The sequence below is a fragment of the Cupressus sempervirens genome, chromosome 1, assembly GCF_028749045.1.
Source record: "Cupressus sempervirens isolate cs-2001-9-10 chromosome 1, ASM2874904v1, whole genome shotgun sequence".
Taxonomy (NCBI): Eukaryota; Viridiplantae; Streptophyta; class Pinopsida; order Cupressales; family Cupressaceae; genus Cupressus; species Cupressus sempervirens.
The window spans coordinates 505,339,023-505,483,201 of NC_143118.1; positions in this window are offsets into that span (position 1 = coordinate 505,339,023).

The following is a 144,179-nucleotide window of genomic DNA, read 5'->3' on the forward strand; positions in this document are numbered from 1 at the left end:
TAATAATGTAGAGATGACATCCTAGATCTTTTACCCTAAGTTATCATAACATGTGTAAGCATCAAGTCAACTACACAAGTGTTTTGTGAAAGAAAAGGATACAAGTAAAGAGTCACTACATTCAAAGTAGAGAGAGATGTGATGCAATGAGAATATAACATATATTATGTATATGCAAATTGAGTATGTGATGTGTAAACTTGTATGAGAGATCTATAATGCAAATTGTGATGTAAGATCTGATATATGTGAAGTACAACAACTAGCAAATAAGAGGTTATTATATCTATCCTATTTTGTTTAAGGTATTGAATTGTATAGTTGCATGTTTGTGCAAAAAACTCTTCTTACATACATATGTAACTATAACACCAACTAATAATAGAGTTAAAGCAACTCCTAATAGGATTGAGGCTTTTAACAAAGCCTAAACCTCTAATAAGGACCGAAACACTATATGTAATTAATAGACTCCGAACAAGGTCAATATCCTTAACATGATTTATTTGTTTAGTGGATCATTTTGTGGGTTCCATCCCCACCGAGGTTCTCCCTTGGCTAGTGTTTCCCTAGTTAATAGAATATGGTGTTATGATTTCTCTTTGTGTATGGTTATATTTACTATTCAAAATTATTGGTTTACTTTCATATGCATGTTGCAAAGTAATTAATTATATCCAGTTGTGGGTGAAAGTTTGTATAACACTAACTCAAACCCCCCCCCCCACCCCCACCGTCACAATATTATCTATTTCTAACAATTTCTATCAGAGCATAGTTACTTAGAAGAGGCTTAATAGCTTGAGTAAGATCCTTGTGGATATGGAATAGTTAAAGAAGAATCTTAAAGAATCTTTAGAGAAAATTGATCTTCTTACAAAAGAAAGAGACAACCAAAAATAAAGGTACGAAGATTCAAAAGATTACATTGGAAAACTAAAAGATAACATTGATTATCTAAAATCTAGAAAAGAATCAAAAGAGAAAACTAGCAATAGTGATGAAATAGAAACCCTTAAGAAAGAAAATGAGATCTTGAAACATGAGTTGAAAATTGTTGAACTAAAGTTGAGTTTGAAGAAAGATTATACTAAGATTGAACTAGATCTAAAGTCCTAGAATGCAGATCTAAGATTCCATCTAACACAAGTAACATCTAAATTAGATTCTATCATATTAGAGCATGTAGAATTAGAAAAGTATAATACCATTGTGAAAGAAGAGTTAACTCAAGTTAAGCAATTGTTAGAGAATCTTTATTCCAGTAGTGAGAAAATTGATGAACAACTATCCTTTCATAGATATTCTTATGATATGATAGGTCTTGAATATCTTATTGGAGATAAATAAACCAAAAATATTATGATAGGAAGAAACCATATCCATTTGTTGAAACTCCTAAACCTAAGGAAATTGACTAGAATAGGATTGAACCAAGTAAATCTACTAAAGTGTCTAAAGAAGTTGAGCAAGTAAATCAACTTAAGAAATATGATGAACCAAAACAAACTGAGCAAGTTGAACCACCTAAGGAGGCTAGATATGAATTCAAAGGTAGATATTTCATATGCAATGAAGTTGGTCATATGAACAGAGATTGTGTGGGTAAGTCTTTAAAATCTATTACTAATTTCCATTGTTATAATTGTCATAGTTTTGGACATAAAGCAACACAATGTAAGAAACCCAAGTTTTATAGTAACAATGGAAATATTAGAATGTTTAGGGATACTAACCCTATAGGCAATGAAAGAAGGAGATCACAAAGATCCAATGATGGAGAAAGACCTAATGGAGCAAGAGACCAAATTGTATGTTATAAATGTAACAACTTTGGACACATTGTAAAGAATTGCAGAGCACCAGATAATCAAAATGGAACCAATCAGAGAAGGAATACACCTATATGTCAATTATGCAATAACGTTAGACACATAGAAAGATTTTTCAGAATGGCTAGAAATAATTTCAACACAAATCCAAACTATAGAAAGAACAATGATAGAAATGATAGAAGAAATGATAATAGTAGCAATAATAGCTAGAATGAAGCACTTAAAGAGCATGTTGAAGAATTTAAGGAAGAATTTGGTGAAGCAAACAATCTAGAAAGTTTAAATATAGTTTTGGAAGTACATTTTTTTGGTGCACCTAAAAAAGAATGAAATCAACCATAGTTTTTGAATCATCTTATTTGAATTAAGCACTTTTTATCAAAGATAGAGAATAAAAAAGATGGAACAGAAGTTAAAAGTCAATTTGAGAGTTGTGAAGTTAACATCAAGTAGTAAAGATTATAAGGAAGCTATGGATAAGAGTGCAAATCATTTGGTAATCACATGAAGGAGAATGAAGATAAACAAGTTTGCTAGTTAAAAGACTAACCGTTCTATGAATTTTGATAGATGTGCAATTAATGTGAAGTTTAATTCAAAATATTTAAGTGATGAAAACAATATTTTGAGTACCATTTGATCATGTAAAGAGTTAAGGAGAAATTTAGAGCAATTTGATAGCAAGTAAAGGAAAATTTGAAGCATTCACATTGTGAAGTGAGAAAAAACCTAGTTATGCAAAATTCAAGTATTTTATAAAGATTTTGAAGTGTATGAATCTGTTGAAATAGAGAATCCTAGTTAGTGAGAGGCTGAGGTATGTGTTTAAAAAGCAATCTTTCATATCTCAAGTAGATGATACCTTAGGAGAATTTTTGCAAGTTCTGAGAAATGTTCTACATGTAGAAGATACCAGGTCATACATTCATTTCATAGTTGGGAGTATTGGAGATAGTGAATTTATAAGGATTTAGACCTAGTGTGCCAAGGAGACTTGTTATTGAAACAATATTTCACACACCTAAAAGAACTAAACATAGTAAATGATATGTTCTATACAAATTTTGACAACCATGAATGGAATAGAATCATTCTGAGTTGTATTCATGAAGGAATGTTTTGGGTTGGAGATGTGCTTGTCATGATTGACAATGACATGATTCATAGGTTAGCCGGTTTAAGCAATGAAGGGAGAAACCCAATCAATCATAAGAATGTGAAGAATATGGTGGAAACCACACTAAAGACCAAATTAAATATGGTAGGAATATGAGGATTGGCCTCATAAAGAAAACATATGTGAGAGTGATCAACAATATCATTGGTTATAAAATGAATTAGAGTTCAAGATTGAGCTTAGTAAATGTTGGATTCTTACATCCATCATAATTAATGATAGCTAAGAAAGAGAAGGTTAATATGGGTGAAATTTTGAGGCATCAACCATTGGACAACATACAAAAACTAAAGAAGACAAGAAGTGCAGTGTTTACATTTGAATCAAAACTAATACTCTTATTCTTCCAAGTTTTTAGGAAATTCCCTAGTATTCCTAATAGGGAATAGGATAAAAACAACTAGTGCACCATGATCTTGGTGACATACCACTATAGGAAATAGTATGAAGAGAGGATTGTTGAAGACATAAACAAAATGATGAAAAGCTTTCAACATTTAATAAAGAAGAGATTCATAATGCAACCCTCACTGGTGTAAGAGTGAAAAGAAGACATACGTTTCATGGTTGAAACATATGTAGCCTATATGGAGGTAGTTGTGCAGAGGGCTAAGTTCATAGACCCTATGGGCTATGAGTTGAGTTGAAGATTTAATAGAAGGGTATGTGAAGATCATATTTGATTCTAAGAAGGAAAAAGATACTTCTAGATGGGGAACCTATGCAGAGAAGATTAGAGAAGTAGAGAGAAAGTTCTATAACAAGGAGATTAAGAAGAGTGTTGAGAATAAAATTGAATTAATTCTCAAGGAATCTGAAATCACTAGATAGGAGTATGAAGAAATAAAAGGTATAGCCTTGGAAATGAAGGCTATTGGATAGACTAAGGTTTTTGTGGCCACAACTCTAGTAGTAGTAGCACCTTCTGAAGGAGTCAATATAGTAGATTTATTTTCACAGACACCTTTTTTGTCCTATGCCACAGCTGGACAAGTGCAACCCACTCTAGTCAAATTTTAGAAGATTGAAGAAGAAGTATAAATTGATGAGGATAAATTTACTAGACATCTGAGCACTAGAAATTCATAAAGGCTCACCAAGATAAAGATTGAACTTATAGAATGTAAGGAAACTCAGGTGTGGAAATAGCTTCCTACACTAATCCCTTAAGGAAAGTATTGTGCAAATTCTATTTAAATCCTTACAATTTCAGATTCGATATTATGTGAACAACAATATTGTAGTCAACCATGAATATAGGAAATAGATAGAGAAAGGAAACACAAAACAAAGATATGTTGAGGGGGGAACCTTTTGATAAAAGCAAACTATTCTAAAACTAGAAAGCGTTATAAGATGTAAAATTTAATCTAGAATTTAACATTGCTGAAAATAAATAAGAAACCACACAAATATAAATTCACACTTAAATTTTAAATAGTACATCAATCAATAATTATTTACAATAACATGAATTAAACCACATAAGCTAATATAATAATTTTATATAAGAAATCAAATCAAAACATACAGAAAATAAAATACACTCTAGTCTAAAAAAATCATTAATATGATTGCATAAATTAAGGTGTATAAACTATACACTAATTAAATGTATGAAATCAAATGAATATAATAACAAACAAAAAATGAAAACTCAAAAAAATTCTAAACTAGATCACTAGTTATTTTGAGAAGTGGATCCTACCTCCTCAATATGTCTCGTGATGAAAATTAAATACTCTTTTACATTTCTTCGATCAAAATGATATTTCTTTATTCATCAAACAATATAGGGTCTAGACAAGCTACTGCTACAAGAACAATCTTCTTATAGAAATCTGCATTTTAGTCTCACAACAAATCTGATATATAAATCTTCTCTCCTTTTTGTTTACAACATATGCATATATATAAGTATTATCTACATAATAGTAAATGGAAAATTAAATAATTTGTTGCAAGAGATGAGTGAGCAGGAGGCTCATGTATGTCCCTTGAAAATAGCCACAAATCAATAAAAAAATTGTTGAAACAAGAAGCCAAAATAAATTATGAAATTAGTGTCTCTATCACTAGCTATGCAGCTACATAAACCAAAGATTCTCCTCCATATTTAAGTTGGTTACTCATCACAAATTTGTAGAAACAAACAATGATGAAGTGGATGCAAAATAGAATAATCAAATACAAGTAAAGACCTTCTCCATATTATAAATTAGTATTTTTTCTCCATAAAAGAACTAAAAAATCAACCATATATGTTGTAGCAAATTGGATCCTCTAAAAATCATTTTCCCCATGATTAGAGCTATCACTTATTGCAAAAAAATGTGATGATTTCGGTGGTCATAATAATGGATCTAAAATTATTACATAAATAAAATCATTGACATCTCTTAGAAAATCCACTTTATGGAGATTTCACCACAATGAAACATAATTGGGCCTATTCTAGACCATACCCATGTCTTAGATTTTTTAGATTGGCCCTCATTTTCTTAGAAATGACAACACAAAATTGATTATTCATATTTTTGTCTAGTTTTTGGCTGGAAACATTTGATCATAAACCAAAATAAGAATCCAAGGCATAAAAAAATAATTATTATTATTCAAAACAATCAAATAAAAAATTACATAAATTTATCCAAAAACTATATTAAATATTACTTATTCATATTTAGACATATGCAACATAAGGTGGATAAATAGGATCAAATGGAAAAGAAACATGATATGGAAGTGAATATAATGGTATATAAAATGATGAAAAGATGGTTTCCAATGGGGTCATAAATGGTTCTCATCACCAAGCTTGATGCACAGATATTTGACATTGTCTATCAGAACATCAGGAATGATTTATTGGTCTTGATTTGTATCAAGACATTAAAGAAATGTGAGCTTGAAGGAAAAACCATTTATGGAAAGTGTGCAATGTCTTTCTTTTTCACAAAATACATTTATGATGAACTCAAGAAGAAGAATGAGAAAAGTAAAATCATTGTCAGATTAGGTATGTCAATATGGTGTAATGACTAAATCAATTGAAGAACATGTTAGCAAGGCATATGATGAAATAATTTTGTTGGAAGACAAGGATGACAAAGAGGTTCTCGCTTCTAAGAGATCACCTATCTATGAAATTAAGCACAATTGAACATTAGTTGGAGGAATATTTGTTAGTTAAGACATCCTTTGAGAATTTTGTTTACATAGATTTCAATGTAGTGGAGATTGCATCCTATGGGTTATGCACACTCCTCAACATCTCAGAAGGGGTAAAGGGTTCATGGGAGAAGAATATGAAGAATATGATAGTCAACTTCAGAGACTATATTTCTTTCTTATCATCCTAGTAAAGAGGTAATGAACTAAATTTTGACATGTAAATAAGTTTTGAGAACATTTTCATTGATATCAACTAGGGAGAAGTATATAGGAAATTATATTAAGTATTAGGAGGTATAAGGTAAAGATGGTAATATGTTATGATCCAAAATTTTGTAATTTTTAAGATTTTGTAAAGACCAAGTTTTGAGAAAAAAATTGTAAGTAACATTTTGAGAACTTAGCCAATTTTTCCATATGTTGCCATCAATCCCAAAGGGGGAGATTGTTGGAAATATGGGTAATATAGTAAGGTTAAGGGTTTTTATTTATGGAAAGATATCATTCCAAAATGAAGGAAGGACTTACAGCTGAAGAGTCCATGATTAGATATAGAAAAATTGTTTAAGTGTTAGATAATTTTGATATCAGTTTAGATGAAACTTTAATATTACAAAGTCTATAGTGGTAATCAATCAGCATGTATTCAGTTAAGGAAAAGTAGAATAGAGTGTGATGATGACATACCTAAGCACAAAAATCAATATAGTTAGTATAGACGAAGTTATAGATAAAACACCAATAAAGGTAGTAAACTCAGCAAAATAGAGCACAACAAAAATGGGGGAATAAAGCATTAAGGAATTATTTCAATCTTGAAATGATTACTTAATAATGTAGGGACAACATCATAGATGTTTACCCTAAGTTAGCCTAACATGTGTAAGCATCAAGTTGACTTCACAAGTGTTTTGTGAAAGGAAAGGGTATGAGTAAAGAGTCACTGCATGCAAAGTGGAGAGAGATGTGATGTAATGTGAATGCAAAGTATATTATGTGTATGTGAACTAAGTATGTGATATGAAAACTTGTATGAGAGATATATGATGTGAATTCTAATGTAAGATTAGAGATATGTGAAGTAAAGTAGGAAAAAAAAAGAGGTTATTGTATCTTTGATATTTTGTTTAAGGCACTGAATTGTATAATTGCATGTTTGGGCAATGGGCTCTTCTTGCATACATATGTAACTATAATACCAAATCCTAATAGAGCTGATGCTTTTAACAAGGCCTAGTCCTATAACAAGGATCAAGACACTATATGAAATTAATAGACTCCTAACATGGTCAATATTTGATTAAGGGTGTTCCCCTTAATACCATAAACACATAATAGAAACAAAGAAATAACAGCAATTGTGAGAACAAAATATGGACTTCTTATTATCGCCACAAATGTAAAATTATAGATTTCAAATTTAAAATATGCTAAATCACATGGGTGCCTTCATTACAGTAATATAAAAGACAAAGTTGTGAATTATCACCCAGAGTTATCATAAACAATGTTCAGGTCTTCCTTAAATAGGCAATTTTATGCTGCCCGAGAAGGTTCTAGACATTAAAACTCAATATCTAGGACCAACAAACCCTAAGAATACATATTGAGTTTTCCAAATACATCTTTGAAATTTATGTTGGAAATTTTAGGTAGCCCAATTTGGGAAGTTGTTTCTCTAATTAGCTATTATAACCACTTTTTTGAAAATACTAGCTCATGATCTATAGACTCAAAATGGTGCAAGAACCTTTCCGTTGAATTTTTGGACCTCATTCAAGGTTTTTAAGGCATTAAAAACTAAGTTAAAAGTTTTTTCTCCAAAATTTTCTACCAAAAATCTGCTATAACTTCTCTAATACTTAAGCTAGAGCAATGAGATTTTTATGGTAGGCTAATAATTCTAAAATGAACCTTCATGTAGAAAATGAGAACATTATGAGCTCGTATGAAAAACTTACTAAAAATAATAAGCTCCAAGAAATAGTAACCCCTTATCTACTAGTCCTAATGAAAATAAAAAAGACTAAACATAAAATTATTTTTGGGTGATGCAAGATTGCCCTCACACCCAAGATGCTCTTGCATCAAACACCTATGGTAATTTGAGAAGTGACTCTAACATGTCTCAAGTTTTCAAAGGAAACCCAAGATAGTTAACCTCATCCCTTACTAGCCATGATGAATCCTCTATTGGTATCCCTTTCCATTTGACTAGGTATTCCTCATAGCTTTTGTTCTGTGCACTTTTGCCAATATGATTGTCTAGTATCTCCTCAATCTCCTTTGTAGCCAAATTAGCTGTTAGAATACTCCATTGCACTTCTCTAACTTCATCTCCATCACCTTCTTCGTAATACTCTATCAAATCCAAAATATTAAATACCAGTGAAATATTCAATTCAATAGGAAACCCCACTTCATAGGCATTTCAAGGATCATGCCTTTTCACTATCTTGCACGGTCCAAACTTCTTCATCTTCAACTTATTATATTTACCCACTGGAAAATGCTTCTTTCTCAAATGAACCATGACTTCATCCCCAATCTAAAATTACTTATACCTCCTTTTCACATCTTCCTTAGCCTTGTACTATGTAGTCATCTTTATAATGTTCTTCCTCACCTCCTCATGGATGTTCTTCAAATGTTCACCAAATTCTTCCGCTTTAGCACTACTTATATCTACTTTATCCAACTGCCTCAATTCAAAAGCATTTCTAGGAGTGCTCCCATATACAGTCTGGAATGGTGATTTATGATACCTTCTATTGATAAAATTATTATATCCAAATTATGCCTATGGTAAAATGAGATCCCATCGTTTTGGCTTGTCTCCAACCAAACATCTTGACAAATTTACCAATCGTTGGTTCACAACTTCTATCTATACATTAGTCTATGGATGATGTGATAAACAAACCTTCAAGTATATCTTCAACATTTTCCATAATGTATGCCAAAAATATCCAAAAAAATTGTATCTATATCTAACTATACTCTTTGGTAGACCATGTAGTCTCACTATTCTAAAAAACAACTATGCCACATGAACAACATCACTAGTCTTCTTGCAAGGAATGAAATCTTCCATCTTTGAAAACCTATCAACCACCACAAAAATAGATTCATTCCCTTATTAATTCTTTGGTAATCCAAGAACAAAATCCATGTTGACACGTACAAGTAACGGTTCTCTAGTACAAGTAACGGTTGATACAACCTTGTATTCTACTTCACTCCTTTCGTGATCTAACATAATTTACAATTCTATTCAAACTTTTTCACATCTTGCTGCAACTATGGCCATTAATAATTCTTAGCAACCAAAGCTATGGTTTTATCTTTGCCAAAATGTCCATCCAATCCTCCACTATGTTTCTCCTTGATGAGATTCTCTCTCATTGAACTTCTGGGAATGCACAACTAGCTTCCTTTGAACAACATACTATCCTGGATCATGAAATCCAACCATTTTGTCCTGTCAAGAGTAATAGATTTTGTACAAGCCTTCTGATGAGGCCAATTATTACCTCTATTTTATATTAATCTTAATACTTTATTTTTAATACTGCAAGGACATTTGTGAACTCATAAATAGCTAAACTTATGATAAAGTCCAAATAGAACTATTAAACCATGGGTAGATAGTTATGTCATATTTTTCAAATATTATATGTATAATGTAGTATTTCATATAACCATCAAAATGTGTGTTGTAATATCTAGATTTAGTTTGATTATGCTTATTTTCATACATATTTCTACATTGCAACTAACTTTCTAGGAAATGAAGACATTGGAGAGTGGTCGACAACATTCAAGAAGGAGTGTCAAGGCCCAACTATAGAAGAGGAATCATTATGGCACCAGAAGACACGACTACTACAAGAGAGGAGCCATTATTCAAAGAATGTAGGGATGAAGTGTTTCTATATTCCCTTTGTGTTTACTATTGTGGTAAATTGATTTCCCAAACTTTATTGCTTATTCTGCAAGCTGTTCTTTTTCTATCTTCTTCTCTAGCAGATTTGTTGACATATTAGTCAAGTTTGTTATTAGTGATGCACACTTATTTAGATTGTATATAGCTACCAAGCTTATTGTACAACTATCAATGTTTGCCAAGTATTTTAGTTTTCATCAAGTTCTATAGTTTCTACCAAGTCCTTTGGACAAATATCAATGGTTACTGAGTAGTCATAGTTACAATGAAGATCAACAGTGTAAACCATGCATCTCAGTACATGTTAAGTTTACTAATGCAAGATGAGTTGTGCAGTGTTCACTGATTTTTTATTAAGAAAACATGTTAAGGAGAGTATGAAAAAATGATGGTTATTTACTTTTATTGGTATTGAGAGGGAGATGAGTGGAAGAATACATTCAAAACCAAGGAGGCTCTATATGAGTGGTTAGCCATGCCCTTTGGACTAACCAATGTGCCAAGCACCTTCATGTGGCTTATGAATAAGGTGCTAAAGCCATTTTTGGGAAAAAATTTATTGTTTATCTAGATGATATTTTGATTTTTAGTAAGTCATTGGATGAACATTTATTGCACATTCATAGTGTCCTCAAAAGGTTGAGGGAAGAGAAATCATTGATTAATTTGAAGAAGTGTAGCTTTGTCAAAAGGCAATTAGTCTATTTGAGGTTTTTTGTATCAACTAATGGTCTCAAAATGGACCCAAAGAAGGTGAAGCTCATCTTGGAATGGCCTACTCCAAGGTCTGCCACTGAGGTGAGGTCATTCCATGGTCTAGCTAGTTTTTATAGGAAGTTCATTAGGAATTTTAGTAGTATTTGTGCACCGCTAACTAAAACAATGAGGGGGGATAGAAAATAGTTCAAGTGGACTATAGGAGCTACAAGGAGTTTTGAATTGCTGAAGAAGAAAGTGACAGAACAACTTGTGTTGGCACTTTTGAATTTTAACAAATTATTCCAGGTGGATTGTGATGCTAGTGGCAATGTTGTTTGGGCTATATTGACCAAGAAGGTAAACCTATTGCCTATTTTAGTGAAAAAATGAATGATGCAAAGAAGAAGTATTTTGTTTATGATTAGGAGTTCTATGTAATAGTTTAGGCCTTAAAGAAATGGAGGCATTATTTGTTTCCAAAAAAAAATTTTTTGTATACTAATCACTAGTCATTACAGTACCTAAATAGCCAACATAAATTGAATCAAAGACATTTAAAATGGGTAGAGTTCATGAAAAGCTACACATTTGTATTGAAATATAGAAGTGGAAGGTCTAATATGGTTGCAAATGCATTAAGTAGGAGACAGTTGTTGCTAACAGTAAAGCAAGTTGAAGTGGTTGGGCTTGATGAACTCAAGAATTTGTACCCTAAGGATCCTGACTTTGTAGAGGCATAGAAGGCTTGTAAAGAAACTATTACTCTAGATAGGATGAGGTGGCTAGATTACTTGACTCAAGATGGTATGTTGTTCAACGAAAGTCAATTGTGTATTCCAAGAAGTTCTATAAGAGAAAACTTGGTCAAGGAGAAGTACAGTAGAGGGATGGTAGGACACTTTGGTCAAGATAAGACTATTGCTATTATTAGAGAGCATTAGTTTTAGCCTCAATTATCACAGGATGTCAAGAATTTTGTATAGAGTTGTCAAATATGTCAAACAACCAAAGGTTTAGTCAAAATACTAGACTCTATCAGCCATTACCTATTCCATCAAAGCATTGGGAGGACATAAGTATGGATTTATTTCTTAGATTACCAAGGACACAAAGGGGTAATGACTCAATATTTGTGGTAGTTGATAGGTTCCCCAAGATGAAACACTTCATTCCATGCCATAAGACTCATGATGCAATATATATTGCAAAATTTTTTATTAGATAGGTGGTGAGGCTAAATGATCTCCCAAAAAGTATTATTTTTTATAGAAATACTAAATTTGTTGGGTATTTTTGGAGGACTTTGTGGAAGAAATTGAAGAGAGATTTGAAGTTTATTTCTACACATCATCTGTAGACTGATGGATAAATAGTAGTAAATAGAAATGTGGACAATTTGATAAGGTATTTAGTAGGAGATAAGCCCAAGTGATGGTATTTGGTTATACCACAAATAGAATTTACTTACAATAATTTAGTAAATAGAAGTACTAGTAGATCACCATTCCAAATTGTGTATGGGAGTAGTCCAAGTACTACACTAGAGCTGAGGAAGATGGAGCAAGGAGAGAGGACAAGTGCTGAGGTAGAAATTTTTTTGAACATGTCAAGAACCTACATGAGGAGGTGCGAGAACATATTACCAAGATGAACCTACAGTATAAGGCTAGAGTGGATTAAAAGAGGAGACATAAGGAGTTCCAAGTTGGAGATTAGGTTATGGTATATTTGAGAAAGGAACTATTTCCAATGCGTACCTACATAAAGCTAAAGATGAAGAAATTTGGCCCCTACAAAATTTTGAAGAAACATGATTCAGGGAATGCATATGAGTTGGAGTAGTTAGATGGGATTCACATTTCTCCTATTTTCAATATTGTATACTTAACAAAATATCATGATGATGGTGCAAATGAGGAGTTGATTTTGGAGCCATGTCCAATTCCTACTTCTACGGAGGAAGAGATTGAAGATATTCTAGATGTCATGTGGGTAGGAGTACTAGAAACAAGCAGAATGAAGAATACCTAGTGAAGTGGAAAGGACAACCAATAGAAGACTCAACTTGGATATCCACAATAGAGGTTGCCCATTTGGGTTTTTCTCTACCAGCTATAAAGAGATAGGGTCACTTTTCAATCTACCTTGGGTGTCTGATGCAAAAGCATCCAATGGTGTAAGGGTAGTCCTATATCACCCAAAAAATGCTTAGTCTTAGTTTCGGTTTTAAAAAATTTCATTTCTAGATACCCATTTGGGTCAAATAAATATTCCAACTCTCATAGTTCCACTATTGGTCTTCTGGGTTAGAGTTTTTGAGCACCTATTTTTGGACTTAGGAAATTTTTCCCCAAAATGTTGCCATTAATGCCAAAGGGGTAGATTGTTGGCAATACGACCAATCATTCAAATAAGGTGAGATATGTGGTTGTCATTTATGGCAACATTTGTTTTACAATTTAGTCATAATTATTTGTGAAGGAAAATTGTTTAAGTATTACACAATGTTACCACAGCATGACAAGATTTATTGATAGCAAAATATTCCCTTGGAATATTCTCTTGTTTAGTTAACCCTAGATGCAAGACATGATCATGATGATGCATACCACTGCACATGTTTGTACGATCAACCAAGTTCAAGTTATGAAGGAAATAGTGATGTAGTGATTTCAGAGTGTAGAACAAAGCATGTCAATAGAATGAGTTAAATGACTTGAATAGTTGTTTTAATTATTAATTCTTAATGAGCTAACTCTAAGGATGATATGTGAGGCAACTAAAGAAGAATTTATTAATATGTTTAGTATATCTAAAGAACTTCATTTGCAAAGTTAGAGTGTATGATGTGAACAAAAATACTATGCAAAGTAATGTTATCTGATGCAAGATATGATATATGTGTAATTACACTTTTGTATGAAGAATTGATAATTAAAATAATTCTAAAGTATAGCAAGTAATTCAGTTATGCCTCATTACTAAAAATAAAAAGATTTGCAAAGTACAACAACAGATATAGCTCTCTATCTATATCTATTCTCTTGAAGAACTCAATTGTATAGTTTCATGTTAGGGCAGTGGGTTCTTCTTGCACACATTATTGTATGAACTACCAACTCCTAACAAGGTTGAAGAAACTCTTAATAGGGTTGAGGCTTCTAACAAGGCCTACTTGAGACACTATACATTCTTTATAGACTCCTAACAGGGTTACTATCCTTAACTAGATTCTTTATATAGTGAATCATCTCGTGGGTTCCATCCCCACTGAGGTTTTCCCTTGGCCAGGGTTTCCCTAGCTAACAAAATATGGTGTTATGAGTTCTTTTCATGTATGGTTTTTAATATTGTCTAGCACTATTAGTTCTCTTTCTTATGCTTTTGGAAAATTAATTAATAATATTTAGTTGTGGGTCTTTGAGAATGAAATTACCGATTCACCCCCCCCCCCCTGCCCCCCCAGTATCATCTATCTCTAACAAGTCTTGCATTGGATGAAGTTCCCTTTGCCTTCTGACATATACCACATTGTTCCACATACCTCCTTACATTCCTTTGCATCTTGGGCTAGCAGTAGAACCTTTCCAGAAGGTCTAGGTTCTTGTTAAGGCCAAAATACCCACTCATGCTTCCATTGTGCTTCTCTTGTATGATATTTTGCCTCATACATCCCCTTGGGATGCACAACTACTGACCCTTGAACAACAAATTTTTTTGCAAGTTATAGTAAAAAAAGTCACTATTGAAATGATTTTAAAAGTTAGTACATGCCTTGTAGGCCTCTAAAAAATTAGTTTCCTCATCATATAAGTCCTTAAATTCATCTAGTCCTATGCTCTACAACCTGACCTCTTGTACCATCAACAACCTCCTAGTCAAAGAATTTTCCACCTAGTTATCGGTTCCCTTCTTGTGTTTTATAGTGAAAGTCTAGGACTACAAGAACTCCATCCATTTAATGTTCCTTAAACTAAGATTCTCATATGAGTTGATAAAATTTAATGCTTGGTTGTTAGTAAAGACAACAAACTCCTTAGGAAATAAGTAATGCCCCCACTTCTTAAGATGTTGAACAAGTGTAAAGAGCTCTAAGTCATATGTTGAATACCTTGCTTTGGCTTCACTAAACCTCTCATTGAAAAATGCCATAGGCCTTCCCCCTTGGTTTAAAATTTCTCCAACTACTATGTTACTAGCATCACACTCTACCACAAATGTCTTCTCAAAACTATGAAAAACCAATACTGGTTGAGTTGCCAGTTCCATCTTTAATCTCTCAAAACTTTCATCTGTAGCCTTGGTCCATGTGAACTTTTTCTTCATGCCTCCTTTGATGGTGCCATTCATTGGTGCACAAATCTCACTGAACTTCCTCACAAACTTCCTATAGAATTGTGCTAGGCCATGGAAACTTCTAACCTTAGTAGCAAGATCTAGAAGTAGGCCAACTTAAGATTGCCTCTACCTTGTTTTTGTCCATTTTTAAATTTCCTTGGGATACTACAAAACCCAAATACAGTAGATCCTCCATCATGAACTCACTCTTCTAAAGATTCATAGTCAACTTTTCCTCTTGAAGATTCCTCAAAACCATTTCTAGGTGCCTCATATACTCCTCTTTTGTCTTACTAAAGATGAGGATGTCATCCAAAAACATAACAACAAACACTCCTATATAATCTTTCAGGACCTCATTCATAACTCTCATGAAGGTACTTGGTGCATTGGTAAGGCCAAATAACATTACCAACCACTCATAGAGAATGCAAACTTCCATCCATTGCCCTCCTTCATCCTAATCTAATAATAGTCACTTTTGAGATCAATTTTAGAAAATTATCTAGTTCCACCAAGGAGATTCATTAGATCATCTATCCTAGGAATAGAAAATCTATATCTAATTGTGATTCTATTGATTTCCCTAGAATTAGTATTCATTATCCACTTACCTCCCTTTATAGGTCCTAAGACAACTAGTAATGCATATGGACTAATGTTCTTCCCAATCAACCCCTGACCAAGAAAATCGTGGACTTGTCTTGCAATCTCTTTGTTTTTCTTTAGATTCATCTTGTATGTGGCTTTGTTTGGAAATGATGCTCTTGGTATGAAGTCAATTTGATGACTTATGGCTCTCTTTGGGGGTAATGTTGGTGGTACTCCATCACAAATATGTCCTTGAACTAATCTTGTAGTTCTTGCACTTCTATAGATGTAGATTCTTGTGAATATGAATTCTCCTCCTTGGAATTCACCATGATGACATACCCTACTCCATCATCTTCCTTCAAGTCCTTGAGGAACTCTTTCCCACTCATCAGTAATGTCTTAGCAATAGCTTTCTCTACTTTATCTTCTTCCACTTATGACTCTATCCTATAGGTGACTCCATCCTTCTTGATAATGTACTTTTTCTCCTTCCCATGATGCATTTCCTCCCTCTCATATTGCCAAGGTCTTTCTAATAGTAGATGACAACCATCCATGGAAAGAACATCACATAGGATCTTACCTTGATACTTTCCATTAGTGATGTCTACCCATACTTGTTCATTTACTAATATATTATGCCCTTTGTTTGACCAAATCACCCTATAAGGAAACATATGGGGGGTCTTTGTTAAACTAAATTTTTATACTGCCTCCTCTAAAAATACATTTTCAGTAGACCCTAAGTCTATGATCACTTTGCATACCTTACCTAGTATATTGCATGTAGTTCTAAATAGTGTTCTTTTCTACTTTGGTTCCTCCTTTACTGGCTCCTTAACAAAGACTCTTCTCAACATAAGGTTCTCACCCTTCTCTATGTCAAGGTCCACTTATCCTATTTTTTGATTGTCTTCCTTTTGGACATAAGTGATCTTCTTCTCACCATAAAATATTGATACCTTATCTGGACATCTATAGATAGGATGTCCCAACTTACCATAGTTGTAACACTTAATATTGCTAAAGTGTGATCCTCTATAGCTACTCCTATATCTACCTCTGCCAACATTACTGGATCCTCTATCTCTACTAGAGCCTCCCTTTAACTGGTCTCACTAGCTTGCTCATTCTGTTTGGAATCTCCATAGATCCTCTATTCGTTGGTCCTCCCACTAGAATCACCTCTTAAGCCACCTCTAAAATTTTTACCTCTGCCCTTACCTTTGGAACTTGAGTCTCCTTTCTTCCTTAATTTTTCTTCCACCTTCCTAGCAATCTAAAAATAACTCTACAATGTGGTGAGACTAATCAAGCTCAGTTCATCCTGAATAGACCACTTAAGGAAATTTAAGTACCTTGCTACCTTGATACTCTCTACCTCCTATACCCTTGACCTTAGAGACAATTTTTGAAACTCCTTAGTGTAGGTATCCACATCAAGATCCTTCTACTTGAGATTCTACCACTTATTGTGAGTCTAAATATCATAATGTTATGGCAAATAGGTATCCTTTATCTTTGTTACCATAGCCTTCCAATTGGCTATTGGTCTCTTCCCTTCACTCCCTCTTTCCTCTTGCACAAACCTCCACCAAGTCAATTCTTGTCACTTCAATCCCAACCTTGTGAATCTCACCTTGTAAGCCTTTGTTGTCCCTTTACATTCAAAGTAATTTTCAATACTCTCAATCCATTTTAGGACTACATCTGCATCCATTTTACTATGGAATAATGACACATTTTCAAGACTCTTTCCTCCAAATTCTTTAAGGGCTTTGAGGAATGGTTCTATCTCACCAAGTGGATGAAGGGAAATGAGAGCACCCTAGAAATTCATCTGAGATTAGTATGCACATCTTGTATCTAATAGTTCATTGAATGACTTCTTACAAGAAAGTACAAATGAATACTACTATGCCATAGAAGTGGAAACAGACATAGTTGATTTCCCACAATTAAAACCTTAAAGGAAAGTGATTGCAATTTACTGATCTAAATAAATTTTAGTAGCATTATGACATATAGATTATTATTCTACAATCATGAAACTAGAAGAATGAGATAGAATAGAGAACACAAATATACGAGGGGAAAACCTTTCTAGGTAAAAACCCCACCCTCCAAACCATCAAGCTAATGTATTATTTAGCAACAACTTACAATTAATTTTCAGCCTTCACATGGAGATTTACATCTTGCTCCATTCTAGAAAAAATCTAGTAGCATAACTTTGTGAAAATAATTTATCATCTCTCTCTTCATTCTCTACAACAATGCTTTGTACTTATAGAATTTTCATACAAAAGGAAATAGTTTCTAAAGTGTCTACATCCAATGCATCCACAAATTATTTTAGAAACTTCCTTATGCACAACTCTTGCATAAAAAAAAAGAATAAGAGAATAAATCACCAAAAAATAGATGCTTTCCATTTTTGTACTCCAAGTCTTTTCTCATGGAAGAATTCAGCTTCATTTAGCAACTTTCCAAGAAAGAACAAATAAAGCAATAAAATGTGGTAAGGCTAAGTCACCTTATCCTACCAATCTCCCACTTGACAAAGACCTTACAAGATTCAAATTGATGAAACTATATCATCACAGCCATCCATGAAATAACATAAATCATAACATATGCTCTTGTGCTCCAACAAGACACATGTCCAAGCATAAGATCCATGTGATAACAAAGGATACACACACTGCCACCACTCCATTGTGCTCATGAGCTACAAAAAAGCATCAAAAAGTGAACTTCTTAGCCCAACAAAATTGTGAAGTCATCCTCCAAAAAATAAGATAAAACATCAGCTAGAACAACAACCAAACTAATTGGTCCAATCCAACTGATAAACCCATGAGATCGAAAATAGAATCCACAATAAATGTTAACTCATCCAATCACCCAGACCTCAAAGGTATAAAACACCAAAAAAATCATGCCAACAACATAACCAACCCATAAACTACAACCTCAAGCTTTATGTGCAAACCAGTCGATGAAGACCAAACACATACAAGAACTCCCACTGCATGGGTAATGTCAAATCTAAAAAATCAATGGCATACTAAGTCTATTGATAACAACACAAAGAAATTGAAACCATGTAGTACCAAGGACCATCAACAAAGATATGCAAATCCTAGAGCAAAAACATTGCAAGAAACATCTCTCTTATCCAGTCTCCACAACTCTCCCATGTTCTCCACATCCAACAAAGAAAAGAGGTAAAGAAACCACCTTGTCATCACCAAAAGCCAATGAAGTACATGTGATAACAAATGACCACAAAAGAGTGACCACCATAGCTCCAATAGATCTCAAAAAATAGTGTTATGTGAACCAAAACATCCAAGAAGATAACCAAGACCAAAGAAAGAAACTGCAAATCATAAGTATGTAGCATGTCCTTTTACAAACACTTCTAAATATCAACTATGCCAAGTATGATTTCCTTCACAAACCCAAGAGAAAAGCCACAACAACATCCAAAGTTGTTCAACCTCAAGAGATCAAACATGATAAGATATCATAAATCTACATGGATGTAAGCCTCTCAAAGAAGATCAAATAACTCCATTTCCCATTTCAAGAAATCAGCCATCTACCATCTCCTATTTTCATCATAAATGAAAGTACACTTCAAGGAGATAATCATGTTATCCATCTCTCACAATGAATCCTCCAAAACCATCTAACTATAGCTCAAGATCCACAAATATGAAGGAAAAGATAAAGCACCTAAAAGTAACATTGGGCAATACCTTTCAAGTGATAAACTACCGAGTAGACCAAGAGTGGGGAATGAGAATGCTCCTCCAAGATATGCAAGTCACCCTATGACTTATCAAAGAACAATATCCTCATAGGTCTATATTGAACTCATGTCCAACAAAGGTGTAGGCTCCTTGGACTTTTTGTTTAAATCTCATCAAAAGTATACATCTCAACAACATATCTCTCATCTCAAGAGGACTCTAGCCTCACCTAAGTCTCCAAGTACCCACAAGCACTTATAATCAATCACTCCATGCAAAACTCCACTACAACATAGCACTATCATGAAGTATCAAGAAAATGATCAAAGTAATCAATAACAAGAAACTAAAACAAGATCAATTGTAAAGCTCCAACCATGGAATCAAGAACATAAATATGACATCATGATCTAAACTATCTCCTCCAAAGATATAACATGTTTCATGTGATCATATCAAATAATTGTATCATGTCACAACTCTAAATTGGTAATAAAGAGACAAACATGACATAAAAGTCACCATGATAACATATCAAATAAAAGCATAAACAACATCTCTACCAAGGACCCCTTGAATCCTAAAGATGTCAACATCTCTAAACATAGGAAGATACCAACTCCAACTAGTGAATGAACAAATGTGAAAGACCCTTCTGCAGTAATAGGATCTAAGGCATCCTCCAACATCTGCAACACTAAAGAAGATCATCCATCACCATATGATGGAAAAATACAGCCACTTCTAAAGCTCCCACTAAAGTGTGATACCGAGCTCTGCAAGCATATGACACACCATCCTCCAAATCTAAAAATCATCCAGGCCCACACATCACACTGGGTGAAACAAAGATCTCCACACTAAGGAAATTCACCATGCTTTAGTTCTCCATAACTGACAATCAAAGTACTCAAATATCATCCATCCTGTCAACTCAAAGAAACAACACAAATGCACAAGTGACCACAAACAAGGCCAGCTAACAAGTTTGCACCAACACTAAATCAAATTTGGTGGATATAGACAGTCCACATCCAAGTTATCCCATTGTAATTAAATGGGTGGCCTACCCACCTGACTACATAACTTGTAGATCCAATCATTGCAACATGAAAACTCACTATCACATTACTGACATACAAATGAGATCAAAGAGAATAATCATGTAGACAACATGACACAAACACTAGATCAAGCACAAATTTGATTTTCAAATTATGTCCACATCAAGCACCATAGTCCAGGAATCCAACAAAGCATCATAGAAGAAATGCTGAGTGACTGATCACGTACCAACATATCCATGCAGATAAAGAAAAACACCTCCTCTCATCATGCACAAAGAATGCATGCATGTAGAACTACAACAATCTCATCTGGTACCACTCTACAAGAACAAAAGTCCAGAAAATAGCTCTTCAGTAGATCCACAAAAACTATAAGTTTTTATTTCAGCATGCAAAACCTGCAAAAACATTGTGTTTATAAACACCCATGCACATCCACACCCACTTCTCATCTGGAAGACTCAAAGTTTGAAAAAAATACCAAACTAAACCCAGAATAATGGATTATCATAGATGAACATCACCATAGATTTTTTTGGAAAATTTATAAACCCCTTAGATCCAATGAACAAGAATCCAAACCGTGCATGTATAAAAATCCAAGAGGAAAACTTAGTATTTGAACTCCAAGCCCACTTGTAGACCAATTCCACAACCACTACTCGTACATGCATCTAAGAGAGATAGGCTATCCAAAAGCTTCTAGATCATCCAATGATCAACTCCATAGCCTCTATGCATTCTAGATAACAAAAGAGACACCTTCAAATATCCATGCATCAAGAGTTATTATTCTGTTCAGATCAATGTCATTCAACATGACCAACTCTATTTTCTCTATCTTCACCATACTTCAAGAAATGTATGTTGTCTCCTAAAAGAATAAATCAACTACAAGACTTCCACTTATCAAAGGATTAATTATCAGTCAATTTCTTCAAAACAAGCTTCTTCAAGCTTTACAAGCTAAGAAATCTTAATAGAATAAATACACAAAACCAAAAACTTTGTGAATCCTCACATGCCAACAACATGCAATTCACAAAAATGGGCTCTAACACCAATTGAAGGAAAATGAGAGCACCCCAAAAATTCATCTGAGACTAGTATGCAAATCTTGTATCCAATAGTTCATTGAATAACTTCTAATAAGAAAATACAAGTGAATACTACTATGCCATAAAAGCAGAAATAGACATAGTTGATTTCCCACAATTAAAACCTTAAAGGAAAGTGATTGCAATTTACTGATCTGAATAAATTTCAGCAGAATTACAACATATAGATTATTATTCTACAATCATGAAACTAGAAGAATGAGACAAAATAAAGAACACTAATATATGTGGGGAAAACCTTTCAAGGTAAAAGCCCCACTCTCCAAACCATCAAGCTAATGTATTATTTAGCAACAAGTTACAATACATTTTTAGCCTTGACATGGAGATCTACATCTTGCTCCATTCTAGAGAAAATCCAGCAACATAACCCTGTGCAAATAACTTCTCATCTCTCTCTTCATTCTCTACAACAATGCTTTGTACTTATAGAGTTTTCATACAAGAGGAAATAGTTTCTAAAGAATCTACATTCAATGCATCTACAAATTATTTTATAAACTTCCTTATGCACAACTCTTGCATAAAAACAAAGCATAAGAGAATAAATCACCAAAAAATAGACACTTTCTATTTTTCTACTCCAAGTCTTTTCTTGTGGAAGAATTCAGCTTCATTTAGCAACTTTCCAAGAGAGCACAAATAAAGCAATAAAACCTGGTAAGGCTAAGTCACCTTATCCTAATAGTGGAGGGTCAGGTTCAAGTATTTCATCCTCTAAGCTAACCTTCTCTTTACCCTTGCTAGACTCTTCATCTTCTTTTGCCTATGTTGTATCTTCCATCTCTTTCAACTTATCTCTAATCTCTATTATGGCCTCACCAAGAAGCCTAGTTTTCTCCTCCATGAGCTTCTTTTTCTTATCTACCTCCTTAGCCAATTCTCCATTTGTAACTATATTTGAAGATCCACTTGATTTAGTGGAATACAACATACCACCACAAGTCACAATATTATGACTCTGATACTACTTTGATGGGGAGATTCTTCACTCTAGTAATTTTCTTCTCTACCAAAACTACTCCTATCCTATCTAGGATGCCGTATCCAAACCCCAAGCTAGAGGACTCACTTCCAATTTGATCTCTCCAAGGAACTCATCAATGAACTTATGTTTCACTCCTTCTCACCTCATAACCCCAACTATGCATCTTTTGACTTAGTGAGCCAAAACTCTACCAAATTCATTCAAATGGTCGAATCAAGACTACAACATCTTTCTATAATTTCTAATTCTCTACACTCCATTCTACATGCTTTGGGTAGGTCTACCATAATTACAACTCCAATTCGCCCCATTTGCTCTTGTAGCCCTAAGGGCCCCTGATAGCCATCCTAGAAACAAGGAACCTTAATTAACTCACAAAAACTATTAACAAGGGTGGCTGATGTCTTTTATAATTTGTTTCAAATTGACCTAGGCTTGAATATTTTCTAGGTCTTAGGCCTCCATGGTGTTTATAAAATACAATTCTAGTTTACCCCTATTTTGAATGTTTCATTGTAAATATAAGAAAAACTCTTATCAAATTCTCTAACCCTTGAATCAAACCTTCTACTATGGTCTAAGGACACCTAACACCCTACTCTACCATTTCCCACTCAAGATTGGCATGTTTCAATCATCTATACCATCTAAAACTCACTTGTAAGCATCACTGCACCTTGTCAAGCCTTCATTTGCTTGCCTAAGGTTTGCTTGCAAAAATGGCCAATAGAAGCCCACACTCTCCAAAAATTTTATCTAAAAATTATATATAGACCATTACTTGATTCCCAAAGGCCAAAGGTTTTCAACCATGGGAACTCAAGCTTTGGTCATTTTAATAGAACCCTATCAAAACTAGACAACAAGAATGGAGAATCTAATTGATATTGAAAACCTAGATAAATGAAAAATAATGATAAAAAAAGTATGAACATAATTAATACATCAATCCAAGAAACTATTCCATTCAAAATATTAAGCTATTCAATCAATTTTCTTTACTCAATCCTCAAAACTTCATTTTCTAGTCAAGAAAAACTCTCCTTCAGGCCTGTGTTGTCTGTAAAAGTTTATGTCCAACCCTTGGAAATGATTTGGAAGGTTTTTTTATAGGATCTCCTAACCATCTTGTCCTTTCATTCAATCCATAACTACCCATTTTGTCTCATTTCCAAAACTATGGAAAAAATGTCATTGCAATTTTGCAAAAATTGCAAAGTTGTCAATGAGAAATTTCTTGACAACTTCTGCAATTTTGCAAACTAAGACTCCAAACTTGACCAGTTTGGTTTCCACCTTCATAAATTGAAACTAGGACCTCTAATGACCTCCTTTGAACATTTATTAACCTATTTTAGGCATTTTCCAAGTTTTTCCTTATAGAGCCACTTTGAACAATTTTTAGGCTTATTGACACCTAATTGCTTACAACTGGACCAAACCTAGAATCTCACCTAACCACACATCTTAAACTTACCTTAAAAATGTAAATGTGTTAATTATTATATAAATGGTTGGTTAGATATTTTACAAACCAAAACTTGAGTTAGGGTTTTACCTTACCCCTAGGTGCTCTTGCACCAATTTCTTAGATTTGACCTTTTTAGCCTCACATTTTGCAATAGCATGCCCAAGGTTGAAGCATATCATACATCTGAATGGAAGACCTTCATAATCTAAAGACTAAATCCAAGAGCCAATAGGACTACATATTTTGATATTTTTTAGAAGGCCTTTGGATGTATCAATATAAAAAATAATCCGAGCATAGGTAGAATGCAATATGTTAGAGGATTTTGAATCAACCATTAAAAAATTTCCTAAAGCCTCACCAAATTCCTCAAGACCATAATCATACCAAATATGAAGAGGGAGCTTAGGAAGTCATACCAATTTAGGCATTTCATATAAATATTAAGTGGTGGGTTTGAAGTCCTAATGCGAAGGTTTGATCATCAAAGGGAAGTGATTCTCCCATGTCAAAAAATGTAACATAGGATGGTTCTCCTATCATCCTCTTTGTCAAATCTTGAAATAAGTAAAATTTTCACTATAGGAAATATGTGGTAAAAACTAGTTACATATGTCTCCTAGTTCTTAGCAATCCAAGTTTGAAGCTCCTTGATAGATGACCAAAATCCTTGAAAATGACAAATAACTGCATCTACCTCAACGGCCACAAACCTTTTCTCAATCTTTGAAACCATATCTTTATCCAATTCAATTGCAATGTATTTATAGGTAGGGAAGGGTATATAGACAAGCTTAGAACTAGCCCTCAAAGCCCCACCTTTAAAAAATTGAGCATAAGAGGGCCCTTTTGAAATAGAAAAATCTATCTAGGAATACACAGAGGAATTTTACTGAGTCCTTATTAGGGTGGGGCATGCAAAAGCAAATACGAAGAAGGTTGAATATTACCTAGCATTCAAGAGAAGTTAAATCTAGTTAGAATGATCAGTATTGAAGAGGCAGACAAATTTTTCTTGCAAGTTGAGGAGAAGCTAAACAAAATATTTTATGGAAGGAAAAGAGTGTGTAGTCAAGGAGGAAGGGGTAGTGGCAGGTTATGTGGAGGTTGAAATGAGAACCAAAAGAAAAATGAAGATGTGGGTACTAACTAGAATCAGAGGAACAAGGGTTTCAACCACTCCCATGATCAAAACTTTTGAGATCAAAGAGGAAGAGGTATAGGACATGGAAAACATTCAAGAAGATGAGGCTTTTGTGGTATCTATTTTCATTATAATGAATAAGGTCACCGAGGCTTTGAATTCCATCAATGCCAAGGAATGATAAATAGGAGAACTGATGGTCAAGGAAGGGTTGCTCATGTGGATGATGATGTACAATTAGCATATTTAGAGGATGTTTATAGAAAGAGGAGAGGTTCTAGTTAATGAAAGGGTCTTACTGAGTAGTGAGTCTAAACCTGGACAAAGGAGGAGTTTGTTTGATACCAGGTGTAAATGTGAGGGTAAATGTTGTGATGTGATTTTTGATGGTGGAAGCACTAATAACCTAGTGTTAGAGGAGATTGTCTCAAAGTTAAAGCTTAGGAGGAAAAAACACCCCCAACCCTATCAGATTTCTTGGGTGTAGGATGATCATGAGGTCCTGGTTAGTGAGAATTGTTTGGTAAAGTTTAAGATTTGGAGTTACCATGATGAGAATCTTTGTGACATCATTATAATGGATGTCTATCATTTATTGTTGGGAAGGTCATGGCAGTTTGATAGGCATGTGGTCATGCAAATACATACTCTTTGACAAAGGATGGATTTTACCACAAATTGAAGCCCTTGATAAAGGAGGGTGAAAAGGTATGTAGTAGTGCTAGGGTATGTCTTTTCGATGGAAGAAATTTTTTCTATGGCATGAAACATCAACATATGTGTTATGCTTTAATTCTTAGGAAAGATAAGGAAGGTAGTAGTGAAATTCCACTCGAAGTTTAAAGTCTATTGAGTGAGTATGATGATGTCATCCCTAATAATGTTCCAAAAGGTTTACCACCAATAAGGCAAATCAATCATAAAATAGATTTAGTCCCTAGAGCTAGTTTACCTAACAAGGCTTCTCATAGGATGACTCCTAATGAGACTAAGGAGCTAAATAGAAAATTTCAAGAGTTGTTGATGAAAGTTTTGATTTGAGAGAGCCTAATTCCATGTGCAGTACCTGTAGTGCTTGCACAAAAGAAGGATGCAGAGTGGAAAATGTGTACAAAATCTAGGGCCATAAAAAGAATAACCATCAAGTATCAATTTCCTTTGTCAATAATGGATGATCTTATGGACTATTTGAGTGGAGCTTAGTACTTCACAAAGATAGATATGTAGAGTGGCTATCACCAAATACATATATGAGAGGGAGATGAGTGGAAGACTACATTCAAGACCAAGGAGGCTTTATATGAGTGGTTAACCATGCCCTTTGGACTAACCAATGTGCCAAGCACCTTCATGTGGCTTATGAATAAGGTGTTAAAGCCATTTTTGGGAAAAAATTATTGTTTATATTTTGATTTTTAGTAAGTCATTGGATGAAAATTTATTGCACATTCATAGTGTCCTCGAAAGGTTGAGGGAAGAGAAATCATTGATTAAATTGAAGATGTGTAGCTTTGTCAAAAGACAATTAGTCTATTTGAGGTTTTTTGTATCAACTAATGGTCTCAAAATGGACCCAAAGAAGGTGAAGCTCATCTTGGAATGGCCTACTCCAAGGTCTGCCACTGAGGTGAGGTCATTCCATGGTCTAGCTAGTTTTTATAGGAAGTTCATTAGGAATTTCAGTAGTATTTGTGCACCCCTAACTAAAACAATGACGGGGGATAGAAAATAGTTCAAGTGGACTATAGGAGCTACAAGGAGTTTTGAATTGCTGAAGAAGAAAGTGACAGAACAACCTATGTTGGCACTTTTGAATTTTAACAAAGTATTCCAGGTGGATTATGATGCTAGTGGCAATGCTATTCAAGCTATATTGACCAAGAAGGTAAACCTATTGCCTATTTTAGTGAAAAAATGAATGATGCAAAGAAGAAGTATTTTGTTTATGATTAGGAGTTCTATGTAATAGTTTAGGCTTTAAAGAAATGGAGGCATTATTTGTTTCCAAAAATTTTTTTTTTGTATACTAATCACTAGTCATTACAGTACCTAAATAGCCAACGTAAATTGAATCAAAGACATTTAAAATGGGTAGAGTTCATGAAAAGCTATACATTTGTATTGAAATATAGAAGTGGAAGGTCTACTACAATTGCAGATGCATTAAGTAGGAGACAGTTTTTGCTAACAGTAATGCAAGTTAAAGTGGTTGGGCTTAATGAACTCAAGAATTTGTACCCTAAGGATCCTGACTTTGTATAGGCATAGAAGGCTTGTAAATAACCTATTTCTCTAGATAGAATGAGCTGGCTAGATTACTTGACTCAAGATGGTATGTTGTTCAACGGAAGTCAATTGCGTATTCCAAGAAGTTCTATAAGAGAAAACTTGGTCAAGGAGAAGTACAGTAGAGGGATGGTAGGAAACTTTGGTCAAGATAAGACTATTGCTATTATTAGAGAGCATTAATTTTAGCCTCAATTATCACAGGATGTCAAGAATTTTTTATAGAGTTGTCAAATATGTCAAATAGCCAAAGGATTTAGTCAAAATACTAGACTCTATCAGCCATTACCTATTCCATCAAAGCATTGGGAGGACATAAGTATGGATTTATTTCTTAGGTTACCAAGGACACAAAGGGGTAGTGACTCAATATTTGTGGTAGTTGATAGGTTCCCCAAGATGAAACACTTCATTCCATGCCATAAGACTCGTGATGCAATATATATTGTAAAAAATTTTATTAGATAGGTGGTGAGGCTAAATGATCTCCCAAAAAGTATTATTTTTATAGAAATACTAAATTTGTTGGGTATTTCTGGAGGACTTTGCGGAAGAAATTGAAGAGATATTTGAAGTTTAGTTCTACACATCATCTATAGTCTAGTGGATAAATAGTAGTAAATAGAAATCTGGACAATTTTCTGAGGTGTTTAGTAGGAGATAAGCCCAAGTGATGGGATTTGGTTCTACCACAAATAGAATTTACTTACAATAATTTAGAAAATAGAAGTACTGGTAGATCACCATTCCAAATTGTGTATGGGAGTAGTCCAAGTACTACACTAGAGCTAAGGAAGATGGAGCAACGGGAGAGGACAAGTGCTGAGGTAGAAAACTTTTTTGAACATGTCAAGAACCTACATGAGGAGGTGCGAGCACATATTACCAAGATGAACCTACACTATAAGGCTAGAGTGGATTAAAAGAGGAGACATAAGGAGTTCCAAGTTGGAGATTAGGTTATGGTATATTCGAGAAAGGAACTATTTTTAGTAGGTACCTACAACAAGCTGAAGATGAAGAAATTTGGCCCCTACAAAATTTTTAAGAAACATGATTCAGGGAATGCATATGAGTTGGAGTTGTTAGATGGGATTCACATTTCTCCTATTTTCAATATTGTAGACTTAACAAAATATCATGATGATGGTGCAGATGAGGAGTTGATGTTGGAGCCATGTCCAATTCCTACTTCTACGGAGGAAGAGATTGAAGATATTCTAGATGTCATGTGGGCCGGAATACCAAAAACAAGAAAAATAAAGAATACCTAGTGAAGTGGAAAGGACAACCAATAGAAGACTCAACTTGGATATCCACAATAGAGGTTGCCCATTTGGGTTTTTCTCTTTCAACTATAAAGTGATAGGGTCACTTTTCAATCTACCTTGGGTGTCTGATGCAGGAGCATCCAGTGGTGTAAGGGTAGTCCTATATCACCTAGAAATATGCTTAGTGTTAGTTTCAATTTTAAAAAATTTCATTTCTAGATACCCATTTGGGTCAAATAAATATTCTAACTCTCATAGTTCCACTATTGGTCTTCTGGGTTAGAGTTTTTGAGCACCTGTATGTGCTAATGCAAAAAAAATAAGTTAGTTTGTAATTGAGCCATAATTTTAAGTAGTTAGAGGGTGTAAGTTGGAGGAATGATTATAATTTTAATTTAAAGCACTCTAGAAAAATAATCAAGTAAAAAGGCTTTGTGGTTTGAAAGTTATTGTAGTTTTAAGTTCCCTGGAGACCTCTTAAAAGCACTTCAAAGTCAGAATTGAGGAACTAAATGGCCTTGTACAAGCTTTATAAAGGGTGATGAGAAAATTTGGTTCATAGCACTATAGAGATCTTGGATAGCTTTTTGAAAATGTAAACAGTTCGTCAATTGGAGTCCCAGATCAAAAGTTATGCCTCCCAAAATTTGGACTACCATTTCTGGATTCTTCTAATTTAACACTAACTTCTGATGTATTTTCCAGAACCTTTTGTTTTGACAGTAGAGCCAAATGAAATATTTTAAAATGTATTCCTAACCCTAAACCTAATTTAGTTTACTTAAGGATATTTATGGCATTGTAAAGGTAGTTTCTGGTGGAGTTTGGGAGAAGGCGCTATGAGAAGGGTTTTCTATAGAATCTAATAACATTGTAAGCCCATAGGGCATTTCATGGAGTCTATTTTTGTTGTACTAAATGTAATAGCATATAATTTCTAAAAATAATATTCCTCTTTTCTTGTTGTGTTCATTTTTTTTTGGCTTGTGTCCCCATTAAAAAAACACCATTACAATACAACCATAGAAGCCTTCAAAGCTATAGCCACAACCAAGCAATCCATGTGAACAAGCATGAATCCTAGATATCCCATTCCATGCTTGGAAGTTTCCAACCTTTACAAATGCTCCCTTGGCTAACTTTTCAAGCCTTTTCTTGCTCAACTTTTCTTTTTTCCTTATATCTTGTCTCTACAACTACCCTTATGAATACTTATATAGTAGCAAGTTCCACAAAGCCACCAAGTGGTATTACATAAATAATGTGCTACCTAACCAATTGACCCCACATCTAATTATTTTCCCTAATATTAAAAAAATTGCATCAGATATTATCACACTATTACAATACAACACATCTAGTATATCCTATGGGAACTTTACATATTGCACACCCATCTAGGTGTTCCTAGATGCCACATTACATAATAAATAAAATAGTACACTATTATGCAATGTGTGCAATAGGCATAATCTCAAAAACTACTTATGTGAAACCACTTATGAACTTATATGGATGAAGTTAATCTTCCCAAAGATTGATTTTAAATCTTTCTCATGGTTTAGAGGAAAAAAATTTAAGAATGACCTCTACTCTTTGTAGATTGACGGAGATGCCAATCTTAGATATTAGGTGCTTGAGTTAACCTTTAGTGACCCGTAAGAATTTTTTTTAAATCAATAATGTGATTGATTCAATTTTTTGAGAAAAAAATAAGAGATCATCTATGTAAATCACTATGCATTTGTTCACCAACCCTTTAAATGCTTCATCCATAGCTCTGTTAGCCCCTATTTTCGACGAGCCAAAATTTGAACTTTTCATTATCTAGCTATTACAAGTCTTGTTCTTTATAATTTTGTCACTATGTGATCTCACACAAATATCCTCATCAAAATTTTCTAGAAAGTAAGTTGAGATTTCCTTCTTCACAAGCCATCAAGTTCATAATGAATAATTGAGTTTAATTGGTCAATACAACATTTTGATGTAGAATTGAATCTCATTTTGGCATTATTTCTAGCAGAAAATGTTATCTCATAGAAGCTAAGAAAAAAGTGTTAAGTCAAAAAATTTTATAATGCCCATCTTAATGATGTTGAAAAATCAAACATGTGGTGACCCTATTGATGAACCCAACACAAGAATTTTGGCTCTTTCATATTGTTTAGAAATATTTCTTAGACTTTGATGCATCTCTTTTAACTTCAACCAAAGTCCAACAAGAAATCTTCTTTGATTTTACAAAACTTGCTTATCTGTAGTTTTTGCAAGGTTGTCAAGTCTATTAAAATGTCAAAAAGGATGTTAGTTGCCATATTGGTACTTCACCAAGTTTGAAAAGGAGTTCAAAGCTCTGATATGTTCTCATTATGAAAAAGGCTAGTAATTTTATCAGTATTTCAAAGAAGTTTTCCAAAGCTTGTGAAAAAGATCCAATAAATTGACATTAAAAGTAACCTCCATCAACATGTTTCAAAAGTTTGAACAAAATTAGCAAAGGAAGCAAAAAAAGAAATGATCCAAGTTAATCAAATCACTGACAAGGCCTCTCCACACCAATACTAGGACAAATGGGTCTAAAATTTACTAAAGTTTGATAAAGCTATATTCTACCTACTTTATTTCCATTCTCCCAGAGTTGATCAAATTGGACGATTTGGAAAGCAATTGTGAACCAAAAAACAACAAAGCATGATTGAATCAATTTGTTAAATAAATTTTGCTACTATTAAGAAGTGCAAACTGAATGAAAAATGCATGCAAAATATAGAATTTGAGATGAGATTTCTAATAGTTTTGACAAAAATGTTCAAAAAGGTAGTCTAATGACATGTTGATATTTCAAGGTTATGGAGATCAATTGGAGAATAAAGAAAAAGATTATGTGAGTGTCCCCAATTAGGTTTTAAAGCTGCTCTTCAAACTATCCTTTCTTGAATTAGCACTTGGTTGTAACTAGAATAACCATTAAAAAATGACATCATCTAAGACCCATTCACAATTTGGAGCACCTCATCAAGTGAGGAAAACATATCATTATACTTTTATGAAGATCAGTCCAATTTTATGATATCCAAAAAAAGTTCGATCTCTCCACTTTTCTTACATACTGGAACCAACTTCACAACCCATGTGGAATGCTAGATTGGGAAAATTATTTTTGCATCTTGTAATTATTTTACTTCCTTCATGATCTATGATTCAATAGCTAGATTAACTAGTTATTATCACTGACATCGTGGTTTTGCATCCTGTTACCACATTTTGTTTGCCCCGCCAAGTTTCAAAATTTGAATATTACCCCGCCCAACGGTCACCTCCCCAATTACTAATATTTTAATACCCACGAAGATATCAAAATTACCTAAGTTCCGAACCTTATGATATTTTTACACCTCACAAGTTCTCCATCGTCAGATCAGGGCCGATCAATGGTCGTCGCCATCTCGCTATGATGAAGTTTTGCAAGGGTTACTATAGTGACATAGCGACAAGGTGCCACGTGTCTTGGTGGGACCGTATTTCATCCCGCCAGAATAGTAGGGATCAAATGATCGACAGACCAATAGGGTAGTGCCACATGTACCACAGGCCTAGCAAATTACGAGGGAGGAAGGTTGCAAGAAGGTGGGTCTTCGTGGCCATTAGATTAGACAAGATTAATGATTGTCACCATATCGCCATGGCAAAGATGTGCGATCTTTACCATAGCGACATAGTGACAGGTCGCCACGTGTCAGTGGGGCCAGGTCTCGCCAGGGTGCGGTCACTGAAGTGTTGCCAGGAGTCGATTGGATATGACATCAGTTACAGAGGTGGTGCCAAATATGATGGGCCCGGGGTAGGGACAGCGTGGAGTATGACGAGTCTTCACGATCGTCAGATCTGGGCCGATCGATGGTCGTCGCCACCTTGCTATGGGTAAGTTGCTCGAGGTTTATGTTGGTGACACAGTGCCTTGTTGACACGTGTCTCGCTGGTCTAGTTAGAAAGGATGATTGGTGGTTGGCGGTTAATGTAATCATCATAGTTAATATTAATATCTGCAAGGGTGGCGTGGTTAGTCTGATGACGGAAGGTCAACCATAAAGGCTTCCCTAGGTGGCAGAGCGAAGAAAGGTGATTGGCCCGCATGACCCAGCTGGCTCGTGAAGCCTGTTTGACTTGCTTCAACCCTATTGATTCATGAACCAGGAAGCAAAAATGATCAAGGTTATCTTGCGATCTGATCTTCGTGATCAATTCTGACCTACCTGAAATGAATGCAAGGCATAGGGAAACACTCCACCGTCTCAGTCGATCCATCTATTGTGTCAGGATCATTCATTGGCATCGCTTCTGTCTACTCGAGGTGTTCCTTCAGTCAAATATCTAATTTTGTACTTTAGAACCATGCTCGAGTGTGATCTTTGATCAGATATTTTGGGGTTCAATGGCAGTAGTTGAGCAGTTAATGCAGAATCATTTCCCTCAGTTATGCCTGAACTATAAAGGCAATTTTGTAATCTTTTCCAAGGGTCGACTCTTTCTGATTTCTCTGATATTGCTCTACAACTCTCAGTGTAACATTCCCTATGCCTTTGAACCAAATGATTCTCTGTTTTATCCCTTTCAGCCATTGATGTGTTTGTGCATCCCTTTTGCCTCTCATTGGTGTATTGTCGAGATCTGTAACCTGCATACTGTATCTGTTTCTTGCCTTCTGGATAATATATAAGTGAGATTCCTCTTTCCTTGTGTTATTCAGTTGTGCTTCTTGATCTACATGAGGTTATTAGATCAAAACAAGCCTGTATGTATATATCCTTAGTTTCATTTTGGTTCAATAGTGCATATATGGGCAGAAATGGTCTGAACACTCTATTTTGGTGCATCACCTCCGTAGTTTAGGTAGGGTAGAGTTTTTTTCTACATCTCCTTCTTTCCCTTTTCCTTCCGAGAGTAGTTAGGTGCACCTTGATAGTAAGAGGAAGCCAGCCTTCTCTGGAGACTCAACCTCGTAGTTCAAGTCCCACAACTTGGAGGTTGTTTCCATGTTTCACTAGGTTGTCCTCGCACATAGGCCTTGGAGAAGGGTGCAAACCTAAGTGACAACACATCCCATTTAAGAGTTATACCACACATGATAATATCTAGATCATACATCTTGAGGTCATTTCTATACTTGTAAAATGTGGGCCTCTGAACCTCACAAATACTTCAACTTAATCATTACCTACGAAGTCATCCTGGGATAAACATGGTATTGTTTACCCAAGACACCTAATAGTGCGACACGTTGCCTCCTATCTAAAGGGATTTGCCTAATTAATTTTCTCAAATTTGAGGTATAGGCAACCAAACCCTCTAAGAATGAAGGATTTGAATGCAATAAAGCTATATGAGTGTGCAAATTTACTCTATATGTATAATGCAAACTAACTTAAGAACTTTTAAAATAAACTATATTAGATGCATACATTTTAAATGATAAATGAAATTAAGCTAAAATGATCAAAATATGTGAGAATTTATTGAGCTAAGTGAGTGCAAAATGTGACAGCAATTCGATAGCATGAAAATTCAACCCCTGTAATGAGGACGTGAGGGTCTCTTAAATAGACTTTCCTGGAATCCATCAATAGTTGAGATCAATTTCAATCAACGGTTAGGATTGAAGATGAGGTTCAGTTAAGGTGGAAGATTCCCAAATTAGAGGGAGTTAACTGGCTTAGATTTGAGTGTAAGAGTCAGTCAACTCAGATAGACTTCAGTGTAAGAGCAAGTGATCAGAGTCACTTCTAATTTGATCACCAGTGAACTAGGAATTTCCATTCTTGAACTGAAGAGAAAATTATGAGAGATATTTAATTTAATAAAATAAGATATGCTCTCATAATTACATTTTCCTATTTAATTAAATAATTCTATTTAATTAATTAGAGACACTTTTCTTATTTAATTAAATAACTCCATTTAATTAATTTAGGAATAACTTTGTTTAATTAATTTAGAAGTAGCTTCTCCATTTAATTAAATAATTTTGTTTAATTAATTAGAATAGGCATATTTATTAAATTAAATAAATTTAATTCCATAGTACATTAGCCTTAGGAGATAATTTAATTTAATAAAGTATGAATACTTTAGATTAAATTAAATTGAAATCAAATAGGTTTGATGTGGCTAATATGAATGCGTACTATAGGGATTAAATAATGAGTATGATGAATACAGATTAGGGTTTTTTGTATCTGACAATTAAGTCAAGTAGCGAGCAGCAGAATGAGAATTGCCTATTAGAATAGGTCTTAAGAATCAATCAAAAATAGACCAGAATTGGTTGAGATGGAAATGAGCCAATTTTGGGGTATTACATTTTACCCCTCTTTAAATGAATGTGCGAGTAGCATGTTCAATTCAAAGAAAATTAGAAAGCATGATGCAAGGATCAAGAAATGAGATTGGTTCCAAAACTGATGATATGAAGACCAATTGATAAGCTTTTAAGTACCATCTCTAGAATAGAGCTGAATCCTAAGGAATCCAAGTAGAATACCTAGATACCTAAAATTGATGAGCATTTAAAAGGTTTCTTCATAATGAAGTTTGACCTTTAAAGATCTAGATAGAACACCTAGATACCTAAGATTGAAAGCATTTAAAAGATCATCTACAGAATGGAGCTTAACCTTTAAGGATCCAGATAGAAAACCTAGATACTTGAGATTGATAGCATTTAAAAGATTATCTCCAAAACGAAGCTTAACCTTTAAGGATCCAGATAGAACACCTAGATACCTGAGATTGATAGCATTTAAAAGATCATCTCTAAAATGGAGCTTAACCTTTAAGGATCTAGATACCTGAGATTGATAGCATTTAAAAGATTATCTCCAAAATGGAGCTTAACCTTTAAGGATCCAAATAGAACACCTAGATACTTGAGATTGATAGCATTTAAAAGATTATCTCCAGAATAGAGCTTAAACTTTAAGAATCTAGATTGAACGCCTAGATACTTGAGATTGATAGCATTTAAAAGATTATCTCCAAAACAGAGCTTAAACTTTAAGGATCCAAACAGAACGTCTAGATACCTAAAATTGATAAAAGATAGAAAGATTGAATTATAAGTCATAGAATCATCCCAAGAATGAGGCTTGATCCTCAGGAGTTAGGGTTTAGACTGTCCCAATACCTATTCATCAAACTTTGAGAAGAGTTGTTATAAGATTGATCAGTCGATGAAAAGATAAGATAAATAGCAAAGATGCCAGAAAGAAGGGAGTAAGCTGCCCTAAGTGATGAGATGCCCCAAATGACGAGGACATAAGATAGGAACAAGATGCCCCAAGTGATGAAGATTTAAATTGATTCAAAATTCAAGTTCAATGATGTAATCATCCTGCCCCTCGAGAGTGAAATCGAAAGATGACACACCAGAAATATGATGTAAAGCAATATGTTGAGAGATATAAAAGAAATCAAAGATTCAGCAGAATATAGAAGAGATCAGAATGATCGAAAGAAAATTTAGAGTTGATTTGAAATGATTGCAAGGTCTAAAGACAAAGTTTGACCAAGGATTTGACCAGAATTGAGCATAGTGGACTTTAGTGGACTATTTCCAAAATGAGTTTTGAAAACATGAGGAATGTAGAGTTGAAAGAATTCCAAGAATCGCAAAGTATTAGAAAGATTTGAGCTACACAAGTGTTCAATCGCGTTAGTCCTCAAAATTTTAAAATGCATTTTTTAGGCACTTAGGTGTGTCAGATTTTGAATTCAATCCTGAGAATGGATTCATAATGGTCAAACTAGCCAGGGGGTGATTTTTGCACAAATTGAAGCACTTTGAGAAATTAGGTCAACAGCTATATAAGGGCCCAAGGAGTCATTTTCAATTCATTTGTGCTTTTTGTCTTGTAGTGAATTGAGCTTTGAGAGAGACATGGCAGTAAATGTGAGATATCATCATTTTGAGTACTCTAGACGACACAACATGTTAGCAGACTACAGACCACCAGCGAGTCATCAATTTCCCATCTTCATACTTTCATTTTCATGCTTTATGAGGTCATTTATTGCATTTTTTATCATGTTTTAGGGTTGTCCAAATGGTCTTCACTTGAGATTGTCCTTTCTCATGTGAAAATGATCTCTTCTTGCACAAAGAAACAAGGTGTGCTATTTCTTCATGCGCGTCGGTGAGGTTTCTTGCTCGAAAGACACCCACCTTTCGCACGAAGAAGTAGATTTTTCGCACGTGAGAACTTCCTTTCTCACATAGGGACTTCATTTCTCACTTGAGAATAGGATTCTTTGCACGAAAGAGAGAATCTTCACTCTAGAACCTGTGATAGCAATGTTTAACATTTTCAATTTTGCACGTAAAATTTGCATATTTATTAGCTATGTTTCGCCATTTCATTTTGATATTTGATCGTTTGCTTGTCATTGTTGTTTGTGTGTGTGTAGGAGGTCTTTGATGATGTTTCATTTAGATCACATTACCCACCATATGGAGAGTTATTACGAAGTCTTGATGATGCTGATTAGGCACACATTGCTCGATTGGGTTTGTCCTCTCTATGTCAGATCCTAGCCGTGATGGTGAATCAAGGCTTACTCACAGCTTTGGTGGAGCATTTCCATTTGGAGATGAACACCTTTCACCTACCTATGGGGGAGATGATGATCACCCTAGAGGACATCTAAAGGATACTATAGATCCCATTCCATGGAGCTCGAGTCACATACAATATAGTGCCCTGAGTAGGCATAGAGGCACTATCTATTGTGTTTGAGAGGGAGCTACAGAGAGGTCGAGCCATCAGATGGGATGAGCTGATGCATACATACAGGCCAACACACAGGCTAGCATCTGTGTTAGCCATATTCTTGAGTTTCTTCTTGTGTCCTGATAAAGGATAGCATGGTTTGGAGTGTGGGTGGGGAGTGGTGCTGCATCAGATGGTACATGTGCCTAAGATTTTTGGGTGGGGTCATTGCATGCTGGCCCACTTGTACCATGAGATGCATGAGATAGTCTTCCATGAGAAGAAGACTATAGCCACCATAGTATATGTGCTTTAGATATGGGCCCGAGAGCACCTTCCTATATGCAAGCTAATTTTTGAGGACACCAGAGAGATGATGGAGTTGTATATCTATAGATATCGGGGGCACATTACCTAGGTCTTCCTAGGTAAGACAGAGCACTAGAGGACACATCTTGATGACCTGGTCTCCATTGTATGGCAGCCTTGGCAAGTGACTAAGGACTAGGATGATCTCCTAAGGGAGTTGCCTTGGATGTTCAGCTCGTGACCACTATTAGGGAGGATGACATAGATCATAGAGCAGTTTGCGATTTCATGGGTGTGGCGGCAGTATGATCTACCAAAGATAATTTCCCAGGAGTACTATCAATACACTAGATTGGCAAGGGATACAGGGCGGGCGTGGCCTCCACATATGGATCCAAGCCAATCCATGATAGATGTGCACAACCTAACTACAATTCAGGGGGACTACCTTTCGGGGGTAGCAGATGCAGGGATGATGCCTGCATATCAGGCTTATTTGATCAACCATCCATTCCTGACATTTACTAATCCACTGGGGATGGTAGGTCAAGTAGAGAGGCAGGTGCCTTAGCAGTAGCAGGAATAGCCTAGCCATAGGTATAGCCACACATCTAGCATCAAGTATAGTAATTGCAAATTCCCCCATGGCAGATGGGATCAAACCCAGGTGCCAGGGGTAGTGGGATAGGACATGGTCGATGGCAGAGGTAGAGGACAGAGGAGCAAGGCCCATAGCAAGAGGCTCCACAGCAGTAGGCACCCCCATAGCAGCAAGCACCACCATAGCCGTAGGCACCTGAGATGCTTGATGAGGATATGCCAGATCAGCTTGCAATTAGGGGGTAGGACACAATACGACACTACTGAGAGAAAATTCATCAGGCCTCTAGGTAGTTGGAGGATTTGTAGATACAGGTAGCTATCTAGGACTCTCAGCTAGTGGAGTGGTAGTGAGAGATTGATTGTTGGAGAGAGCACACCGAGACTACTGACCAAAGATTGGAGATTGCATAGGAGGAGATCCGCTTTCAGTCAACTTGGGCAGCCTATTACTTTGCTGCATATTCGATAGTAGTGCCTGATGAGGCTCTATAGGTGCAGTAATTTTCATAGTATGCTCGAGAGTCGAGAGGTGCATGACCTCCTGCTAGACCTAACATGCCACCACCTTTGCCTCCACCTATGGCTCCTACTCCTACTCCTCTTGGAGATGAGAGCATAGGGCAGAGTTAGATGCTGTGCGTCTGGCTCATGATTTTTGATCTCTAGCTATGTATTGATTGGTGTGCCAGCACTATTTTGTATCATTTTGATCAATAGGAATCAAGTAGTTTCCATTTTGGTACTAACACATTCATTTGAGATATATGTATGAGATTTTGAGTCGATTATTCCTATGTTCATGTCATTATCTGTGTCTGTGTCACTTTGATATACCTGAGATGTCAATATGATGATTATGAGATGTATGTTGTACTTTGATATGAATGCATATGTATGCTAGTGTGATGTGATGTGATTATGAGCATGTAGAGTATATATTATGAGTATATGGATGTAATTCATATGGAAATGGACTAACATCTCATGTAGTGTCGCGTGTTTTTGCTTGACAATGAAAAGTATTCCATTAAGGAGCGCGAATTGACAAACCAAATGCTTGTGTAGCTGTGGAAAAACCTAATAAATTTGAAGATGCCCCAATCCTTCATGAAACAGGGGAGAAATAGAATCACAATTGAATTGCATGCATAAAGTATGTAATGCAAGACTATGTTAAATGCAACTCTAGGTCTGGTTACCAAGCCTCGATGATTTATCATCATTGGACATAGAACAAAGCTCGTATGTTATACAATTCCCACTGACATTGCAATCATGGGAATATGAATAGAACATATGTTATAGGTTTGTCAGGATTAAATGTAAGCATTCGAGGCACAAGAAGCCAGAATGACCAGAACATTTGTCCCTTTTAATATAGCAAGTTAACATAAGCATCAAAGCATAAACACTAGGATGACCAGAATGTTGCTTGCATCACAGGCACACCAAACACATGGGATATCCATCTTATGCTTAGTATTAAGTAAGTATTCTATCCACAATGACCCTTTCATTCGTAACCTAAGACAAAAGTGTTCTAGGTATGCTCGCAGTGACCCATACATTCACCTAGCAAGACGAGTATCAGTATTTACTGTAGCATGAAGAGTTCACTCCAACAAACAAGGAGAAGAACCAACATTATTGACGTATTCATATAAAAGGAGTTGAGGTACACATGGCCATCCAATATGAGATGGAGGCTCTTATAGTGGACACCTCTCTTACAGGAATAGGTCAACTAATTGGAACTAAACTGCAAACAGAAAGCAAAGAAAAAATCATGTCCCCAATCATTACTTCTCTAGTAGAAGATGACATCATCAAGTTGCTCAAGGAGATATGATAAAGAAAAAATAAAGCAAACAAAGAAAAAGTTGAGTATATCCAAAAAAGTATGTCATTTTTAAGTTCAATGTTTTTGGGATTGATGTCAAGTGTCAGTGTCTAGAACATGTTTGAAAGAAATCTCTTCAGTAAGGTGAAAACAGTAGGTAGACATAGTCAAAACGACTAGTGACTGAGGTCAAAGAGGAATCTACATGATGAAGAACCTAAGAAGGACTGAGCCATAGTAGACAGACACAACTAGGATGACTGGTGACTGACACAAGAGAGATCTTCCATAAAGGAACCTAGAGTTGTGACCCAAGCAATAGTAGGCAGACACAGTTGAAACAACTGGTTACTATTACGAAAGAGATTCTATGAGGAGAATATTTGAAAACAAGGGACACTGGTGATATTAGGCATACACAGTGAGGATCACTAGTGACTATCATGAGGGAGATTCTATGAGGAAAATCTCAAAAATAGTGACACTAGCGACAGTAGGCAGACGCAGTGAGGACCATTGGTGACTATCGTGAAGGAGATCTTATGAGGAGAATCTCGAAAGTAGTGACACTAGCGACAGTAGGCAGACACAGTGAGGACCACTGGTGACTGTCATGAAGGAGATCCTATGAGGAGAATCTTGAAAAGAGTGACACTAAGGGAGAATTCCCACAAGCTATAACAAGACTCAGTCCATGGATACATGAGCAGAAAGTAGGAAAAGCAGGAAAGTGAAAGCATGAAAGCGATTGTACATAATAGCTAGAAGATGCACTGTAGGATGGAGCATTGGGAACAAGAGGCACATGTTTACCAGGTTTTCACCAATGACACTTTTTTTGCTACCATGATGCCTATTTCTAGGTTTTCACCAATGATAGTTTTTTTTTTGTATTTTTCTCTCTTTTTAATTTTTTTTGTATTTTTCTTGTTTTGAATTTTTTTTTGTATTTTTCTTTTTTTGAATTTTTTTGTATTTTTGAGATTTTTCACTTTTTTTTGGTGTTACCAACGTGCCTATTTCTAGGTTTTCACCAGGGTAACAATCTTTTTTAGGACTTTTTCAAAATTTTAGATTTTTTTTAGGACATATAAATATGTACAAAGAGCTTGCCGATATTAGATCAACTGTAAAACTGCTTCAGGTGGAGAGTGTTGATAGGTTCTTTGAGCACTTCTCCCTCAGTTGTGGAAAGCTGATAGGCACTAGATCCATATACTGTAGTAATGATGTAGGGACCGAGCCAATTTGGGTGAAAGTTTCCTTTTTGTACTTGTTGTTGTTGATTCTTAGGGTTCTCTCTCAAGATGAGATCACCTAGCTAGAAGTCACGTGGCTTGACCCTTCGATTGTAGATTCTTGCCATTTATTATTGATATGCTCACAAATGATCACATGCCACTTGTTGATGTTCATCTAGTAACACAAGCTCTTGAAGCCGAGCTATCCTGTAGTCATCATCAGTGATAAGGCCCTTCATAGAGATTCTCATGGTAGGAATCTCGACCTCTATTAGAAGTATAGCATCCAACCCATACACAAACACAAAGGGAGTTGTGCCTATTGGAGTTCTAATGCTTGTCCTATTGCCCACAAAGCTAGACTGGTCTAAAGATGCCAGTCTCTCCTTGACTTGCTAACTATGCGATGAAGAATTTTGAGGATCACCTTATTTAATGCCTCAGCCTAGCCATTACCTTGGGGGTAATAAATGGAAGACTAATGTTGTGTGATTTTGAATTTCTTGCACAGTTCCTTGAGGTCTTTGTTTTTGAATTGTCCTCTATTGTTAGTAATGATTGAGGATGGTACGCCATATTTGCAAATGATGTAGTTTGTGATGAAAAGCAAATGTGAGAGGGACTGCCTCTACCCACTTCATGAAATAATCTGTAGCCATGATAATGAACTTATGTCCATTAGAGGAGGTTGGGTGGATCTACCCCACCAAGTAGAAGGTCCATTGTTGAAATGGCCATGTTGTAGTAGAAGGAATCACCTCTCTGGTTGGAGTGTGAATTGGATTCCTATGTAGTTGACACTACTTACAGGATCTAGCATACTTGATAGCTTCTTGCTCCATTTTGGGTCAATAGTAACTAGCACAAAGGAGTTTTCGAGCTAGTGTCAGTCCATTGGAATGAGATCTACACATGCCCTCATGAACGTCAACTAGTGCACATTTGAACTCTTCAGGTTCTAAAGACCTAAGGAGTGTTTTGTCGAGACCTCTCCTATACAGATCGTCAGCAATAATGACATAATGTAAAGCATTACGGATAAGGTAACATTTCTCATTTTGGATCAGACCTTTCGAAATGGTTTGATTGTGAAGGTAGGAATAAATGTGATGGTAGCGAGATGATTCTTGTCCTATAATGGAACAAATCATCTTAGAATCAGGCGTGTCATAAGCTGGGTAGTGTAACACTTCCACCAAGAACTCATGTTGGAGATCATTTTCAGGCATTTGTAGCAAAGAGGCCAGAGTGGCCATGGCATCAGCTACTTTATTATCTGCTCATGGAACTTGCTAGAAGGTGATGTCTACAAATTACTTCTTTAAGTCATTAACCATGTGCTTGTAAGGAATTAGTTTCTCATCCTTTGTTTGGTACACATCATTAACTTGATTGATGACAAGCTAAGAGTCACCGAAGATATCTAATTGATCCACTGTCCATTCAGCTACAATTTTCATGCCATTGATCAAAGCCTTATATTTAGTAATGTTGTTTGTACAAGGAAATAAAATCTTGTATGCTTTAGGTAGTGAGTATCTCTGTGGTGTAATGAAGAGTAATCCACCACCAGATCCTTGTTATGTGAAGGACCCATCGAAGAACATAACCCATGTGTGGTGTGTGAGTGTCAAAAATGACTCATCTGGGAAATCAATGTTCATTGGCAGAAGACTCTATATGGGTGCATCAGCCAGCTAGTCTACAATTGCTTGTCCTTTTATAGCCTTGTGTTCAATGTATTCAATGTCAAACTCACTAAGTATCATAACCCATTTAGCCAATCTTCCTATGAGAGCTGCCTTATTGAGCAAGTACTTTAATGGATCTATTTTAGCCACAAGCCATGTAGTGTGGGCAAGCATGTAGTGTCTCAACTTTTGGGAAGCAAAGACAACTACCAAGCAAGCTTTCTCAATAATGCTATAGTTTTTCTCATAAGAGACCAGTGTTTGGCTTAATTAGTAAATAGCCCTTTCTTTGTTGTCATTGTCTTCCTGAGCTAGAAGGATTCCTAGAGATGTTTCAGTTGCCAAGATGTATAAAAGAAAAGGCTTCCCATGGATAGGAGGCATTAGGATTGGCAGATTGACAAGATATTGTTTGATTTGTGTTAAGTTGTGCTCACAATCGTGGCTCCAATTAAATTTTACACCCTTATGTAAGGTCTTTGTGATGGATTGTGATCTATCTGCCAATTGTGAAATAAACCTATGAACAGATTGAAGCCTTCCCTATAGTCCTCTCATCTAACTAATGTTTCAAGGTGGTGGCATGTCCATTATTGCTTGTACTTTCTCTAGATCTACCTCAATTCCTTTTGCAAAAATAATGTATCCCAGCAACTTTCTTGATGTGACACCAAACACTCATTTCTTAGGATTGAGTCAAAGATTGAATTTTTCCATATGATCTAGGATGGGCCCCAAATCTTGCAGATGAGTATTGCGTTTAGCACTTTTGACCAAGGTATCATCAACGCAGTCCTCCATGGTTCTATGCATCATATGATGGAAAATTGTAGTGACAGCTCACTGATACATAGCACCAGCATTCTTCAAACCAAATGGCATCACATTCCAACAAAAGGTTCCCCATGCACATGTGAAAGTTGTTTTCTCCTAGTCTTCTGATGCAATTTTTCTTTGATTGTATCTAGAAAAACCATCCATAAGTGAGTACATCTCATATCCAGTCATCATGTCCATGATCATATCAATATTAGGGAGCAAAAAGTCATCTTTAGGACATGCCAAGTTAAGATCACGAAAGTTTGTACAAACCTTGATAGATTTATCGTGCTTGGAAACTGGAACAATATTGGATATCTATTTAGCATAATCAATTGCACGGATGAAACCAGCCTTTAGAAGTTTTTCCAATTCTTCTTTGACAAGCAATGCAACATGAGGGTGCATTTTTTGAAGGTTCTATTTAATTGGTTTGATACCTAGTGCTATGGACAAATGATGCATGATAAGATCAGGATCCAATCCTGGCATGTTAGAGTATGTCCAAGAAAAATTTATTTTCTTTTCTTTGAAAAAGGTGATGAATTGTTCCTTCTCTTCATGTGATAGTGATTATGCCAGATGTATCATATGAGGATATTCTTCTGTGCCCAGGTTAATTGGTTGTGTTGATTCTATCAACACTGATGATCTCTCCTAAGAGTGACTAGGAAGTACATCAAATATCTCATCCGCGGGCACCTCAAAGAGGTTTTCACCCTTGGATATCTCTTTTGTTTTTACTTTTTTGGGTTTCGATTTCACCACAATGTGGTTTTCACCATCGAACCTTTTGCATTTTTTCTTTTTAATTGTGTGACTAAGATATTTGATGTCAGCCTCAATCATGTTGATGCTCTTCTCATTGGTGGAAGATGTTATAGGTTTGATAGAATTTAGGTAATAGGCGAGAGCATAGTCATTCTGGAATGTGGGGACTTTGCTAGATGCATTGGGGTTCTGGTCTATAAGCTCGAGATGTGTGAGTGAGAGAGTAGTGGTTGGTTCAATTGTGTTCATAGTATAGTCATTAAGTGCTTGGAGCAACAATTTGAGACCTACGACAACCTCATCCACATGTGTGTTCAAATGCCTTGGAGTACGAATTTCAATATTTGATGACTCTAGGACACTAGCTGGATCTGACCCATGTGACCTAACCGTAGACGTTTCACCCACTTCGATTTGGTTTTCATAGACATGCACTTGGTCAATGTCTTTATCAGTAGTCACTTCTAAAAGAGATTCAAACTCATATTCCTTACAATCAGTGCTACATGGTGAGAGATTATAGAACTCCCCTATAGTAATAGGGACATAGTCACCTTCATCCTCTGGGTTCTTACACAAATACTCAACACAATATGACTGACTAGATTCTCCCTTTTATGAATGATATTTGAGTTGTTTAGTATTGTCCTCAAAAGAATCACTAGTATCATCCACAATGCTAACACATGGCATAAAGTCATCTGGCTTAGCAAAAAATTTAGTGAGAACAAAAGGAATAGGATGAGGGTAGGAATCCTCGTCATCAGATTCTTCCTCTTGAGTATCTGATTTAGCTTGTGACTCATTTTCAGATGAACTCTCAGGTGTTGGTATGAATTTATTTGGTCCCAAATGAAAAGGAACCTTCTTAAATCCTAGGCCAGTTGTATCATAGTTGCTTCGAGCTCTTGCTTTGATAGGATCAATTAGGCCATTGTTATTGTACCCAATAGGGCTAGTTCCCTTGTAACCAAAACACTTCATAAGCCTAAGACCAGGCCCATATTTCTTAGGAGTGATTTTACAAGCTTTCTCTATTAGGTCTATTAGAGCCTCTTCTCTGTAAAGCCATGCAGCAATGGCTTTGTTCTAACTTTCATCTTCTAAGGGAACTGTAGTCTTGACAAAAAGCATCATTATACTTGGTTTGGGGTGTTATCACGAATGACATCTTTGCCTCTGAGGGTCTCCCATAATGTCGAGGAGACTCTGGGAGAGATGTTAATGACAACACTGGTTCAATGTGGTATTCTCCCATGCCAGTTTCTTTCAATTTGAATGATTGCTCAATTTTTTTCAGCTTATTGTCATGATAATTAGTGGACTCATGGTTAGCAGGGATGAAATTTTTAGCAACTTTGAGCATATTATAGGTGTAGCTAGTAGTGGTAGGAATAGTAACTTCGAAGCCATGAAATGGGAACTTGACGCATTGGTGGTATGTGGATGGCATAGTGTGCATCTCATGTATCCATTACCATCCTAATAGAATGTTGTAGGCCAAGGGAATGTCAAACACCTGGCAGGTGACATCCCTTTCAATAGGACTGATGCAAATTGGTAAAACCACAAGACCTAGAGACTTTCATTCCACTTTGTCATACGCTTTGATAGTGATCTTTCATCGAGGATCGATAAAGTCCTCAGAATAATTCAATTGTCTAAGCAGAGCAGTCGAGACAATATTTAGGTCAGTGCCATTATAAATGAGTACCTGACAAACACGTGTCTGATGGATCATAAACTTGATGTATAAAGGTTGATTGTGTGGGTGACTCAGCGAGTTATCATCCTCCTCAGAAAAGGTCATAAGATAAGGCAAGGTTAGGTGACCTACCATGGGTTGGAATTGCTCAAGATCAAGATCTTGAGGAACATTGGCCTCAACGAGGGCTTTTTCCAAAATTCTCCTGTGAGCAGGCAAGATTTTAAGCAGCTCAAAGATGGAAATCTGAGCACTAGTTCATTTCAATTGATCAAGAACACTATAACTAGTTGCTATCAAGTTTGTTGTGGGTTTTGCACCTTTGCTAGATTGACCAACAAGGGCTTTGTATTTGTGTCGTTCAAGATCTAAAGTGGGAGGCGCAAGGCCTTTGAGCACCAATTTGGTGCGAGAATGAGTGACAACATTAGCACAGTGTTGCGAAGTCATATTATCCATTGCATTGGAAGTAGGGCCCCTTAAGACAAATGGTGTCTTTGGTTTATCGTTATCTTGCTTCCCCTTAATGGTAATAACGTCACAATATTTAGAATCCATAGGTTCAACCATGTGAATGACATTGTCATCATTGGAATATGTATAGTTGACCTTTTTGTAGGCTTGTGGTTTTGAAGTTTCTCCTTTTTCATAAGCTAGGAAAGGTTCTTTGAACGCCTTGTGATCTAAGTTTTTGTTATGTCCATCTACCACAAGATCACTAGCATTAATCATGTCTTAGACTTTATAGCACAAGTTTATAAAGTTGCTAGTTTTGTGTCCCTTGTTTTAGTGATACTCACAAAATGAGGTCTCATTCCACCATGGTGGACGTGGTTGTGGATCATAGGGATGAGGGTTATCCATTGGTGAAATAATCTTATGTTGTAGCAATGTTTTGTAAACCACACCCAAAGGTTCTCCCAAAGGTGTATACTCTCGCTTGGGGCGTGTTGTCCATGAGTTTCTTGGTTTGGTCCCATATTTTTTCTTGTCAGGGGGAGGTTTCTCAACATTTTTGGCCTCTTTGAGGTTGTCTATGAGATTAAAGACTACTTTAGCAGGTTTGGGTGTGACATTGTCAATGACTCCATCATGTACAATTTCTCAATTCTTGTTGACATGTTTAGTTTTATCCCTGTTGGAAGTGGAACCTTGTTTTATGTCTCTCTAAAGAGTGAGTTCACCTTTCTTAACCATAAATTCTTCGATATATATAGTCTGTGTGATCATGTCTTCAAAGTTACATGGACCTTGAAGTTGGACTCTGTATCTCAAATCAGGTAGGAGGTTATCAGTGAAAATTTCAAGCTTCTCTATTTCTAGAATTTTGCAGGAATACTTAGTGTAGAGTTGTCTCCACCATTGGAGGAATGTGAGAAAAGGTTCTCTAGCTTTCTGTTTAAGGTTGCATAGATCTTGAATATTGATAGGGTGTTGTATGTAATGAGAATATTGCTAAACAAATAGATTGGCAATTTCGTCAAACATCTTGATACCAGAAGCTAAATGTGAGAACCACTCCAAAGCCTGACCACCTAGGCTTCTAGGGAATAAATGCATGAGGTATGTTTGATCATGTATAAACTGGATAGACAAAGCACCAAATTCTCGCAAGTGATCTTGGGGATAAGTAGTTCCAAAGTACTTGTCATATTTGGTTAGCTCTACACCTTGCGGGAAAGGTGGCATGTTTATGCTTTTGTCGAATGGAAATGTACATAGAGCATCCAATGTGTATGTCTTTGTAGGTTTTTCTTTCTCATGCATCATCTGAGCCAATTGGTCTTGCATAATTCTCAATTGTTTTTGGAGTTTGGAATTCTCAGTTTCTTCTTCAAGCGTCATTATGGTTTCCACATTGAAATGAGAGGGCAGTTTAGCTCCCTCTTGAGCAAGTTTGAGAAAGTACTTTTCTTTCTCTTCATTGAGTAGGATTCCCATGACCTTTTAAAATTTTTTGTCTCTTCGACATTTTTCTATGTGTTCAGGGAGTATTTCTACTTCTTCCTATTCCTCATCAGTATCATGGTCTTTCTCTTTCTCTTTGTCATTCCTAGGTGGTTCTTGATGTTGACTATAACTACCATGTTCAGGTTCATGATTATTCATTATAGGAATGTCTTCAGTTTCAATGTGTTGTGTTTCAAAAGGTTCTCTGAAAAAGAAATCGCACATCATGTTTGGTAATGTAGGACCTCTAACTGTCTCAGTATCCTCTTGGTACAAAGAATTCCTAATTTGTTGCACATTTATGAAAAATGTTTGTTGAATTTGAGGTGACCTGGCAGGTGAGGGAGATCGTGAAGATGCCTCACTAGCAAAACTAGATACAGATTGTGTAATGAAAGGTAAGCGACCTCTGTCGCGATTACGACCCCTAGCATGACCTCGCCTAAGTGTAAGAGGATAAAATACATTGTCACTTCTGGTTGCGACAGTCATAGACAAGGACAAGAAGCAAGAACTTGGACAAGGACTGCACCAAGACTAAGTCTCAAAAATGACAAGATAATAGCAAGAATGATGTCCCCCAAGGCACAAATGGTTTGATTTAAAGGCTAGAACAGCTAGAGATTATGACCAACATGACGCAAGGTATGACAAGCATTAAAAGACAAAGACAAAAGGCAACTTAAGAGATGAGACCAGTCAAAGTATGAGACACAAGCCTTTAGCTAAGCAAAGTGCCATTGTTTTAGGACTGTTCACAGACAAAGAGTGATAAGTGGACCCAAAAAAAGGTAGTGTACAGGTTGTAGATAGCTAAAATAGACCAAAAGTGGTAATGCTAACACAAATTCCTATGCAAGAAACCTTTACAAGTTGTATGAGGAAGTATTCTACACTGCATGAGATTATACTCTGTGCCGTATGAAATTCAGTGACAGTGTTTTAATTTTGTGCGAGAAAGTTTCATGGACCTAGCGAGGACCTAGGAACCGCACGAGGACAAAATGATTTCGCACAAGAATAAAAATTATTTTGTGCAAGGACAAAATGATTTCATATGAGACTGAAAAGTTTTCACATGAGAAGGAAAACCATTTTTACAACAATGACTAATTTCGAAGAGATTTTGACAATTTCATATTGTTCAAACAGAATAGATAGATTATTAGATAGATTTGATTGGACAGATAGCAAGGTTGACCTAGTAAGATGTTTGGACAATGTTTCAGGATTCAATCAAGGAAATATTTTTGAACAAGATAGTGAGAAGCAAGTAGTAGTCAAAAATAGTCCTACTGAGGGCAAAGCAACTTGATAGGATAGGGGAGTCCTGACTTTTGTTTGTTGTAAAATGGTTTGGACTTTGTTGATGACTCGATAACAAACACACTTTATCCTTAGAAAAAAAATTTGGTAGAGAAGGCAAAACCTTTGTCCCACATTTTATGCACATGTGTGTACCTCACATAGCTGTGTCACCCCCTAGAGGGCACCCATGTTTTTGGTATATTCAAAGGACTCAATAGTATATGTTGAATGAGCACCCTAGTGGCCAGGGATGAGTGTGTATACCACCTTCAAATGTCCAGTAGTGTGCCTATGGTGAGTTCTACAGGAGAGATTCTTCCCCCTCCTTGTACAAATATTATGCCTCCTTTCGAAGGTGAACCGAGTGGCTTCTAACTAAGAAGTTTTTAATTGGCTTCTATTTGTATTAATTCTTAGTGGCTCTACTATTGGAGTTGAGACTGTAATCACCTAAAAATGGTCATCTAGACTATTAGCCCCCTTCTTAGCATTTTGGCTAAATTAATTTAATCATTTATCTAAGACCAAATTGCTAATAATCAATTTATTTGATTATAACCTATAGTTTGACTATGGTATCCTAAGTTCATTATTTGATTAAAAGAACATGTCCCCTTTTAATTAAATAAAAGACCCCATTCTTCAAACCCATTTAAAGTGCACACACAAAGTCCTTTTTTATTTTGCAATTAAAAGAAAAGGCTTGTGAGACTTTTGTCTTATGTGACAAGTCAACTTATATTCTACTGGTTGACTTGTGCGTGCACATGGATCACTCCTATTTTCGAATTCAACCATTGATCATCCACCATCTTCATCTTGATCTCCACTGTCCTTACATCTTTAAAAGGGAGAGAGCTTTCCCCCTCAAAGGATCAATCCATCTTTTGAATATTGTTATGCTACAACTTTTCTAACAAGTTTCTTTGGAGCTTTGTGGAGAACTTCTCATTTCTTTTCTCATTCTCTCATTCCATCATATTTGCATAAGATCACGTGATATTCTTAGCATAGTTGCATGTTAGTTTAGCTTTGATTCTTGCAATAATCTCACATAGTTTAAATAATGGTATTGTAACACTCTCATTCACATTCTAGCATAGTTGCATCTTGCATTTCCATTCAAGTTTAGCCTTCCATCTTGCATTGCATCTTTGAGGAACTCGCTGTAGAAACTTGCATTCTTGCTCTTGTCTCAAAGAACCTCCTGTTGGATGGTTTACTAGCAAGAAGCACATTTCTAAGGCTTGGCTGAGAGCCTTCATGTTTGAATACTAGCTTCTTGTACTCTGTGGATAGGGAGCTCTAAGCTAGCATCTAAGCATTCCAATTCACAGAATTGTTTGGATAGAATGGTTTAGAGTGTGACACAAATCAAGTGTACATTTTTGGCACCCACCGTAGGGCCAGACTGTACAGTTCACCCTACATTTTCTTATTTTCGCTCGCATTTCCCTTACTTCTCTGCATTTTTTCTTTTTTTACAGTCACAGGTTTGGGCGACATTTTTCCAGTATCGCGCGACAGTTCATAGTACTGTCGTGCGACACTTTTTTGGAAATAGTGTCACGCTTGCAGCCTGCATATTGTCACCCTGTGTGCAAAACTCTGTCACACGGCTGAAGAAAAACTATCACCTGAACAGAAACTGTCGCCTCCGTGTACTGTGAAGTATCACGTGACATGTGTTCAGCAAAAAGTATCGCCTAACATTTTTTTTGCTTGTTCCTTGAGGGATTTGATCAAATTTCTTCTTAGCTAGCTGACTGTCATTTTTAAGAATATTTCTAGGTTGTTTTACAGAGGTTGAATTCATGATTTTTGTGATTATTTTGTGCTAACTTATGGGCTAACGAGTTGTGATTGCAAGTTGCCCTATTTGTGAAGGAAAAAATTGAAACCTTGCATACAAAAGAACGCATGTCAAAGCTTCAAATGCACAAGGGCTACTAACATTGTTTGTAGGGCTGCCCAAAGCATAAAAACCCAAACTTGCTTGATTTTTGTTTCCATGTGTGGCATTGAATAGTTGTTCATTTTTATAGGCACATAAAACTTGTGATTGTAATCTTTTGGTAATAGGAGAGTATGCTCTTCACCCTTGTGGTGAATCAAAAATTTTGACTTGGCATTTGGTTTCAAGAGCAAGGGTTAATTGAATCTTCTTGGCGCGTTTGGGAGAAAATGATTGGAATAGGAGAGTATGCTCTTCACCCTTGTAGTGAACCAAAAATCTTGACTTCCGAAAGTTGATCCAGTTTGTGTAGTTAGAATCTTTTAGAGGGCCTGCTCTTGGACAACCTGAGAGGAATGACCCAAGTGGGGACAAGTCGATTACCTAGCTCTTCCAACCCACTATAAATTCAAGGCTACCAAGGACACAAAAATTTGGTAGACGTAATGTTTGTCTTTGCCTAGTGTGATCGCTTATGGGATTTCGACCATAGGGAGATCACTAGGCAAGAATGCTTAAGGTACTCTTGTGATTGTGAGATTGGTTACTCATCACAAGGTGAGGTGTTCCATAATTGGGAGCAAGAGGAACACTATGAACGGAAGCCTAATCTAAAAAACCCTAAGTTAGTAACTACCCTTTTTAGCCGCTCAACTTTTTGGTGCAAGGATCGATCCTAGTGGACTACCCGGATCACCCCAAGATTTACACTCACCATATGTGTTCCCTTGGTTGTGCTTATGGAACTTCCATGACAAAGCCAATATCTCTTGTGGGAAACCACTTGGTGTAAGGTGAAGGAGAATCAAGCGTGGGCCAAGTTGTTGAGTAACGAATCATGACTCTAAGGTAGATTGTTTGGCTATTTTTTTTTATGTTTTGACCAGTGTTAACATTCTTGCAACATAAAAATTCTGATAAAAAGTTGTTAGAAAGGCTGTTATGATATCCCAAATGCGTATTGACAAGGTTGTTTTTACCCTTGATCAATTGTTTTGAGACATGTTACAACACTTACTATTTGAAAACCTTGTTGTTTATTGATATGAACTAAAATGAAATGTTGTCTGATTAAAATGACTATCTAATTGACAAATTGAATGAACTTCAAACCAAAAATTGACTTTTTTTGCACAAAACTGACACTCTGTTGCACGCTTTTAGGAGTAATATTGCGCGACATTTTTTTCAAAAAATTCTGTCACATGTCTTGGTAAATTCTGTCGTACTGTGTGCAAGATTATATCATGCTTGACTCAAATATCTGTCGTCTGAGAAAAATGTGTCGCACTGTTCCTAAAATTCTGTCGCGTGACACTCTTTGTTGAACTTATGTCACCCTCCTTTTGAGAAAGTATCACCTAGAGTCATTTTGGGTCAAAAATAGAGTTTGCCGTTGGATTTTTTTGGTCTAAGGAGCATCATGCTAGTCACCCTTGATCCTGGCTACGTAATAGTGTGTGAAGAATTCATCCTAGGTTGAAAAGAAGGGTTTAGTCCGTCGAATGTAAGTCTTGAAATGTCTGGATGAATCACTTGTCAAAATTCAGCTATTATTTTATTCTAGCTATCCGCTATTAAGCTTCTCGTTTGTCCACTCAGCTCGAGTCACTTGTGTTGTAAGATCTTGAGCACTGTTTGACAAGCCATCTATCACATTTTGACAAGTGACTAGTCCTGATCGTAAAAGCTTCAAATTTGGCTCGCTTTTCTTGTCCTACTAAACAAAGACAACTCTTTACATGACAGGCACAACTAGATATCAAGTTGGTAACGGTAGCCACACGCCTTTCATTTTCAAGCAATTGGAAACACCACCCAAACGTCCTCGCAAACAACCTTGTGATAAGAATCTCGAATTTCCTCAAACACAAACAGCTAACGTTCGGCATACCCCACTTTATAGTTTTGAAAATCCATTTGGTACACCCTTTGAGACACCCGAGGATATGAGTGGTATAGTCACTATGGTGCACCCTAATGAAATTAAATGTCACTTAGAAGAACAAGCACGTGAAACCCAAAAGACTTTGGAGGCTATATACGCTATGGAGAGAGAAAATCAACAGGCTAAAACTGACAATCAAGCACGCTATGAAGGATATAAAGGAACTTGTCCTTGAAATCCCTTTGAGAACAATGATGGTATCACATGCCTCCAAGGACTCCTAGAGCTGTTGCTGGTGCATGTCCTTCACCTAAACCATCTCATCATGATAGTGATGAAGAAGTAACTAGCGAAGATGTGATCAAATTTCAACAAGATGGCTTCGCCCAAAAATGAATGCTCAGAGCTTTAGAGGAAAATAGAGACCAATACTTCTGATACATGATAGCTAGGGGATGGAAACTCCCTCAAGGTTTTAATGTTGAACATATTATTCCAAAATGAGAGTCCACTAAGGCTGAAATCTTAAGGGAAGAAATAAAAGAACTAAGGAAACAATTTGCACAACTACAAACTTCAAAAGAGCCACCTAAGACATCATTTGTTGAATCAATTTGCACTCTTCCATTCGATAGGAGTCTATATATGCTGCCATTTCCTAAGGATATATAGGTTCCTAAGTATTAAAAATATGATGGAAATGGTGACCCTCACGACCATGTGAGACATTTCTATGCTATTAGCATGGACTTTATGCATGAAGACACCTTTCTTATGCATTTGTTTCCTAGAAGTCTAAGAGGACAAGCTATGGAATGGTTCACAAAATTGAGTCCTCCTCTTAAAACATTTGACGAACTTGCGCAATGCTTCATTCACCAATATTCATACAACATTCAACATCCTGTTGTAATCACCTAAAAATGGTCATCTAGACTATTAGCCCCATTTTCAACATTTTGGCTAAATTAATTCAATCATTTACCTAGACCAAGTTGCTAATAATCAATTTATTTGATTATAACCTATATTTTGACTATGCTATCCTAAGTTCATTATTTGATTAAAAGAACATGTCCCCTTTTAATTAAATAAAAGACCCCATTCTTCTAACCCACTTAAAGTGCACACACAAAGTCCTTTTTCTATTTTGAAATTAAAAGAAAAGGCTTTGTGACTTTTGTCTTATATGACAAGTCAACTTATATTCTATTGGTTGACTTGTGTGTGCACATGGATCACTCCTCTTTTCAAATTTCACTGTTGATCATCCACCATCTTCATCTTGATCTCTACCATCCGTACAAATTTAAAAGGGAGAGAGTTTTCCCCCTCAATCCATCCTCATTTTGAATATTGTTATGCTGCAAGTTTTCTAACAGGTTTCTTTGGAGCTTTGTGGAGAACTTCTATTTCTTGTCTACATTCTCTCATCCATGGCATCATGGCATTCTAGCTTAGCTTAGCTTTCATTTTTACATGTAGCTTAATCTCACATAGCTTAATTTGGATTGTAACACTCTCATCCATGCTTAGAATAGTTTCACTTTGCATATTCATTCTAGTGTAATCTTTAGTTGCATTGCATTCTTGAGGAACTCCTTGGGACATTTGCATTCTTGCATCTTGTCTTTGGAACCTCCCATTGCATGGTTTACTAGAAAGAAGGGTATCTCTAAGGCTCATCTAAGAGCTTTCTTATTCTTGAAATATACTCTCTTGCACTCCCTGGATAGGGAGCTCTAAGCTGGCATCCAAGCATTCCAAACTCATGGAATCGTTTGGATAGAATGGTTTAGAGTGTGACACAATTCGAGTGTACATTTTTGGCGCCCACCATGGGGCTTGAATCAAATTCTAGCTCCATTTTCTTTCATTTCTTATCTTTGGTTTTTTTACAGTAGCATATTAGATCTAATCAAGTGCTTTTTTAAAATTATCACTTTGGTTTTAAGGCCAACCCATAAGTAGATTGGTTTGAAGGCCAAAAACTTAGTTGGTTTAAAGATTTGATCATATCTTTTAAACCACTTGGATTTTGGTTCTAAAATTTTTTTTGCATGTTTGGTATGCATTCCAAATGTCTCTGTCCAATTTTGAAAGCATTTTGACATTATTTGCGGGAGTTATGATTTTTTCTTTTTTTTCATAAAAATCCATTTTTGATCGCAATTCAGCGCATTTTTTAGAAAAAATTACATTTTCAAACAGCTTTTTGAATTCTAATAGGGGTACTATCTTTGTGTTTTGACTTTTGAGGTCATAATAGAGATCAAAAACTCAATTTGATAAATCTGGCATGTTTTGACAAAATCGATCTCTAGGGAGCAAATGAAGATATTTTTTTGACTTTCTTACGATTTTGGAAAGCTCTCTGATGTTTAGTATGGGTCTCTTCTTTTCATTTTTGTTTTTGGATCCAAAATCATAGCAAAAAAGTCCAATCTTGTTGACTAGGTCAAAATCAAAGAGTAAAAATGAGAGCATTTGTGATTAACTTACACTTTCTTTGCATGCACTTGGTTGGAAGATAAATTGGATTTTTGACGCAAATAACCACTTTTTATTGCAGATTTTTATGTTATTTCACACTAACTTATGGTGCTAACAAGTTGTGATTACAGGTTGCCATCCTTCTGAAAAAAATTAAAACATTGCATAAAAAGAACGCATGTCAAAGCTTCAAATGCACAAGGGCTACTAATGATTGTTTGCAGGGTTGTCCAACGCATAAAAACCCAATTTTGCTTTTTCTTTACTTTTACATGTGTGGTATATACTAGTTGTTTATTTTTAGGCACATTAAAACTTACAATTGGGATCTTTTGGTGATAGGAGAGTATGCTCTTCACCCTTGTGGTGAATCAAAAATCTTGACTTACCATTTGGTTTCAAGAGTAAGAGGCAACTGAATCTTCCTGGTGTGTTTGGTAGAAAACAATTGGAATAGGAGAGTATGCTCTTCACCCTTGTGATGAATCAGAAATCTTGACTTCTGAAAGTTGATCCACTCTTTGTGTAGTTAGAATCCTTTAGAGGGCCTGCTCTCAGACAACCTGAGAGGAACGACCCAAGTGGGGACAAGCAGATTACCCGGCTCTTCCAACCCACTATAAACTCAAGGCTATCAAGGACACAAAACCTTGGTAGACATAGTGTTTGTCTTCGCCTAGTGTGATCAATTATGGGATTTCAACCATAGGGAGATCACTAGGAAGGAATGCTTAAGGTACTCTTGTGGTCACAAGATCAGTTACTCATCACAAGGTGAGGTGTCTCGTAATTGGGAGTAAGAGGAAAACTATGAATGGAAGCCCTATCTAAACACCCTAAGTTAGTAACTACCTTTTTTAGCCACTCAAATTCTTGGTGCAAGGATCGATCCTAGTGGACTACCCGGATCACCCAAAGATTTATACTCACCATATGTGTTCCCTTGGTTATGCTTATGGCATTTTCATGATAAATCCAATATCTCTTGTGGGCAACCACTTGGTGTGAGGCGAAGGAGCATCAAGCGTGGGCCAAGTTGTTGAGTAATGAACCATGTCCTTTAGGTAGATATTGCTTGATGTGTTCTCAAATGTGCTAGACTTGTGGAAATCTTTGGAACATACACATGATGATAGTTATACGGCTTTCTTTTAAGACCTCACATATGCTTGTATCATGCAAGGTTGCTTTGTCCCTTGCTTGATTGTTTGAAGACTACTCCATGTGTCACTATCTTGCTTGGAAAGAAATTGCTTTTGAACATCAAATTTTCTATGATATCAATTATTGCCAAACTTTGTCAACCAAGTGAAAACATCAAATGCAAACATTTTCTTGTGTTGCTTGCTAAGGGGAGTCTCATCATTTGATTTTTATTTGCTATGTCTCTAGTTTTTGAACATGCTTAAAGTGGCTCTTTGGTCTTAGCACTCTTGGTCTTTCTATCTTCATGGTCTATGCATACTTGCTAGTTATCCTTTTGCTAAAATGGTTACCTTGATTTCTTGACTACACTCTTGGGTTGGGAAAGTTGTTCACTTGTCACCCTGCTTGCTCTATCTATTTGTCTATTTGGGCATCTTTCCTAGCTATTGACTTGAATCATTCATGTCATAAGTTTCTTGGACATATTGTTTGACAAGTCACTTTCATCTCTATCTTTACTATATTGGCAAGTGAATAATCTACCTCCTATAGTTTCAACATCAAGTTATCCTCTAGGCTCTTTTATGCTTGGCTTTGCATCTAAAACTATGGGATCTAAACCTTGTGCTACCAAACTTCAACAAAATCTAGCTGATCATGATATCCTCCATGTCACTAAAGATTTTTAAGATCTATATGCACAATAAAAAGAAGTAGAAGAGACAAATGATCTTTCTTACCTTCATCTCTCTAATCGCATGATAGAAATGAAGTCTAAACTTGAGAAAAGGTTAGAGGAGAAGATTGCATCATTACATGAATCTTAATTAAGGTCTTTACATGCATGTGAGTCACCTTCTTTGAGGTCATCCTCTTCTTCTAGGTCTACATGCTCTACTTTAAGACATCAAATGTCTTCTTCTTCTAGATCTAAAGACCTCTTTAGAGAACAAGCAAGTGATACCTCCTTTGAGCCTATGCTAAAATTTCATGATGGACCTATCTTTGACCAAGATAATGATGAAGACATGGATGCATACTATTCACATGAGAAACAACAAAATGACTCTAGACATAATTTTTTTAGAAATTTTGCTCCCTTGGAAGATTCTTATGATGACACTTTGCAAAAACTTCTTGGCAATAAGATCATCATGTTACCTAAGTCTAGCTCATATGGAAAACCATTCTTGGATATCTATTGTGCTTATCATCAACATAATGAGCATAGTACTTCAGATTGCATTGAGCTAAAACATAAAATCCAAGATCTTATTGATAATGGAATTATTGGAACCTCTAGTGACTCATGTGTTGAGGATAATTCTCTTGAGCAAGATTATGTTTATGAACCTATGTCTAGTAGTGGCTCCATTACATCTTCCACTTCTTCCAACACTCATGCATCTCCTAACACTTCAAAGCTTTCCAACATGCCTCCATCAAATAAAGAACCTAATACTTTCCACATTGACTACGTGTATCCTCAAGGGCTACCTCTAAAAGAAACTCAAGCTAACCTTCACTTGGATGCAAACCTTTTCCATGCTACTAATCCTAAACATCCTCAACCTTCATGCACTGCTATGCCTAATCCAAACACTACTCCATTCACTCTTCATTCTCCCTTGTCCTTAGAAGTGGCTCCATGTCAAGAGGACTCTCAAAAAGACAAAGCTACAAATGTCAAGAAAGATCAAGATTAAGCACCCTTTTATCTCTTTCAAGATTTTTTCCCTCCATATCCTATATCTTGTCCACCTCCTAAGTATGATGAAGATAGCACTTCCATTATCTCCCTTGAGCTTACTGAAAATTATGAGAAAATTTCTCTTCCTATGCTATCCAAAGCTACTTGTCAAGATCAAAGCATCCCCTCATGTTCTACTTCTCCATATCCACTTCAAAATTTTACTCAAGCTTCAAGTGCTACTATTAAAAATGTTGTTCCTATCAAAGGCACTCATGAGTCTATTGATGGCTTTGACCATGTTGCTCATTCTAAAGATTTTGATATCCCTTCCCATTATCCCTTTGCATCTTCTAAATCTATCCTTGGTCCTTATCCATCTAAGCTAAAGCATTCAAACCTTCCATCCATTTTGGGGCCTTATGTTCCTACATCTCCTACATTCACTCCTAGCTCATTCCCTAGCTCTCCCATCATACCTCAAGATCAACAAAGACACTCATCCTTGATGACTTTTCACCCATCTATACATCTAAACCAGTCATATCATCCTTATTCATCCACAAATCCCAAGTCCTTTGCAAGTGAGAATAAACATAAGAATCCATTGAAAAAGAAATATCACTATGTCCCATCTAATCAACATGTGAATGCTAAGAAGGAGAAAGCACAAAAGAGACTGCAAAGGTCTACTATTAAAAAAGCTAAATCAAAGAAAATATGGGTTCCTAAACCCATTATTGAAGAAATGTGTTTTGAAGTATCCAAAGGAAAATCTAAAGCTATATGGATTCCCAAGTCTCTAAAAGACTTGACTATTGAAAATACTTCAAAGTTGACATTCAAGCTTCTAAAGGCTTCCATTCCATCTTCTTCCAAAAATCTTCCTAAAAATCTTCCAAAGCCTTCCACTCAACTTTTTTCCAAATCTCTTCTACCAGCTCATACATCTAAATCTCAAGCTATTCCATCCATGATTCCTCCATTGTTCCAATACCCTTCAAGGTGTGTGTCAATGTTGATCTTGTCCAATATTTTAGCTACCCACATGAAATCCTCTAAAGCTTACACCTCCTTTCTATACATGAACTCTTATCCTCCATATATTCTTCCTACTACCATTTCCCTTTCATCACCCTATCAACATCTTTTAGCATACCTTTCTATGGTCTTGGCTAATCATGGCTTATCTTTCCTATAGGAGCACTATCTAAATTCAAAAAGCTTGAGCTCTTTCTAAAAATTTAAAAAAATTTAAAATTTAAAAAAAAATTTAAAAAATTGAAAATGTACCTTGGTGAAAACCACTTCTTGTGGCACCTTGGTAGAAAAAGTAAAGAGAAATAAATCCATCCTATGGTGAAAACTACTTCTTGTGGCACCTTGGATAAGTACCATGATGAAAACCTGGCAAATAGGCATCATGCGTAGTTCTTCCATCATCCATCTATCCTCTCTTCTCTCTTTGGTCTTGACAATGTTGAGCTATCTTTGCATATTGGCTATCTTATCCATGAGATTATCTATTTGTGCTTTATCATTCCCTCATAGCCTCCATCTTGAGCTTTATTTTTATTGCTCTATCCCATTACTATCCTATCTAGTTGACCCCTTGGTCTTGATCATAATAAATGAAAATGGATCTCATAGGTCTCTTGACATGGCTACTATTTTGAACTACACACTTCATGCTATCTCACTTGTTGGCTTCATTTCTTATCCTACATGCTATCGTTCTCATTACTTCCATTTCTTATCCAAAATATGCTTCATATGACTATTTCACCTCTTTCCCTAGCTTGGGTACTCTTGAGGAGTCAGTCCTTGAGGATCACTTTCACTTGCTTCATACTCTTTTTTCATCCATCTTTGCTTATCCACTGGCTCGTTGCTCCATCATATCCTATACCTTGCTAGACATTGGGAGAAAATGATGTGATCTTGCTTGAGAACTAGTGATATCTAAAACCTTCTAAAAAATTAAAAAAATCATATATGATGCTGAAAAAATCCTAAAAATTAAAAAAAGTCCTAAAAAAAGACCATCTTAGTGAAAACCTAGCAATAGGTGCTTTGATGTATCACCAAAAAAAATTGAAAATTTGAAAAATACAAAAAAATTGAAAAAAAAGCCCTAAAAAAAAAAAAAATCTGTCAAGTGGTCAAAACTTGGAAATAGGTGCTACTTGAGACCCTTGCACCTATGCCTATCAATCTCAATCACCTATTTTGCTACACATTTCCTAGCTTGGAATTGTTTCTTGTCTTTTTCTTAGGGGCATAGTTACTTAGCCTATTGAGGTATTCTTGTGCATTAGGGTTTCTTTGACAACTCAAAAAATAGTGTTTCTCAACACTTCCCCCACCTTGACATCAAGTGTTTTTCAACACTTTTCAGATAGTTTACCTATAGTCTCCAATGTCATAATATTTCTCAATATCAGAATCAAGTCTTGAAGAAATGGTCAAGTGACTTGCACACATGCACTTTAACACTTAAACGACTGAGCTATGCTAATCTTTATCTACTTTGTGTGCTGTCTATGATGATTTATTTGCCATGTGTTCCCTCCCTAATAGTCTTTCAAGGTCATTGACTAGAAGACTGGGGGCATGGGACATATTTTCTTGATTTCTGCTTGTGGGTATACTTTTGTTTTTCTATAGTGTTGTAAGCATTTATGCTGGTCCTATTCAACACATTGACTTACAAATGTATCATCCTTGACTATTTTGCAAGACTGCACTCAGGGTTTATCCTGGCGCTTATGCCTTGATATAGGTGTAATCTTGCTAAATTAAACTTAGGGAATCTAATCGCATAGTTATCTTGACTTACATGTCTTTGATGCTTAGATTGGATTTCCACATACCTATCTGATATTGATCATATTCATATCCTCATAGTTATACTAGTGATGATTGTATGATCTCATGATGTCCCTAACAAATGCTCAATGATGAAATTAAGAGTCTAAATGTTATGCGCTTTTTGATGGTAAACCACATTGCATATTAGCTTGCATTTTAGGTTCATTTTCTAGCTTAGTCTTACATTCTTGCATATGGGGAGAGCTCTCTCTTCATCTTTTCGCAATTATATCAGCTAACACCTTTCATATATTTCTTTACTTTCTTCTTGTTCATGTCTTTTCACCTTCTTAATCTTTCGCTTCATCTCTTTTCTATCTTATCATCACATTATATAAAGTTTTGACCTCTTAAATAATTTCGACATCCTGGATTCATTTTTGGGATCAAAATCCAAATTCGAGTTCATCTTGATGGTCAAAATTGTCTTTTGAATTTCTACTTTCTTCTAAGCAGTTATCTAACCTTTTGAGGTCTAATCTCAAAATCATCAATGGGGCATCTTCATTTCCATACTTCATATCTACTTCTAGTCACCTTTTCACATCTAAATCATCTTTCTACTAGATTTGACCTAATTTTACATTGTGTCCTTCATGGTCAACTCTAAGTCAAACTAGGGCATTTAATCACTTTCTTATAGTCATTCTTGGGCTCTAATCATCTATCTGTCATCTTGGACATTTCTCTATTCTAATTTTCTCATGTCTAGCCAGTTTTTGCATCCCCTTACCTCATTTTAATTTCGATCCCGAGGGGGGAGAAATACTCTATTGCTGATTGTTACAACTATCTATTTCTTAGGAGCATTTGTTTGACCTTATCGCTTGCTCTCGATCTATTCACTTTGCTAGGTGTTAAAATTCTTTTTGGATCCTAACATCATCTTCCTAATGTTCAGTACTACTGCTATCAGGCTGTGCATTTAGGACTTGCTATCTACTTTTGCATTTCATTCTTTGGAATCAGATGTCTATATCTATCATCGGCTACTTGGCTTTCTATTTTCTTTGACACAATGTGTTCCCAGATCGATCACACATTAGTCAAAGAGGGGCAAATGTAATCACCTAAAAATGGTCATCTAGACTATTAGCCCCCTTTTCAACATTTTGGCTAAATTAATTCAATCATTTACCTAGACCAAATTGCTAATAATCAATTTATTTGATTATAACCTATAGTTTGACTATGCTATCCTAAGTTCATTATTTGATTAAAAGAGCATGTCCCCTTTTAATTAAATAAAAGACCCCATTCTTCTAACCCACTTAAAGTGCACACACAAAGTCCTTTTTCTATTTTGCAATTAAAAGAAAAGGCTTTGTGACTTTTGTCTTATATGACAAGTGAACTTATATTATATTGGTTGACTTGTGTGTGCACATGGATCACTCCTCTTTTCAAATTCCACCGTTGATCATCCACCATCTTCATCTTGATCTCTACCATCCATACAACTTTAAAAGGGAGAGAGCTTTCCCCCTCAATCAATCCTCATTTTGAATATTGTTATGCTGCAGGTTTTCTAACAGGTTTCTTTGGAGCTTTGTGGAGAACTTCTATTTCTTGTCTACATTCTCTCATCCATGGCATCATGGCATTCTAGCTTAGCTTAGCTTTCATTTTTACATGTAGCTTAATCTCACATAGCTTAATTTGGATTGTAACACTCTCATCCATGCTTAGAATAGTTGCACTTTGCATATTCATTCTAGTGTAATCTTTAGTTGCATTGCATTCTTGAGGAACTCCTTGGGACATTTGCATTCTTGCATCTTGTCTTTGGAACCTCCCATTGCATGGTTTACTAGGAAGAAGAGTATCTCTAAGGCTCATCTGAGAGCTTTCTTATTCTTGAAATATACTCTCTTGCACTCTGTGGATAGGGAGCTCTAAGCTGGCATCCAAGCATTCCAAACTCATGGAATCATTTGGATAGAATGGTTTAGAGTGTGACACAATTTGAGTGTACACCTGTGACTATAATAGACTTATGCAACATCAAAAAAAAACTAGGAGAATATTTTGCAATATACCTCCAACAATGGAGATCTTTATACTCTCGGTATCCTCGACAAGTGCCTGAGGCTGAAAAAATTGACATTTTTGTCAATACGCTTGTACCCGAATTATACTTTGATCTAAGAAAATAGTTATTCACATCCTTCAATACCATGGTAGAAAGTGCATATTGCATTGAGGATGTTGCTATCAAAATAGGTGATATTTCCATAAACAAGGATAGAATTAACAATGGAAACAGTAAAGACAAAGGCAAACCTTGGAACAAAAACAAGTATGTTTTCAATGATGGAGTAGTGGACACTCCTAAGACTAAGGAACCTGCATTTAACCTTTCCAATGTCATCTATGTAGCAAAGCAACAAGAAGGTTTAAAACCACAAACCTTTGACAAAGGCTCTAAATTTGTAAAGAAGCAATGTGTTTACACACCTATGGTCGAACCTTATGAAGTGGTTTTAAAAACCTTAATTGCAAACAAATTGGTTACCTTGCCAGACAACTCACATCCTTATGATCCACCTGTTAGACCTCCATGGTGGAGAGAAGATCATACTTGCTGCTATCACCAAAGTAAGGGACATAACATGGAGAATTGCTTCAAACTCAAAGATGTAATTCAAGACCTCATCAAAGCTGGAAAAGTTGTTACAAATGGCCTTGTTAAGAATACTGATCATAAGGCTTTCCAAAAACCATTACCTGAATACGAAAAGGGTGAGACCTCAAGGGTAGCTGCCAAAAAGAATCATGATGCCAAAATCAGTTATGCTTACGCTAACATTAATAATGTTATAAGAATTCTTGAGCCTATTGAATACATATGTATGGCAAGCTCCAACAATGACAACTGGCCAAATTATGATGCTGAAGATGAATGACCAAGAGTGGTCTTAAGGACACGATCCACTCCTCAAGATCATACTGATACTAGACCCAAGGTGGTACTCCGAGTGGCTGAGTCTTCATCTTCTCAAGGTGAACCACTCAATGCTGTCACTAGGGGGCAATCTAAGGTTGTCCTAAAAGTTGCTAATGATCCTAAAAATGCTTCATCATCTAAGCAACCAATTACTTCCAAGATCTCCAACTATGATCTTGTTAGCCAAGTGCAATGCACACAAGAACAAATCTCCATTTTTGAATTGTTAGAGTTATCTCCTTTGCACAGGGATATCCTTGAGAAAGCTTTACGTTTTGCCAATGTTCCCACAGATATTGATGCGGAACAATTCCAAGCTATGGTGAACCACATCTCCTCGCCTCACTATCTCACCTTTTCTGAAGAAGATGACTGAGCTCTTAGTCATCCCCATAAACTTTCTTTTCATATCGAAGTTCAAATCTTTTGTACCCATGTCCGTCGAGTCCTGATAGACAATGGTGCAGGGCTAAATATCATTTCGTTCAATGTAATACAAAAATTGGGCATGTCTGAATTTTCCATCGATCCTAAGCGCAAGATCACTAAAAAGGCCTATGATGAGGTTGAAAGGCCTTCTAAAGGTCTAATTGTACTTCCAATTAGAGTTGGCCCAGTTGAGAAGAATTTCATTTTCCAAGTCTTAGACATACCACTTGCATACAACTTGTTGTTGGGACGGCCATGGATTCACGATATGCAAGCAGTACCCTCTACATACCATCAGTGCATTAAGTTCCCTTTTAATGGTACTGAAGTAGTTGTCCCCGATGACAACTCCATGTCTATCAACACATTATCTGCTGCTGAAACGCTAGTCCCACACAATCGCTCTTCTCATGAGCTAACACCATCTTTCACAAAATGTGAACAAAAATTGAAAATGATGAGCCTTGGTATGGGTGAGTACACTTTGGACTCTATTGCTTCCGTACCAATTTCCCCTTGGTCCTATGGGAAACCAACTATTGCAAAGAAGTCTTATGCTTCTACTATGACACTTTTTGGCACCTTTGTGCAATCTTCCATACCACTAGAAGCAGAGAAGGAAGAACAAGCCATTAGGGACTGGATCTACAGAGAAGAGGAAGACGAGGAGGTTACAATGACTACCCCTGTTTCTCCCAAAAAATATGGAAAAGGATATAAATTTTTGACAAGAATGGGCTATGAAGGCCATGGGTCCTTAATTGGTTGTAAGAACGCTCTAGTTGAACCTTTAAGTCACACTCAAGGTCATGATGCTCGAGACACCACTGGTCTAGGCTTTGGGCTAAACAATAATATACCAACCTATGATAGAAGATTGCTCATGTCTAGTGAGTCAGAGGATGATGACTCTACCGTAATTGCTACTACTACACAAGACAAAGACTTTGTTCCTCTCACTTCCCTCCTTTGGGGAGAAGAAATAGTGACTGCTAATAATGAAGAAGCTTCTACCTCCCAACAACAAGAACAAGAAGGGTCTACTTCTAAGGACATAAATAGAGGATGAATTAGGTAGAATATTGCTCATCTCATAGCTAGGGGTTAAAGTACAGATTCTCATGAGTATGAGTGGGAAAGCCTCTCTGATGCATCTTGTGAGCTAGGGGTGGATGTCATTCATGCCTATGCAACCCAACCCGATGTAGTCGAACGGTCTAGTATGGGGTCGGATGAGTTTGACTCACAACATGTCTCAATGGACCATGCTAGTTCCTCTAGGACTATTCCTGAGCTGGACTCCTTTGCGACATTTTCTATAGGCTCAACTTCACAGGTCACCAAAGATGACTCCTTCCATATCAATCACATTGAAACTTCTCCCTCACTCTCGCTAATTTACCCAGATCTCATAGATTGGTCTATCCAAAATCAAAGACCTAAAATACGATCTTTCAAAAATGACTATGAGATTGCTTGTTATCTAAATGCAATTGAACTTGTCATTTCTTCCACCAGCGAACCTGTGGTTAACATGACAGAATCAGATATCAAGTATCTCAGTCAAAAAATTAAAAGGAAAAATAAGTGATCAGACGGCAAAAACCACATTGTGGCGGTGTCTGACCCTCAAAAAAGTAAAAATAAAGGTGTATCTAATGGTGAAAACCTCTCAAAGGCACCTGTGGATGAGGTACTTGGTAGTCTGCCAAGCTATTTCCAGGATAGATATTCAGTTCTAGTTGAACCTACACAGCCTATCAACTTGGGAATAGAAGAATGTCCTCAGATTATCCATGTAGCTCAATCTTTGTCAGATGAAGAAAAGACACAATTTGCTCAATTCTTTCAAGACAAGAAGGTCAACTTTGCATGGACATACTCTGACATGCCAGGGCTTGATACAGATCTCATCATGCATCACTTATCAATCTCACTAGATGTCAAGCCTGTCAAATAGAAGTTGAGAAAAATGCATCCACATGTGGCCCTACTGGTCAAGACAGAGTTAGAAAAACTATTGAATGCAAACTTTATTAGGGCCATTGATTATGCCGAGTGGATTTCCAACATTTTACCTGTCTGCAAGCATGACAAATCCATATGAGTTTGTACTAATTTTAGAGATCTCAATAAAGCATGCCCCAAGGATGACTTTCCACTACCAACCATCAATATGATAGTGGACATGACTGTGGGTTATGAGATGTACTCGCTCATGGATGGATTTTTTGGGTACAACCAAATAAAGATAGCTCTAGTAGACCAAGAAAAGACAGCCTTTACATGTGCATGGGGTACCTTTTGCTGGAATGTCATGCCTTTTGGGCTCAAAAATGTTGGTGCTACATATCAAAGAGCAATGACAACCATCTTTCATGATATGATGCATAAAAACATGGAAGACTATGTTGATGACACATTGGCAAAATCAAAGAAATGAGACACACATCTCAAAGACCTTAGTTTGATATTGGACCATATGGAACAATTCCAACTTAGGCTGAATCCAAAAAAATGTGCCTTTGGTGTCACTTCTGGAAAATTGCTAGGTTATATCATTTCAGCAAAAGGCATTGAGGTTGACCCTGAAAAGGTCCAAGCTATCATGGATATGCCTCCACCAAAGACTATCATTCAGCTTAGAGGTCTGCAAGGATAGCTACAATCCATAAGAAGATTTATCTCTCAATTAGCTGATAAGGCTCAACCTTTCAATAAAAATCTACATAAAGGATCTACCCATATTTGGAACAGTGACTGTCAACAAAGCTTAGATCAAATCAAAGGCTACTTAGCAAAAGTGCCAATTTTGATGCCACCCATTCTGGGAAAACCTTTGATTTTGTAGATTTCAGCTATGGATTCTTCTTTAGGAGCACTCTTAGCCCAAAGTGATGAGATGGGTAAAGAAAGAGCCATATACTATATCAGTCAAACTTTGGTGGCTTATGAACTAAATTATAAAAGTATAGAGAAGGCATGCCTTGCTGTAGTTTTTGCCTCCCAAAAACTTTGGCATTATATGTTGGCCCATACAGTTCACTTGATTGCCAAGATAGACCCTTTGAAATATTTATTAAGTAAAATTGCACTTACTGGTCGCCTTGCTAAATGGATGATGATTCTTTCCAAATTTGACATTCAGTATGTTGAAAGTAAGGCAATCAAAGGACAGGCCATAGCTGACCAATTGGATGACTTCCCACTTGAAGATGTAGCACCTATGAAAATTGAGTTTCCAGATGCCTCGATCATGAACATTACTAATAGAACATGGAAGATGTTTTTTGATGGATCCCATACACAGAATGGAGCAGGAGTAGGGGTGTTGTTTGTTTCCCCTCATGGTTATACGATCCCAAAGTCCTACAAATTATTGTTCCCATGTACAAACAATATTGTAGAGTATGAAGCATTAACAAATGGGATCAAAATGGCCCTTGAATTGCGAATAACTAAGCTGTACATCTATGGGGATTCTCAACTGGTTGTGAACCAAGTGAATAATGAATATCAAACAAAGGATGACAAGTTGATCCCTTATAAAAAGTTGATAGATGCTCTAAGGAATTATTTTACCTTTGTAACATTCCAACAGATTCCTAGAGCAGAAAATAAGGCTGCTAATGCTATGGCCACCTTAGCATCTATCCTCCAATTACAAGAACATGAGTCATGATTTGAGTTCCTGGTGGAAGAATTGCATCATCCAGCCTATGATTCCTCAAATAACCAGGTGATCTACACTGTTGTGGGTCACGATTCCTCTCGCTATGCGGCTATTTTCTCCTACCTATGTGATCAGGTTATTCTTGAAACCCTCACACGCAACCAAAAATGCCAACTCCTTCGTAATGCTTCACACTACCCTTTGGTGTCTGGTGACTTGTATAGGAAGGGTCTAGACAGAACATTTCTTAGGTGTTTAGAGCTAGAAGAGTCCAAGAAGGAACTTGCCAAAGTCCATGATGGCATTTGTGGGGCACATTCTAATGGCCTTGTACTTGCTCAAAAATTGTGTAGGATGGATTATTACTGGCCCACCATGCAAGTCGACGCTGTGTGCTATGCAAAGTCCTGTCAAAAATGTCAGCTCCATGGCAACTTGATACATGCTCCCGAGCGAGAGTTAATGCCTTCTGTGACATATTGGCCATTTCAGCAATGGGCCTTTGACTTGGTAGGAAAGATTCATCCAATATCATCCAACGGTCATAAATTCATCATCACAGGAATGGATTATTTCACTAAATGGGTTGAAGTTGTACCATTATCTATTGCTACAGGAAAACATGTTGCCCTGTTTATACTGAATCACATCATTTGCCGATATGGTATCCCATCCTCTATTGTTACGGATAATGGAGGGAAGTTCAAGAATAAGGACTTAAAATAGCTATGCAAAAAGTTTTGAATTAAACAACACTGGTCCTCCATTTACTATCCCCAAGAGAATGGCCAAGCTGAGGCCTCTAATAAAACACTGCTGAAAATCCTACACGACACAGTTCACAAGTTTGGGAAAGATTGGCACTTGCAAATAAATCTAGCACTTTGGGCCTATAGAACCTCTATTTGTACTCCTACAGGGGCTACACCCTTTTCTCTAGTCTATGGCTCTGAGGCTGTTCTCCCATTAGAAGTCGAGATACCTTCTTTGTGCATCTCCTTACATGGGTTAATAACCGATGAAGATCATAGAGCTATGCAAGTATAGGAATTAGAGACTCTGGATGAACATCGCAAGGCCACTTTTGATCACATGAGAGCTTATCAGAAGTGCATGTCTACACAATACAACAAGAAGGTTCACCCCTGTGAGTTCCAGGTTGGTGAACTCGTGCTTAGGTAGAATCCAAAAAATCAGCAACATCAAGAGAAGAAAGGGAAATTTAAACCTAACTGGTTGGGTCCTTACATTATCACAACAGCATTTGGTTCTACATCAGAGGGTGAAGAGCTTGAAGAGCCTATCAACATCCTACACTTGAAGAAGTTCTATACTTAGAGGCTTGCTGCTCAGCTATCTTGTATATATCTATGATCCTGAAAAAATCCTAAAAAACAAAAAAAGTCCTGAAAAAATGATCATCTTAGTGAAAACCTAGCAATAGGCACTTTGTTATATCAAAAAAATTTTAAAAAATTTTAAAATTTAAAAAAAAAAAAAAAAAAAAAAAAGAGTCCTGAAAAAATCTGTCAAGTGGTGAAAACCTGGAAATAGGCGCTACTTGAAACCCTCGCACCTATGTCTATCAGTCTCAATCACTCATTTCACTACACATTTCCTAGCTTGGAATTGTTTCTTGTCCTTGCCTCAGGGGCATAGCTACTTAGCATATTGAGGTATTCTTGTGCATTAAGATTTCTTTGACAACTCACAAAACAATGTTTCTCAACAGTACCCCCACCCACTTTGACATCAAGTTTTTTTTTAAACACTTTACAGATAGTTTACCTATGATCTCCGATGTCATGATATTTCTCACTATCAGAATCAAGTCTGGAAGAAATGGCCAAGTGACTTACACACACGCACTTTAACACTTAAACGACTGAGCTATGCTGATCTTTATCTACTTTGTGTGCTATCTATGATGATTTATTTGCCATGTGTTCCCTCCCTAATAGTCTTTCGAGGATGTCATTGACTAGAAGACTGAGGGCATGGGGTATGTCTTCTTGATTTCTGCTTGTGGCTATACTTTGTTTGTCTATAGTGTTGTAAGCATTCGTGCTTGTCCTATTCAACACTTTGACTTATAAATGTATCATCCTAGACTATTTTGCAAGATTGCACTCAGGGTTTATCCTGGTGCTTATGCCTTAATACAGGTGTAATCTTGCTAAATTAAACTTAGGGAATCTAATTGCATAGTTATCTTGACTTACATGTCTATGATACTTAGATTGAATTTCCACATACCTATCTAATATCGATCATATTCATATCCTCATAGTTATACTAGTGATGGTTGTATGATCTCATGATGTCCCTAATAAACGCTCAATGATGAAATTAAGAGTCTAAATGTTATGAGTTTCTTGTTGGTAAACCACTTTGCATAGTAGCTTGCATTTTAGGTTCATGTCATTTTTTCTAGTTGCACATTCCTACATGTGGGAAGAGCTCTCTCTTCATCTTTTTCATGGACATATCAGTTAGCTACTTTTATCTTTCACTTCTACTTGTCTTTTCACCTTCTTAATCTTTCGCTACATTTCTTTGCTAACCTTTCATCACAAGGGGTTAATCCAAAAATCATCACATACGATCTATCCAAGTGTCACATTTTCACAAAAATATTTAAATCTATACCACCCATATGAGAGACCAAAAACAATACACATAAGCATATACACATACGTGAGCTGAAAACAAAAACTGAAACATCACATGAAAGCTGAAACATACATTTTGAGACAAATACACAAGAATATCGATAAACCCAATATCTCATATATATATATCAAATGTGTCATGGTACATATATAAATGTGAGATCCAAAATATGGATATATGTCTAAAAAATACATAAGGTACAAATCAAAACACAATGTCATGTCTGACTGCCACCCTCTGTGGCTGGTGCTGGCCCTGGTGGAGGAGCCTATCTCCTATCTAGTGCTTGCACTGCACACTCTAATCTGCTCGCTCACTCTGAATAATCAGGAAGACCCTGTCCTGGTGGTACCATACTCCTATAGGTGGCATACTAGTATGCAGCTCGGGCACCATGATGTGCTGCCTCTCACCTTGCAGTATCCTGCTCTCGGCGTAGTTCATCTGCTCGTGCTCACTCATCCATCAACTGCTGATCCCATACTACAATGGTCACCCGAGTTGCCTGCAGCTCTGCCTCCAAGGCACAAATCCTTGCACCATGCTCCTCTCCTCCTACTGGCTGCTCTGTAGGTGCCTCTACCCTCACCGCTCGCCGTCTCCTCAAGGGCACCTCCTCATCTCCACCATCATCACCATCAAATTCTGAGGACTCCTCTACTGCCTGCATCGCCTGCGTTCGCATCCTCCTCCGCCCTGCTCGAGAACTCTCTAGCTCCATCTACCTACCCCCTCTCCCTCTCCCTCTGCCTCCTCCTCCTCCACCACTACCTCCACCTCCCACTCCTGTAGGTGCTGCATCTAGATGTCTGAATTAGGGAAACGGGTGTCTCTGCATCTCATAACAATACCCCAAATCAGCCCTTGCATCTGCCACATCTGGGCAATAATCCCAGGGAGTCGCCACTAGTGCAGCGGTATCTCAAACTGCTGTCTGATAGTCTAGCATTGGTAGCCATCCCAATTCCTCATCTATGCGCATCCAGGCATAGGTAGTGGTCTCCACTGACACCACCTATCACTCTACAAACTGCCACCATATGCGACTGATCACAAATTGCTCCACAATGTCTGTGCTCTGACCCACCAGCGGTCTGCTATACCGCATGTAATCTAACTCCCATGAATCTAACCACGCTTACACTCCCGATACGGTCACCATGTGAATGCTGTCAGCTCATCAAACATGCATCGGTAATAGGTCACATCTCCACTATGCCTCTATGGGATGAAACCTCTATAGAAAAAAATGTATAGCTAGCTGCGTTCTCGTGGCTGCACCCATGGTCAGATCACAGCGATGTGCTCCCAACCCAGATCTGCGCTAACACTACTTCGCATGCCCATGATCCACCCTCATGATATACTATCTCATGAAGCTTGTGGTACATCTCTACCAATATCACAGGCCCCCACGTCATCCTATGTGGTCGGGAGATCAGATCATATACCAGTCGACCCCATCCTAGTGGAAAGCCCTTCTGGCCTCGATCTGTCACCAGGGCCTGGGCTACCAAAGAGCATAACAAGCTGGGCAAAGGATAATCATATCCATACTCAGTCATCAATCTCTCCCAACTCAGGTGACGATCCAGAATGGTCACATCCTAGAAAAGCTCCTACACTCGCTCTCGCCCCTCTGTCGGGGTCATTCCATAGTACACCTATGCCATCACCAAACTTAACATTAGTACACCTGGCATCCAACATTGAAATGGCTAAATCAACAAACTACTAACCAACTAACTTACTGGCTCACCATGGCATGGCACTCGCAGAATGTGATATACGTCCTCCAAAGTAATCGACACCTCGCCGGTCGGTAAGTGAAAGGTGTTATGCTCGCTATGCCACCTCTTTGCCAGCACAGACAACAAACCATGGTTTGCCCGAATATGGGGCATCTATACAATCCAGCGCAAGCCCATAGCCACTAGCGTAGTCTACTCCTCATTGCTCAAATGCTGCACAACATGCAAACCAACCACCCTGGGAGCTCTAATCTGTAATGCCAGGAATACCTCTTGTCTAGGTAAAATAAGCAATCATCAGTAATAGTCACATGAAAAAAAAAAAGCATTTAGAAAAACAACAAAACTAGTTGTGTGACATTTTTTACAGAAAGAGTGCGACACATTTTTTGAAACAGTGTCGCGTGACACTTTTCTAAATAGAAGTGCAAAATTTTTATGTTGTGCGACATTTCACACCGTGTAATGTGACATTTGGGTATGGCTCGCGTGACACATTTTTTCGAATGGTGCGACACATTTTTTGAAAAAAAGTGTCATGCGACAGTATTTCTGAGCCTGTGCGATACTTTATAAGTATTGCGTGACTTTTTCTCAAAAAACTTTAAACCGTGTGAAAAACTCACAAAAAAGCTCAAAAAAGCAACAAAAAGGTAGTCACTTACTAGCGCCCCATATCGCTCTGGCTGGTTGTGCAACCGATTGCGCTCAAAATGGTGTTGATGAAGAGGAATGTTCACCTAAGCCATGATACTATGTGGACCACACAAAATCTCTCAAATCACAAAAGACAAATGAATAGTGAAAATGACACTTAGACCCCTTTTATAGCCTCCAACCTCATTTTGACCTAATTTTTAAACTCCTCAGAATTGCGTGAAAATTGCACCCCTAGCTAATTTTGACATCTTGGATCCATTTTCGAGATCGAAATCAAAATCCAAGTTCATCTTAATGGTCAAAATTGCATTTTAAAATTTTACCTTCTTCTGAGCAGTTAGCTAACCGTTTGAGGTCTAATCTTTGAATCATCGCTGGGGCATCTTCATTTCTTCATGACTTCATCATTTCTATGCTTCGTATCTCCTTCTATTCACCTTTTCACATCTAAATCATCTCTCTACTAGATTTGACCTAATTTTTATGCTATATCCTTCAAAGTCAACTCTAGTCAAACTGGGGCATTTTATCAATTTCTTATAGTCATTCTTGGGTTCTGAATCATTTATCTATCTAATCAAACATTGCTATATCTCATGTCTAGCTACTTTCTGCTTCCTCTTACCTCATTTCAATTTCGATCCCGAGGGGGCAGAAATACTCTATTGATGATTGTTATAGCTATCTATTTCTTAGGAGCATTTGTTTGACCTTATCACTTGCTCTCGATCTATTCTCTTTGCTAGATGTTAGAATTTTGGATCCTAACATCATCTTCCTAATGCTCAGTACTACCGCTATCAGGCTATGCATTTAGGACTTGCTATCTATTTCTGCATTTCATTCTTTGGAATCAGATATCTATATCTATCATCGCCTACTTGGCTTTGATTTTCTTTGACATAATGTGTTCCCAAATCAATCACACATTAGTCAAAGAGGGGAAAATCTAATCAACTAAAAATGGTCATCTAGACTATTAGCCCCCTTCTCAGCATTTTGGCTAAATTAATTTAATCATTTATCTAAGACCAAATTGCTAATAATCAATTTATTTGATTATAACCTATAGTTTGACTATGCTATCCTAAGTTCATTATTTGATTAAAAGAACATGTCCCCTTTTAATTAAATAAAAGACCCCATTCTTCTAACCCACTTAAAGTGCACACACAAAGTCCTTTTTTATTTTGCAATTAAAAGAAAAGGCTTGTGAGACTTTTGTCTTATGTGACAAGTCAACTTATATTCTATTGGTTGACTTGTGTGTGCACATGGATCACTCCTATTTTTGAATTCAACCATTGATCATCCACCATCTTCATCTTGATCTCCACCATCCATACATCTTTAAAAGGGAGAGAGATTTCCCCCTCAAAGGATCCATCCATCTTTTGAATATTGTTATGCTGCAGGTTTTCTAACAGGTTTCTTTGGAGCTTTGTGGAGAACTTCTCATTTCTTGTCTCATTCTCTCATTCCATCATATTAGCATAAGATCACATGAAATTCTTAGCATATTTGCATGTTAGTTTAGCTTTGATTATTGCAATAATCTCACATAGTTTAACTAATGGTATTGTAACACTCTCATTCACATTCAAGCATAGTTGCATCTTGCATTTCCATTCAAGTTTAGCCTTCCATCTTGCATTGCATCTTTGAGGAACTCAGTGTAGACACTTGCATTCTTGCTCTTGTCTCAAAGAACCTCCCGTTGCATGGTTTACTAGCAAGAAGCACATTTCTAAGGCTTGGTTGAGAGCCTTCATGTTTGAATACTAGCTTCTTGCACTCTGTGGATAGGGAGCTCTAAGTCGGCATCTAAGCATTCCAACTCATGGAATTGTTTGGATAGAATGGTTTAGAGTGTGACACAAATCAAGTGTATAGAGACCAGCAGCACACACTAGAATCCGAAAGTGCACACTACTTGCTTAGCGAGCTAAGGGCCGGCACCGACCAGTGCACAGATAGAGCTTCCCCTTGATATGTGATATTAAGAATCAAGGGGAAGAAATTAATCTGACTTTGGAGTCTTTCGCTCTATAAAGCATCTTGATTATAGTGAGTTGGAATCAGTCTACAAACTCATTCTTCCTTAAAGATTCTGATTCCCTTAAAGGAAATCATCACCTTATCATAGAAGAGAATAAGTGTTGGGGAACCACCAAGCTGCTTGCCTTCTTTTGAATGCTATCTTTCGGAAGTGTCTTGGTTTATGATTCACCCTTGGTCATGACCTCCAAGTGGTGAAGAGCATAATCCCCTATTATTTTTTCTTGCACCCAAGGAAGTTCAGAAGCCCCTAATTAGACTAGTTTGAAAAATAAGAAAAGCAGACACATTGTTTTGTGGGTTTTAAATTTGATCTTTGACAAGCGTATCTTCGATAATTGTCTTACAAGAAAACTATTAATCCATGTTTAAGTAGGTTTTAGAAGGAATATTCGGCAAATTTCCTACAAAAAATAGTTAGGCTACAGCAAAAAACTAAAGAACAAATTAAGACAAGCACGTTAGTCAAATCAGATAATCTGAAGATCGAAAAATGCTCAAAAATTAAAGCTGCTATTATAAGATCTCACACGAGATCTCTGACAGAGCTGTGCAAAATTGTTTTCTAGACCATGCCAAATTACTTTACAGCCTGTGCAAAGAAAAAAAATGTCGCGTGAAGTTTCATGCACTCGGGCACTTTCTTGCTCGACACACATAGAATCTTCACACAAAGATTCAGAATCCTCGCACGAAAATGAACAATCTCGTGCGAAGATTCAGAACCTGTACACAACAGAGAACATGAAAATGATTTAAAAAATGCAAGGGAGGCCTGAGAAATTGATTTTCTCAGCCCCACGGTGGGCACTAGAAATGTACCTGTAAAATGTGGGCCTTTGAACCTCACAGACACTTTAACGTGGTCATTACCTGCAAACTCATCCTAGGATAAACATAGTATTGTTTACCCAAGACACCTGACAGTGCGACCCATTGCCTCCTATCTAAAGGGATTTGCCTAATTAATGTCCTTAGATTTGAGGTATAGGCAACTAGACCCTCTAAGAATGAAGGATTTGAATGCAATTAAGCTATATGAATGTGCAAATTTACTCTAAATGTATAATGCAAACTAACTTAAGAACTTGTAAAAGAAACGATATTAGATGCATACATTTTAAATGCTAAATGAAATTAAGCTAAAATGATGAAAATATGTGAGAATGTATTGAGCTAAGTGAGTGCAAAATGTGAAAGTAATTCAATAGCATGAAAATTCAACCCCTGTAATGAGGAAATGAGGGTCTCTTAAATAGACTTTCCTGGAATCCATCAACAGTTGAGATCAATTTCAATCAACCGTCAAGATTGAAGATGAGGTTCAGTTAAGGTGGAAGATTCCCAAATTAGAGGGAGTTAACTGGCTCAAATCTTAGTGTAAGATTCAATCAACTCAGATAGACTTCAGTGTAAGAGCAAGTGATCTAGGTCACTTCTAATTTGATAAGCAGTTAACTAGGAATTTCCATTCTTGAACTGAAGAGAAAAATAGGAGAGATATTTAATTTAATAAAATAAGATATGCTCTCATAATTACATTTTCCTATTTAATTAAATAATTCTATTTAATTAATTAGAGACACTTTTCTTATTTAATTAAATAACTCCATTTAATTAATTTAGGAATAACTTCTCATTTAATTAAATAACTTTGTTTAATTAATTTAGAAGTAGCTTCTCCATTTAATTAAATAATTTTGTTTAATTAATTAGAATAGGCATATTTATTAAATTAAATAAATTTAATTCCATAGTACATTAGCCTTAGGAGATAATTTAATTTAATAAATTATGAATACTTTAGATTAAATTAAATTGAAATCAAATAGGTTTAATGTGGCTAATATGAGTGCATACTGTAGGGATTAAATAACAAGTATGATGAATACAGATTAGGGTTTTCTATATCTGACAATTAAGTCAAGTAGCGAGTAGTAGAATGAGAATTGCATATTAGAATAGGTCTTAAAAATCAATCAGAAATAGACCAGAATTGGTTGAGATGGCAATGAGCCAATTTTGGGGTATTACACTTTCTACTCCATGCTATGAAATCCTTGTATTTAGCCAACAACTGTAATATTTCTTTCCTTTCTTGTTCACTACAAACCTTTCTAATTTTTACCATTTGAAGGTCCTCTACAAAACCCAAATTGTATGAATCACAATTATTGTTTCCCTCTTTAAGAGATGTCACTTTTATCATGCATATTAATTTTTGTTAAATATTTTTATAGCTCATACATCCCTCTAGGAATGGTAATTTTTTTCAAATTTATGACCCCATCCTCATCCTCAACTTCATCTCTATCTTTACCTTCCCCTATTCATCATCTATCATTTTTCCTTCAAAAATACCACTAATCATGAAAAATTCTAGAATATGTTGATCATCTTGAAATACTCAGGAGCTTGTTATATTGTCATGGATAAAATGGGTTGCAACTAATTCTACAAAGAGTCACTTTAGTCTAGTTCTTTCCATTTGTTGTAATGCACCTGCTGATGTAGCCAATGCTTTTACAACCACATTCCTTCTTTTGGAATAGACCTTATTTTGAAAGCCTAAAAATCATCCATAAAATCCCAAACTCTTTTCTTGTATGCTAGTAATCTGTTATATCATTACATGAATATGTTCCCATCATCTATCTGATCAGCCACTATGAATCACCTTCTAGCATAACTACTTTTAAATTCCTCTAAGCATTGTACCAAATCTTCATATTCTACAATATTATTACTACATATAAATTGTAAGCAATAGGTATTTTAATAGGACTTACCTCTAGGGCTAATAAACTCCATTCCAACTTTGACTCCTTATTTGCATTTAGAACTGTTGAATTGTAGGATCCATACTCCATCATCTTTTTCTAGTTTTTCTTTTCCTTTAATCTAACCTTAGCTTGCACCTTGTCCATGAAGGATTCTAACTTAGGCTTGCATTCTATATTACTTTGAGTAGTAATACCATCTCACATAGGCATCTCATTTGTGGTGCTTTTGGATAGAGGTTTAGCATGTTTTTGTTGGTTATCTTGGATCTCCTCTATCAATTCTATGATTTGAGAAACATCTAATATAAGTTAGGTTAATATAAGTATAGAGACCCAACCTTGACATTTGACAAGCATCATGACATGTGAATGGTCACTAATCCATTGGAACTTGGTGGGAGCACTCCTCCACTACAAGAAGTGTTACTAAATGACATATTGGGGTAATCCTCTAAAAAGAGTTCCTTTGAAGTTATTTTTTCTAGTATTAGAACAAAATTATTAGTGTTAGATTCATTACCTAGTGTAGGTTGACCTTGACAATTTTCATATTCTCAACACTGTTGGTATCTTTTAATGTTTCTTTACTTTGGGGAAGAATTTCTTATTTTATAGTTTGTTTGGCCAAATTCTCGATGAGGGAGTCTATAATATGAAAACTTTGACTTATATATCTTGGTGATGCTACATTCATCCATAATCGTGACACTGCATCTTGACAATAGGGACACTCAAACTTCGAATGGCTCTCTCGATGAAGGTGAAAAAAGTGAAGCAATAAGAATATATTCGGGTCAACATCCTCTCCAAGATATCAAAAATTAACTATCATGTTATCCATGAACTTTTTATAAACCTCATCATTAAGTGAGAATTATTGTAATCCTTCTATCCAGATTTCCCCAGGTGTTTTTGCTTGTTTCAAGTCAAATGTTAGGATTTTGTCAATCCTAGAACTTCATTCAGAACGTTATATTTTATAACTATTATTTCAATTTGGGCTCTACATTAGTCTTTATCTATTTTTTTATCACCTTCCACAATAACCAAAACTATGTAAAATCTATGGAAGACCATCCCCTAAAGCATTTTGTCGATTCCTTGCTCAAAAAAAATTTGTACTACATCTTGAATCCTCAGGTTTGTTGTGCATTGTATGTGCACATTTTTCAACACATCAATAACTTTAACCTGAGCCATTTTGTCTAGTTTTATTACAACTATATTTGTGGGTTGTGGTGTTACACCTAGCCTTTGGGATATTAAGAATGATGTTACATTGCATGAGGCACTAAATCATTTAAACAATTACGCAAGTTTTGTTTTCAAATATCCAAATACTCAACAAGAACTAAGGTACTTCCAATCTATCTTTGAACATGGTGGACATTGCCTCTACTTGTGTACATTAGAAATAGGTTCCTTTTGATCACTCAGGGATGCAACAAGCTTAGTATAGTTGAGATTTTTTAACAAATCCTCCATTTGAATGGGAAAAGTTTGTAGAATATAAAACATCAAGATGTTTTCCTTGACCTTCTTAAGTTCTTAAATCAAAATATACTTTTTTTAAGACCATGGTAGATTCCACATTATTATAATGGCATTCTTGAAGTTTAGGATGCTCTCATAGGATCCCTTAGGGGGCACTAGATTATTTCTATCCCAAGGTTTTGGAGGAGTGGAATGTGACCTAGAAGGGATACCATCCATCCATGATTCTCTCATACTTCCAATCTATCTTTGAACATGGTGGACATGGCCTCTACTATGTGTACATTAGAAATAGGTTCCTTTTGAGCACTCAGGGATGCAACAAGCTTAGTATAGTCGAGAGTTTTTAACAAATCCTTCATTTGAATGGGAAAACTTTGTAGAAAATAAAGCATCAAGATGTTTTCCTTGACCTTCTTAAGTTCTTAAATCAAACTATACTTTTTTGAAGACCATGGTAGATTCCACATTATTATAGGGGAATTCTTGAAGCTTAGGATGCTTTCATAGGTGCCCTTAGGGGTCGCTAGATTATTTCTATCCCAAGGATTTAGAGAAGTGGAATGTGACCCAGGAGGGATGTCATTCGTCCATGGTTCTCTCATACTGTGTAAATTGTAAGTGTTCCTATTATCATTGTGGAAGGTAAAAAATTTTGTGGCTAGGATATATTTCCTTTCTCTCTTCTGAACTGCTCTCTCTAGCCAAGTAAGCATTCCACTTTTGGTTTGGGCCTTAGGATGGAGCACTTAAATGTAAGAGGTAGTAACCAATGTGGTCATATCTCTTCAATTATTATCCTCCCCCTCTCCTATTTTTTGCATAAGATTCCCTAACATTTTCTTTGTGAACATAGGGATTGATGGCATTCTTGGTAACTTTCCCCCTCCTAAACCATTATTGGGTATTCCATCTCTTCTAGGCATGGATCTTATCTTAGCTTCTTCCTTTATTAGTGGATCCCTTTTAGGTGTATCATTCATATATGGAGGAAGAGGAAAAGACATTAATCCTCAAGGAGGAGATGGTAATGGCAATAGATTCAAGGCATCTGATATACCTTTTTGTGTTTCTTTCTCTTCAGGTTGTGGCTTAGAGACATTACCTTGCATCTTATTTTGTGAAGTTTGTACCTCATCTTGTAAGATTTCTCCTTCTTCCATACCCTTTTCCTTATTTGGATCATTTGTTCAATTATTTTCACTAGGCATTAGAGGTTGATCATAAATTAACTGATCAATTATGGTTTGTTGGAGGATCAAAGGTATTTGAACCTCTTGTGTAGATTGAGCTTCTATCCTTTGGATATGCACTATGTGCATAAACTTGAAATGATCAACATGAAAAAAAATTGCTCCTCCTTCCTCTTGATCCAAACCTTCCTTCTTGGGATTCATAGACTCTTCCACTTGAATCAACTCTATTTGGGATGCAAGATGAGATTTTGTATAGCTCTACCTTCTTTCTACAACAATATTTTCTCTTGTCTTTCAACTTAAGGGAACACTATCCAAAATATCCTCTTATTACTTAGTAGGGAGAGATTCGTTGACTACAAGAGATGGTAAAAAACTTTCCCTCTTCCTTTAGTATGTGTAGGTAGAGTTGGGGGACTCATCAAAACTTTTAGAGTTCTCTTCTTCTTGTGTTCCTTTGGTGCAACTTTTTGTGTTTCTTTTAGGTGTTTTCATTAAGTAAAAATAGGTTGAAAGGACACAAAACCTTTTATAGAGTACCAAATAGAAAAGCTAAGAAAGACCTCAAAGAACCATGCAACAACACCAAAAAACAATACAAACTAAGATGGAAACCTTAATACATAAAAAAGGAAAAGGGACAGCACCAAGACAACATCAAGACAACTATAAGGTCTTTAATAAATCAATAGCCTAATCTACAAGGATATTCATGTTCACAATAGAGGACCACATCTCATCAATTTCTTTGTCATCCACAACCTCTATCTTCTTTGTGTTGATGTAAATACATATTTATTATTTACACTTACTTAAGTTTACTTAGGTTAATACATTATTTTATATATTGAATTATTTTATTATTTATTTTGTGATACACTTAGGAGTTTGTGTACTTTTTGGAGTTGTCGTGTTGACAACACAGAAGTACACAACTTTAATTCAGCACATGGTGTCTACAACATTGAATAGTGTGCTATAGCATTGTAGGCTTATCCTCTCATCTTCACACTCACTTTCATGCTTAATGGAGGATAACCCATATCTAGTGTACATGTGTCTGGTTGTATGACTTATCATGTGGTTGATTTCAAGGCATTCTAGATGCATCTCAGAGGCCTTTATATATAGGAACTCCTAGTGTACTCTCAAGGCATATTGAATTGAATACATTGTTATTCTGATCATACTCCTTTCTGGTATACAGTTGTGCTTGTGTTTGAGTTCTTAATTCTTCAGTGAATTTTTCCCTAAGGAAAATTCTTACATAGTACCAGAGCTGTGGGATTTTCTCTTCACATAGCCATTCAAGATCATTGTTGCTTTAGCACCTCAACCCAAATCCAAAGTACTATAGAATTGGGAGCATCTAGAGCCAACTTTGATCTTGCCATTGCATCCAGAATGTTGATTTGGTGAAAATCGGCTATAAATTTTCCTACCCTAGGCCAAAGCCAATCGTGAGGCAAAATTTTTTTGCAAATCGACACTAGAGGCCCCGATTTACAACATGGGTATGATATTTTAGATCTGTAATTTAATTTTATTCAGATCTGATTTTCAATTAATCCCTACAATTATTTTTCAAACTGGTTATTTTCAAAATTTCTTTTGCCCAATCAAGCTAGTAGAGAAAATTTATTTGTAGAACTAGGTAGTCACACCGCAACCCTACAATTTGTGAGGAATATTCCTCTATTATTAATTGCAGGATATTATCACAATTTGACGGGCTCTTCAACAATTAATTCCAATAGAGGCACCTATCCCAAAATAATTTTCTACCAAACTGGCAAGCTCTCCACATAACTAGCAAAGGTGATTTTTTATTTCATAGCTAGGGTGGCATTCTTTTAAACACTCTATAGAGTGTTGAACCCACGAATGTGGGACTAATTAAAGAAAAACCTAGCTACCAAAAATTTATTTCCAGTAGTTATTGGTCTGGCAACAACTAATCTCACTGGATGTAGCAAATAGTTTGTTGTGCTAGAAATTAAAATCGGCAACCGCTACTTTGAATCTTGCACTCCCACCTTTTGAAGTCCCATGACACATGGCCCACCAAGCCTAAAACATGCAACAAAGATAAACCCCACACCACAACACATTTGACTCAACACTTCCACCTACCACATAACTCGCAACGATGGACTCATCAAACTCCCAGTCAACAAATCCATGTGGTTAATCTGACTTAGCAGAACAGTCAGCACCCATACAGTGACTCAACAAAGTCATGTTAAATCCACCTCATATGCCACCTATTAGACACATCAACATTTGTACCTACATAGTTAGTAGACATGTGTTTTTTCTATATGGTTCCATACATTTTTTGTACCAATCCATACATGCTAACATCATCACGACATCATCATAGGGCTGAGAATTGTTGACATCATCAAGTTTACAAGCTCAAAATTAGGCATTTTATAATTGTTATGACATTTGTTTGTCAGTCAAATTTAAGTATGTAATTTTCTTTCTAGACCCCTCTTCAAATGTAGTTTTGATTTGGTAGCCTAAATTTGTGATCTCATAACTTGGTCATCTGGACTCATATTTAGGTGCAATTTTTTTTTAATTGGGTAAAATTTCCTAAACTTTCTAGTAGTGGTGTTCTTTTCTAGTTTTGGTGCAAGGATTTTTCAAAAATTATATCTTTTGGCGATTGTACTTGTTAAATCCTATATTTTACAACTTGAAATGCTCTGTACAGGCTCATCTGGACATGAAAATAGGTTTTGATTTTTTGAAAGTGTGTTATTTTTTTTCTACTTTCCAAATCTATAGTCAGATTTTAGAGTTGTGTAGAAAAAAATTTCACCTTTAGAACTAAGGCCTTTTCTGCAATATATTTCTTTGATTACTTTTCAGAATTGTTGTACATTTGAGCCATAGTGCTTAATGATAGATTTGGACCTCAAAAGTAGTTGTAAAAAGAAAAATTAGTAGTCCACTTTTTTCATTTTAACAAGTGGCCTATTGTACACACATTACATATAAAGTTCCAAAGCATTTGTTTCGAGGGGTCTTTTGATTGAGTGAAAAGGAGGGTGTGTATTGTGTTTCTTGTGTCTCTCTTTTGTGCTATTTTCATTTTCTACATCATGGGTTCACCTAAATGTCCACTTCTAACTTCACATAATTATTCTACTTGGAAATATATTACATGGAGTAGATTAATGGAAAAAGGTTATAGTCTTCATATTGATGGTACAATTACCAAACCTACTGATGCTAAAGAATTCATTAATTGGAAAAAACAAGACCAACAAGATTTAGGAGCTATCAAGAATTGTGTACATAGAGATCTCTTCTTCCACATTTCCAGTTTCATGCAATCCAAACATGCATGGAACAAACTTGAATCATTATATGGTAAGGTGGATGAGAAAAAGGGATTTCAAATTGAGGATGATCTACTTCTCTTGGATCCAAAGAACTTTGACACGATTCAAGATTACATCAACAAAGCCAATGAATATAGGGCACTACTTAAAGATTGTGGAAATCCCAAGAAGGATGACAAGTTGATTCATCACATCTTGAAGAGGCTACCTTCAGAGTATTCCTCCTTTGTTTTGAGTTATAATACTCATAGGTTGACTATGGGAAGTGCTTACTAGAAGCCTACATTTGATGCATTTGCAAAGATGTTCATTGTTGAACAATCTCACTTGATAGATTTGGAACTTCTCATGACATCAAAGACCAAAGCATTGGTGGCTAGTGATGAGAACCAATCAAGTCAAGCAGGGAAAAGTTCTAGCAATAACAAGAAGAAATAGTGGAAGTAGAAATCATAATTTGAGACATAGCAATCCTCCTCACAGCAAGGAAATTCTATTGGAAATATTCAAGACATGATATGTTACTGAGAGGGGAGGGGTGAATCAATAACATCAAAACTTTTAAAACAATTTAGCACTTTAACAATATATACTATTCTCAATTCATTCATTTGATCTACTACATATATGAGAGAACAAACATTTATAACACATGTACACAATGATTTGATGACCCAGAAACCTTCCAAATAGAAAATAAAACTGGGGTGGTGATGATACCCACAAAACTTTATTATTGCAGTATGAAGTTGGCCTGTTAAGGCTTACATTGACCACTTTGTGTGATATACCCTATCAAGAGAAAAAGGACTACTAGGTCCACCTTGTTAGAGGATTTAAAAACATACACTGAAGTATGCACTCTGTTAGGAGATTTATACGAAGACTGTTAAGTCTACCTTGTTAAAGTATTTACAAAACTGATTCACCTGTTAGGATGAAACAACATATCTACTTACAAACTTGATTTTCTGATTAGATCCTTGAAGTATAGATCACCTCTTGTGACTGATGAATCTTTACTACTCCTTATAGAACTTGCTGAATATTTTTCTCTTTTGCTGATTCGTATTTAGACTTCAAAACATTACATGCCTCTCTTAGTACTCTCATCCATTCATTGTAAATCATATAATATATTACATATATACCATTCCAATAATTACAATTGGAAGGTCAACTAAAACACAAGTGAAAAAAATATTACTGAGTTAGCCAAATAGTAGAAAACTCGAGTTCATTGAACTAACTCGGTGACCTTCTGATACTCGGTGTCCATAGCATTACTTGGCATCATCATGCACTCAGTAGAACTGAAGGCTCAATCCATACTAATCACTTGATGTAGTTCTAAACTTAGTAACCATTAGAGACCCGGTAGATATAGTATCACTCAATAAAAACTAAATCCTTTGTTTACCTTGCTTTCACTCGATAAACACTACACTTTCATTACTTGCTAAACATTGTGCTTCCATCACTCGATAAAAACCTGCACTTTCATTACTCGATAAATACTGTTCTTCCATCACTTGGTAAACACTACAGATGCTCTATATAAGCTGTGGAACTCGGTATGAACTACTTAAGTGATGAACCTATAAGGCAACCATTGAATGCTCGGTATACACTACAGATTCTCGGTGTAAACTATGAAGCTTGGTGAGTGTAGAAAACTGAGTGTTGAGCTCAGTAGCTATACTAATATGGATAAGTGTTGTCACTAATGGAAATAATAACTTAATACCAACAATCTCCCCCTTTGGCATTAGTGAAAAAACACTTATAAGCCAAAACATATGTACATTACCTGACTCAATGAATTTTTGTTTTTCAAAATTGATCTTTGTAGAACTGCTGCATATACATTTCTATATACCTTCTTGATGACTTATAATGTACATAAAATGATACTTATGTGTTGGCATTATGATACATTTTTGTCATTAGTTACAACACTTATTGGATTCTGAATCCTTACCGAGCTCTCACCGGACATTCCTTTGTAAGCCAAGCTTTACCTAGTTCTCAGTGTTTATCGAGTGATCGAGGTGAACAAAGAAGTCAGTGTTTACCGAGTGATCGAGGTGAACAAAGCAACCAGTGTTTACCGAGTGTTTGAGGTAAAGAAAGGAATCAGTTTTGACCGAGTGAAGATGTACTTAGTATTGACCGAGAACTTCATGATAACCGAGCTCCTGAGGTTATCAAGGAAATTAATTTTACCGAGCTCAGACGGTTATCAAGGAAACTAACTATCACCGAGTCACAAGGTTCTATCGATTGTTTCCTTTGATCACCAAGCTACAGTTCAAATAGAAGTGTTCATCGAGTGACATCTCTTCTACCAAGTCTCCAGTGGTTATCGAGTTCAGAACTACTCGAAGTGTTTAGTATGGACCGTGCCTTCACTTCTACCGAGTGCATGACGATGCCGAGTAATGCAGTGGACACCGAGTATCAGAAGGACACCGAGTCAGTTTCGTGAACCCGAATTTTTACCTTGGGCCGACTTTGTATAGAGATTTGCACTTTTTGTTTTGGCCGACCTTGCATGTATTGTTTATTTGGATGGTATATATATGCAATGTATTGTATCATTCAAATGTAATGGTAATGAATGAAAATGTGAAAGTGTGAAAGAAATACATGTGTGCAAAAGTATGTGTGTTGAGTTGTGAAGGTATTCAGCAAGGTCAAGTTTTGGAGCAAAAAATTTTTATCTATCACATCAAGGTGAATCAGAGCATAGCGGATCTTATCAGCAATCAGTTGTAATCAGATCCACTATTTCATTCTAATAGGTGAATCAGTTTTTGTAAATCCTTTAACAAGGTAGACTTAACAGTCTTTTGTAAATCTCCTAACAGAGTGCATACTTTATTGTATGTTTGTAAATCCTCTAACAAGGTGGATCTAGCAATCCTTTGTGCTCCTAACAGGGCAGATCCACAGAAGTAGTCATTGTAAGCCTTAACCGGCCAACTTCATACTGCAGTAACGAAGCTTTGTGGGTTTCATCCCCACCCCATTTTTACTTTCTATTTGGAAGGTTTCTGGGTCACCAAATCTGTGTGTTCAAGTGTTGCAAATGATTTTTTTTCATGCTTACAGTAGGTTACTTGGATGAATGGTGAATATATCAGTATGCATTTTTATTGTTTGAAATTTTAAAAGTTACTGATTCACCCCTCCCCTCTCAGTAACTTGTCATATCTTGAATATTTCCAACAATAGGTATCAGAGCAATAAGGTTCTCAAGATAAAAGTTTCACAGCTTGAGCAAAGATCAAGGACAATGGAGATATTCAGACTTGACAAATCTATTGAGAATGAAAAGCTAAATCTGAAAATAGCCATGGCTCAACTCCATGAAGCAAAAGAGCATCTTTCACAATCCTTGAAAAGAAGAAAAGAACTTGCGAGGCAAATGAATGACCATCAGTATGTTGAAGAAAAGATTGAAGATCTCTCACCATCAAGTAGTTCAGATGAAGCTGACAAAGCAATCAAAGAACTTTTAGAAAAGAATGGATCTCTGTAGGAAGAAGTAAGAAAGCTCAAAAGGGAACAAGAAATCCAGTCCATCAGGCTATATGAAATCTTGGAGCAAAGGAACAAGGTAGCTGAAGACTTAGAGGTAAGGAATAATCAATCCTCTCAGCTTGAAAATCTTGTAACTCAATTATCTAATGCAAATGAAGAAATTATGAATCTAAGATCTGAGAATGAGAATTTGAGAAATGACTTAATTACTGAAAGGCAAATCAATGCAAGCTTACAAAGTGATCTAATCTCTGAAAAACAAGTCAATGAGAGAATGGTAAAATCTCAAAAGGACATGCATCAATTGAATCTGCAAAATGAAGAAAACTTTCATAAACAAAATGGTAAAGCAGGCCTTGGATACAAGGAAGAAGGTGAATCCTCCAAACAGGGTACTCAAAAGAATCAAAGACCTACTTGCAGCCACTGTGGTAAGTTAGGTCATACATCTAACAGATGTTGGAGCAATGGAAAAGGCAAATTTAATGGAAAGTGCTACAATTGCAATCAGCATGGACACAAAGCCAGTGAATGCAAAGAGAAACCGAAATTTGAAGGTAAATGTCACAAATGCCAAAAGCAAGGTCATAAGGCATCACAATGAAAATCCAAATCATTTAATCCAGCTGAGCAACTTGTCAAAGCAATATTTGGTTGGGACTACAACACTTGGTGCAGATGTCATTATTGTGGAGAATATGGTCATACTGGCATAAACTGTGCAAGGCATCACCTAAGAAAAAGGGATACCACTGTAAGATGTTATACATGTACAGAACTTGGTCATATATCTAAAAACTGCATGAACATAAAGAAAGTCAAGGATGAGAAGAAAATAAAAGTAGACAATATTCGGAAGCAAATGAAGCAGCAATGGATTCCTAAGTCTACCGAGCCAGATAATTCAAGTGATGGAATGGTCACTCAAGAAGTGAGTGACTCTACCATTTCCAATTAAGACTCATCAGGATAAGACCAGGACTGTATTTACAAATAAATATCCTAAGCAGTCCTAGAATGAAAATATGATCAAATCAGTATTTCAGATACATTAGGATCATAGTTGGTACATGACCTTACCGAGCTCAGTCAGGTGCAATAAGGCTTCTTTCACCAAGTTGCACTTACAGAGCATGGTTGGTTCTTCTCTTACCGAGTTAAGGTCAGTTTAACCTATTTTCTTTTGGTCACCGAGTTGCGAAGTTTAAGCCGAGCTAGTGGATGATAGTCTGTCGATCGTAGCTACCTCCTACTAAACATTAATGGCAATTTTTTCATCAAAAGGGTAGATTTTGACCTCATTTTTCACCGCGAATTTGAGATTTACATAGAAAAAAAAAGGCTTTCAAGCGAGTTCAAGCGATTTGAAGAGATTTTCCAGCGAAGTATTCTTACGAAACCTTTTCACTCACCGAGCAGCAATGACATTCGCAAGCACCAGCAGCAGCAAGGTGAAGAAGGGTTCCGAAATGCTTGTGAAGGGAACGGAATGGAAGGCACCTACGTTCAAGCTCGTTCCTGCCATCACTGAATCGCTTGATCCCAATGGAGCTCAATCACAGATTCCACCCAAGGTACTCTTCGTGAACGACATTCACACTCATTTTAAGTTTGCTATTCAAGAAATAGGGGCATTGGACATGGATAATGCCCTAGCGGAGTTATGTGTAAATGGTTCTCTCAAAATTGAGCACAAGCATTTGGAAACTAAAGGTTTGACTCACATCACACATATGCCTGGAAACTTCCAAACCAAATGGATTAGGTATATCTTGAGTCAAGTGCATAATGGTCAGTTGTGGTTGGAACAACCCGTTTTGATAACCAAGAAGATGATTCACAAAATCACGAGTCTCCTGATGCTCAGAAAAGCCAAAACCACCAAAAGCCTAGGACGGGATGAGTTACAGAGGCAAACCCTAGCCAAGTGGGACAGTAGAGGTTTGAAGGTTAACACTGTAACAGATCTGGAACTAAGATTTGGCATACATATTATTGCATATAAGTTATATAGTTCCAGCAGGTTAAATAGTGTACCGTGTGAAGCTGTGGATTTGGCCCTGAAAATTGTAAAGAAGAATCTTGAGTTTGATCTGTCAGAAGTAATGTTGAAGCAGTTAAACAAGAACATGGACAGTATAAGCACATCGAAGAATAACCCCTGTAAATTTGGATCTCTGTTAATATGTTTACTATTTTATGTACAAAAATTCTTTCCATCAAAGGGAACCGTAGAATGGAGAAAAGATGTCCCAATTTTGTATCAGATTAAAGAGTTTATAGCAGAGATGGGAGAAAATTTTGATAGTATCATGGATAACTATTTTGAAGACTTTAAGGAGAGGATGAATAACCGATTCAGAATTCCTCCTAGGCTTGTTGAAGAATATAAAGATGACGTATGTTTTATGGTTGACTGTGACAAGGTGTACATACAGGCAGTTAGACCCCGAGTTGCATGGGTGAAACCTCTTCCATATGAGGTAAATATTGATGAAATAAGGGATATCATTGAAGCACTGGTAAATGAGCCAGTAGACCCAAGGCAACGGATTTTTGGTACTTATGATGAAGCAAAGGCCAGAATTGAACTGGAAATCAAAATTCCACAGGCCATCAGCAAAGGTAAGAGGAAAGTGGCCAAACTGAAAATTGCAATGGGTCCTCTTATGCTCACTGAGGAAAAAGGTGAAGATAAAAAAAGTGAAGAAGAAGAAGAAGGAGAAGAAGAATTAGAAGAAGAGCAACCGGCAAAGAAGAAAGGCAAGGTAATCATTACCAAGCCCAAGAAGCAGCCTACTGCAGTATTTACTCGGAGGACAAGAAAAGGTATTCAGGAACCTGTATTGGTCAAGCCTGCACCTACATTCGAGCAAAGGCTCAAATCATTGGAAGAAGGAGCTGGCATCACAAATTTCAAGGCATTGAAATTTGAGACAAGGACTAATGCAGAGAAAATGCAGATTGAGGAACTAGTACTTAACAAAATGGGAAAATGGAAATACTCCCCGGACCAGATTGCTCCTCATATCTCTAAAGAACTACTGGAGAGAGTACAGTCAAGATGGGAGTTAGCCACCAAGATGGTAAAAGATATATATGAGCAATCCCTGAAGAATCTTTGGCCCAGTCTCACTGAGAGCAGAGGTAAAATCTGAATTGAAAACCTATGAAGGTAAAATGATGATCAGATTCTACACTTGTTTGATTTTGATCAAAGATATAGAGCATGTTGTAAATGATGCTACAAACATGTGGAAAAACATATATCATCTACATAAGCCCAGTGTAGACCCAGTAGAAATAAAGGATGATGACAGCAGCAGCAGCAGTGATGAATCAGATAGTGCTCCATCCATCACAGTTACACTAGGAGAGTTGCATGCAATGATGGAAGAGAAAGAGGAAGAAGACAAAGAGGAAGAAGCTGAAGAGGAAGATAAGGAGGATGATCCGGTAAAAATTTCAGCAGCAGTTATTGCATCCCTTCCTCACTCCCCAGCTAAACCTGTGACATCATCAAGGTCGGAGTCAGCTTCAGCAGGTTCATCTACACCAGATTTACCATCTACACCTGTCATATCTCAGCTCCAAGTATCATCAGTGGAAGTGACTACCACTTCATCTACCGAGCTACATCCCTCTTCGTCTACCGAGCTGCACCCCTCTTCATCTACTGAGTTGGCCTCCTTGACTCCATCATCATCAATTGGTATTGTTGTGAGTTCTCCAATTTTGACTACTCCAATTTGTTCTACAATTTTGTCACCATCTACTTCAGGCACAGTGAGCTTAGATACTATATTACCGAGTGTATCACCATTTTTGGCCAGTACTCAAATTTTTGACCCTGTACATACTCCTATTGGCACTCAACCCTCAAGCATCCCAGTTTTTACTGCTAGTCCTTCTGTCTCTACTGTTGTGTCTATTCCAAAGGTCAAACCAGTCATCTCAAAAGTCAAACAAAAGCAACCATTAAGACTTATGATCACTGGAAAGGAAATTCCTGAAGACATTGACTTGGACACAGAGATAGTAATTCCAAAGATTGACTTTGATAATGCTACCATTGAAGAAATGAGGTATGCTAGTCAACTTATTGAGAAAAAGGCTACTCAGATGCAGTTAAGATCAGAAAGGGATAAGGAATACAAGATAATTGAGGATGCCCGGAACATAATTACTGAGGCTATAGGTGTTGATGTTGATACTTCTCAACACATTTTGATTCAATTGGAAGAGGCAGTTAATAAATTCAATGAATATGCCTCCGGACAAGAAAAGCTGATTGAGCATGCAGCAAAGAAATTTGATAATAAGGTGTTGGGGCACATTGCCCAGAACATTGCAATAAATTAGGTTGCATTAACCTCAATTTTGGCAGATATGGAAAATTCTTTTAATAATGTAACATCTCTTTTTGCTAAGCTTTGTGATGTTACCGAGTACACTAAGGGAATAAGAGAGAAACTAAATAAAATTGATGAGGATCTGAAGGTGAGCGCACAGAACTTGAAGCTTGACCCCAGTTCAAGCTCATCTCATCACCTCAGGATCAAATTTTTGTCAGAGAAGCAGGCAGAGTTGTTGAGAGAAGAGGCAAGGATCCGATCTACATTGATAGATATCCAAAACATGATCCTTCCCATCATGGATTCAATGCAGAAGCACATTGCACATTCAAAGACATTAATCCATGATAATAACTTCTCCATTGTAGACCATGTGATTGAACTTTCGGCTGAAGTTCAAGTAGCTCTTTCCACCTGCAAAATTTTGCAAGAGAATTGGGATAAGACTCTCCAGCTTATTCTTCAGGTACATTCAGAGTTCATCTCTCATTTTGGTGTTTCTATATAAGTATATATATTCTTTTATTCTTTGGCATTATTGTCAAAAAGGGGGAGATTATTGTTGGATATGTATACTATGGGTGAATAAGTGTTTTCAGAGAAATTGTACAAAGGAAGAGATATACAGCTCATGTAAATACTGTATGTACATTCTATGGGGGAGTTGTATATAATGAAGCTATGTATATTCAAAATCAGTCATCAACATGTCAGATAAATTTTGTCTCATAAGTGTTTTTGTCACTAATGCCAAAGGGGGAGATTGTTGGCATTATGATACATTTTTGTCATTAGTTACAACACTTATTGGATTCTGAATGCTTACCGAGCTCTCACCGAACATTCCTTTGTAAGACAAGCTTTACCTAGTTCTCAGTGTTTACCGAGTGATCAAGGTGAACAAAGAAGTCAGTGTTTACCAAGTGATCGAGGTGAACAAAGAAGCCAGTGTTTACCAAGTGTTCGAGGTAAAGAAAGGAATCAGTTTTGACCGAGTGAAGATGTACTTAGTATTGATCGAGAACTTTGTGATAACCGATCTCCTGAGGTTATCAAGGAAATTAATTTTATCAAGCTCAGACGGTTATCAAGGAAACTAACTATCACCGAGTCACAAGGTTCTATCGAGTGTTTCCTTTGATCACCGAGCTACAGTTCAAATAGAAGTGTTCACCGAGTGACATCTCTTCTACCGAGTCTCCAGTGGTTACCGAGTTCAGAACTACTCGAAGTGTTTAGTATGGACCGTGCCTTCACTTCTACCGAGTGCATGATGATGCCGAGTAACGCAGTGGACGCTGAGTATCAGAAGGACACCGAGTTAGTTCAGTGAACCCGAGTTTTTACCTTGGGCCGACTTTGTATAGAGATTTGCACTTTTTGTTTTGGCCAACCTTGCATGTATTGTTTATTTGGATGGTATATATATGCAATGTATTGTATCATTCAAATGTAATGGTAATGAATGAAAATGTGAAAGTGTGAAAGAAATACATGTGTGCGAAAGTATGTGTGCTGAGTTGTGAAGGTATTCAGCAAGGTCAAGTTTTGGAGCAGAAAAGTTTTATCTATCACATCAAGGTGAATCAGAGCATAGCGAATCTTATCAGCAATTAGTTGTAATCAGATCCACTGTTTCATTCTAACAGGTGAATCAGTTTTTGTAAATCCTTTAACAAGGTAGACTTAACAGTCTTTTGTAAATCTCTTAATAGAGTGCATACTTTATTGTATGTTTGTAAATCCTCTAACAAGGTGGATCTAGCAATCCTTTGTGCTCCTAACAGGGCAGATCACTAGAAGTGGTCATTGTAAGCCTTAACCGGCCAACTTCATACTGCAGTAATGAAGCTTTGTGGGTTTCATCCCCACCCCAGTTTTACTTTCTATTTGGAAGGTTTCTGGGTCACCAAATCTGTGTGTTCAAGTGTTGCAAATGATTTTTTTTCATGCTTACAGTAGGTTACTTGGATGAATGGTGAATATATCAGTATGCAGTTTTATTGTTTGAAATTTTAAAAGTTACTGATTCACCCCTCCCCTCTCAGTAACTTGTCATATCTTGAATATTTCCAACATTATGTACACAGGCTTATTCTAATGAGTGCTAACTCCCCCTATCACTTATAGTGATAACTCTCCTCATTTATTATGCTGAAACTTTGAATCTCTCCCCCTTTTTGACAATAATGTCAAAGGACTGCATATATATACAATTTATATGGCTACACCAAAGTGAGATAGAAATTCTTGATGTATCTTAAGGATGGTTGCAAAAGTACTATGCCAAGTCTGTTGCAAAATTTAACAGGTTGAGAGAGTAATTTGAACTTCTATTGATAATTGGATCAAGTGATCAGCAACTGAGAAGTGCTGATCTTGGACCAATGTTTTGCAATGAACAAGATGTTTTTGCATTGTGCCCATGATAGGAAGGATAATGTTCTTGATATCTATGAGTGTAGACCGGATCCTAGCTTCCTCTCTCAATAGTTCAGCTTGTACATCTACCAAATATCTAATCTTGGTGTGATGGGAGGTTGTGGAGGATGAGTCCACCTTCAACTTGGATGCACTTGATTGCATATCAATGTCAATCTTATTTAACTTATCCTTTATTTCTTTGGTAAAACCAAAAACATCACAAAGTTTAGCAAAAAGTGATGCTACATTATTAAAAGAATTTTCAAAATTTTCCAAAAATGTTGACGATTCAACTTGCTTTATTTCTATCTTTTGAGCAATATTCTCTAGCACCTTATTATCAATTTTCTTTTTAGCTTTCTCACCAAGTTTCTCTTTTCTGGAAGAATCCTCATTAAATTTCTGTACAACCTCTTCTAACTGAATCAAACTGTGTTGAGTAGAATCTACTTCAACACCTATGGCATCTATAATTATATTTTTAGCATTTTTAATCATTCTATATTCCTTATCCCTTTCTGATCTTAACTTGGATGCACTTGATTGCATATCAATGTCAATCTTATTTAACTTATCCTTTATTTCTTTGGTAAAACCAAAAACATCACAAAGTTTAGCAAAAAGTGATGCTGCATTATTAAAAGAATTTTCAAAATTTTCCAAAAATGTTGACGATTCAACTTGCTTTATTTCTATCTTTTGAGCAATATGCTCTAGCACCTTATTATCAATTTTCTTTTTAGCTTTCTCACCAAGTTTCTCTTTTCTGGAAGAATCCTCATTAAATTTCTGTACAACCTCTTCTAACTGAATCAAACTGTGTTGAGTAGAATCTACTTCAACACCTATGGCATCTATAATTATATTTTTAGCATTTTTAATCATTCTATATTCCTATTTCTACATAGCTTTCATCTCTATGAGTTGATTGGCTAACCTCATCTCTTCAATGGTAGCATTGTCATAATCAATCTTTGGAATCACTATCTCTATGTCTAAGTCAATATCTTCTACAATTTCCTTTCTAGTGATCAAAATTTTTAATGGATGCTTTTGTTTAACTTCTATGATGACTAGTTTGACCTTAGGAATAGACACAGTAGTGGAGATAGAAGGGCTAGCAGTGAAAACTGGGATAGGACTTGAGGATTGAATGCCAATAGAAGTATTAACCAGATCAAAAACACTTCCCAAAAATGGTATCATACTTGTTAAAGTACCTATAGTATAATTTGAGCTGATTGGAGTGGAAGTGGATATAGATGATGCTAACGGAAACAAAACTATAGAACTTACTAGAATTGATGGAGACAAAATTGTGGAACTTATTGATACACTCACTGATGGTGAAGGAACTGAGGAGGTTGTCTTGGTATCTGAAGAAGTGACAGACAACTTGATAGATGAAGTGCTTGGCACATCTTTTTTAGATACTTGGAGCTGGGAGGTGGCCGGTGAAGATTGAGCAATTGATGTAGTAGTAATTATGCTGACAATATTGCTTGCAGAAGTTGTCTCCATAGTGGATGTAATAGTCTTTGGTGGAGAGTGAGGAAGGGATACAATCACTTTTGCTACAATTTTAACAAGATCCTATTCATCTTTTCCTTCCTCATGTGTTGCTTCCTCCTTGTCTTCTTCCTTTTTTTCTTTCATTAGTGCATGCATCTCTCCTGGAATAACTATGATGGATGGAGTGCTATCAAAATCATCACTGTCACTGTTGTCATCATCCTTGATTTCAACAGGGTCATCATTGGGCTTTTGTAGATGATAGATGTTCTTCCACATGTTTTCTGCATCATTTACAACATGCTCAATTTCCTTAATTAAAATCAAACATTTGTGAAATCTAATCATCATTTTACCTTCATGTTTCTTCATAGCTACCTTAATGTCTGGTCTAGTGAGACTCAGTAGAAGATTCCTCAGGGATTTCTCATATATGTCTTTGGCCATTTGGGTGGCTAACTCCCATCTTGGTTGCAATCTCTCTAACAACTCTTTGGAGATTTGAGGGGCGAGCTGGTCCAGAGAGTATTTCCATTTACCCATCTTATTGAGTACCAGTTCCTCAATCTGCATTTTCTCAGCATCAGTTCTTGTTTCAAATTTCAATGCCTTAAAATTTTTGATGCCAACTCCCTCTACCAATTGTTTAAGCCTTTCCTCAAATTTGAGTGGAGGCCTGACAAGTATAGGTTCCTGCTTACCTTTTCTGGTTCTTCTAGAGAATACTGCAGTAGGCTTCTTCTTAGGTTTGGTAATAATTGCCTTAGCTTTCTTCTTTGGTAGTTCCTCTTCAAATTCATGTTCTTCTTTTTCTTCACCTCCTTCTTCTTCTTCATCATCTTCTTCATCCTCACCTTTTTCTTTTGTAAGCATAAGAGGGCTAGTAGTAGTTTTCAACTTAGCTATCTTCCTCTTGCCTTTTCTTATAGCCTAGGGTAGCTTGATTTCAAGCTCAATTCTAGCCTTTGCCTCATCATATGTTCCAAAAAAAAATTTCTTTGGGTCTATTGGCTCATTCACCATTGCTTCAATAATGTCCCTAGCCTCATCAATATTAACCTCATAAGGAAGAGGTTTCACCCATGCAACTGGGGTCTAACTGCCTGAATGTATACTTTATCGCAATCAACCATAAAGTATACATCATCTTTGTAATCTTCAACCAATTTTGGTGGAATTCAAAACCTATTATTCATCCTTTCCTTGAAATCTTCAAAATAATTATCCATGATGCTATCAAAATTTTCACCCATTTCTGCTACAAACTCATTAATCTAATAAAGAATGGGAATATCTTTTCTCCACACTATAGTTCCTTTAGATGGAAAGAATTTTTTAATATAGAAGAATAAGAAAGTCAAAAAAGAACCAAATTTATAGGGATTGTTCTTTGAAGTCCTTATACTATCCATGTTCTTGTTTAATTGTTTCAATAGTAATTTCAACAGGTCAAATTCAAGGTTCTTCTTTACAATTTTGAAGGCCAAATCCACAGCCTCACAAGGTACACTGTTCAGTCGACTAGAGCTATAGATTTTGTGGGCAATGACATGAGTGTCAAATCTTAGTTTGAAATCAGATACAGTGCTAACCTTCAAACCTCAACCATCCCATTCAGCTAGGATTTGCTTCTATAACTCATCCCATCCTAGGGTTTTGGTAACCTTCACTTTGTTGAGCATAGTGAGACCCGTGCTTTTGTGAATCATATTCTTTATGATTAACACTAGTTTCTCTAACCATAGTTGCCCATTGTGCACCCGACTCAAAATATATCTAATCCACTTAGTTTGGAAGCTTCTTGGCATATGTGAGATATGAGTCAAGCCTTTGGTTTCAAGATGCTTATGTTCAAGTTTCAAAGAGCCATCAACACTCATTTCTCCTAGGGCATTGTCCATCTCTAGGTTTCCAATCTCTTGAACAAAACATTTAAAATGTGTATGAATATCATTTATAAGCAGTACCTTTGGTGGAATTTGAGATTAAGCACCATTAGGGTCAAGTGATTCTGTAATGGCTAGAACAATTTTGAAGTTGGGCACTTTCCATTTTGTACCCTTTACCAGCATCGTTGAACCCTTATTTTCCTTAGTGATGCTGCTGCTCTCGGATGTCATTCATGCTTGGTAAAAGATAGAAATTTTTTAAACAAATCTTTTGCTAGAAAATCGCTTGGAATCGCTCGAAATTGCTTGAATTTGCACCTAAAAAATTCTTAGCTCTGAAATTGCGATGAAGAATGAAATCAAATTTTGCTCTTTTGATGAAAATTTTATCATTAATGCTTAGTACAAAGGTAGCTAAGATGACATAGTGCTCGATAGGCTGTTATTGACTTGCTCGGTAGAAGATTGCAACTTGGTGATCAAACAAAACTTTTGTTACTCCCAACCTAGCTTGGTAAGGTCTTCAACCAACTTTCCTCGGTAGATGCAACTTGGCAAAAGATATGCTTTCTTTGATCTTTGTGTATTTGGAATACTGATTTGATCATTTTGCTTTCTTTTATTTTGGAACTGCTTGAGATATTACTAGAAGATGCAGTTCCATATCCTTATTTATGGATCTAATTGGAGATGGTGGAGTCACCCATTTCTTGAGTGACATTGCCATCATTTGAACTATTTTGCTTGGTAGATTTTGGAATCCACTATTGCCTCATCTACTTCCGAATGTTATCATCTTTAGTTTTCTTTTCATCTTTGACTCTTCCTATGTTCATGCAGTTTTTAGCTATATGACCAAGTTCAGTGCATGTAAAACACCTTACAGTAGTGTCCTTCTTCCTTAGGTGATGTCTTGCATGGTCTTTTCCAATGTGTCCATATTCTCCACAATAATGACATATGCACCAGGTATTGTAGTCCCATCCAAATATTTGTTTAACAAGTTGTTTAGCCAAATTGAATGATTTGGATCTGCATTGGAATGCCTTGTGACCATGCTTCTTGAATTTGTGACAATTTCTTTCAAATTTTGGTTTCTCCTTGCATTCATTAGCTTTATGGCCATGCTAACTGCAATTATAGCATTTACCATTGAATTTAGCTTTTCCATTACTTCAAAATTTGTTTGATGTATGACCTAACTTACCACAATCATTACAAGTAGGTCTTTGATTCTTTTGGGCACCTTCTTTGGAGGTTTCACCTTCTTCCTTACAACCAAATCCAGCTTTACCTTTTTGTCTATGAAGATTCTGCTCACTTTGTTTATTTAATTGAGTCATGTCTGCTTGAGATTTCATTATTCTCTCATTGATTTATTTTTCAGTGATTAAGTCATTTTCCAAACTTTCATTGATTTGTCTTTCAGATCTCAAGTTGCTTTGTAAGCTTTCATTGATTTCTCTTTCAGTGATCAGATCATTCCTTAGGCTTTCATTTTCAGATCTCAGATTCATAATTTCTTCATTTGCATTAGATAGTTGATCCACAAGGTTTTCATGCTAAAGGGATTGATTATTTCTTGCTTCTAAGTCTTTAATTGCCTTGTTTCTCAGTTCCAAAACTTCACATAGCCTAATTGATTGAATTTCTTGTTCTCTTTTAAGCTTTCTTACCTCTTCCTACAGAGAGCCATTCTTTGCTAGGAGTTCCTTGATAGCCTCATTTGCTTCATTTGAGCTACTTGATGGTAAAAGGTCTTCAATCTTTTCTTCAACATACTGATGGTCATTCATTTGTCTTACAAGTTCCTTCCTTCTCTTCAGGGATTGAGAAGATTCTCTTTTTCTTCTTTGTGTTGAGCCATGGCCATTTCCAGATCTAGCTTTTCATTTTCAATAGCTTTGTCAAGTCTAAATATCTCCATTGTCCTTGATCTTTGCTCAAGCTATCAAACTTTATCCTAAGAACCACAAAGCTCTAATACCAATTGTTGGAAATATTCAAGATATGATATGTTACTAAGAGGGGAGGGGTGAATCAATAACATCAAAACTTTTAAAATAATTTATCACTTTAACCATATATACTATTCTCAATTCATTCATTTAATCTACTGCATATATGAGAGAACAAACATTTATAACACATGTACATAGTGATTTGGTGATCCAGAAACCTTCCAAATAGAAAGTAAAAGTGGGGTGGGGATGATACCCACAAAAATTTGTTACTGCGGTATGAAGTTGGCCTGTTAAGGCTTACATTGACCACTTCTAGTGATCTATCATGTTAGGAGAAAAAGAACTACTAGATTCACCTTGTTAGAGGATTTACAAACATACACTGAAGTATGCACTCTGTTAGGAGATTTATACAAAGACTGCTAAGTCTACACTATTAAAGGATTTACAAAACTAATTCACCTATTAGGATGAAATAGTGGATCTACTTACAAACTTGATTTACTGATTAGATCCTTGAAGTATAGATCACCTCTTGTGACTAATGAATCTTTACTGCTCCTTGTAGACCTTGCTGAATATTCTACTCTTCTACTGATTCGTATTTAGAATTCAAAACATTACATGCCTTTCTTAGTACTCTCATCCATTCATTGTAAATGATATAATACATTACATATATATCATTCCAATAATTACAATTGCAAGGTCAACTAAAATACAAGTGAACAAAACATTACTGAGTCGGTCAAATAGTAGAAAAATTGAGTTCACTAAACTGACTCGGTGACCTTCTGATACTAGGTGTCCACTGCATTACTCAGCATCATCATGCACTCAGTAGAAGTGAAGGCTCGGTCCATACTAATCACTTGATGTAGTTCTGAACTCGATAACCATTGGAGACTCGATAGATATAGTATCACTCGGTAAAAATTGTATCCTTTTTTACCTTGCTTTCACTCGATAAACACTACACTTTCATTACTCAGTAAACATTGTGCTTCCATCACTCAATAAAAATTGCACTTTCATTACTCAGTAAATACTACACTTCCATCACTCAGTAAACACTGTAGATGCTCAGTGTAAACTACGAAGCTTGGTATGAACTACTTAATTTATGAACCTATAAGGTAACCATTGAATGCTTGGTATACACTGTAGATGCTCAATGTAAACTATGAAGCTCGTTGCGTGTAGGAAAATGAGTACTGAGCTCAGTAGCTATACTAATATGGATAAGTGTTTTCATTAACTACAATAATAAATTAATGCCAACAAATTCTTCTTCCAACAAGAAGGGAAGTAATGAAAAGAAAGACAAACTTTTTTGGGCATATTGCAAAAAGCCAAATCATGATGAGCATCATTGCAAGACTAAAAGAATCGATGAGATGGAAAGCCTGCTCAAGAAGAAAAAAATTCAACTACCTGGTACTTCTAAGGATTCAAGTCCAACCTCTTCAAAGGGAAAAGGGAAAGCACTTATGAAAAATTCAAGTTCTTCATCGAAATGGATACTTGACTCAAGTGCCTCCTAATATATGGGTTCTTTTAAGGGAGACTTGTCTTCATTGAAGTAGTCACATATACCACACATCTTTGTGGGAGATAATACCAAAATGGAAGTTTAAGGAAAAGGACATGTAGAAATGGAAAATGGGGAATTCAAAGACGTTCTCTATGTTCCAAACCTTAGCTCCAATCTCCTCTCATTTTACCAAATCACTCACCTTGGAGATGATCACAAAGTTGATTTCCTTCTAGATTTAGTGATGGTGTGAAGTCTAAAAGATGATTCATTGGTTGTAATGGGGAAATGCAATGATGACAAGAGGTTTTATTCCTTCTCCCACTTTGTGCCTAAGTCTCCTTCTCAAGCCTTGTTGACTCACTCTATTTCACACTCTACATTATGGCATCAGTGGTTTGGTCTTTTTTCCTTTTTCCATCTTTAGCAACTTTTCTTTGAGCATATGGTCAAAGGTCTACCTAACATCAACTTTTCTAAGGGTGAGTGTTCATCATGTTCAGTGGATATGCATCTTGATGAGAAGTATGATAAAGGGAAGTCTACTAGAGCAGCAATTGTTCTCCAGTTAGTTCATATGGTTTTATCAGGACCTTTTGCAATGACATCAGTTAGACAAGGCTGCTACATTCTTACTTTCATTGATTACTTTTCACATTTCACATGGATCTACATCCTTCATCACAAGAATGAGGTGTTTGATAAGCTTCAAACCTTCAAGATTCAAGTTGAACAAAAATCAAGGAAATCCATCAAGGTTCTACAAGTGGACAATGAGAACAGATATATGGATAGAAGACTTAAAGACTTTTGCAAACTTGAGGGAATTGATCTTCAGAATCTAATAGCATTCAGTCCACACAAGAAAAATGTTGTAGCATTGAGGACTAGGACTCTCAAATCCATGGCAAGCTGCATGATAAGAGCCAAGTCTCTTGATCCAACACTTGAAGTCGAAGCTATTAGTAGTGCCCCTCACATACTTAATAGGTATCCTCATAATGCCTTAGATTGTAAGACTCCTTTTGAGGCATGGTGCTACAAAAAACTAGTTATGAGTCACTTTAGAGTCTTTGGTTGTCCAGCATGGGCAAACCTATCTTCCAAGGGATGCAAGGCACCAACACCTAGGCCTTGTACTTTCATGAGATATGAAGATGGTGCTAAGGCATATATACTTATGGATCTAGAGACACATGAGACTATTATGGAGAAGGATTCTCACTTTGAGGAAAGTCCACCCAACTTATCCTCTAATCCTCTCTGTACTTTATACACTGTGGAAATTGATAGTGACACCAGTGATAGTGCATCAACAGATTTAGACACATGGGGTTCTATCGATAGTTGCAATGAGAGGTCACGACATCAGTATAATCCACATGCATACATTTCCATAGTGATAGGTCCAACACACCAAGGTACATGTTGTCTTCCAACTCCAGTAACAGATGATGACATCTTGGTAGACATTGCAGGTTTGTTCATGGAGTCACACATTGCAAACTTGGGAGATAGCATTGATGATTTACATCTTCTCTTTGATGAAGATTATACTTCTATAGTTGTTGTGAGGGCTCACTCTAACCCTCGTATCCATTCTCTACATGATATATCTTTATAGGTTGGCATGATTATGGATCCTTATGAATAGTAGTTTTCAGAGGTCTCTTTATCAATTGAGGAGACTGATGGTTCATTGGAATAGGTTCAACAAACATCTTGGCTAGATCTGCATTCATTCTTTTTAGCATAGTTAGAAGGGGAAAACATCAGCATCAACACAGGGACACTTGAGCAAGTTTTGAGGCCACCATACATCTTTAGGATTGTACCTTTGCCTTTTTTTCTTCCAAAGGGGAGGAACATCATTCTACACTCATGGACTAGCTTCTTCCTTGGAGCAGCAATCAGTACTTAGCATTATTCATTGTGGGGGGGACTACCTTGTCTCTCTTCCTCTTCTTTCTTATGGGGGGAACTTTTTCCTCTTATGAGGTTGTTTTCTTCTCATTCTTCACTATTGTATATACTTGATGTATGTCATAATGAGGAGGTCTTGATTACTCCATCCATCCATGCATCTTGTTTTTTCATCTCTTTTTGAGGGAGGGTTTTTCCCATGAGGTTTTTCCTCTTTCTCTACTTTATGAGAGATTATATTTACATTATGTACATGGGTACCTATTGTCACTTAGGTTTGCACCCTTGTCCAAAGCCTATGCATGAGGACAACCTAGTGAAACATGGAAACAACCTCCAAGTTGTGGGACTTGAACTGTGAGGTTGAGTCTCTGGAGAAGGCCAACTTCCTCTTACTATCAAGATGCACCTAACTACTCTTGGAGAGGAAAAGGGAGAAGGAGAGCATGAAAGAAAATCTACCTAATCTAATCTAAAGAGGTGATGCACCATAATAGAGTGTTCAGACCAATCCCTGCCCATATATACACTATTGAACCAAAATTAAACTAAAGATATACACATTCAAAATTTCTTTAATCTAATAATCACATGTATATTAGAAGACCAAGATGAATGACATAAGGAAAGAGAGATTCACCTATATTATCATTCATAGGCCAAGGAGCCACAGTCATGCAAATTACAGATTTCCACAAAACACTAGTGGAGGCAAAGAGTTCTTGTAGTTCACACTAATGGCTGAAGGAGATAAGGCAGAAATCGTATAGTTCAGAGGTAAAGGGAATTTTACACTAGAATTGCAGAGCAACAACAAAGAACAACAAAGAATGATCAACCTTGAAAAAAATTACAAATATTGCCTTTATAGTTCAAGCATAACTAAGATGTCCTCCAACTGTAATTACTCCCCAATCGCCTACAATTAAGTCCTGCAGAGAACAATCATAAAAAAAATCTGATCTAGATACGGATCCAGGTGCAATGATATCTAATCTTTTGTGTCAAATAATGCCTTGAGAAGACAGAAATGGTGCCATTAAGCTACTCTAACCAGGTAAATAGGTTGGATCGGGGATAGAGTGTTCTTCCTTGTCTTGCATTCATTCTGGGTTGGTTGGGATTAATTACAAAGATCAAATCGCATAAAAAATCTTGACTTTCTTCATTCTTGAGCACCTAAATCAGTAGAGTCAACAAGAAAGCCAAACTCTACATCTAAAATGGGCCACGTGGGCCAATAACCTCCTTTTATTTTTCCACCTTGCAGGTCTTCACAAGTTTGACCACATCTTTTTATTACTAACTACACCATCTTCTTAGAACCTCTAGGCCCACGAAACAACTCAGCACACCTAGCAACTGACTCGGCCGAAACTAGTACCATCCCTATAGTTCCATAGCTCTTGGCCCCACCCTACTACGTGTTGTGAAGGTGCTATGTTTCTATGGTTAAAATTCTCCCATATTTTCATAGTCAAATAGCGCCCATCGTTGATCTCCATGAGATCAATGATCATGGAAGATATGCGCTTGTCTCCATAGAGTTTTTGATCCATGAATCCACTTGGCAACCACCTGGCACAACCTGGCATCTTAACTTGGTGGGACCTAACCCCACTGATCCATGTGGCAAAAGGGCGCTATGTTGCTATGGATAACATTCTCACAGTTCTCCATAGCAAGATAGTGCCCTTCGTGGATTTTCTTTAGATCTGACGTGATCAACAGATTTGTACAATTGCGCATTGAGTTGGCTGAGTGGACCAATGAAAAATCACCACCATACTATGACCCACCTGACAACATGCCACCAAGGATGATTCATAATATTTCTTTAGAGAAGGGTGGGCCCATTACATCATTTGTGCCATGTGTCACCAAGGTGCTATGTCACTATGGTTAAAATTCTCATAGCTTTCCATAGCGAGATAGCGCCCATCATTGATCTAGACTGATCTGATGGCGAGTAAGATGGATCTGAACTACCAATAGAAACTGCCCATGTGCCAACCTATCTAACAACCCTCATTTGCATGCCACCAAGTGAAGCAAGACCCACATTCCACATAGTCATACCTTAGCCAATGAAAAGATTGATCAAATACCAACGTGTCTAACAAATTCTCACTGGTATCCGACAGTGCATAGCTAGGACCCACCTTCCTTTCCAAACATTATCGCAGTATCATTTTATGTCTAGGTGCTATGTTGCTAACAGCGAGAAGCATGGATTTTTTGATGGCGCCATAGCACCCACCGTGGATGGAACAAAACCTGATGCCAGAGAATAATGAGGAAAGGAAAGACCCACCTAGCCACATAGAAAAAGGGCGCTATGTCGCTAATGCAAAACAATGTGCAACTTTCAATAGTGACATAACACCATCCATTGATTCAGATTGATCCAACGATGGGGACTTGCGGTCCTATAAAAACAAATCATAAGGTTTGATCTTTTAACAATTTTTTGATATTTCTAGGGAATTTAAAATAATATTAAACAGAGAAGTGACCGTTGGGTGGGGTTTGTATTTGAATTCAAATTTTGGCGGGGTGCAAAAATAGGCAACAGTACCTAACATGGCCTAGTAGTCGGGACCCATCCTACATCTCATCCTAGTTCTCGTAAGCTTAAGGGCATTCTCCTAAGTTGCACTTAAGGGGGGTGTTGGTGTAAATATGTATTTACTATTTACACTTAAGTTTACTTAGGTTAATGCATTATTTTATATATTGCATTATTTTATATATTGCATTATTTAATTATTTATTTTGTGAGACACTTAGGAGTTTGTGCACACAACTCTAATTTAGCACATGGTCTCTACAACACTGATTTGCATGCTACACCATTGTAGGCTTATCCTCTCATCATTGCACTCACTAATGTGCTTAATGGAGGATAACCCATATCTAATGGACATGTGCTTAGTTGTATGACTTATCATGTAGCTAATTCTGAGGCATTCTAGATCCATCTTAGAGACCTTTATATGCATGCACTCCTAGTGTACTCTCAAGGAATATTAAATTGAATACATTGTTATTATGATCATACTCCTTTCTGGTCTATAGTTGTGCTTGTGTTTGAGTTCTTAGTTTTCCTTTTCTTGGTAGACAAGCTCCCAAGTGAAAGGTTTTTCCTCTTCATGTCACCCATCTCATCTTCTTCCTCCTCCATATCCTCTTCATAAACATCATCCTGATCACTCCCCTCTATATCATATTCCAAATTTTTTTTACTAATTTTGGGTCTATCTACCTTGTTAGACTTAAGAAGATTCATAATTAGCACCATCAAACCCTCATGAAAGGCATGATCCCCATCAAGGGTTAAATATTCAATCACAACAAATATAATAAACCTCCAAGGTCTTGATATGGAATAAGGGCTGAAATAGGAGTTACCAATTTTGACCAACCTGTTCCTCTCCTTGGTCGACTCTACAAATTCATCAACAACACAATCAGACACCTTACTATCCCTATAAAAGTTGATTCCATCCATATTGAGACTGGTGGCTTTTGCTATAGTATCCTCTATGATGTCCTTTCTTTGGTTTCCCACCAAGATGCTTCTATTATTCCATGTCTTGATAAACTGGTGGGTTATGGATAGATTACTACCCTTTAATTTCTCCATGAAGCCCACAAATTGACCCTATTCTAAAATATCCCAAATTTTTGGCTTTTGTTTCCATTCCTTGAAATTTGTGGGTTCAATCCTCTTTCTCTTGCCATCCATAATCCTCAAACTTCCTAAACTTCCCTAAATGTTTAGGCATAATGGAAATCACTGTGTCTAAATAACAACAAACTTTTCTCTTTTGCAAAAATACCCATAATTCATGTGGTAATTAATGAGTTTTCAATAGTAATCATCACCCACAACTCCCCATTCCAGTGCATAACATAATTGTTTGTAAATGCCATTTTCATCATTATTAAAACATTTTTGCATACGTCCAATTTTTTCATAATCTATCAAAGATAGCTCATCAATAGGGATGTTGTCACCATAATTCCATGTCATCTTTTCATAGCTTTTGCATGCCACATTCATAGCCTAGTCAACCACTTTGTTGGTTTCTCTATGATTATGAGTCATAACACATTCCACAAAGGAATTAATCAAATTAATAGCCTTGCAAATAATATTATGGATGGTCCATGATGGGTTATCAACTTTGTTAAGACAATTAATAATATTTAGGGAATCCCCTTCAAGCCAAAAAATTTCCATATTCATGCTCTTGTCATATAGTAGACCATAGGGATCCACCCTAGCTTCCACGACATGAGTAGTTTGTTCACTAATAGGAATTTCTATAACACCCAAACTATCACCATTTTCATTTTTGATACTAATACCGCATCCCACTATCCCTAGGTTGATCTTTGAAGCCCCATCAAAATTAATCTTATACCATCCATTTGGTGGAAAATCCCACCTAGACAAGATTTTAAAGCTTCTCACTCTGAGAGTAGTTGATCCCTTCCAAGTTCCAATTCTAAGTAACTTTGGTTTCCCACTCATCATGAGGCTCTTGACCTTTCCTAGCTATCCTAATATTCTCAATCACCATATGCTTTATCTTATGAAATATCTTATTGGAATTTTTCTCCTTACCCCTAAAAACCCTATCATTCCTTTCCTTCGAAACACCCCAAGACATATACAAAAGAATGAAATTCCATAAATTAATAGTCAAAGTATTATGAGAAGGAGACTTCCAAGCTAAGAATAAATCTTGAATACAAAGGGGGAGAATCCAATCCAAATCCAGAAGTCTACAAATCCTCTCCCATAACCTTCTAGTGTAAGAGAATTGAATGGTCAAATAACCTTCTAGGTGTTCTTCTTGAGTAGATGCTTTCTTTTCTTATTCTTACCTTTTTCCTTTAAGATCTCATAAGCTATCTCACATTGGTACCTACACATTGTTGCAAGATTGTGTGGACCTTCTATGATGCTTGTGGCTTAGGAATATTTGGCACAAAAGCCAAATTGAAGGGCCTCTCAATCCACTTAAAGGTTAATTATGCATCATGTCACAACCTATGAATGGGATCATCTGACTTAGATTTTTCTATCTCTATCTTGAGGATAGAACATTTGTATATTTTGTCCATATTATAAAGATGACCCATACTATCTAGCATTGCCTCTGTAAGATCTAAATTTAAATAATGATAGTCCTTAATTTTCACATCATGGTCATTTGAAAAATTGATTTTTAGTGATCCTCTTAGTGCATTTCATGGATGTACTCTTTTTCTTTCACCTAACTCTAATGTCTTTGAATGGGTAGCTATCCCATTTATTTTCTAAGGTCCTGAGATCCTTAATCCATGAAATAGAGCACGCTCCAATAGATATAGGTGAATCCCAATAGTGTTTTTCCTTTGTTTTCAAATACTCATATGCAAGTTCCAACTATCTTCCCACCTCTAGAAAAATCAATTTATTCAAGGGATAATGGAGTAGCTTCTTGAGATAAGAAGTGGTTCCTATAACCCTAATGTATGTGAAGGTCCTATACTAGATGTAATATGCCCCAGTTTGATAAACCTTGGTTGAAACCCCCACTAAAGGTCTCTTTGCAAAATAATGTTGATGCTTCTGATGATGATACAGATGAATATACCATTAATAATCCTAAATTTTGGTCTTCATTTAGAGAGCCTCTTCTTGACTAGCTAAGGATATGTTATATTTGGCTACATGGGTACACCATCCTCAAACATCCTTTTAGAAAGGATTGGTTGGTTAGATTTAGAAACTAACATGTAGACAATATATGATGCCATAAAGAATTTAAGATCATCCTTGACCATTATTAATTGATCATGTATTATTGTCCAATCTATTTTTTGTTTCCTGGAGTATTTGGTTACTATAAAGTGCACCATCCATGGTTCCAAGAACTTTCCTAAAGGCCTTCTTTTTACATATGAAAGTAGAAAAATTGTGTATTCAACATTACTTACCATATAGTCTTGTGGCATGTCTACTTTCTCAATTTGGTTGTGTAGAAGTCTACAAATAGAGTATTTCTCCATGATTAGATCATTCACCTATGACACATGGCCCTCATACAATTTGGTAGCACTTTCATAAGAAATATATGTGAAAGTATCTACTACTAGAATATGAAAAAATCCCTTAATCTCATTAGGAAAAACATCTAGAACCTCATTTCTAGAAGAATTCTTCTTTTTACTTCATCAGAATGTGAGGCCAAGGTCATAATGACATATAGTGATTGAATGGACATGGGTTGTCCAGCTAAAAAGTTGAGCTGACACATTATAGTGGTTGTGTAAATGGGAGACCTATCATGAGGGTTCTGAAATTCTTATATGAACTCATCCCAATCTAGGCTCTTGAGCTTAGTGTCTCTGATCTCCACATACTTTTCCTTCATTTTTAATTGAATAGGCCTCCCCTAGTATTTATAAGTTATTGGTTGCAAAGAATTTTTCTTGATCCTTAGAGAGGATGACTTCATCACTAACCTAAAATAATATACATAAATTAGAAACCATTGATAAAACATAAAGATGTATGCTTACCTTATTAAAGTAGCTAGAATAACCCGATTGACCTAAAAGACACAAGATATTGATTTTAGAGTATTTCAACATAATAGAGTGGGTGGAGTAAGAAAGATCCACAAGGGGGACTCTATAAAAGAAATCAAGAAAATGTTTTTTGGACCTTTGGGGTCTTAGGGTTTTTCAGATTGCAAAACTCTGACAATCCTAGGATAGAAAATCCCAAAGAAGTAGAAAGGGTATATGGAAGTGGGAAGTAAGTCATATCAAACATGGAAGAGTCCAAAAACATTGTTAAAATTTAAATGGTTGTAATAATAAAAATGAAGGGTGGATGATAGGGTTTTGGTGTTGTGGAGGCAATAAGGGAGTCAAAGTTGTATATAACTTTGACTACTCCAAAAAGATGACATGGACACAAAATAACTAGTACTAAAAACTATAATGAGTTCGATAGAACATGGATTTTGGTAACAAAAACAATCATTAGTGGATGCAAAGCTTGGGGACATCAATGTTATCAGTGTAGTAGAGGTTGAAACTCCTAGAATATTGAAATGCCAATAGAAGCCATGACTTAGTATAAGGTCAAGAAGGATTTGGTGAACTAGAGTTTTTGGTGTTAGAAATGATGGACTCTAAATTTCTCATAATAAAATCTTAGGGTACTCTTTCTAACAATATTTATAATGGAAAAGGGAAAAAATAGAAAACATTAAACTTGGTCAAAAGGATAAGACCCAAAATGTACAAGAATCAAAACCCTACCAAAAAAGAATATCCTATAAGAAAACCCTATAAAAAATGACAAAAATGAAAGGAGTAATCTCAAAAATTTCTATGATTCTACAAATGTATCAAATAAAATTATTTATAAACTAACATTTTCCATCTAATTCACCTCCCTACCAAACTACTTATTCAATTCAAATATCTTTATCAGAATGAATTGATGTACAAGTTATTGTAACCCTATCCATTCATTTAGTTTGTTTCTCAAAATTAAAACTAATGGAATTTATAAGAGTTTACTAGAGGAGGTTGTAGTAAAAGACAATTTCAACCGTAAATATGTAACGAAAAATATTGAAATGGGAGAATCCATCCACACATTTATTTATCACATCTCAATGATCTTATTTAAACAATGGATATTGTACTCTAGAACATGTCATTACCAAAACAAGATTTTTTTATCAAAGAATCCAAATCCTCGAAGCATATAAGAAGTTGTATGTTGAAAATATCTAGAGTAGTGAATGTGATGAAGAAATAATTTATGATTAATGGAGAATTATTCTAATAGCCCATGTCTTGCATGAAATAAGAGGGGACATGCATAATTTTAGGGAGTTTTATATAATTCATAGTTTAGATTGTCATGCCCAACATATACATAGTACAAGGAATCACTAATATTATGGATTTTTTATGGTAGAAATATCTACAAAACTATTGGAGTATAAAGTAAGAATATTAAAAATCTTTGATAAGAATGCCATTTCACAAAGAAAGATGATGTTTGAACTTATTATAATTAAAATATACGTTAACCCTATTATAAAAAATGAGAGTCTTGATACAAGGTATTTGAACATCATTTGGCACATTATATAAAAAAAAATTTCTTTGCATTGAATAAAATGATTGCAGGATATGAACATGGTGAATTATTGAGTATTTGTTTGGATAACTAGCTGCCACATAACCATTAGTTAAAACTAAACTAATGGTTTATATTTTTTGTTTCTTATGAAGGAATTTTTTGAGTTCTAATCTACACATTCCCTAAAAAGTTGGTTGACCATAACTCCACCTCCTTATGCAACTGTCCATGTGTAGAGTTAGTTAGAATAGAATTTAGTTTGGGTTTATCATTTCGAATTCTAGAAGTTGTAAAACCCTCTATAAATAGAGGCTATGTAGTTGCACAAATTTTTTTCTCTTTACCTCTAAAATGCTCTAGGAATTGTTCTCCCTTGTGTTTTTGTGACATTTCTATTTATTTTTTCATCGTGGTATTAGAGCATATTCTAATTCTTGGGTTGTGATATGATAATGGTGTCATTTCTATAACTTTGGATACACAATGTTCTGTAAAAAGGCATTTTTAAAGACTTCGATATGTTGGGCTGAGTGATATAAAATGTGTGTATGTTTTTTGGTAGACTCTATGATAGTATATATAAATTTAACAACCACTAAAATGCAAGTCTTTTTTGTAAAATGAATTCATGTTGCTAGCTACTTGAAACTTTATTTCTGATAAATATTAGGGATTGTCTCTACAGTTCCTATTGTTTATTTTCCTTGTGAAGTGGATTTGTGTTCTTTTCTTTATTCTATACAAATTCCCATGAAGATTTGGAAAATAAAATATGAGAGAAAGATTTGAAAAAAAATTTGTTGTGTTTTGTTCTAAAGGTGAGGGTTTAAAGACATTAACAATATACAAGAAGAGAAAATATGTGAAATTGTGAAAGGAGCACATTATGATAAGCAGATTTATTGCTATTATCGAAAGAATATTTTAGTAATATTTGTAAATATTTATCTGTGATATTGAAAAGATCCTCTATAGTTGAGATTGTTGGTTGCAAAAAATTGCAACTATAGGAAATACAATAAAAAAGTAAACTCTTAGAGAGGGGGGAGTTGTGAATCAATACTTAAAATTTTTAACATCTAATACTATTCACCACACATCCATCTCACAATCTATGCATATAAACTGAAATACATATTTAAACATATACATTCATAGCTTGAAAGTAAATATTCAACACATGTATGACACAAGATATTTGGTTACCCAGAAACCCTCCATGGAGAAGGTAAAACTGGGGTGGGGTTGACACCCACAAATATTCACTACTGCTATAATAAAGTGTATCAAATTAAGGTTATAATGTTTGACCATGAAACATGATCTACCCTATGAAAGGTCTACACTACTAAAGGCTTACAAGATTATTAGATCTTACCTTGTTAAAGGATTTAAACACCTTACTAAAAGTGTGCCTAGTAAGAGGAGTTGAACTTACAATGAAGTAAGCATCCTATTAACAGATTTACAACAGCCTATTAATACTACTCTATCAAGAGATTTAACTGATTCACCTATTAAAATGTCTCAACAATGATCCTTTAATTAGCACTTTGTTGCTTGATGTCAAATCACCTCTATATTGATGTGTACTTGATCCTTTCTAATCAGATGTACCTCTATTCTCCTTTGATTCCTTTCCTTGTTCTTCTTCTAACTAATTCTACAATGTAACTCAATTCATAACACCTTAATCACAATGAATGCTTTATTTGCACATGCAAAAAATTATCTTCAATCCTCTTTAACATTATATTTCATTCTTTAGAGAGTTTAGGGTTTGTCTTCCTTAAGAAGACCTAGCTGATTTAGGGTTAGCTATGAATCAATGGTAGTGATTCACCCATATTATAGCTTAAACCTTTCCTTTTTTTGATTGGGTGCATGTAATGCATAGGGATTCACAATTAAGATTTGTCCTTATCAACAAAGATCATAAATCAATACTTAAGTTGGCTTTAAAATGGTTTACATAGTAGTTTGTGCTAATACATAAAAACCATGTCAAAACTATATTACTCAGCATCTGAAGTCCCTGGTGCTTAGCACTAACTGTAACTTCATTTTTTCACTCAGCATCTGAACAACTTAGCATGCACTACTTTCTCGGCACTTGATTCACTTGGAACATACTATTTTTTGGACATCTAAGTGAATCGACACTCACTATTTACTCAAAATGCACTATCTTATATGGTATGCTCAGCATATGTTACTTATTCAGTATGAACTAAGTAGATGAGTTAAGTGTATAGACACTCATTTTTCAAAACCAATCTAAGATCAACAATCTCCCCCTTTGACATGAGTGTCGAAAACACTTGGTCATGCATTAATGGTCTTATATTTATGAGCATAACTTAGATATCTAGTATCTATTTTTCTTCTATACAAATATTTCAAAATATCAAATTTTGAAACACATGACTTATTAGCCATACCTCAAATTTTCATAACTTCCTTCAAGTTGATTGTTCTATGCTATACTCTATATCTGATCCAAAATATTTCTCCTGCTAAGTAGATTTTCTATCAATTTAGCTCTATCTCTATCTCCCCTATACTCTTTCTCATTATTACTCCCCCTTTACTCTTACTCCCCCCTTGTCCTTACTCCCCCTTTTCGGCACTTATGTCAATGGGTTATACACTGATAGTGTGTTTTTCCAAAAATGGTTTGTGGATCTCTAGTTTAATCTTTAGAGTTACATCCTAATTATCACAAGCTACCTCCATTGACTTGATTTGGATGGTCAGCTCGACAACAAGGTGTGCTAAGCCTTCATGTGTAGAAAGATGAGAATCTTTCTTCATGAGAGTTTCAGCATAGGCTAGTTCCTTGTGCAATATCCCCATGTGTGGAGTCAACGTAGACTAAATGCATATCAGTTTAGCCCTAATGTTGGCTTCATCTACATGTAATGTTGCTAACTAACTTTGGGAATGTAGGAAGGTGTTGAAGTGTTTCTCACTTTGGGTTGGAGACTTTAGTAGAGTTATTCTAGATGCTTGCATAATGCTCTCCAAGTTTAAGATATGACTCCTAACTTTCCTTGTTAAGAGTGTAGTATTATTCAATTTTTTATATGAAGAGAAAATATTCTCTAGTATCTTCTTCACACTCTCTAGTTTGGTTTCTAATTCAACCTATGTTAGTGCAATAGCACTTGATATATTTTCATCAACCTTATGTTGGAATTTTCTCTTGAATCATTCAAGTAGTTTTACATTAGAATCTAGGTCTATGTCATTTAGCCTCTCCACTAAGCTGGTTGATTGTTCTATTATTGGCTTGGTTTCCTCTAGAGCTAACAAATAGAATGCATCAATAAAAATTTTTTTGATATCAATCAAAGCTTTCTTCTACCTATGCTCTTTTTTGAGCAATTCTTGAGTCTTCTTCTTTGCTAGGGCTTCCTAGAGAACGCTCATCTACTCAATAGTAATAGTTGCATAATGAAATTTTGGCAGCTCAATTACTTCATCCAAATTTACATCAACAAATGATGTAATTTCATCTTCCTCAAATGTACTTGGATAGCCTTGAGGATTACAATGGTGTAGCTTCTATGCTCGGCCTCTAAAGAGCTTGACTAGGATGAGTGACATATTTTAGTAATGTTACCAATGTTTGTATTACTAATTGCTCCTCTAGCTTTATTGTCAAACTTGACTCTTTAGCTATGTCCTTCTCTTCCTTTCTATTATAAGTAACACCTTGATTTTGTGTTGTAGGTGTAGGAGTATCTACCCAACCTATTTGAACTTGAGTTTCTTCATTCTTTTCTATCTCATCTTTCTTCTCTCCAACTATCTCACACTTGTCATGTACACTTTCCTCTATGGTGATTAAGACTGGAGTACTTCATGCCAATGTACTGATGGTAGAAGTAGTTGTATCCTTCCTTTGATATACCACAAGGAGTAATGTTGGTTGTATCATTATGACTTAAGGAGGGGTTGAAAGTGAAATTTGTCATTGTACTTCCTCCCCTATAGATACCTTATATGCCTTCTCAATCTCATCGATACTCACCAATAAAGGATTCTCACAAAGTTTGGCCTCGGTGGTGGATTCCAGCTTTATCTTCTTCAAGTCATCCTCTATGAGGGGATTGATATTATGATTGATAGTATCAGAAACATTCTTTATCTTTATAGTGTCATCTTTTGTGTTCACCTTATGGGGTGGACTGGCACTTAGTACTAGTGTATCTGGTACACTTTGTTCTCTTGGTTGCTCATCCTTAGCTAGTGATTGTGTGTCTATGTTCATGCCAATGCCTCCCTCAACTATATCTTTTTTAGTGCCTTCTTCTTTCTCTCCTTCTTTATCTTCACATACCTGAATATGATCCTGCAATATTGCCTAGTTTGTTGTCAAACCATACAATGATTTCCACATTAAAGTAGTCTTTTCTACAACATCCTCAATGTTATTCTACAATATACTAAATTCCCTATATTTTGGTACAAATTTTCCAGTATGTTTCTTAATGGATTTTTCCATTGCACCCTTACTTAGTTCTAGCATTATGTGGGCAAGTTTTGTTTCTCTAATTTGTTTTCTAGTGTCCAGACAATAGTGCCACTTCTACTCAACTCTTTCATACAAAATTTTGGGTATGGAGTTGACAAGTTCAAGAGGAGCCTTTTTAAATATTTTCATTATTGCATATACTGCATCTTCAACTTGATTCTTTTCAATCTTCCCAAGATTTTTAAACTCAATGTGAGAGAATCCAAATAAATTAGCATCATTTCTAATATTCTCACATAAATTATGTAAGTCTAAAGAAGAACTATGACTTAGCACTTGAAACAAGTTGTTATCATCATATTCAGTCTTGTCTTCATCGAACTCAATTGGAGTGACATAATTTCTCCTCAGTCTCTTTTGATAATCTTCACCCTTGCCAGCTTGACTAGCTCTCTTCTCCTTTGGCTTGGCTACTTCCCTAACCTTTTTGTGCAATGGACCTTGTGCTAGCCCTAGTTGTAGGTATTGTAGGTTGAGTAGGTTTTTCAACCTTCCTTGGTTTTCTTACTACAAGTGCTTTAGCTTTTCTTTTCTTCTTTTCAATAGTAGTAGGTGCTTCACTGGCTTCTTCTCCCTTGACAACTTTTACAATTTCTAATTTATCTTCTTGTTGGTCCTCTCCCTAACCTTGAGTAATCGTAAGTGGTGCTTGGATAGGTTCATTCTCTTCTTCTTCTTCTTCTTCTTCTTCTTCCCCCTCACCAAATTTCTCTTTCGGTTTCTTTACAATCTTATTCTTCTTTCTAATGACTATAGTAGTCTTCAAGTCCATTGTGATTTTTGACTTGGCCATATCATAGTTCCCAAAAGCTATAGCCTCCTTATCCACTTCTTCTACAAGTAATGTTGTTATTGTTACAAAGGATTCATCAATGTTGATTTCATATCCCAATAATCTTAACCATCTAACTCTAGGAATTTTTTCCTAGACATATGTATAGTTAGCATCAACTAGGAATAAAACATCATAAAAATATTTATCCACTAGTGAAACTCATATCCTCATTCTTTTCTTTATTGTCAACTTGAAGACTTTGAAGTAACTATTCATGACTGACTCAAAATTATTGCTTAGTTGCTCAATGAATTCACCTATTTGCATTGCAATAGGTTTGTTTACCTTCCATGCAACTTTACTAAAAGTAGGAAATGTACTTTGTACATGAAAGAATATACACATAAGAATAGAGACAAATTTGCATTATGCATTTTTGGTCTTCCTTATGGCTCTGGAATTCTCAATCAATTGTTGCAACTACAACTCAGCAAGATCATAAGTATGATCTTTCTTTACTATCTTGTATCCCACATCCATTGCAATACATGGAACATTGTTAAGCCTACTAGATTGATAGAACTTATGTTCTATAATCCTCACTACAAAAGAAATTAATGGATCTATGATTGTATCTATTGTCATCCCTCATTTATTCCATACAGCCCATGTATTTCTTTCAATTACCTCTTTTGCTTCACTTCTCAATGTCTTGGGCCGATCTAGGGTTGGATACCCTGTAACTCTATGAAAAATTTTCCTGGTTATTTTAATTGGTCCATTATCTAACCATACAAATTTTTCACGTATCCTACTCAAAAATATCTTTATCCATTATGTCTTGAAGACATTGGGGAAATCTAGGGCATAGGTTAACCATTTCTTCTCAACAATTTTAAATTCCTCCTTCAATACTCTCTTTTCACACAATTTCTCATATGTCTCCCTAATTTCCATGTCTCAAATGCTTCCAACCATACATGTATAGTAGCATCTATCACCTTGAATCATTATGACTTGTAGTGGTATCACTAACAACATATCGGATGGATCTTGTTTATACGCTATGTCTAGAATAGCTCTAAAATTAGGTTTTTTAATCTCATTACTTATCAATTACACATTGAAAAATTCCTTTCCCTCTACAACCTTGGCTACTGAAGAACTAGATGACATTTCATAAAACTAGATTTTGGAAAAAAAAAACTTAAACTCTGTAGGTCGACACTCAATAAATACTTTTATGTATCTGCACTGATGGTGTTAAGTGACTATTGAATTCATCTGCAAATGCCTGAGATAATTTCCTTGGTTTGTCTCTATCTCTTTGTGCTCTCTTTCAAATTTGAATGATGTCAAACGAGAGAAATTGATCATATAGACCTCAAAATCTTGCAATTACTACTAAGTGCTTACATAGTTGTAAGCTCAACTTCAATAAAGATTTTAATCATTCAGCTTCCATGAAGTTTCCTATCCACTTAGAAACCATTACAAGCTTAGTCAACACTAATACTTTTGATAGCTCAACATAAACTAATCATTTCACTCAAAAACAATAGTGAGAATTTTCATGCTCGATAGTAACATGAAAACTAACAAAACTTAAAAATTCCTTCTTGATTCTTAACAATACTTTGCATATTTCTTCATACATATGTAATCTTTTCATAACTAAACCCTTGGAACTAATGTAAAGTATGTCCTTTTAGATATCAGTCCCACTTACCTCTTAATTTCTTGATTGGAGGAGGTGTGATCACCTAACCCATTGGGTGGAGTGATCCCTTCTACAGTTGATGTGCTTCAATCTTCCTTTCTCTTAAATGTCTTGTTCATTTCATCTTTGAAAGTCTTAGCGTCTACCTTTCCTTTGCCTCTCTTGAACTCATTATTTGGTTCCTTTGACCTTGTTGGACAATTTCTACTTACATGACCAATCTTCCAATAGCTAAAACATGTGATTTGACTTTACCATCTACTATAGGCACTTCTGAAATGTGTTCTTATGCAATTTTCAGCAATATTTCCATACTCTTGATAGTAGAGACAACTATACCTTATATTATAACCCCAATTATAAGAGTTTCCATTGTACCTTACCTTTGTCTACTTGTGTGATGACCATTTAGGCTTGGATCTGCACTCATATGCTCTATGTCCATACTTCTAAAAGTTATAGTAGTATCCTTCAACTCTTCCAGAGCTTATGGTCCCAGTTCTACATTCATGTGCCTGATGTCCTTGTTTGTTACATTTATGGAAATGACCCATGAACTTTTTCTTAGGATTCTAATTTTTAGTCTTTCTCCTACAAACATTAGTAGCATCACCTATCTTACCACAGTTATGACAAGTTAGTTTGGAGTTCTTACCTTTGTTACTTCTATCTTCACCACTTTTGGATGATTCTCCTTCAGTGTTGGTGTATCCCAATCTAGAAGTATCACTGTTGGATATAGGGGTTTTCATGAATTGTTCAAATTATTTGATGGCTTCACTAGGATAGTTGAAACTATCAGCAAACTCCTTTTCTCTTTTCAAATCATTTCTTAGCTATTCATTCTACAACATCAGTGTTGTGATCTAAATATCCTTTACATTTAGTTCATGATTTTTTGTCATCATTTGACTCAAATTTTCCAATTGCATGTTGGCAATCCTAGTTACCTATGATGTTTTCTCTTCTAGTCTATTGGTCAAAATCCTTGTAATATCTTCAATTATAACTTTTTCCTCTTCAACTTTCTATTTCTACTTAGTCACCTCACATAGCAATACTGATTGAATCTCTTGTTCTCTCTTTAGATTTATGACCTCTTCGATTATGGTTCCTTTTTTTTCTATTAGATCTGCAATGGTTACATATAATTTATTAGAGTTTCTATTTGCAAATAATTCAGTAGTGTCAATCTCTTGATATTATGTGACATTCTCTTGAATAGGAATTTCCTTCCTTCTCTTCAATGATCTTTTTAACTCATATCTTACTTCATTCAGTTAATGTAGGGAAAGTTCTATTTCAATTGTCTGGTTCTCAATAGTCTTTCCCAATTTGTAAACTTCCATCTCCAAGATCTTTCCTCAAAGTATCAAAGATTTTCTTTTAGAGAACTATGCTTTGATACAAATTGTTGGAAATACAATAGGAAAGTAAACTCTGAGAGGGGGATGAATCAACACTTAAAAATTTTAACCTCTAAAATTATTCACCACACATCCATCTCACAATTTATGCATATAAACTGAAATACCAATTTAAACATATACAATCATAGCATGAAAGTAAATATTCAACTCATGTATGACACAATATATTTGGTCACCTAGGAACCCTCCAAGGAGAAGGTAAAACTGGGGTGGGGATGACACACACAAATCTTCACTACTCTAGTAATGAAGTGTATCCAATGAAGGTTACAATGTTTGACCATGAAACATGATCTACCTTATGAAAGGTCTACCCTATTAAAGGCTTACAAGATTGTTAGATATTACCCTATTTAAGGATTTAAACACCCTACTAAAACTGTGCTTGGTAAGAGGAGTTTAACTTATAATGAAGTAAGCACTCTATTAAAGGATTTATAATAGCCTATTAAGACTACTCTATTAAGAGATTTAACTAATTCAGTTGTTAAAATGTTGCAACAATGATCCTTTAGTTAGCACTATGTTGCTTGATGTCAGATCACCCCTATACTGATGTGTACTTGATCCTTTCTAATCAGATGTACCTCTATTATCCTCTAATTCCTTTCCTCTATTCTCCTTCTAACTAGTTTTGCAATGTAATTCAATTCATAACACCTTAATCACCATGAATGCTTTGTTTGCACATGCAGAAAACCTCTTCAATTCTCCTTAGCATTCCATTTCATTTCTTAGAGAGTTTAGGGTTTATCATCCTTAAGAAGACTTCGGTGATTTAGGGTTGGGTATGATTCAACAATAGTGATTCACCCATAGTGCCACTTAAACCTTCCCTTTTACTGATTGGATGCATGTAATGCATAGGGATTCACAATTAAGATTCATCCTTATCAATAAAGCTCATAAATCAATACTTAAGTCAGCTCAAAAATGGTTTACATAGTAGTTTGTGCTAATAGAAACAACTATGTCAAAATTGTATTACTCAGCATGTGAAGTCCCTTGTTCTCAACACTAACTATAACTTCAATTCTATCACTTGGCATCTAAATGATTCAGCATGCACTACTTTCACAACACTCAAATTACTTGGCACATACTATCTACTCAGCATCTAAGTGACTCAGCACTTGAGTGACTCAACACTCATTGTTTACTCAAGATACACTATCTTATATGTTATGCTTGGCATATATTACTTGTTCGGTGTGAACTAAGTAGATGACATAAGTGTATAGACACTCATTTGTCAAAACCAATCTAAGATCAACTACAACCCATTACAAAAAATTGGATTTTTTACTATAGGAGTTGATCAAATATATCATCTAAGACAATATGGTAGTATCTACAATAGTAAATAAGATACATAAAGTTTATTGAAGGAGAGTAAGAAAAGTTTAATTGTATATTGAAATGGGAAAAAAAGGAAAAATAATGTTAAAGGGAAATGAAAATTTAATTAATGACATAGAGACTTTAGAAGAAGAATCTAATAAGGAGCAGAAAGAAAATATAGGTTTAGTTTGTAAAAATAATATTTTGAGTGAAGAATTAAAAAAGTTATGAAATAAAATGAGGGTAGAAAAGTGTAACTTTTTAAATCATATTAGTGTTGATATAGATGCAAATGGAGAGCTAGAACAAAAATTAAAGTCATTTGATGGTGTTAAGAAAAGAAATGAAGAATTGGAGAGAGAAATGGAGAAACTAAAAGAGGAGAATGACTTGTTAAAAGATTAATTGAATCAACCACTTATTTCAAGAAATACATGTTTGAAGAAAAAATTAGAATGTTATATTTCATGTAGTATAGATGATTTGGATTCACAAATAGATAAGTATGATTATGGTGAAGTTGAATGTGATAAAGAATGTAAGAAAAAATATGGAAATGTATTTGCAAATATTGTTAGTTGTGATAATAAGAATGTTGGTTAGAATATGTTACAAAGGTAAAGGATTGGGAAAACATGAACATGGAATTAAAGAGCCTATTGTGATAACCATGAGACCAAAGTATGAAGGTTTAGGATATACAACACAAAAAAGATATGATTATATAAGCTCAAGAAAAAATGTTCAATTTAGACAATATATGCAATGTTGAAATTGTAAGAGGAAAGGACACATGAAAGACAAGTGTTGGAATCTACATCCATGCAGTCTTTGTGGATTAAAGATTCATTATGAATGTGTGTGTGTGTGTGTGTGTGTGTGTGTGTGTGTGTGTGTGTGTGTGTGTGTGTGTGTGTGTGTGTGTGTGTGTGTGTGTGTGTGTGTTGGAATAGAGAGTGCAAAAATAATTCTATGGAAAAGTTCCTAAAAATGGACTTTGGGTGGACCTATGGATCAAGTTGACAAAATATCCCAAGAATAATCAAAGGTTTGTTTAAGTACAAATGTTCAAGTGTGAGTAATAATAAAAATTTAAAAAACTTTGAATTCTCAAGAAGGATTACAAATGATTTTAGTACATCAAAATCATTGTCTAGCAAGGCATTCATGAAAAGTAAATTTTCATAAATGAGAAAATAACTGAGTTAGCTTTCCCATGTTTGGGATGATATATGTGCCAAGTTTTTGAATGATTTTTGGTAAGCCAAAACCACTTGTTTTGGTGAAAAACCCTAAAGAAAAGTAATTGCATTAGTTGGGGTAAATTCCAATGGTTATGGGTGAACTGGTAAAAAGCATAAAGCATAATAACAAGAGGATCAAGATTTTTGAAAGAAATAGTGATAAGGGGAACCAAAACTTTATGTTGTAAATGGGTACCTAAGAAGACTTAATTTCAGGACCCATTCTATTTGAATTATGGGGTGTAATAATTTCTCCGACATATAGAGTCAATAGAGTGTTAGGATAACTAGTTGTCACATAACTATTAATTAAAACTAAACCAATGGCTCATATTTACTCTATTGAGATAACCATGAGACCAGAGTATGAAAGTCTATGATATGTAACACATAAAAGATATTATGATATGGGTTCGAGAAAAATTGCTCAATGTAAATAATATATGCAATATTGAAATTGTAAAAGGAGAGGAGACATGAAAAACAAGTATTGGAATCTACATCCATGCAGTATTTGTGGATTCAAGAGTCATTGTGAAAATACATGTTGGAATAGAGAGTGCAAAAAGAATTCTATAGAAAAGTGCTTAAAAAATGAACTTCGGATGGCCCTATGGATCAAGTTGGCAAAAGATTATAGCTATGATCAAAGGTTTGTTTAAGTACAAATGTTCAAGTGTGAGAAATAAAAAAATAAATAAAAAGCATGAATTATTGAGAAGTATTAAAAATTGTTTGAGTACATTAGAATCATTTTCTAGCAAGACATCTATGAAAAGTGAAATCTAATAAATGAGAAAAGATCTGAGATAGCTATCTTTGGGATGATATTTGTGCCAAGACTTTGAAGGGTTTGAGTTAAGAAAAAGTCACTTTTTTGGGTGAGAAACTCTAAATCAAAGCAATTGCATTATCTGGGGGAAATCCCAAATGGTAATGGTGAACTAGTTAAAAACTCAAAGCATAATGACAAGAGGATCAATTTTTTTGAAAGTGATAGTAATAAGGGGAACCAAATTTTATGGTGCAAATGAGTACCTAAGAATGTCAAAACCCAGCCTATTTGAATTATGGGGGAATAGTTATTTAAATTTCTAAGTGTAATATTGTCTCCCTCATAGAGAGTCATTAGTGGTAGAAATTAAGGGGGAGTGTTGGGATAACTAGAACATAACCATTAATTGAAATTAAACTAATGACTCATATTTATTGTTTCTTATGAATAGAAATTTGTTAAGTTCTAATCTAGACATTCCCTAAAATTCTATTTGACTATATCTCCACCTCCTCATGCAATCATCCATGTGTAGAGTTAGTTTGAATAGAATTTAACTTGGCTTTATCATGTCAAATTCTAGAAGTTGTAAAATCCTCTATAAATAGAGGCTATGTAGTTACACAAATCGTTCAATGAAAATTTCTCTTTTATTCTAATATTCTCTAGAAATTATTCTCTCTCATGTTGTTGTGATGTTTCTATTTATTTTTATATTAATATTACATAAATTGGCTCAAAGAATTGTAATTAAAACTACAAAGGAACAAGCACATGACTACATCAAAGACCTAGTTTCATGGAGATATATTTATGATTTTTGTTGAAATGGATTTATCAGTGAAACTTTAGTCATCACCAAAAATAATAATCTAGGGCAGAGAAGATGTTAGAATCCAAATACTAACATAGGAAACCATTTGAATGCAGTGAGATCTAAGTGTATCACAATATGAATTTTGAATTCCTATGAACCAATCTCCTAAAAGGGAATGACATAGCACTAATTTGAATGTGATAATTGAATATGAGGGGTTTCAATGTGAATATTAATATAGAGGAAGATAATTGATTATTTTAAAATATGCATAGAAAATGCATTCTACAAGATCATGTAAAATATGGATGCATGAGCAATACATATAAGCCATTTGAAAAACTTGTGAATGAATAACATATTTTATAAAATGCTTAGTAGGAAAATGTGATTTTTTTTGCAAGCACCAATTAATAATATGAAAAATAAATCTTTTTGTTTTTTGCCTACAATTATGACCCAATATGCCAGGTAGTACCACTAAAGTATTGCCAAATCACAAAATGTGCATTTGGGTAGCTACGAATTGGAAAAAAACTACAATTTCTTTAAAAATAAGAAAGCACAAAGGTTGCAATACTATACAAACCCTAAAACCATCATCTACCATTTTTTTATGCAAGAAAATTTGTTAACATGATTATTGTAGGAAGAGATGGACAATGCTCATGGGGAGGTCATGTTTACATAGGTCATCTATAAGAGAGGCATTACTTGCCCTTCAACCTCTCACACAAGACACATGGCAGGGGGAATATGATGTTTGATATAGATTTTTGTAACAATAATTATAAGCTACTTACAAATATTGTAATATTGATAAGAGGAAATCATGATCAAAACATATCCTTCAACAACGTGAACACTGCAAATGGAGCACTATGAATTTTATTTAAGGTAACTTCTATGGTCTAAAATTTTAGCAAGGATCTTCTAAGGTTCCTCTTTTGTTATTTCTAAAATCAAGAAGAATGGTTTTTCTATGTAAAATACCTATGAATTTACTACAATGACTATGCTTCTTATTTGGAAAAATTTAAAACTAATGATCCTTTTAAAAAATCTCCATCCATTCATTTGGAGTCCAGAGGTTAGAGTTTTGCAAAACCTGTATAAAGCTAAAATTCCAAAAAAAAAAAAAACTCATTTTAAAAGCACTAGATCCTCTAGCACTTATATGTTGGTAAAAAATGATCAAGCGAAGGTTCAAATCCAATCAACAATGGGAGAAAACTAAATTGCATTGTGAACAATACACATCTAAGGATAAAAAGATTTGAAAAATAAGCATTTCATAAAATAAAACCCTAATTTTAATTTCTATTGCCAAATTGTAATAGTAATTTATAGGAGTTGTGAAATGGCAATATTATCCATTTCACTAACCTTTAACTTTGGTGACTAAAAAATGGTGACATTCACTATCCAAAATTTTGGTGAACCCAAAGTGGAAATTTTTCTATTTGGCTAACCTAAATTCTGATGACAGTGAAATACCAATTTTGTGATTATTGAAGTCCAAAATTGGAAAAGGACTTTTAGAGCAATTTTTGTTTTTAAAAAAAAAAGAGTATTAAAGGGCTTTAGGGAACACATTCTAATTCACTATTGCCACAAATTTATAATTGCATTAAAGCATTAGAAGAAGAAAATATTTTTCAAGATAGAATATTATGAATCCCTAAGGTGAAAAACTAATAAAATTCACAAACCTTATAATTCATTTGAATATAATATTTTCTAAAGGGTTATAATCTTGAAAAGTGTTTGTCATGTATTAAATGTTTACATCTTCTAACCAATAATTTCACCTCAGGATGAAATTTTTAAGGATGAATAATGGAAATATTTTTCTTGACAACATGATATTTTACTCTTAATGCTTATGATCAAAATTAGGGAGGATTTATATTTTGACTAAACTGATAATATATTTTGTTAAATAATGTATTTCTAAAGTGTCAATTTATAAAAATATTTTCCAATTGATATCTAAGGATTGAATATTTTTTATCAAAGATGCATAATTTTGACAAAGTATTTGCATGTAGGAAAGAGCTACAATTTTTTTAAGAAAAACCTAAATAAAAGGTAAGGCGTTTATTTGTTTTAAATTAAGGTATCTTCCTGTAGACACTCAAAAATGGTTCGCATCTACAGTTTCATCACTTCTTCATACTAATTTGTCCCATTTTTTCATTCTACTAACTCTAATCTTTTGGCCAAATTGACCATATTTCATCATTTTTATCCCCTTTCACATCAATTTCATATCAACTCAGAATCATAGAAAATCAACTCAAAACCATTTCAAATCAACACAGAATCACCCCAAATCAACCCAGAATCACTCAAAATTAGTCCTAATAAACTTGAATCATATCAAGTATCTCAAATCAATCATCACTTATTAATTCCTATTTATTGTTGTGGCTTTCAGTACCTTGGAAACCTATCAACCTATCAATCTTATCAATCTGAGTTTAGTACTGTTATGGCTCTCAATGCTAGGTCAAACTATCATTTATGCCATTTGATCTTTGATGTTGTTGAGGCTTTCAATGACGAATCATGGCATTATCAACCATTTTAATAATATTGATAGTGTCTGTCAATATTATTATGATCAAACCTTTTTCAATCAATTTCAATCCTGTAGCATTTACGATGTCAGTTAAATGTTACATATCAACCAATTCATGTCATGTGTCCTTGGCATGTTATCAATTTTGATCTATCAATCAATTTGACCATGGCTTTGGTCTATCTATAATCATCTTATTCGATATCTATATCATCATCACATTTTCATCAAAGGATACGGTTGCATTCATTTAATCAATTTGGCCAATCATTTACTAACTTTCTCTATAGGATTAAATAACCCATAATTTAATCCTATTATTCTTTATAATTATTCCTCCTAATTATCATCCTCAATTAATTAATTTTATTAATTAATTGATTCATTATCTACAAACCATGGAAATTTACAATTTCCTAAATTCCATTTTCCATCATTAATACCATTTTCTACTAATTCTTATTTTGTGGAATAAGAGGATTTTAAATTTGAATATTCCATAAAATATTGCATCATCATGACACTTGGATATAACACCTCGTGGATTCTCCTTTGACACTTGGCTAAGATTTTTCATAATCAAATATTCTTATATCTTACGCACGTCCCTATTTGGCTTATTCGTGATAGATTCTTGGCTTTAAGTGGGTTGAGGTGTCTTATGATGCATCATAGATTCTCTCCCACATTTAGCCAAGTTTGACTTTCATGTGTCATAGAATCTTACAATTGGCATATTTTTTCATATGCGTCATGGATTCTCAAAGGAATCTCTTGCCACATCGCATATCTATGGGTGACAAATCCAATGCTCTCATCCTCCATGTCAATTATAAATTGGACACTCTTTCTCTCATTTTCAGCCCTTGAATCCTTGAAGTCTTTGTCCTGGAAGTCATTAGATCCTTAACTTCTTTGCATTTTCACACCATTTTCTCTCAAGCTTAAAATCACACTTCTAGTATTCTCATGGCATTATCCACATCATAGACTTTTGCTTCAATTTTGTGTGCACTATAGGCAAGTTGGAGCTACAATCATTTGGAGAAGAAGAAGGACATGGGAGCTACAAACAAAAGAGGGGGTTTCTATTGCTTTCTTTATTAGTTATGCTTTCATGGTAGACTAGTGGGTGCTAATGTATGTTGATTGAGTTTTGTGATTTTCTCATAGTATGTTATGCATTTAACCCATTTTCTAGTTGCTACACTTCCTAATGTATTTTACGTGCGGGATCTATCATTGATGCAAAGGAGCACTAAAAGATTGGAAATGATGATATAGTTCCCTTGAAATAATTTCTACAAATGTTAGTTTAAATTTATAACTTTCCATTATAGCTAGAGTGATTCAGTTTCATTTAGTTATTAATTAGGACAACATGTGATGGTTTGAAGTTTGTTTGAATCCTTCATTTTTTATAAGCATGATACCAAGACCATTCACTAGATATATATTAGAAAATTTTTAAAATGGAATATGTTTTTTTGAAGATGATTATGTAGGACAATGCAACTAAAGCACATACCAATTGTACACATTTTTTAAATTACTACAAAGACCTTCTTTTATTTCCAAGAGTTCACTTACCTTTGATGAAACTAGTCCTTCGTGACTATTAGTTTTATATAGATTACTATCACTTAAATATTTGGTAAGAGATTGAGTTGAAGTATTAATCTTGGATGAATAGAGATTACATATGAAGTGTTATTTTTGTAACTCTATTTAATTAGTTTTCTTAGTGAAATTAAATTCAATCAAACTAAGCTTTTTGCTAAAAACATATTTTCTATATTTCTATATATATATATATATGGAAATGGAGGGTGTGTAATTCAATGTCTCATAGAGTTGTACATGAAGGTTTAATCAATGGTTGACTCTCTTTGCCCAATATTAAATAAAGGATTGGTCTAAGGATTATTTCATGATTCAAGGAATATTTATAAAGTAAAAAAATTATTGTTCCATTAGTCATATTCATAATTCATAAACAATATTAAATTCTTTCAAAATAATTCAGCTTAGAGTTAAGTAATTAAAAAACATTCAAATAACTTTCATTTTGATTGATCTCAAGGATCTTACACCACCTTGGGAAATAATAAATCTTAAAATTTTGTAAAGAAGAGCCTTCAACCAATTGATTTAGGTTTAAGGTGAAGGTCTACCTACCTAGGTTTAGAGAAGCTCAATGTGAAAGAGAATTGAATCAAAAGACTATTCTCTTTTATTGGCCAAAGCTGATTGAGTAATCCTATTAGAGAATTAACAATGCTCTTTGATTTACAATATGTGGTTTTGGGAACCAATAATGTGAGAGAAAAATTACTTTTGACAATATTTATCATATCTTGATGATTTTGATTATGACAAAGATGGTTTATTATGTGTTAAAAATTAAAGTCCACACACAAAATTGAGAGGGGGAGGGGTTGAATAAGTTGCGAATAAATTTAAACTTATATCTTTTTAGCATGAATGCTAAAGATATTCCTATGGAGGAGTGTTAAAGCACCTTTAGTTCACCTATATTTTTTAAACTTCTAGGATTAGGGTTGAGTCAATGTGATGTCATGTCTGTGTCTAGATTTCCCTTAAGGAACTTCTCTTATCATCTATCCCTATGTGTGCACCTATGTGGGGATTCAAAAGAAATCTAATGCATTTGTCCATATTAGGTGATTAAGAAAGGAAGGGTAAGTCTATGCATTTCCTAAATGAGAGGGTAGTTGTTCTGATACCCTAATACTTTGATCAAGTGTTCATGGTGAAGACAAGATGTATTTGAAAAGAAGATCAAAATTATATTTAGAACAAAAGGCAACAAAGAACATTGAGATCAAGGTCAGAGGATTTGATGTAGATCACACAAACAAGTTAGAAGGAAGAACATTCAAATTTGATACAGATGAAGAGCTCAAATATCTAGCAATGGTGAACACCCTAGTCAAAGGTGGCAAGAATGAAGAGACGAAAATCAAATCAATGACACAGAATGCATTAGAATATCCACGTCACTAGTTGAAAGGTCAATTTCCCTTAGAGATGGATTCCTAACTATCAAATCAGGATTAGATCAAACATTGTGACTTAACTTTGACTTAAGAAAATTTAAGTTGTGATGGTGCAAAGGGTGAATATGATAGTTAAGGTCTAAGGCTATCATACCTTTGCAAATAGTTAAAGTTTACCTCGAGTTAAGGCAACAAAGCAACACAAATTTCTTCATCACATCGTCACTAGTAATTAAGAGTAACTTGAGGTTAAGGTTGTGAAGCAACAAAAGCATGTTTTTGCATTTTTCACAGGTTTAAATGTTAAGTTAAGATTTCAAGTTACAAGAAAGCGATGACTTGACACCTGTCCCTATAGGCTCCTCTTTAGTTTCCAACTGATGTCAAATGATGCATCTTCCCAGCCATTAGATCTTAAAAGATCAATGCCTATCACTTTCTCAATTTATAAAGTTGCACAAGATATAACCAAAGTGAGAAAGTGAGCATTTGACATGTGAAGATGGTGGGACCCAACTCAGCTGTGGGCCATAAAAAGGAATGCTTCAAAATAAATTGCCCATATGGCACACTTAAGTTGGTTGGAGTTTTTTACTATTATAAAAGATCTTTACTTTATGGAAGTCATTGATCAAAAATAGATCAACGCCTATTGCTTTCTCACTTTTCAAAGCTGCATGAAGAATAACCAAAGAGAGAATGTGAGTATTGGACACATATCTTAGTGGGCCCCAATTCATAAATAAATTGAGCACATGTCAATAAAGACTTTTGAAGCTACAAGATAATAGTTATCATAATGTCATAGGCTAGAAAGCATTGAAAAAATGTTAGGTTGTGAGGCAGCAATAAATTAGAAAATAGTCAAGTTCACAGTTTTTGCTCCATTGCACATGGTTAAGGGTAACCTAGAGTTAAGGTGGAAAATTAGAAAAATGCTTTGATCTTGGATTCACAAGGTTAAATGTTGAGTTGGAATCTTGAGTTGTAAGGGTGTGAAAAACAATTAAAATAGTTGAGTTAAGGGCTAGCACAATATCGTAAGGTTTCATTTGTGGTTAGGGTCTTTAGTTTCCTATAAAATAAAATAATAGTTAGTCATGACATCATCACACAGGTTAAAATTATTGTATGATGGATAGTTCCAAAGAAGCAACTAAGGATAAAGATGAAAGGGTTGTCATTTTTAAATCGTGATCATTGATAGGAGATCGATGGTGGAGATTCAAACTTGTTGTGACTGTTAGGATATGAAATACAAATTTTGATGCCAAGGTGACAGTTATAGATCCAAAGAGGAATATCAATCATTTCAAGGAAGATTTTAGATAATTCAGAGTCTACAGAAGTTGGAGGAGATGCTACATTTCCATGAGAGTTCTTGAAGATCAAAACCTAACCCTTAGAGTGTTACACAAATGATTGGAAACCTCTATAAATGGGAATTTCATCAGTTCTACCCTGTTTCATTTTTCATTCTCTATGATATGTAGTTGTAGCTATAAAATGATGATATGGTAGGCAATTTAAATGATCTAAATGCTTTTTTCACTGATGACTATTGGTATGCAACATTGTCAAGAAGTTCTAAATTTGTAGGGTCACTTGTAACTACTCAAGGACAAGGGACCTATATATGTGATTTTTCAAACTTAATAGAAAGGATCAAAAATTATGTCCAACTTTTCCCCCTACATTTCTAGATGTTGAGTGAGAATAAAAGAGTTAGATGGAATGAATGATTTGTATGATGCTTGTAGTTAGGTAATGTGGTGTTATGATTCCATTTAGGACTAGCATGCCTAGGTTCCTTTGATTGTCTCCTTCAGTTGACATAATCTTGCATCTTAGAATAATTTATATAGTATTGTAGAATAGATGCAGTTGGAGCTATTAATTGCTTCCCAAATTCCATTTTGGTAAAGGGTTATCAGTTAAGGTAGATTCTATTTCATCTTTCATGTGCATCTCTACTCTCTCCCTAGATTATACTGTAGTAGGACTAATCTATATTTAGATTGGAGTAGGAGTAGTATTAGAAGGGCTTTAAGGTAGCTTGTCATATCCATTCCATTGGGTATTATTGGTTGCCCAAATCTATTTTTTCCTAGGGTGTCTGTAGTTATGGACATCTTGGTTTCCTCTATTGCTCTCAGGTTAAGAGGATCCCCCCTTTTTATCTATTAAAAACATAATTCATTACACATCTTACATATAGAGGAGTTGTAATGTTCAATTTAGGGATTAGTAACATTAGATTACACTAATCCAATCTATTGTAGATAGCATGTTTCTCAAAATATTGGGCATAAGGAGTCAAGGTAAAGCCAATTCAAGGTGAGGGACTAACTATTTAGAAACAATTTTTGGCAACTCTTTTGGGGATGGTCTATAAGAGTTTCTAGTTTTCATTGTAAATTAGTCTCATTTTTTTTCCAGTTGTTTCAAAAAGTTATGTATTGCTTATATCAATAGGTTTCTCCCCTAGGATGGAGGATGATGACTCTATATGAAGGACTTACTTTTTTTGGTCTAGGAAGGTCTAGCATAACTCAATGGCCATACAAAACTCAAAGAATGGGAGAAGGCCAAGGCTTAAACACACTCTCCAAGAACCCAATGAGACTACTAAAAAGTTGCTACAAGAGCTTGTACTTTTTTATAAAGCAAGCATCTCTGATGTCATCCAAGAGAATATCAGCATAGAAGAGTACCATGTTTTTACATCTCTATGGGAATGTCTATGTGCCAAATGCTACAAGCTGAAAGACATGCAAAGAGAGGAGTTGAGGTTAAAGAAAGAAATGTTGAAGCTCATTCCTACTCTTGAAGAACTCCATGCATTAGATGAGAAGGTGCTTCATGAGAACTTTTATCAATATAGAGAAAGCATCTCCTATGCAGTCTGTGAGAACATCAACATAGAAGATGATCATATGTCAAGGATATTTTGGAATCACATTTTGACCATTTTTGTAGACTCAAGAACTTGCAAGAAGCTAAAAGCAAGAGGCCAAAAAAAGTATAGATAGTTTAACATAAAGAATCCTTTAAGTTGCCTAACTCTATAGCTTATGATTTCCAAATGTTTAAACAACGGGTGAATGTTCTTGATTTGAACACTAAGGAGAGGCCAAGGGCTAAGCCTACTCTTGAACAAATCCATACAACTAAGGACAAGGTCTTTCAAAAGATCTTTTTGAATCTTGCAAAGATCCTCAATAGAGGAGATGACCCAAAATCAAGGAAGATATGGGGCCACCTCTACAACCAATTCCATAAGTTGAAGGATCAACAAAAGGACAAGAGAAAGGAGCTAAAGCTGAAGATAACATCTACACTTGATCATGAAGCCCCCATGATAATGTCACCCGATTCTAGTTCTCACATTGTTGCAGTCTTTGGTAGATAAGAGGTTATTCCTAGTGCTATAGATTAAGGTAAAAAACTCCATCAGAGCTCTCTAAAGAAGAATCTTCTGATGATCATCTACTTGCACTAGAGAATTCTACTTGTGATCTACCAATAGATGCAACTTTGATTCCAGTTGAAGAAAGAAGAAATGAAGTCCATCCCAAAGAATGGTTGTGTCAACATGAGGAATAACTTCATGAACCCATTGGTAAGACTTTTATCCTTGATAAAGATGTGATTCAAGAAGACTCCTCAGATCAACTATTAGTCTATAGAAGAATTAGTTCCATTGGTAGATGCAATTTTTTCTTATATTGAGGAAGAGGAGATTGTCTATGGGTTCCTATCACTCCTTGAAATGGATGAACCTCTCAAGATGACCTACCTATGGAACTAATACTTGAAGAAAGGTCATTGGCTTGTGAGTCTCTTTCCGTGCATTCAAATTTTGTAAGCATTAATCATGCACTGAAAGATGGAAGGGATGAAACTAATATGTTCTATGAGGATGATTTGGTTCGTCAAAGCAATAAGGTGACATATTCCTATTCTCGGACTCATGAGGAAAGTAAAGACCACTACAAAAATGAGTTCACTTTCTTAAAAGAGGTGTATGTCTTCCACCCCCTCTGCCTCTTGGCATCACAAAATACCATTAGGAGAATAACATGAAGGTGCAAATGAAGATACTGAAGTATATGATGAAGCGTGGTTGTTTAGACCAAAGTGGGCGCTCAAATGTTTCTTACATATCATGAGTCTAATAAGAATAGCTTTACCTATTCACATCACAATGATACAAGAAGCTACAAAGGAAGGGATCATAGTTCTCCCAATCAATGAGTAGTTTCATTTGAATAATCTCTAGTTATTGGTTTTAAGGTGGGATTCATTCCACCTTTATATATAGTTAGTGTTAGGTTATATGTTTTCTTTCTTTCTATTGGAATTCTTTAGAATAACTAAGATAGGGGGGTAAATCAATTATCCAAGGACAACATGTACAAATAAAAATGATCAATTCTTAGTAGACCCATATCCATAAAACCTTATAATGCATGCATCCATTAGGTCATACAATACATAAAATTTGTAGGTTACTATCCTAGGTCAAAATAACTTTACAAAATGTATACATGAAATGTAATAGATTCAATAACATATTTGACACAAGGATTTTATGTGGAAACCCAATTTGGGAAAAACCAGTAGTAACATGCTACTAATTCTCACTCTTATGAAGTGATGCCCTATGAAATGCCAACCCTATTAAAGGCTACAATACACACTATTAAATGTGACCAGGTTAAAGGATTTCAATCACCCTATTAGGAGTGAGTCTTACTAGAGAAATTTAGACCATTCCATTAGAATGTCACCCAGTTAAAGGATTTACAAATGACTACTATGTCAAACTTAATCCAAATGATTTACCCTAGATCAATACAATGATTAGAAAGTAACCGTAAGGTGATAAAAAATTACAACTCACTTGTAGATTACATATCTCTATTTGAATCCTCCATTCTACTTGGCTTTGACACACATTAGCTCTAATAGCTTGTTCACCTTCAAGCATTCATACTCTTAAGCCTTCTTGCTTTGCATGCCAATTGTAGTCACTTCTGTTTGGCCATTCAATGAAACAATACCCTAGGCTCCTTGTCTTCCTTAGGTTCTTGTACATGACAACCTTTTCTTCTAACCAACTATCTCTATAAATAGAGAATTAAAAAATTTTGTTGCTTAACCTGAATCATCCATTTTAGGGTTAGGTGGGATACAATGAATCTACTCATTTTTCCATTTGGTTACTCTAGAAACTTCTTCTCCAATATTTCTTGAATTTTCCTCAAAATGGTTTACCTTGAATTGTGTGCCACCAACTCATCATAGTTATCTTCCACATGCTTCACATAATTCAAGAAAAAAAATAGCCGGCATTGATTCGTCAAATCTTCAATTTAACATTGTTTGCTATCACTCGACAACTATACTAGTTCACTCGAAAAACACTAAAGATTACTAATCCTTGACACCAACTAAAATTTACTCAATATACACTAATAATCACTTGGCTTGCACTATTTTTCATCTTTTCTCGACATCTCTTAATTTTCACTTGACTTCTATTGATTTTTGCTCAACTTGCACTGATTTCTCAACAAGGCTTGGTGTAATACCCCAAAATTGGCACATTTCTATGTTAAGCAATTATGATCTATTCATTCATTCCTCAGTCCTATTTCACTAGGCAATTCTGATTCTGATACTCGCTACTTGACCTAAGTGTCAAATACAAAAACCCTAACCTGCATTAATCACACTCTTTATTTATTTCATAAGTATTGAGTCAAATTAGCTACATTAAACATATTATTTAAGTTTAATTTAATTATAAGTGTTCATACTTTAATTAAATAAAAAAACCTCTTTAGCTAATGTACAAAGGAATAACGTGTATTTAATTTAATAAGATAATGTTCTTATTTTAATTATTGAGTTTAATTATTCAATTAATTAAAAATATGCATTTATGAGGTTATATCCTATTTTATTAAATTAAATATTCTCTACAAATCTTCTCTTCAATTCTGGAATGGAAGTACTCAGTGAACTATCTCTTGAAATGGAATTAACTTAGTTAACTTGTTCTCACACTCAGATCTGAATCAATTAACCTTGCCTACATAGGTAATTTTCAATTCTAACTAACTCTAATCTTCAATCTTAACCATTCATTCCAATTGATCTCGATCATTAATCGATCGTGGGACTCTATTTTAAGGAGCCTTCAATTCCTCATTATAGAGGTTGAATTATTTTTGTGTCAAATTTATGCTGAAATATCTATCCATTGTCATTGCATCCATAGCTTTTACATTTTATACTATATTAATATCATCTAGATTCTAAAATGCATTCATTTAGCATAGTATGCTCTTTTATTTCTTAGCAATATGCATTTCATATAGTATAATTCGCATTCTTATTTAGTTATAAATCATTCGTACTAGAGGTCTGGTTGCTAGCTTTTCATTTTGAGAGCAACGGCAAAATCCATCTAGTTAGGAAGCAACAGCTTGATTTACCAAATCATCTCAGGTGAACGATTCAATGTTCATTTTGAGATGGTTTTGCATCTAAGGACTATGTTTAATTGTGGTTGATTATAGTCCATAATTGACACATGCATTTCTAGCACCCACCATGGGGCTAGATAATCAAATTTTTGGCCTCGATTATTCTATTTTTATGCATTTTTAATTATTCTGTCACTATCGTCCATAAATTTTTCTAGATTCTCACGTGAGAGACCTCATTTTCACTTAAAGAATCTAAGATTTTGCCCCTTTCATTGCACTTCCTTGCATGAAAAAATGTATAAATGTGCAGTTTCTAGTGTGGTATATGCCATTTTCTCTCATGGGCCTATGTAGGATTTCACACTAAATTTTTCATTAGCAAATGCAAATGCAATTTTGAGAATTCATTTATCATTATGTTTTAACTAATAGTGTTTTTTGAAGTATTTTCATTCTGATTTCTAGTTTTCAAATAGCTTGACAGTGGTTTGTAGGATGCTTGTCAAAGAGACCTTATCAAAACACTTGAAACATGTACTACTTGTGTGATTGTAGAACATTGTTGAAGATATGCATGTCAAAGAGATCTTTTCAAACCCACTTAAACATCATGTTTTCTTTTACTACGTTCTTTCACATAGTATAAATAGCACTTGTGAACTTCATAAAGTGCAAGATAGAGGAATAGGGGAGTATGCTCTTTGCTACTTGGAAGTGATGCCCAAGAGTAAATCAAAAACCTAGACACCTTTGAAAGACAATACCCAATGGAGACAAGCAAGTTAATAGTTCTCCTATACAAGTGTTTTCTATGAAAGGATGATGATTTCCTTTTAGGAAATAAAAATCTTGAGAAAGGATAAGTTAGGATTGATTAAGCTAACTCAATGACTAACATGTCTTGTGTGTTTGGGTGAGGTGATGAGGTAGAGGAGTATGCTCTTTCCCCTTGAGGGAAATAAGAAACTTGGACCCTTAGATCCAAACCATCAGTCTGAGTCAACCTTTAGAGGGCCTGCCAAAGTGATCCAACCTCTAGGAATGACCCAAGTGAGCACACTCCTTTCGCCAGAGATTCCAACTCACTATAATAAAGAAGCTTTTTTGAGTGAAAGACTCCAAACCCATATTACTTTCTTCCTCTTGATTCCTGATATCACATATGTAGAGGAGGCTCTATCTATTGCATTGCTTGGCATCAAACCCAGTCTTGCAAGTCAAGTGTGTGCACTTTCAGATGTTGTTTTGGGCTAATGGTCTTAACTTCACTTGTGAAGTCACCAAGGATTAATGTGAATGGATGCCAAGTAAAAACTCTTAGTTTCTACTCGATTCACCTTCAAAAGGGGGCATAATCTTTGTGCAAGGAGCGGAAGTATCTCTATAGATTCTCACCATAGGCATGTACCTAGATGTTGGAAGGTGGTATACACACTTGACCCCTTCCACAAGGGTGTTCATTTATTTTATATGTTATTGAGTCCTTGGAATACACCAAAAACATAGTGTAATCATCTAAAAATGGTCATCTAGACTATTAGCCCCCTTCTCAGCATTTTGGCTAAATTAATTTAATCATTTACCTAGACCAAATTGCTAATAATCAATTTATTTGATTATAACCTATAGTTTGACAATGCTATCCTAAGTTCATTATTTGATTAAAAGAACATGTCCCCTTTTAATTAAATAAAAGACCCCATTCTTATAACCCACTTAAAGTGCACACATAAAGTCCTTTTTCTATTTTGCAATTAAAAGAAAAGGCTTTGTGACTTTTGTCTTATATGACAAGTCAACTTATATTCTATTGGTTGATTTGTGTGTGCACATGGATCACTCCTATTTTTGAATTCCACCGTTGATCATCCACCATCTTCATCTTGATCTCCACCGTCCATACATCTTTAAAAGGGAGAGAGCTTTCCCCCTCAATAAATCCATCTTTTGAATATTGTTATGCTGCAGGTTTTCTAACAGGTTTCTTTGGAGCTTTGTGGAGAACTTCTATTTCTTGTCTACATTCTCTCATACCATAGCATCTTAGCTTAGTTTTCATTTTTACATGTAGCTTAATCTCACATAGCTTAATAATGGTATTGTAACACTCTCATCCATGCTTAGAATAGCTGCACTTTTCATATTGATTCTAGCTTAATTTTCATTTGCATTGCATTCTTGAGGAACTCCTTGAGACATTTGCATTCTTGCATCTTGTCTTTGGAACCTCCCATTGCATGGTTTACTAGCAAGAAGAGTATCTCTAAGGCTCATCTGAGAGCCTTCTTATTCTTGAAATATACTCTCTTGCACTCCATGGATAGGGAGCTCTAAGCCGGCATCCGAACATTCCAATCTCATGGAATCGTTTGGATAGAAAGGTTTAGAGTGTGACACTTTCGAGTGTACACATAGGTGCTCTCTAGTGGGGTGACACAGTTGTGTGAGGTGAATGCATACACATAAGTTGTGAGACAAAGGTTTTTCTTCCTCTACCATTTTTTGTTTTAGAGATAAAGCATGTTTTTTTTTTAGTCTTTAAACTTGTCTAAACTTGTCAAACAAACTAAAGGTCAAGACTCCCCTATTCCTCTGAGTTGCCTTGTCCTCAATTGGATTGTTTGTGACTATTGCTTGCTTCTTGTGTTCATCTAAAAACAACTATTTTTTTGAAAAATATAATGTTATCCAAAAACTTGAAAACTACCTTGCTATATATCTAAAATCTGTAAACACAATCAACCATTTTCCTAGAACTGTCTGAAACTTGCAAAATCTCTTCAAATTTAGTCAAATTTGTCAGTCTGGTCCCCTTTCTCACACCCAATTTTGTGAATTTTCATGTGAGAATAGTTTATGTCAATATTTTCTCACATGGCTCTATGCAAGTCCTTGCACGACTCCCTCTGAATCTTGGTTCATGATTTTACCAAATGCTACCTTTTATGTTAGAATTTTATCCTTCTATCAATCTGTCAACTTCTTGCATGCCTCTATGCAGGTCCTCATGCAAGAAAATTGTCAAAAATTTGTTTTTTAAAATCTTCACCTAGTTCTTTATGTTTTCTCATACAATTCCCTAAGGATAATGTCTATGTCATTTGTGCTCAAGGTCTGATCTATGTTTACAACATTTGACCAATTCTTTGTCTATAAATAGTATCAAATAGTAGCTTCTTACTTAGCTGACAACTTGTGATATACATGCAAACTAGTCTAGTCACTTATCTACCTTGTTCTTGTTCTTGTCCTTTCATGTTTATCAAACTTTGTGTCATGATAGTCATAATCTTTGGTTTTTCTAGCCATTAATCTAATGACTCACACCTAAGTATACAACACTCTTATCTTTCTTTTTTGAGACTACGTTCTAGTGTGGTCCTTATCTAGGATTTTTCTTTGTGTACTTGTCTATGACTATGGCAACAAGAAGCAAAAATGTGTTTTATCCCCATAGACTAAGATGAGGTAGAGCTAGGGGTCATAATCATGGAAGAGGTCACTTCTTAGTTTATACACAATCTGACCCTAGTTCATCTAGTAAGGAGTCTTCATGATCTCCTTCACCTGTTAGATCTCCTCGTGTTCAAAGAACATTTTCCATAAATTTTCAATAAACTAGGAATCCCTTGTATTAAGAGAATCTTGAAAATAGAAAAGTTCATATGTCTCCAAACAAAAAAGGTGAATTCTTGTTTAGGAAACCTTTTCAAGCAACATACACTAAAACTTATCACATTCCTACAATGGTTGATAAAGAACTAGAACATGGAGAAAATAGTAGAGACCAAGATCAACATAGGAATAAAAGACATAAAGAATCTTCTACTAATGAGAATGAGGAAGAAGTAGAAATACTTCCTCAACATATTGAAAAATGCCATAAGGACAAAAACTTCTAGAAAGTTATGGAAATCTTACTTAATGAAGAGAAAGAGAAATACTTTCTCAAACTTTCTCAAAAGGGAGGCAAGATACCTCATCACTTTAATGTTGAAACTATAATTACTACTAAAGAGGAAACTGAAACATCCAAATTGAAAAAACAACTAAAGATCACGCAAGAATAGTTAGCCCAAATGATGCATCATAAGGATAAACCTACAAAAGCATACACCTTATATGCTCTTTTTCCATTCCCTTTTGACAAGAGTATAGACATGCCTCCTTTTCCAAGAGGAGTTGAGTTACCTAAGTACAATAGATACTTTGGAACTTCTAATCCCCAAGATCACTTGAAGGAATTTGGTGCCTTGTCTATGGAATTTATGCATAATTAGACATATCTCATGCATCTATTCTTAAAAAGTCTAGTGGTTAGGCTATGGAGTGGTTTTCACATTTTCCTACTGGTATCAAAATGTTCGATGAGATTGCTAACCTATTTGTCCAATAGTGCTTCCACAACATATGGCACCTAGTTAATATTCGAGACTTGTGTGACCTTAAATAGAAAGTTGGAGAACCTTTCCTCACATTACTTTAGAGATGGAGATAACTTTAAACAAAATATTAATGAAAGATCCTTAAAATAGAAAAACTTGACATCTTTGCTAATAATCTTTTACCTAATTTTGGGTGTAAAGTTCAACTTCAAGGTCTACGCACCTTTGAAGACATGACCACACAAGCTATCTGGATAGAGGAATTTATGGTCAAAAAGGGTGAACTAACCCTTCAGAAGGACACTAAATGAGGATCAACCTCTAATAAAGACAAATCCAAGTATGTGAACAAGAACTGAGAGGTTGTGCATGATGGAGTTGTTGACAACATTACTCCTAAACTTGCCAAGGTAGCATTCAATCTCATAGAAAATATCAAGCCATCTAAAAATGTTGATAAACCTCCTTCTGATAGAAATTCATCTAGGAACAAACTAAAGAAATCATCTTGGGTCACATGCCCAAAATGAGAATATACACCTCTTGGTGAACCTTTGGATGTAGTCTAAGAGACCTTGCTACAAAAAAGGCTCATTTCTCCATTGGATAACTCTCATCCTTACAATACACAACCATGACCACCATGGTGGAATGAAATTGCATTTTGTGAATATCACCAAAACAAGGTTCAAAAAACTAGCAATTGCATCAACTTGTGTCACAAAGTCCAAGACCTAATATACAATGGTGACATTTTTGTGGATGGACATAACAAGAACTTAGATCACAAGGCTTTTAAGGAGTCATTCCCATCTTATCAAAAAGGAGAAAACTCATAACAAAATCCTCATAACAAGATCAACTATACATACTCCAATGATGATGATGACATAGTCTAAATGGTTGAACTAGTAGATGTTGAGTATTGTAATGTTATCACCATCAAGGCAAAAAAAGACAAGACTAAATCTAAGACACCAATTTTCTTAAGGTGTCGTACTTCCAATACATTTGACAATGAACCATCACAATCTTGTACCAACATTGTTACGTGTTCTCATGCTAAGATAGTGCTCAAAGGCCCTACACTTTCTACTCCTAACTTAGAACAACACAAAGACAAACCTCTTGCTAGTCCATCTAGCAAAGGTGCAAAACTTACATCATCTTCTACAGCTACTAGCTACAATATCCTTGATCAATTATAATGAACAAATGTTTAAATAATAATCCTTGAATTGATCAAAATCTTTCTTTCTCATAGGCATATTCTTGAGAAATCCCTCAATGAGGCAAATGTACCTGAAGATCTTGATATTGAGAGGTTCAAATCTATGGTAGGTCATCTAACCTCACCTTACTATATGTCCTTCTCTGAGGATGAAAATTCAATAAGTCATCTGCATAACCAACCTCTACACATTGAGGTCATAATACATCATAAACATGTTTTATGTGTGCTCATTGATAATGGAGATGGTTTAAACATTGTATCTACTACTCTTCTTAAACAATTGGACTATTCTAAAGAGTCCATTGATACCCATCACAAGATATCGATCAAAGCATATGACAAAGTTGAGCACAAATCCTTGGGTCTTGTTTTGTTGCCTCTCCAAGTTGGTCCTATTGAAAGGGATGTCACTTTTCAAGTCCTCAACATTCCCTTAGCTTATAATATTCTAATAGGAAGACCATGGATACATGAGATGTGAGCTATGCCTTCCACTTACCATCAATGCATAAAGTTCCCATTTTATGGCTATGATGTTACCATAGCTGCAAGTACTAGCTATACCTATAACATGCTAAAATCTATTGAAAACTTTGTACGTACTAATAGGGAATCTATAGACCATCATGATAATAGACTAAAGCAAATGGAGTAGTCACTCAAGCTGAAAGAAACTGGAATGGGTGAATATCACATAGAACTAGTTTTGTCTTTGACATCTCTTCCTGAGTCTCATTATCATTATGGGAGACCATCCAAAGTGAAGAGACCTCTTGTGTTGACACCACAAACTAAGCACAATGGTACCTTTGTTAAAGATATTGTACCCCTCAAGGAGGAAGATGAAAACAAAGCCACTACTGTATGGATCTACAAAGAGGAAACTCCAATGGACCTTACATAATAGTCTTGTGAAATTACTCCTAAAAAGTATGCTCGAGGTCTTAAAATCATGAAACACTTTAGCTACAAGGGGACTAGTCCTATTGGGTGCAAAAAAAATGGTTTGATTAATCCTGTCAAAGTGATAGCTAGAAGAAATTGAGATACATCTAGTCTAGGCTCCAAGAAGATTCCCTTCCATCTAGTAATTAACAAATTTATACCAAAACCTGAGAATTCATCTGAAAATGAGTCACAAGCTGAGTTGACTAACGATGAGGATGACATTGATGATGATGATTCTTATCCTTATACAATCCCTATTGATCTTGCTAAAATCTTCACAGAACTAGATGATTTTATACCACATGTTAGCACCATGGATATTGATAGTGATTCTTCTAACAATACTACTAATTCACCTCCTATTCAACAAGAACAATGAGAGTTTAGTCATGCTCTACTCATTGAGTAATATTGCAAAAATCTAGATGATGAAGGAGAATTTGTTCCTATCACTATTGGGGAATTCTACAATTTCTCCATATGTAGCAAATATTCTCAAGAATATGAATTCAACTCTCTCTCTCTCTCTCTCTCTCTCTCTCTCTCTCTCTCTCTCTCTCTCTCTCTCTCTCTCTCTCTCTCTCTCTCTCTCTCTCTCTCTCTCACACACTCTCTCATA